Consider the following 144,179-nt stretch of genomic DNA (forward strand, 5'->3'; position numbering starts at 1 on the left):
AGGATTGGGTCTGTGTGCCTGCCCCACCAGCACTGGCTTGGGCTCAGCTTTGCTTTTCTCTTATTGTGCACTCCCATCCAGACTTAAGAACATCATTGAGCCCCAGAAGCATAACCCAGCCAGCTCACTTCCCACTTCAGACCTTGTCCACTGGGGATCGTTGTTCCATATTTCCTCCCCAGTCCTAATGCCTTGCACACACAAGCTCTTGTGTGTGTGTGTGCACACACATGCACACCACTAGCTATTGGGGTAGCTATTTCTTGTCACTAGCATGCCAAAGAGACTAAGATGAGGGAAATACTAATCTTTTTCAAAGTTAAGGCTCTTTTTATTTTTGAGCAGATAGAGTGTGCGTGAAAGGAAGAGGGAGATCGTGGAGAGTATAGGAGAGCCAGGGCTTCTTGCCTCTGCAAACCAACTCCAGGCACATGTGCTACTTAATGTATATGGCTTTAGATGGGCCCTGAGGAATCCAACCCATACCGACAGGCTTGGAAAAAAGCACCTTTAAGGACTAGAAAGATGGCTTAATGGCTTAAGCACTTGCCTGCAAAGCCTGAGGACCCAGGTTTGATTCTCCAGTACCCACATAAACCAGATGCACAAGGTGGCACATGTGTTTGGGAGCATATGTTTGGAGTTTTCTTGCTGTGGCTAGAGGCCCTGGTGTGCCCATTCTCTTTCTATTTGCCCTTCTCTCTCTTAAATAAATATTTAAAAAAAAAAAAAAGCACATTTGTGCTGGAGAGATGGCTTAGTGGTTAAGGCACTTGCCTGTGAGGCCTAAGGACCTATGTTTGACTCTCACTCTCTCTAAAATAAAAATAATAAAAGCCACCTTTAACCACTGAGCTATTTCCCCAACGCAAGCAACCTTATCTTGTGTGATCCTGAGAGCAAGGGCCCCCTTCAGTGTTGTGGCTTATGCCTCTCCTACCTCCCCATAGTTTAACCTGCATCCTCTCTCAGGTCTTAGCTTTGGTGTATATACATATTCTTAGGTAGGTATTTTCCAGCATTTTCTAACCACGCCCCTTCCTCCCTGCCTGCCGGCCCCATCAACCCAAGTTCTTCGTTTTGTTTTGAAACTCGGTGCTTCTTGTTCACAAAAGGGAAATAAAGGAAAATCTGAAGGTGATCTACTGGATAAAGAAATTATGAAAACAGCACCGGGGGGCGAGAAGGGTCTAGAGAGAGGAAGGGGTTTCCAAGGGCGGGACTTCCTACCTCAAGAGGGGTGGTAAGATAGAGGAAACGGCCTAGAGAGCGCCAAGTCCTGCCACCCTTCCCGTTGCGTGATCTTGGCAGCCTCAGCCTGGATGCTGGCAATGAGGTCCTGGTTGACAAGGAGAATGAGTCGCAGGCTGGAGATCCCAGCATGGAAGAGGTCGTTGCTAAGGCGCCGTTTGGTACCACATAACAGGCCACAGTGATGTCAATGGATCACTGGCAATAAACAAGACTTATTGCCTCATTGGCATCCCTCATTGGCAATAAACAAGGTTTCTTTTTGTTTTAATTTTATTTATTTATTTACTTACAAGGAGAGAGAGAGAGAGTGAATGGGTGCACCAAGACCTCCAGCTGCTGCAAATGAACTCCAGATGCATGTGCCACTCAGTGCGTCTAGCTTTCCATGGGCGCTGGAGAACCAAACCCCTGTGGTTAGGCTTTGTGGGCAAGTGCCTACGTCTTCACCTTGGTGTGACCTTCCTTCCAGGATACCCTCCAGGCTGGACTCCCTGGGGACAGGACTACATCAATCTGGATTAGATTGGCTCATATATATATGGCTGCTCTGCCAAGGTGGTCCTGTTTGAACAAATTTTGCAACACACCATGCGCCGCAAGCCACAGAACTAGATAGTCCATACCTGGGTCTTCTAATGCCTGCCACTTACACAGATGTCACCCCAACTGTGGGATTTCTCATTTCTACCTATCAGCCACTGTCACTCATGTTCCAGGACCTCATCTCTCAATCTTTGGGTCTGTGTCCTCGATTATAAGGTCCTCTGTGTGAAAGAAGTTCAGCACTTGGTCCACCTTGGGTAGCAACTATATGGTCCTGTAATAGGTAAGACTGATACCTGAGCTGTCAGTGGACTTGGAGAGCCTTTGCAGGGCAATACAGGGAGATTAGAAGGCATCAGGATGTCTGCAAGAAACTCCTAGAACAGCTGGATATGTTGGTGCATGCCTTTAATCCCAGCACTCAGAAGGCAGAGGTAGGAGGATCACTGTGAGTTCAAAGCCAGTCTGAGACTACAGAATGAATTCCAGGGTAGCCTGAACTACAGTGAAAGTCTACCTCGAGAAACTAAAACGAAAGAAAGAAAGGAAGGAAGGAAGGAAGGAAGGAAGGAAGGAAGGAAGAAGGGAAGGGAAGGGAAGGGAAGGGAAGGGAAGGGAAGGGAAGGGAAGGGAAGGGAAGGGAAGGGAAGGGAAGGGAAGGGAAGGGAAGGGAAGGGAAGGGAAGGGAAGGGAAGGGAAGGGAAGGGAAGGGAAGGGAAGGGAAGGGAAGGGAAGGGAAGGGAAGGGAAGGGAAGGGAAGGGAAGGGAAGGGAGAAAGAAAGAGAAGTCCTAGAGCTCTACAAGGTGAGCTGGATAGTCCATCCCACTTTGTGCCTCAGCATTTCTCACCAGGCCTTTGCTCCGAATGGCTGCAATGGTCTCTGGATAAAGCTGCCTTGTGACATGGCAAACCAGTTTGAAGATGGCAACACATTTGTCACAGTTACCTTTTGGGACAAAACCAGAAGCAGCTTGTGTGTGGGGAGAGAGAGTTTGTTTCAGCTAGCAGTGTCGAGGGGAAGCTTCCTTGTGGTGGGGAAAGCATGGTACAAGCAGAAGCTGGACGTCATACCTTGTCACACAAGCTAGACAGTAGCAGCAAGAGTGAGTTAGCTGGTGAACACCCAGTAGGCCCACACGCAGTGACGCACCTCCTCCAGCGAGGCTCCATCAGCTAGGGATTCAGTGTGAGGCTTCATCACAAGCACATGAAACTATGGGGGGGGGGGGCTCATATTCAAACTGCCACAGTCGTAGAGAAGGGCACATCGCCACTCCTGGTGGAGTGGTACTTGAATTTCAAACACAGGGGGAGGGAAGCATGCCAGGCCATTGGTTCACAACCCAGTTATGGCCAAGTGTGTGGAGAAAATCACTTCAGTGGCGCATGCATCTGGAGATCTTCTGCAGCAGCTGGAGGCCCTAGCATGCCCCTTCATCTTCTCTCCTCCCTCTCTCTGCCTTTCTCCCTGTCTCATTCCTCAAAATAAAGCAAATAAAAAATATTTTTATTTCTTTACTTACTTATTTGAGAGTGACAAAGAGAGAAAGAGGCAGAGAGAGAGAGAGAATGGGTGTGCCAGGGCCTCCAGGCCCTGCAAACAAACTCCAGACACATGTACTCCCTTGTGCATCTGGCTTATGTGGGTTCTGGGGAATCGAGCCTCAAACTGGGGTCCTTAGGCTTCACAGGCAAGCGCTTAACCACTAAGCTATCTCTCCAGCCCAAATTTAAAAAAAATAAAATAAAATAAGGGCTGGAGAAACAGCAGTTACGGTGCTAGCCTGCAAAACCAAGGACCCACGTAAGCATGCCCATTCTCTCTTCTGCAACCCCCTTTCTCAAATAAATAAATAAATAAAATATTTTTAATAAATCTACTTATTAGCTGGGCATGGTAGTTCACGCCTTTAATTCCAGCACTCAAGAGGCCAAGGTAGGAGGATCACTGCGAGTCTGAGGCCAACCTGAGACTGATAGTGAATTCCAGGTCAGCCTGGGCTAAAGCAAGACCCTACCTTGAACAAAAGCAGATCTACTTATTGGAGTGAACAGCAATGGTGAATTAATGTCAGTGTGAAGAAGTGTCTTCCGTTGTGCCTGTTCAGGGGAACTGCTACAGGCCACCTCCTTGCTTTCTCTGTGAAAGGGTTTGTCTTCTCACCCAATTTCCTGTCTTAGACATGTACTGGCCACTATAATTATGTCTTATTTCCAGCAACACTCCTGATGCCTACATTACATGTTTATGATATTGGGATCCTTTGTGTACACGACCAACCAGCCTGGCACAAGACGTAGCTACAGGCACAATAATGACGTGCCTGCTGTGGAGGTAACCGACTGCTGTTGTTTGGATTTGAGGCCTGCTCCATGGGAAGAAATTCATGACTGGTGCTGAAAGCTGGAAAGAAGGTTCAGTGGTTAAAGTGCTTGCCTGTGAAGCCTAAGGACCTGAGTTCAATTTCCCAGTACTCATGTAAAGCACAAGGTGGCGCATGTGTCTGGAATTAATGGCTAGAGGCCCTGATGCTCCCATTCTCTCTCTCTCTCTCTCTCTCATAAATAAATAAAATATTTTTTTAAAAACCACTTACTAAAGAACCAGGTGTGGTGGTGCACGCCTTTAATCCCAGCACTGGGGAGGCAGAGGTAGAAGGATCGCCTGAGTTCGAGGCCACCCTGAGACTAAATAGTGAATTTCAAGTCAGTCTGGGCTAAAGTGAGGGAAGGTCATAGCCCTAAGAGAAAGGCTATCGCTGTTGTTTGGCTAAATAGCGATACTGTGCTTATCAAATTATTATCTAAATATTTGCGTTTAGGCCCATGGATCAATGCTGCCCTCACCTTTGATTCGAGAAGCTTCATTTTACACATGGTGGTGACTGCTGCGGAAACGCAAAACTGATCACCGCGCTAAGCGTAAGTGACTGTTGAGCGCCCAAGCTCAGGGAAGCGTCCCGTCCTGGGGAGGGGCAGGAAGAAGGGGAGAGCCAGAGCAGGGTGGCGCTGTGAAGCGCCGTCATGTGGACATGAAGTGGTCATTGCATTCAGGACCTCACAGTGGCTGTGGTCACCTGCACAACATTGTCACATTAACATTCTGTCATGGGTGATGGAGGAGAGTTCAAGAAAAAATCATGGGGCTTGGTGGCACACGCATCTGGAGTTCATTAGCAGTGGCTGAAAGGCCCTGGCGCGCCCATTCTTTGTGTGTGTATGTGTCTCTCTCTGCCTTTGCCTCTTTCTCGCTTTCAAATACATAAATAAATTAAATAAATTTAAAAAAAATAATGGGGCTGGGCATGGTGGTGCACACCTTTGATCCCAGCACTCAGGAGGCAGAGATAGGAGGATTGCTGTGAGTTCAAGGCCACCGTGAGACTACATAGTGAATTCCAGGTCAGCCTTGGCCAGCGTGAGACCCTACCTCAAAAAGAAAGAAAAAAAAAAAGATGAGGTCTGGAAAGATGGCTCAGCAGTTTAAAGTGCTTGCTTGCAAGGGCTACCAGCCAGGTGTTCAAGTCCCAAGCCATCCACTAAGTCAGATGAGGTAGGGGGATCAGTACAAGTTCAAAACTGGGCTACAGAGTGAGTTAAAGATCAACCTGAGGTAGAACAAGAACCTTCCTCAAATAAAGAGGAGGCTGGAGAGATGACTTAGTGGTTAAGGTGCTTGCCTGTGAAGCCTAAGGACCCAGGTTTGATTCCTAGGACCCACATAAGCCAGATGCACAGTGTGGTGCATGCATTTGGAGTTCATTCAGAGTGGCTAGGGGCCCTGGTATGTCCATTCTCTCTCTCTCCCTCCCTCCCTCCCTCCCTCCCTCTCTCTCTCTCTCTCTCTCTTGCTAATAAATAAAAAAATAAGATTTTTTTTTTAAGGAAGCTTCAAGCAGGAGTCAGCAGCCGGCTCTTCCCTGTCCTTCCATGTGAGGACACAGCGTTCCTCCCCTACTGGTGCCTTATCTTGGGCCCCTACGATCAAAGCATCTGAAGAAACAGGAGAAATACATTTCTGTCCTTTACACACTACCTTGTGTCCTATATTCTGTGGTGGGAGCACAGTGTGTACTAAAATAGCCTAGCACATGATGTCTTTCGTGTGTGTGTGTGTGTGTGTGTGTGTGTGTGTGTGTGTGTTCATGTGTGTGTTTATATATGTGAGGGCACATGCCTGCCACTGTATGCATGTGGAGGCAGAGCTAAGAGGATTGCTGTCAGTTTGAGACCAACCTGGGACTGCAGAGAGAATTCTAGGTCAGCCTGGGCTACAGGGAGACCCTACCTCAGATAGAAAAGAAAAAAGAAAGAGAGAGAGAGAGGAAGAGAGAAAGAAAGAAAGAAAGAAAGAAAGAAAGAAAGAAAGAAAGAAAGAAAGAAAGAAAGAAAGAAAGAGGGAAAGAGGGAGAGAGAGAGAAGAAAGGAAGGAAGGAGGGAGGGAGGGAGGGAGGGAGGGAGGGAGGGAGGGAGGGAGGGAAGGAGGAAGGAAGGGGAGAAGGAAAACACAAGAAAGGAAGGAAACGCAGTGAGCAAGCTGGTGAAGGGTTTCTGAAGTACAGCCCAGTCTCAAGTGTGGCACAAGACCTCCCATGAGCAAGCCCCTGTATTTTCCAAATCTACCCTCTAAAAAACACGTTCTCTTGGGGCTGGAGACATGGCTTAGCAGTTAAGGGGCTTGACTATGAAGCCTAAGGACCCAGGTTTGGCTCCCCAGATCCCATGTAGGCCAGGTGTACAAAGCGCTGCATGCACACAGGTGGCGCAGGCCCACAAGATGGCACATGCATCTGGAGTTGGTTTGCAGCGGCTAGGGCCCTGGCACGTCAGCTTCCCACTCCCCTCTCTTGCTCTCTCTCTCTCTTTCTCTCTCTCTCTCTCTCTCATAAACTGGAAAACAAAACCACTTTCACTGATAAACTGAATTTGCTCCCTGGAGTCTTTCCAGCCAGAGGGAAAGATGGACACCAGTGTAGAGACAGGGGGCAGAGATGCAGGAACTTTCCAGACAGTCAGGAAGCACAGAGACTGTAGAATCATTACCCACCGCCACGCCCGACACCACAACGTGCGCGTATGTTGCTTTGTGTAGCAAAGTGGATTGTGCAGACATGATTGACTTGGGACCTTCCGATGTATGGATGGATTTTTGGAGCAAGGACAGGGAAGAGGGGCTTTCGCCACCTACACCGCCCTGTAGCCTACTCTTGTAGCACCTCCAGGAAGGGGACACCCCACTTAAAGGATGGGGAGAGGGCAGCAAGGGCAGGAAGATTGGAGTGATGAAGGGTAAGAGATGAAGAAAGGGCCATAAACCAAAAGCCAGCAGCCTCTTCCAACTGGTAAAGGCGAAGCTTGGGAGACGGCTCCGCAGTTAACACGCTTGCTCGCAAAGTCCGAGTTTGAGACCCCAGTACGCCGGCCAAGCCACAGGCACAAAGTGGCACTTGCATCCGGAGTTTGTATGCAGCACCTGGAGCCCTGGCACCCCCATACACTCTCTCGTTCCCTCTCTCTCCTTCCTTTCATCCCTCTCTCATAAATTAATAAAGAGCTGGCTCAGCGATTAAGGCATTTGCCTGCAAAACCTAACCACTTTGTCTCAATATCCCAGTACCCATGTAAAGCTAGATGCAAAGTGGTGCATGCATCAAGAGTTCATTGGAATTACAAAGAAAGAAAGAAAGAAAGAAAGAAAGAAAGAAAGAAAGAAAGAAAGAAAGGAAGGAAGGAAGGAAGGAAGGAAGGAAGGAAGGAAGGAAGGAAGGAAGGAAGGAAGGGAGGGAAGGAAGAATAGAGTAGCTAAAGGCCCTGGCATGCCCATACTCTCTCTTTCTCTCTGTCTCTCTCTTTCTCTATATCTCTGCTTGCAAATAAATATTTTTTTAACTTAAAAATGTTTAAAAATAGATAAGTAAACTGGTAAAGGCAATGACAGGACTTCTTCCCCAGCCCCCAGTAAGAATGACCTCCCTACCTCCATGTTGATTTCAGCCCAGGGAAATCCAGGTCAGACTTCTGAGCACAAATATATAATATATCTTCTTTTTCTTCCTTTTTTATTTTTTAGTTTCTTCGAGGTAGGATCTCATTCTAGCCCAGGCTGACTTGGAACTCACTGTGTGGTCCCAAGCAGGTCTTGAACTCTGATCCTCCTACCTCTGCCTCCCAAGTGCTGGGATTAAAGGCGTGCGCCACCGTGCCTGCCTGTGTATTACATTTCCATTGCTGTGCATCATTTGCAGTACTATTTAGTAGCAGCAGAAAATCAATACAAAACAGGAGTGTGGGCGGACACAAGAGCAGAGGAGAGATGGAAGAATCTTCTCATGTTCATGCTCAGCCTGAGAGGAAAGGGGGCAGAAGGTGGAGAGGGCTCAGACACACCCAGCTAGGCTTGGGAATCCATGGGGGGGGGGGGAGGACAATGCTCCATTGCCCTGGGCATGCTGTAAGGAATTCAGCTTCCCAGGAGGCCTCAGGAAGGCCTGGCTTGTCACTCCCAATGGGTACCGAGGGCCAAGACAGTCAGCCCACAGGCCAGAGACAAGGCCTTCCTTCCTTGGCAGGGCCCAGCACGTCCTAGAAGTGCGTAGATGCCTGTATGGAGGAACAAACGCTTTCAGAACTGTGGGAATGGTTGAACTGGAAGGAGGAGTTCCTACGGTTAGACTTGATATTACAGGATTTGGCGGGCAGCAAGTGGACACTGGCATGATATCCTAACAAACCTGGCATCCCCCCAGGAGGCCCAGAGCTGGGGGGTGTAGCGATCACCGTGGGGCCAGTGAAAGCTCACGGAACAGCACACAGACTGAGAGCTTGCCTCACCCTGATGTCAAGAGCATGGCTCCACTACACACCGAGACTCCACACTAAAAGGAAGGCGGAAGCCTGGCGTGGGTGTACATCCTAGGACTGGGGAGGGAGAGGCAGGAATCATACGAGTTCAAGGCCATCCAGGGCTATGTGGCAAGTTTGAGGCCAGATGAGAACCTTCGTCAATGATAATAACAATAATAGTACTAATAACAACTAGGAAACTGTTTGGGTTACTACTTATTGCATGTGTAGGTACATATATAATTCAAATCACGTGAGATTGCTGGCTTCCAATAACATTGTGTTTCCTGCCATCAGTGAGAACAACAAGCTTTAATTAAGATTAAATCAGGGCTGGAGAGGTGGCTTAGCGGTTACGCGCTTGCCTGTGAAGCCTAAGGACCCCGGTTCGAGGCTCGGTTCCCCAGGTCCCACGTTAGCCAGATGCACAAGGGGGCGCACGCGTCTGGAGTTCGTTTGCAGTGGCTGGAAGCCCTGGCTCGCCCATTCTCTCTCTCTCCCTCTATCTGTCTTTCTCTCTGTGTCTGTCGCTCTCAAATAAAATAAATTAAAAAAAAAAAAAAAGATTAAATCAGGGGCTAGGCGTGGTGGCGCACGCCTTTAATCCTAGCACTCAGGAGGCAGAGGTAGGAGGATCGCCGTGGGTTCGAGGCCACCCTGAGACTCCATAATGAATTCCAGGTCAGCCTGGGCTAGAGTGAGACCCTACCTCAAAAAACCAAAACAAACCAAAAAAAGAAAAGATTAAGTCGTAAGCAGGGAGCTGGAGAGATGGCTCGGCAGCTAAGGCACTTACCTGCAGAGCCCAGCAACCTGAATTTTTGATTCTCCAGTACCCACATAAAGCAGATAAACAAAGTGGTGCATGCACCTGGAGTCTGTTTGCAGTGGTAAAGGCCATGTGCACATTCTCTCCGTTTGTCTCCCTTTTCTCTATTTCTCTCTCTGCTACAAATACATTTTTTTAAAGGGATGGCTAGAGAGATGGTGTAGCAGTTAAGGCGCTTGCCTGTGAAGACTAAGGACCCAGGTTCGATTCCCCAGTATCCACATAAGCAAATGCACAACACAGCACATGCATCTGGAGGGTTTTGTTTCTGTTTGTTTGTTTGTTTGTGTGTTTGCAGTGGCTGGAGGCCCTGGTGTGCCCATTCTCTCTGTTAGTCTCTCTTCTATCTCTCTCTGCTTACAAATAAATAATTTAAAAAATGGCAGAGTGACTTGAGTTCCACCGCAATACTGCAATAAAATAAAATAAGTTTAAATCAGGGCTGGAGAGATGGCTCAGCAGTTAAGGCACTTGTTCATAAAGCCTAACAAGACTGGAGCTCGGTTCCCCAGTATCCACGTGAAGCCAGATGCACAAAGTAGCTCATGCATCTGAAGTTCATTTGGGGTGGCTGGATACCCTGCTCTGCCCATCCTCTCTGTTTCTCTCTGGGCCTAGCGAGCGGTGGCGCTCATTTTTAATCACAGCGCTTGGGAGGCAGAGGCAGGAGGATCCATGTGAGTTCAAGGCCACCCTGAGACTACTTACAGAGTAAATTCCAAGTCAGCCCGGGCTAGAGCGAGAATCTACCTCAAAACACCAAATAAAAAGCAGTTAAATCAATATTAAATTAAATCAGTTCCTTTGTGGGTGCCAGACAGCAGAGTGGCACGAGGGCTCTGGGCACACCGGAAGGGTGCAGGGTGGCAGGTGCTGCTTGTCACACCCACGTGGGCAGGCCAGCTCTCTCCAGAAGGCGGGTCTCTGTGTCTCACCACACTGTGACCTAGTCCCGCTCCTCAAACTGTCTGCCCCAGCTCGAGATGAGGAAGTCCCCCGGGGAAGCTGACCACTGTGGACGGGTGTGTGAGATGTCCTCTTCCCGCAGCGACACGCCCACCACATGCCCCACCACAAGTTGTGTGCCTGACCACAGCGGGCACGGTCACCCATAAACCCAAAGGTCAAGGTCCCTTTGCTCCCACCCCATCACTACCAAGAGGCACAGCGCCCAGGTACAGAGCCTCTCGTTATAACTCTGCCCAGATTCGCACGTGTATAAGAACCATTTCTCACGAAGCTTAATTCAAAATGTTGGGGCCCAGCATGGTAGAGCACACCTTTAATCACAGAACTCAGGAGGCACAGATAGGAGGATCACTGTGAGTTCAAGGCTAGCCTGGGACTACAGAGTGAGTTCCAGGTCAACCTGGCTTAGAGTGAGACCCTACCTCGAAAAAGTAAACAAACAAAAAACATGTGTTACACATACATTCATATGTGCGGTGAACTAAAAAGAATGTACTCATGTCATTTTCTATGTCTTGCCTTCCCTCCACAGGACTGCTGGTAATCTTGGCCACACCCAGGAAAAAGTCATTCACATTTGAATATTTTTATGTTGCTATGACAAAATGACTGACAAAATGAATGGAAGGGAGGGAGGGAGGGAGGGAGGAAGGGAGGGAGGAAGGGAGGCGAGGAAAGCTTTATTTGAGCTCACAGTAGGAAAGGCTGCAGTTCCTCCATCACGGTGGGGAAGGCAGGGCAGCCGCTGGTCACATTGCACGCACAGTGAGGAAGTGCAGAAAGCCAAATACTGTGCTCTCCTCATGGCCTTTTGTCATATATGTATTTTTTTAATTTATTTATTTGCAAGGGGGGTTATGCCAGAGCCTCCAGCCACTGCAAACAAACTCCAGATGCATGCTTCACCTTGTGCATCTGGTTTATGTGGGTACTGGGGAATCAAACTTGGGTCCTTAGATTTTACCGGCAAGCACCTTAACTGCTAAGCCATCCCTCTAGCCCTTTCTTTAAATATAATACATATATGTGTGTGTGTGTGTGTGTGTGTGTGTGTGTGTGTGTGTGTGTGTATAATATATATATTTAAATAAAGGGATATATATATGTATATTGTTTCACTCTAGCCCAGGCTGACCTGGAATTCACTATGTAGTATCAGGGTGGCCTTGAACTGATAGCGATCCTCCTACCTCTGCCTCCCGAGTGCTGGGATTAAAGGCGTGTGCCACCATGCCTGGCTTTAAAATATATTTGATTTATTTATTTGAGTGAAAGAAGCAGATAGACAGAACGAACACACCAGGGCCTTCAACCACTGCAAATGAACTCCAGATGCATGCACCACTTTGTGCATCTGGCTTTACGTGAGTACTGGGGAATTGAACCTGGGTCCTCCTGGGTCTTTTGGCTTGGCAGGCAAGCACCTTCACGGCTGAGCCATCTCTCCAGGCCCCCTTTTTTTCTTTTCTTATTCAGTCTAGTACCAAAGCCCGTGGGACGGTGCCACCCACATTGAAAGTCGCTTTTCCCTCCTCAGTGCTCTCTCTCTCTGAAAACACACCCAGTGATGTGTCTCCAAGGAAATTTCCAGTCCCGCCCCCACGGGTGTCCACCATATTGTTCTCCTCATGCCCCATCCAGGCCCCTCATCATCTGCAAGAATCACAGTCTCCAGTTTTGTCGCTTGTTCTACACACCACATAAGCCCTGAGCCCCGAGCAGCTGGCATCATGGAAGCATTGTGTCTCCCTGGAAGGGCGCTGCAGCTGGCTGGCTGCGGAAAGAGCTGGGCGATGCCATCCTGCTGGGGCCTCCTACACTGCGTATGGCATGCAAAGCCTTTCAAATGGGCATGCCCTTTCTGCGTCGAAACTATTTTTATGCTTCTGTGACCCTTACGTGGTCGCCATACGATGGGCATTTTAACCTCCTGTTTGAGAGAAACATTGTTGCCGACTTGGAATTCCAGTTGGCCCAGCTCAGCTTCTTCGGGCATGAAGTGTGTCCACTGGCCGCCTTCACTGGACTGCCACGTGCTCTGCACACCTCAGGACCCACGGGGGGGGGGGGGGGCGGGAGGCACAGAATCCGTGCCCGGAGACTAAAGGACAGGGGGTGACAGGTGGGACACGGTGGAGGGGTGCCGAGGATGCCAGGACTGTCCTCCCGGACCTCAGGGCCCCGTCTCCAGCCGCTGAGCGCATGAGAAGAGGAAATGGCTTTGAACTGCGGTGAGAGCTTTCTTTCCAAGTCTCTTGAAGGGACGGGACTTGACAAAATCTGAACGCTAGCGCAGTTTGCAAAGCCCAGGTTGGTGTGACTCGGAGGCCTTCAACTCCATGCCTCTGCCACGTGGCGCTTGGCTCTGGGCAGCGGGCAGGCTACAGGAACGAGGTGGCAGCTCTCAGGCTCGGGGTGAACCCTAGGGGGTAGGGCCATCCGTGATTTCCATTTACATACGGCCTCTGTCCTCTGCCGGGGGACACAGGAAGAAGCTGAGCCTGGGCTGCCACCTAGTGGCCATTCGCTTTCCTTGCAGAGACTTGGATTTTCGCTGGTCGTGTTGGCCCCAAAGGCCAATGAACATCATGTTTGCCACTGTGGTGACTCGAACGGAAACACATGGAAATACAGTCTACGGAGAATTCAACACTAAAGCAAACCGTGACCACAGTCTCCGAATCTCGCCGACTGCTGCGGAAGACGGGGAAGATTGTAAAAGTCACAGGGTGAGTAGAGATATCCTGAAGCACAGGCTCTCCCCACCCACCCAGAAATGACTGACAGAGGCCCGGATTACTCCGTGGTGTTGACGGATGGGATGGAAGGAGAAAGAGGGGATATTAAGCCTATAACCTCAAAAACAAATGAAAGAGGGGCTGGAGAGATAGCTTAGCTGTTAAGGCACTTGCCTGCAACGCCAAAGGACCTCCATTCAATTCCCCAGTACCCACATAAGCCATTGGCACAAGGTGGCACATGCATCTGGAGTTCATCTGTAGTGGCTGGACGCCCTGGCGTGCCCATTCTCTTCCTCCCTCTCTCTCCCTCTCTCTCTCACTCTGCTTCTTTCCTTCCCTCAAATAAATTAATTAAATTATTTTAAAAAACAAATAAAAGGAAATCATGTTTGCAAAATAGAAGCCGAGTGTGGTGGCGCATGCCTTTAATCCTAGCACTTGGGAGGCAGAGGTAGGATGATTGCCATGAGTTCAAGGCCAGCCTGAGACTGCATAGTGAATTCCAGGTCAGCGAGGACTGAGCTAGAGCAAGACTCTACCTTGAAAAACAAAAACAAAAAACAAAATGCTCTCTAAACCCTCCTGTGTGACCATGTCATGCAGAAATATCTAAAGAGGCATGGGATCCTGGCATATGCGCTTGATATAAATAAACTCTTTGCTCTTACCAGTGGAAAAGCATGATGCTGATTCCATATAGGGTCCCAGGGCTGGAGGAAGAACTGAAAGAAATCTGGACGCCCATTTTGGCCCCGTTCTACTCATTGGTGTCATGAGGCACTGATCAACCGTGTGGCCAAGAAAGCAAGACTTATAGCCACCAAGTGGCTTAACCTCTCTGTGAAGGGTGCCCTCCCCAACAAGGAATTGCTGAGTGATCAGTCATGAAAACAGATTTCTGGGAACCTATGCTTGATAAATGGCAATCAATAGAAACACACTAGCTATGAACATTCGACATGCCTTTTTGGCATGTGTGTAGCATATGTGTAGTGTGGCACATCATGTATGTACGAGTGTATGTATGTGTATGCACACAGGGAAGGCCAGGACAATGCCACAGGCCCCCTTTGTGAGACCCTCCGGGACCTGCAGTCTCTCACTCAACCTGGAGCAGCTGGGCTTCAGCCCCCTTCGCGGTTGGGTATAGTTGTGTGTGGCCACACCTAGTGTACTTAACGCGTGCTGGGGAAGCAAACTCGGGAGGTCTTGGGTCCTCTCCCCTTCCCTGACATGCCTGTTGTTAAATACAAATTTAGTATAAACCACTGAGAAAGAGGCAGCAGAAAGAATTAAGCACCAAAGGAAGGGTTGGAGTGCTTACCCTCTTCCAGACACAAAGTTGCCTTGATAATCTTAACTCTCACCTGCATAATAGAAGGGGGGAAATGATGACGTCAAAACAGGATAGTTGGAAAGCAAAAAGGATTCAATGGAAGGGGAATTTAAAAGGGGGGGAAAGGCACGGTGGTGGGAGCCGATTATGATAATGGTTTATGAAACACACATGAACATGTGCACCCACATGAACACACAAACACCAAAACTAGTTAACATTCACTGAATAGTAATTCTTTCATTCCTGTATTTTTTTTCAATATTTTTGTTTATTTTTATGTATTTATTTGATAGCGACAGACAGAAAGAGGCAATGAGAGAGAGAGAGAGAATGGGCACGCCAGGGCCTCCAGCCACTGCAAACGAACTCCAGATGCATGCGCCCCCTTGTGCATCTGGCTAACGTGGGTCCTGGGGAATCGAGCCTCCAACCCACAGGCAAGCACTTAACACTAAGCCATCTCTCCAGCCCATTCCTGTATGTTTTTAATGAGGAAGACAGAATTAGCACACCAGGGCCTCCAGCCTCTGCAATCTAACGCCAGATATGTGTGCCACTTTGTGTATGTGTGACCTATTGTTACTTTGTGCCTCTGGCTGATGTGGGACCTGGAGAGTCAAACATGGGTTCTTGGGCTTCACGGGTAAGCGCCTTAACCGCTAAGCCATCTCTCCAGCCCTTCTTTTATTTTTCAATTTGAGGGGGAGACAGAAAGAGGCAGAGAGAGGGTGAGTATGGGTCTTCCAGGGCCACTGTGAATGAATTCCAGACACATGTTCTACTTTGTACATCTGGATGTGGGGACTAAGGAATCAAACCTGGAATATTAGGCTTTGCATGCAAGTGACTTTAACTGCTAAGCCATCCCTCCAGGCCCAAGAAGCAATTCTTTAATAAAAATAAATAATTTGTCCATATTGCATGATACATGTTTTGGAGATATTCTTAAAACTTAATTGAACAGAATGCAAATACAACTGGATACAAAAGCAATAGAATTTTTACTGTCCTCCCTCCCAAACTGTCCCTTAAGGTCTACTGAAATAAACCAGAAAACAGATGTCATAGGTTTCTCTCTCTCTCTCTCTCTCCTTTTTTTTTTTTTTGTTCTTTTAATGAGACACACACATGGAGAGAATTGGCATGCCAGGACCTCCAGCCACTGTAACCGAACTCCAGATGCACGCACCACCTTGAGCACCTTGCACATGTCACCTTGCACGTCTGGCTTCTGTGGGATCTGGGGAGTCCAACCAACATGGGTCCTTAGGCTTTGCAGGCAAACCCGTTAACCACTAAGCTGTCTCTCCAGTCCCAGATATCATAGGTTAAAAACAAAACAAAACTTGTGATACAAGTATTTCCTCTTAAATGACAGAAATAAGATGTATATAAACACACTTCCCAAATGCTCGGCGTTGTGGACAAGCTGAAGGAGCATCCTACATATAAGCCCCCACTCCCCGCCCCCACCAGGCTTGGTACCGGAAGTAGATTGCTAAATCCCGTATGTAGGAAAGCGGAGAAATGGGAATCTAGAAGAAACTGCAACAATTTTATTGGACATGCTGTTAAGAAAGGAAACAGGTTTAAGGAAACCAAATTTGTAGACACCGCTCACTCTTTCTCATATCTGTGTCATCAGCAAGTAAATGACGCCATTCAACAATGAGTAATCAGGTAGGTGGCATTCAAATATGTATCAAAGACCCACTGTCCTAAGAAGTTTGATGAAAATACTGTATGTGCACTGGAGATACGGCTTAGTGGTTAAGACACTTGCCTGCAAAGCTTAACAACCTGAGTTCAATTCCCCAGTGCCCATGTAAAGCCAGATGCACAAGGTGACACATCCATCTTGAGTCTGTTTCCAGTGGCTGGAGGCCCTGGTGTGCTCTTCCTGTCTCCTATCACTCTCTGCTTGCAAATAAATACATAATTTTTTTAATCCCTTATGTCCCAGGAGGGAAAATTGAGAAGATATGTAACACCAAGGCATATCTGACCTCTAAATGACTGAAAATGCTAGTGAACTAATTACACCCTAAGTAGGCAATGGCAGCTGGACATGGGATCATGGCTGTGTTTGAACTGCTCTTTAAACTGAAAGCTGTAGGGAAGGACGGAAAAATTCCCAATTGCTTTTGTGAGTCTATCATAACTAGTATCTAAACCCAATCGCTATGAAACAACCTCACACATAAAGACTTAGTTAATACAACAAATTTTAATCTATTGTGACGAGTGTTGGAGCTCAAGCTATAGAGATAGCTTAGCAGTTAGGGCACTTGCCTGTGAAGCCTGAGGACCCAGGTTCAATTCCGTACTCCCCGCATAAACCAGATGCACAAGGTGGCACATGAATCTGGAGTTCGTGTGCAGTGGCTAGAGGCCCCACTGTGCCCATTATCTCTCGGTTTCTCAAACAAGTATTTTTTTTTTTTTAAAGTGTCGGAGCTCCTTACTCATCCACGTCTCCCCCCCCCCCCATCACCTGACCAAAACACAATAGATCTAGCCTACCTGGCTCCCTCCTGAGCACAAGCCCACACCTCAACTAGCTAATAAGTCTAGTTAAAGAAAGAGCATATTAGCTAGGCATGGTGGTGCATGCCTTTAATCCCAGCACTTAGGAGGCAGAGGTAGGATTGCCATCAGTTTGTAGCCACCATGAGACTATATAATGAATTCCAGGTAAGCCTGGACAAGACACTATGTTGAAAAACCGAGAGAATGAGTTAGTTTGGGTTGGAAAAACAGATGGCCCAGAGGTTAATGGCACTTGCTTGCAAAGCCTGTCATCTGGGTTTGATTGCCCAGTACAAATGTAAAGCCAGATGCACAGGGGACACATGTGTCTGGAGTTCATTTGCAGAGACAGGAGCATGCCCACTCTCTCTAATAAATAAATTTTAAAAAATTTTTTTAAAGAATTTGAAGACCTGGGCACGATGGCACACACCTTTAGTCCCAGCACTCGAGAGGCAGAGGTAGAAGGACCACTGAGAGTTCGAGGCCACCCTGAGACTACATAGTGAATTCCAAGTCAGCCTGAGCTACAGTGAGACCCTACCTTGAAAATTCAGGAAAAAAAAAAAAGTTTTAGGGCTGGAGAGATGGCTCAGAAGTTAAGGCAATTGTAGGTAAAACCTAACAACCAGAGTTTGATTCCCCAGTGCCCACGTAGATCCTGATGCACAAAGTGGCACATGAATCTGTAGGCCATTGGCAAGCAGTAAGCGGCCCTGATGTGCCCATTCTCTCTCCTTCAGGCCTTCTAGAGCAAGACCCTAGCTTGGCAGTGGTGGTGGGGGCAGGGAAGAGTTGGAGCAGAAGCATCCCGTGGAGGTGGATAACGTGCTCAGCTAGAATATTTCAGTGCCACAGGTGGGATACCTGCCAGCAAGTTGTTGGTCAGGTAGGACCCTGAAGACCCCCAAACAATATAGGCTCTTGGTTGCCTAGCAACAAAGACCCATTGTCAAGGACTGGGATGTGGCTGGGTGGTTGTGGACTTGTCTAGCATTCACGAAGCCTGAATTCAATCCCCAGTACAACAAAAGAACATTGGTGATGTGGGGAGACAGCAGAGCCTGTATACACTGGCTGGAGAGTTTTCCCTCTGTGTCTCTCAAATGAATAAATTTTAATTATATTTTTTAACAGATTACACCTTTTTATTCCCTCTCCCCTGTTCCCATTTCCCTGGGGCCCTCTTGTGTGGGTTTATGAGGCCTCAGTAGAGATTCTCTTCTTTTCAAGGTAGGGTTTCACTCTAGTTCAGGCTGACCTAGAATTTTCCACATAGTTGCAGGCTGGCCTCGAACTCAAAAGTAATCCTCCTACCATGCCTCCCAAGTGCTGGGATTCAAAGTGTGCAACACCACACCCAGCTTGGGAAAACATTTTTGTTTTGTTTTAAAAGAAAAACAAAAGTAGGAGCTGGAGAGATGGCTCAGCTATTTAGGCCTTCAAAGCCTAACAAACAACCCAGGTTCAATTCCCCAATGCCCACGTAAGCCAGATGCATGTTCACTAGTGGCTGGAGGCCCTGACACGCCCATTTTCTCTCTCTCTGTCTCTCTGCTTGCAAATAAATAAAATAAAAATGCCTTTTAAAAAAGCTTAAGAGAGCCGGGTGTGGTGGCACACGCCTTTAATTCCAGCACTCGGGAGGCAGACAGAGGTAGAAGTATCGCCATGAGTTCGAGGGCACCCTGTGAATGCACAGTGAATTCCAGATCAGCCTGAGCTTGCGTGACACTCTACCTTGGAAAACCAAAACAAAAAAGAGTAAGATAGCATCCTTTATTTTAAGACCACTTATACCAAACACTTTACATGAGTTGCCCATAATCCTATAAGGCAGGCACTGTCTCAACAGTTTCAAATGAAGTAATTCACTCAGGAAAGTTCAACAGAAATACTTTTATTATTTTTTGTTTGAAAAATTCAAAGTAATACAAAATAATTTTCATCACATTTCAAAATTAAGCTAAAGTTAATGAACAATACCCAACACGGACTGACAAGTGGCAGTACGATTCTGTTTTATTATTAATTTTTCTAGGGGAAAAGCATGCTTTTCTTTCCTTTTTTATTTAACAGCACCTGTAAAAAGTGAGCATATTACTTTGAGCTCGGAGAGAGAGAAATAAACAGATGTATTGGTATATTCTTTTGGAATGTTAAGATTACCAAAACATCAACTGCATCACACAGTAGTTATTGAAGGCATGGTGAGCTAAAGCAAGGGTAGAATTCTGGAACTGAAAGTATTCATAGCAGCAACTTTTGAAAGATGATTTTATTAAGTCATTGCACTTGGGTCACTTTATTGCTACAGCACAAGGCCATTAAATTACACTTCTCATTTCTCAATTTAACTGATTGTCTCATTCTGCTCATACATTTCAAGTTTAAATGCAAGCATAAAATGAATTTAACCAAACATCTACAGAGCGCTTGAATCTTTTCTGTGATCACAGTGAGAACATTTGGAAAGTGGTGGAGCAGGCCCGTGCTCGCTTCGCATCTTCAGTCCTGTACACCTGCACGGCGGTAACGGCTTGTAAGAAGACAGAAATAATCACCTCAGAACTTAGTCAGGACATCAGTATTCTACATGAATGAATAGCAAAAATGATACACTCCCTCACTAATAATCTGGCAATGAATGATTCCATGCTGTCACTTTTAGTCTTTCATCGTCATCTGTGGGAAAAGCTAAGGAATGACGTCTAAGTTGGAGCTCTGTTACTATGTACCATTTCATGACAGACCCTGTAGGAAATAGTAATTAACAGGCGTTCCCATATGAAGAGCAAACACTGGTGAATTTCTTTATGAGAGGAATTGTTTTCCCTTTAAGTAAGTGCAAGCTGGCTTGGGTTTTAGTATTTTGTCAAGGGCAGAAAAGCAGATACACAGAAAGGGCCTGTGTCTTTTCTGATCTGCCTGAGGAGCGGGGAAGGCGAAGCTTGCTGTCGGGACTCACTGCCATTCCTGATTTGTGCATACGAGGTGTGTGTGTTTTACTTTTTTCGGGGGAGGGGGCAGTTACCAAGTGACCTGGGCTATCTTCAAATTCATCATCTCCCTGCCTCCGCATTCCTGCGCTGGGGCATACCACCACACAGAGCTCAAGACAGCCTTCAAACGTAGGCTGAACCCTGCTGGAACCTTTCCCTACAACTCAGGTATTGGGGTGCAGAGGGAAAACTTCCTATCTTCCAGTAGAAAGTTGGAGAGTTTCCACAATGGAATGTTTTTAACTTTAATTTTTATCTAAACACTATCACTAAAAGATCTAATTTATTTAACTAGAAGGAAATAATTTGTTGACTCATCATCAACTTTGTTCAGTAGTGGCCTCTTAAGAGCAGCTCAAAGACTGAATGGCGCATGGTAGCACATGCCCGTAAGCCTGGCACTTGGGAAAGGAATTCAAGGAGTTACAGCTCATCTTCTGCTACACAGCAAGGTCCAGGCTAGCCTGCTACACAAAAGTTATGATTTAAACATTAATTAATTGTTTACTGGCATCTCTGTTTTTTCTAATTTGGTTCTCTTATACTGGAAACAACATGACAAAAGTTCATTTATGCAAGATTTCTCTACGATTATATTCTACAAGAAACATATTGGTTTGGTGGGTTAAAACAAAAAAATGGAAGCATAACTGATAAAATCTGACATTCTATTAAAGCTTAAGGCATAATTATTTTTACAAATAAAAAGCTTTAACTTTAAAATAAACCCACCTGTGTTTTTAGGCATTATTATCCTACAGATACAACATATTAAAATGTTCAACTGTCCATGTGTCTTCTAAGAAAGCATTATTCATACATTCCAAAATGTACTATAATGTGGCCAGTTATATTTGGTTTAAATAACCTTTACTTTATGAAATAGTAACACTCTTTCTAAACATTTTACATAAACAACAGACCAACAAGACCATTATGTAGTTACTTCGGTCTCTTGGATAAATTATATACTGTAAAACCTGAGTATTTACACAGTGACTTGTCCAAGTACAGAACCACATTCTGGAGTTCTGAAAAGATTTGGATTTTGTTTTCCTAATATGCCATTATTAAACATGAGAGAGGGAGGAGCATAAAGAATTAAATACAACACAATGAATGCGCAAGAAGGCTGGTGTTTATGTAGTTCATGTGTGCTATAGGTTTTAGGCACAAGGTAAGAATTAATCTGACAACTTTAGATTTCTTAGACCTCATGAATTTAAAACAAAGTTCATACTCTCTTAAATGTTTAGTTTAATACATTTTAGTTATATTCTTTGTATGAATCTTATAGTGCAAGCAACATAAAACACTCTAAAAGCTGAAGGTCTTTGTATGATTTCACTAGTTATTACTAAATGCAAGGGTGAGTAATCTAGTCTGTCACCAAGAAACCCCTACTTCTTCACCCAAAATATAAACAGCACTGCAGATAAAACAGGCATAATATCATCATCCTGGGTAAGAAGCTGAAAGTAAAAATATACATATATATACATATGTATGTATATATAAAGCTCACATCCCTTATGTATGATGGGAAAAGTAGTGATTACAGACTATAAAGCTAATGTGTCCCTCTCAAAATCTTATCTTACAGATTATTTGTAAAGATACTTCCATATTTATAGTATAGACCTCTTTAAAAATAATACAAGTTTTAATAAAAAATTATTGTGAACTTTCTTTCCTTTTTATACAGATTCAGTAGTATTTTCAAGCAAACAACAACAAAAATGTTTGCAATCCCAGCACAGTAAGAAATAAGGCCTCTTTTTTTCATATTGGCAAAACAAACATACATATATATATATATATATTTACACATACACATATATATAATCAATCCATTTCCCTAACTTTTCAAGAAATATAGTTCATATACTCATAACTTTATTACAACGTCAGCATTTGTTATCTGAGTAAGAAGTCAGTTGATATTCATAGTGTTGCTTCTAAATCCTGAATGTCAAGAGTAACTGCCCACACCACCTCAGGACAGGACAGCTTTTTTCAGTTTTTCTATTTCAACCTAAAATTTAAAACATAAATTTGGAGACATAAATACCTTTAGTGAAGTTCAGGTTAGCCTATATAACATCATCATACTTTTAGTCCTCTAAACTTTAATTCCCATTATCGAACACCCATGTCCTGTTGATGCAATAAATATTATTTACTAAAACAGTTAACAGCAGATGTAACTATGCAAGTTCAATGGCAAGTAACAAGAAAAAAGCAACTCCAAGGCCTTTTATCTAGAATACAAGAACTGTGAACATTTGAAGTAAGGACTGTCCTAAGAAAAATCAGTCTTGGAAAAAAAAATAATAAAGACACCAAAATGCCTTGAAAGGAAAAAGAGAAAACAGACAAAGAATATATGATATCACGTGAGCAAGACCAACCTTCCCCAGGACACTGATGGTAAAGTTAGGAGTGCCTGTAGAAACTGAAGGAGACAGTAGTTTGGTGTCAGCAAACATAACCCAAAATGCATAGGACTAAAGAATGAGTTGAGCTGGGCGTGGTGGCCCACTGGGGAGATAGGATTATTACTGGGAGTTCAAGGCCAACCCCTGAGACGATATAAATTAGTTCCAGGTCAGCCTGGGCTGAGTGAAACCCTAGCTCAAAAAAAAAAAAAAAAAAAAAGAGGTGAGTTGAAGCTGTGTGTGGTGGCGCACGCCTAAACACCCCCCCCCCCCCCCCCCGTGCTAGAGGGGCTGTGGTAAAGGGATTGAAGCGGGTCTGACTCCAGCATGGGCTGCACAGTGAGACCGCATCTGAGAAGCTCTTTACACTGCCTAGAGTTGGTGCTTGGAAAGTATTTACTGGGCTGGGAATGGGGCTCCGTGGTCAGGCACTTGCCTAATGCACAAGGCTCTGTGTTTACTACCCAAACTGTAAGGAAGAAAAGCCAATCGCTTTAAGTGCATACATTGTGGCAGAGTCAGCTACTGCCATGCAGTGGAGTGCAGAGCACTCAACTGAAGTAGGAGAGCACACCCTGCAGAACAAGAGTCGGGAGGGACAATGACCACTTCACCTTGTCTACAATCTGAATGCCATGAGAAATGAATTACCTGGGCTGGAGAGATGGCTCAGCAGTTGAGGCACGTGCCTGTAAAACCTAATGACCAGGGTTCAGTTCCCCAGCACCTACATAAAGCCAGATGCACAAAGTGGCGCACGCATCTGGAGTTCGTTTGCAGTGGCTATAGGCCCTGGCGCGCCCATTGTCTCCCTCTGCCCCCTTCCCTTCCTCTCTGCTTGCAAATAAATAAATAAATGAATAAATTTAAAGAAAAAGAAACAAATTACCTCCAGATTGCTCCTGAGTACCTTCTCTTCTTCCAAGTCTTTGCGCAGTTTTTCCAATTCTTTCCTAAATATAAAGTTTACAAAGATCCTCAAAACCACGGCAGTGAGCACTCATCATCTACTTCCTCGCTGTCGGTGTGAGGGTGCTCCTGCCCTGGCCCTGCCTTCCGTGCCACCACGGATTCTAACCTGGAACTGCGACTGAAACCAACCCGGCCTCCTCTAAAAACACAAGGCATAACAAATGTATCATCAAGACATTAACTGAACTGAAAACAGCTCATGGTGAGAGATACAATATATGGTTTTAGGGGCATTTTTCCTGCTCAGCTATCATGTATTTTGCAGGCTGGCCATCCCGGAGATCAAGTAGACAAAGTGGCTGTCAACAGGTCACAGTACAAGGCAAATTACAATTTATTTGCTAATTAACTGGAACTTCAAGTTTCATAAGTGCTATATTATATCTCTTCAGGAATTAATTTAATTTTCATTTTCAAAATTAATTTAATTTTGATTTTGCCAAATTTTAATTTTTTAATTTTTTAAAACTTATTTTGCCTTTTTTATTTGACAGAGAGGGGAGCAGATTGAAAGAGAGAAGAGGGAGATAAAATGGGTATACCAGGGCCTCTAGCCACTGCACACAAACTCCAGACACATGTGCCACTTGTGAATCTGGCTTTATGTGGGCACTGGGAAATCAAACTCGGGTCCATAGGCTTTGCAGACAAGCGCCTCTTGCCACTGAAAAAAACTTAAGACTCATGTGTCACTTTAAGTTTTGGCTTTATGTGGCCTTTGTATTCTTAGTGCTAGGATTAAAGACCCAGCTTACAAATAAGCAAACACACGCACGCATGCATGCACACAGAGAGGGTCTCACTCTAGCCCAGGCTGACCAGGAATTCACTATGTAGTCTCAGGGTGGTCTTGAACTCATGGCAATCCTCCTCCTGGGATTAAAAGTGTGTGCCACCATGCCCAGCTAAAATATTTTTATTTATTTGCAAGCAAAAACAGATAAAGAGAAGAGAGAAAGACAAAGAGAATCAGTGTGCCAGGGCCTCTAGAGCTGCTGCAGACAAATTCCAAATAAATGTGTCACTTCGTGCATCTTTCTTTACATGGGTACTGGAGAATCAAACCCAGGTCATTAGGCTTTACAAGCAAGTGCCTTAACCTCTGAGCCATCACTCCAGCCCCCCTCCCCATTTCTTAAAACTAATACATATTCATTCATGCAACCACAATGTATTCACTGTTTCTGTACAATGTATATATGCATGTATGTATGTATGTTACTAATATACCAGTATGCAACTACCTTGATGATGTTTGTTTTTAGTGTTAAAAAACAGCTTACCATGTAATTTCATTTTTCTAGAGAAATTCAAGATGTTGAAAATACCCTTTAGAAAGAATTCCAAAACATATGCAGGAATAGTTGAGTACACTTTTAATCCCAGTACCCAGGAGGCTAAGGCAGAAGGATCACTGAAACTGAGGCCAGCCAGGGACTACAAAGTGAGTTCTAGGTTAACCTGGGCTAGAACCAGACCCTACCTTAAAAAATAAATTAAAAACAAAAAAACTTAAAATTAAGTTTCCTGATTTTGACCTTTGGCCTCCACATACATGTACATGTATGTACATGCACACTCACAGACCCATGTGATCATGCATGCAAACATTCACCACATGCATATACATGAAAAACAAAAAGGCAGTACACGTGTGCCAGGCATTGTGGTACATAGCTGTAATTCTAGCACTTACGAGGTAAAAGCAGGAGGATCAGTAGCTCAGTACCAACCTGGATTACATGGCAAGCTCAAGAGTTCAAGACCAACCTGGACCACAAAAGACAGTCTCAGACCAAAACTAAGAGTGCAGTACAATTGAAATCAAATGTATAAGACAAAAACTCCACTCATCAGTAGAGTGGGGTGGGGATGCTCAGTAAACAATGCCTTGACGGCATGCCCCAGATTCTGAAAAAATTACAAACCAAACTGAAGGATCTAAAAAAAAAACCTACCTCTCTCTCACTCGCTCACTCTTTCTCTCTCTAAAATAAATAAATAAAATATTTTAAAAAGACATTGCATGAGGACTACTATAACAATAGTTTGTACATTATTTATATATCTATTTAAGTATTCAAACATATTTTAAGTAGTTACTAAAGATATATTTTGTGTCTGAGAGATATTTTGTGTTTTATAAACTCTAAATACCTCATGTTGTTAATATTGTTTTTCAAAGGTGCCTAGGCCAATTATAAATGGATACAAAAATGGTTAAAATCAGGCTCAAACTAGCATAGCCTCTATCCATGAGTCTGTGTCCTTCCCCAAGGCTTCTTCTTAGAGTGACTGTGAGGTCACCATGAGGACTCTTACCCACAGCTCAGTTACACTAGCTGTTCTTTGAACTGTTTAACCTACGGGGATTTATAGGATTATGCTTAAAATTCAATAGATCTTAAAATGAATACTGAGTATAGAAAAGATCTATAAACTAACAGAAAATGTGCAGGCAAGTTATACCTCTTCCATTCAGGAACTGCGTCATCATTAACAGCTTTATCGCTGAGCCTTTCTTTCTTTCTTGGAAGAAGGGGGCAGGCCTGGCATGGCAGTTCACGCCAGCACCTGGGAGGCTAAGGCAGAAGGATCTGGAGTTCAAGGACAGCCAGAGTGATGTGCAACCAAAACACAGTTCTCACTGAGGAGATGGGTCAGCAGTTAAAAGGTGCTTGCCAGCAAAGCCTGCCAACCCAGGTTTGATTCCCTAGTACCCATGTAAAGCCAGATGTACAAAGTGGCTCAGGCAACAAGGAGTTCCTACGTTGTGGCAGAAGGCCCTACCTAGCATCCTCATATTCCTTCCCTCTCTCTGGAGGAAAAAATGTCCCGCACAAACTCATGTATTCAAATACTTCATCCACAGCTGATAGCTCTGTTCTGAAAGGTTCCAGAATCTTGCTGGAGTTAGTAGATCAATGGGATGGGCCTTGAGCTTTGCTGCAGAAATAGTGGTCAAGCTCTTCCAAGAAGCAAGATTAAGAACATATTAGATCTACATTGCATCTAAAATATAATAAGGTTTTTATAATATTTTCAAACACCTAACTCCAATGTCCAATCAGAAGATGTCTAGTCTAAACATACAGATATACGTGTATTTTTTCTAGAATTAAGCTACTGGACAAGTTTTCCAATTCAAGTTTTTACCTAAAGTGCTAATAAAAATTTCTTTGAGCCAGACCTGGTGGTTCAAACCTGTAATCCCAGCACTCAGAAGGCAAGGGTACTGGGAGTTCAAGGCCAGTGTAAGACTACAGAGTAATAAGTTTGAGGTCAGCCTGGGCTAGAAAGAGACCTACTTCAGAACTCCCCTCTCCCCCCAAAAAGATTTCCCCAAAACAAGCATTCATACCAGATACTTGGCAGCTCCCATCATTAGCTGATAAATCTGTAAAGAATTCTTCAAATGTTAGTGTTATTCACAGGGGAAAGTGGAGCTACTCACCCATGCTCCTTTTTCAGTGCATCTACAATACACAGCAACTCAATGATCTGGGCTCGAAGTTCATCCAGGGAATGTTTTTTCCCATCATCTGCCTCTATTTTCCCTTTGATTTCTAATGGAGTTAGGAAAGCCATTGGACCAGCTCTAGAAGCACTCGAAGGAGTTGAAAAAGATGACTGGAAAACACAACATTGTTTTCCTAGTTATATTCAATATTTAAATTCAGAGGTTTCCCGGTGTTTTAGTTTAAACTTGTGAGACAGGGTCACACTCAGCCCAGGCTTCTGACGCTCTTGTCCCAGGCATGCTACTGAGCACTAACACCCTTGGCTTCCTCATGTTTTTACTTTTGTTCTAAGACAGGGTCTTAGGTATTCCAGGTAGTTATGGCGCCAAGGGTGACCGTGAACTTGGGCTGCTTCTGTCTACATCCCCAGTGCCTCCTACAGCCAGGGTTACAGGTAGCACCACCACATCCAGTTTATGCAGCACTGGGGATAAACCCCGGACTATCGAGCAACAGAGCTCCCCAGCTCAGGCTTTTCTAGCAAGAAAAAAAATCAATTTAGCTAATGTAGTACATACTTAGCATTCATTGTATTAATACACCTAATATAAAATTTTCTACATGTACCTAGATTTGATTCCTCAGTACCCACGTAAAGCCAGATGTGCAAGGCAGTGCATGTGTCTGGAGGTGGAGACGAGAAACGGCTGTGACGTCAAGGCCAACATGAGACTACATAGTGAATTCCGAGTTAGCCTGGGCTAGAACAAGACTCTACCTTGAACCACGACCCAACCCCCCAAAAAATTCTGTAGCTGACTTCATGCAATGCATCACAGTCAGAAAGTGCAAGTACGATGCCCGCACCTCCCCTCTGCAATACCCACGGGACTGACGGAGTCTTCATGACGGCACAGCGAATGCCAAACCCCATTGGGAAGGTACCCAAGGTCACAGGAGGAGGGAAAAGGGTTAGATAAAAGAGTATAATCTGCTATTAAATAAATTTGAGTGGGGGATCAGGAGGTAGGGTTTCACTCTAGCCCAGGCTAACCTGGAATTCAGTATATATTCCCAAATTGGCCTAGAGCTCTCAGTGACCCTCCTACCTCTGCCTCCCAAGTATTGGGATTAAAGGTGTACACCACCACACCTGGCTATAATTTTTTTTAATGCAAGCATGCTTAAAATATATTAAACTGGGCTGGAGAGATGGCTTAGCAGTTAAGTGCTTGCCTGTGAAGCCTAAGGACCCTGGTTTGAGGCTCAATTCCCCAGGACCCATGTTAGCCAGATACACAAGGGGGCGCACACATTTGGAGTTCATTTGCAGTGGCTGGAGGCCCTGGCGCACCCATTCTCTCCATCTCTCTCTGCCTCTTTCTCTCTCTCTCTGTCACTCTCAAATAAATTAAAAAATAAAAATTATATATATATGTGTGTGTGTGTGTATAGACACACACACACACACACACACACACACATATTTACCTTAAAAGTACTCATATAACAATAATTAAAGAATAAATGTGCAACTACTAGAGAGCCTGTGGAAAATGCCAGAAGCTGGCTACATATTTTAAAATAATGAAGAAAAATATCTGTATTGTGGTAGAATGTGAAATGAATCCCATAGACCCATGCATTTGAACACTTGATTGCCAAATGGTGGCACTGTTTGGGTAAGCTGTGGAACTTGGGGAGGCAAGGTCTTCCTGGAGAAAGTGATTGTCACTGGGACTAACCATAGGCTTTCAACAAGGCCAGTTCCACTTCCTCTGGCCCTCTGCTTCCTGACTGTGGACGCAATGTGACCAGCCATCTCTAGCTCTTGCCACCATGCCTTCCCTGCTGTGATGGACTGCCCTCTCAGAAGCCACCAGCCAAGTGAGCTCTTCTTGCCTTAGCTTGCTTTTGCCAGGTGCTGTGGTCACCACAGCTAGTCAAGGAACCTATACAATTTGTCTGGTGGACTACCAGTAAGCAAGACCCTATCAACATTAAAGTGTTATTTTGATTTTCCACGTTGCTTAGAATATCCAAAAAGCCTGACTTACAGTAAGCCAAGAGTGGTAACACAAGCCTTTGATCCCACCACTTGGGAGGCAGAGGTAGGTGGGTTACTGTGAGTTCAAGGCTACCGTGGGACTCCAGAATGAGTGCCAGGTCAACCACTGAATAAGACCCTACCTCAAAAACAAACCAACAACATGAAACATAAATGCAATTTTGTACAGTAAGTATAATTCAGTAAATTTCATGAGAGAGGTATTAAGACGAGTCCATAACTGGGAATCTTTTTAAGAGTTCCCTAAAATAAGTCATGTTAGCAAAATTTGATGGGGTACTGAGTGCAGAAAATTTGATTAAACGTATTTGATAAACTGGAAAAGTTGCAAATATCCTGAAATGAAAATGAGTAGGGCTAGAGAGATGGCTTAGTGGTTAAGGTGCTTGACTGCAAACCTAAGGACCAAGGTTCAATTCCCCAGGACCCACCACATAAAGCCAGATGCACAAGGTGATGCATGCATCTGGAGTTTGCTGTGGCTAGAGGCCCTAGCACACCCATTCTCTCTCTTTCTCAAATAAATAAAAATATATTTAAAAATACTTTTAAAAATGAGGAATAACTTAGGAGGAAACATGATCTTAGGAGCCAAAAGGAGCACAGAATAAAGAAGCCTCCCTCCCAAGTGCTGTCCCTTGGGGATGATCGGATTACAGAGACTTTTCGTGAGCTGAACATGGTGGTGCCTAGGAGATAGAGGGAGGAGATTCAAGGCCAGACTGGTTGACATTGGGAGTTCTGGGTCAGCCACGGGACTGTTTACTCAATTTTTTTTGTTTTTTGTTGTTGTTGTTGTTGTTGTTTGTTTTTCAAGGTAGGGTCTCACTCTAGTTCAGGCTGACCTGTAATTCACTTTGTATTCTCAGGGTGGCCTCGAACTCATGGTGATCCTCCTACCTCTGCCTCCCAAGTGCTGGGATTAAAAGTGTGTGCCACCACGCCCAGCTGTTTACTCAATTTTTAACACCAATTCCTTTATTTCTTGGCAGAAGTAAAAAAAATTTTTGAGCCCTAGGGATGTAGCATCTGCTGAAGTCTGCAAAAATGTATATACTATGCTTATCAAACTGCCCAATAAGCAGTTCTCTTAATATTTATACACTTATATTAATGCTACTCTCACTTTGGGTAGAGAATCTTCTTTTCAGATGGCAGTGACCTTGGGATGACTCAGAAGGTATCACAGTGCTGGGAAGAAGTGACTGGAGTACTGAGTAACATCTCAATCACACCTTCCAAGGCTCAGGGTCTAATGTGGAAGAGGTGGCAGAAAGAGCCAAAGGAAGGATAGGACTCCTTACAACGTGCTCCCTTCAGACATAAAATGGCCTGGATATCCATGACCTCACAGTGCCTGACACTACCTACATAAGACCATCATAAGAGGAGGAAAAGATCATGACATCAAAATAAAAGAGAGACTGATTGAGATGGGGAGGGAATATGACGAAGAGTGGAATTTCAAAGGGGAAAGTGGGGGAAAGGGCAGGGTATTACCATGGGATATTTTTTATAATCATGGAAAATGTTAATAAAAATTGAGAAAAAAAAAATTTCCCTGAAGGGACACCTTAAATTCCACAATTCCACTGTTTACAAAAAGTTCTGGAAATCACACAAGTCTCAAACCACGGAGCACCTCACCTTTGGAGAGGAGCTGGGATCCTTTTTGAACTCGGGTGGCTTCGGGCTGGCACTATCTTCTTCTTTTGGTAACTTCAAGGTTTTTTCTGGGCTTTGAGTTGGCTATAAATTTTTTTAATGGAAAAGCAGAAAAGATCAAAATATGAAACTACAGTTAAGTACTTTCAAGACGCAGTGTAACTTTTCTACTTAGTTTTAGTTACCACTGTTCTCACTCTTCCACTGCAGCTTAACACACACCAGAAATTAATACTCGTGCAGCACTTGGGGCAGCAGCAGCTGACCTCAGAGCCCAGCACACTTCTTCTACTTAGGTAAATTAACAGTGCGAAAAGCTAACAGAGTTAACACTGAAGGAGAACCATATTACAGGCAGCAATAGCATGAAAAGGGATTCCTCCAACACAAGGGTAAGTAGTACAAAAACAATGGATTTATCAGGAGAAAAGTTGTAACCACTGTTGTATCAAACAAGTCCTGTTCTCCTTTGGCTCTGCAGTTTTTGAAAATACCAACATTTGCCATTTATAGTCTTCCTAATTTTTGTATATATAAATAAACCCTGTCATTCTCCAAGAGGTTTCTGTGTTTGCTAAGCATTCCATATGTTGTCATAGCATAAGGGTGACTCACAGAATGTCCACCATTGAAGCGGCCAGGCAACCTTCTTCCAGGCATCTTGGGTCTATTTGCAGTGAGATGTGACAAATTTTCTGAGGAAGCTATGTCATCAAAATTTATAACATCTACAGAATAAAAGTGAACATTATCTACTAAGAGTTAGCTGGTCCTTTCAAAGGACAAACATAACAGTAATTCAAAGACCTCACAAGATGACCTGTGCTTTATATATGCATTTGGAAAACATTTACCCTCTAAAAAGTAAATGCCTTTCTACCTCATACAGTTTACAGTGTAAGAGGTTTTTTTTAAAAAAAAATGAATTATGTTTCCAACAGACCACAAGAAAAAGTTCTTACTGACAAAAATCGGTACCATAAATTGGAGTACAATCAAAGCTCATCATCATGAGTCCTTGTTTACTTAAAAAAAAAAAAACAAAAACTTGTGCTAGAGAAATGGCTTAGCACTTAAGGGGCTTGCCTTTGAAGCCTAAGGACCCAGGTTTGATTCTCCAGGTCCCATGTAAGCCAGATGCACATGGTAGCATATGTGTCTGGAGTTCATATGCAGTGGCTAGAGGCCCTGGTGTGTCCATTGTCTCTCTGTGTAATAAATAAATAGATAAAATATTTTTAAAAAGAAACAATTCGGGCTGGAGAGATGGCTTAGCGGTTAAGGCTCATGTCTGTGAAGCCTAAGGACCCAGGTTCAACTCTCCAGGTCCCATGTAAGCCAGATGCACATAGGTGGCACATGCATCTGGAGCTGGTTTGTAGTGGCTAGAGGCCCTGGCATGCCCATTCTCACAATCTCTCTCTCCCTCTCTCTGTCTCTAATAAATAAATAAAAATAAATTTTTAAAAAAGAAACAATTCCATGTAAAGTAACATCCAAAAGAATGACACATTAAAAAAATTGATCCATATAAATTCCTCATTATAAAATATTAAAATCTATTTGTAAAATTTGTACACTGTAGATTAATATTCATATCTGAAGGAATCAGCTAACTGGGCATGCTGCTGCTTTCCATTTGCATTTCTTGACATAAAGCAAAGGTTCGATTTAACGTACCTTCATATACAAGGATACACATGTTGTGCTACAGTTAGGATTCAAACTTGACTGTGCCTCTGCTTAGCTAGTACCATGTATTAAAGCACAAGCCAGGGCTGGAAAGATGGTTCAGTGGTTAAGGTGCTTGCCTTTAAAGCCTAAGGACCTTGGTTTGATTCCCCATATCCCACATAAGCCAGATGCACAAGGTGGTACATGTATCTGGACTTTGTTTGCAACAGCTAGAGGCCCTGGCGCACCCATATTTTCCCTCTCCCTCTCTCTCTCTCTCTCTCTCACACACACACACACAAATAAAAATAAAAATAAAATACAAAAAAAAGCATAAGTTAATTATAAGTCTAAGGAAAATCTAATACCAGTAAGACAATCTCCACAGCCATCATCAAAGGTAACTACGCAACACTTTGTGTTCAAGGACAAACATGCCTCATGGTAGATGAGCCAGAGTGCCTTGCTGACGTTATCTCTGAACCCTGATATCAGTGTGCTCAATAAGAACCCTCCTGCAGACTCCTGATATGCCACGGTCAGTACAGCCTCCTACAGCCCAAACTAGACTGCTAACGTAGCCAAATCTTCTACGGGCACACAGGCCTTTAGCCCATCTACTAGGACTGGGCCCACTGCTTCCAGTGCCGTATGCTATGAGGATTACATTACCTTCTGTCATACAGCTACATGTCCCAATTCAGGGATTTGTTATTTCTTCTTAAAAACCTAAAGGTATTCATATTATTATTACCCTCAAAGTTTATTCATCAAATTTTGCCTTCAAAGGAATTCGTGCACTTTTACTTTAAGAGATAAAGAATGCAAATGTGAAGAACGAATAAATAAATAGTGGTTATGCTGTAGAAATGTGTCCTCTGTATCTGGAGGCACTAGCTGGCTACTTTCCTCAAATTATTTTGTGTGCTGTTTCCTGGACAATGTAACTAAGCAACTATGTCAGGACACTAATCAGTTAACTATTTCTTCCCTAACTGTCAAAACAATAAAACATGAAAATCAGTGACTTTACTGGAAATGCATTGTATAATCTGAAAAGTTTAATTTCAATTTAAAGTAGTGTCATCTATCTATAAATATGTAACAAGATGATTTGTATTAAAAATATATAGGTTAGCCAAGTGTGGTAGTATATGCCTTTAATTCCAGCACTTGGGAGGCAGAGGTAAGAGGATCACTGAGTTCGAGACCACCCTGAGAATACAGAGTAAATTCCAGGTCAGCCTGGGCTAGAGACAGACCCTATCTCCAAAAACAAAACAAACAAACAAAAAATATATATATATACACACACACATATATACACATATATATAACATTTATGTATACATATGTTAAAATGATTAAATATGAACTAACAACCTACCAAAAAAAAACTTATGAAAAGTAAAATCAAATCATTTTGGCCTGTAGAGATTATTTTCAAATACATATTTAAGCAGCTTTCAGAAAGAGAAAGAAATGAGCAGAAACCATGAAGAAATTAAGAGAACTGAAACTAAAAAGGCAAGTAAAACATAGGTTTACAAAGTGCGGCACACTTGTGGAAAATGACTTTTACACGTGCAGTTTGGGGCTGGAACAAAGACAATGTTGTCATTCTAAAACTCTCTCAGGTTCTCCACTGAAGCCACTAGGTGAGTAAAATTAATAGTGCCCGTTTTGGACTCATGATACACCTCAGTGCTTTTACGTTTTCCTCAGAGTAACGACCCACGGGCTTACACGAGAACTGCGGCACAGCAGACATGACAACCAGCTCACGCAATCACGTCTACCACTATCACTCTGCCCGCAACTTAACGTCTGTGATGTGAGGAAGACAGGCAATTTTTTAAAATCCAACCAAATACCCACTTTTTGGAGAAAATCTCATTTTTAAAGTTGCCAATATTTAAGAAACCTGTCCTTAAAGAACACTTTAAACTATAATCAACAAAGTTTTTATAAATAAATTTGATTTTATTTTAAAAATCAAAAACCAAAAGGGTTAGAATACACAAGCAAACATATATACTTTCAGTAAAACTACAAAGAAAATAGTGCTCACCACCTGTTCATAATGAATATTCTACTTTGATTTCTTTTATAAATTGTTATCTTACCAAATGGAGAAGGGTAGGATAATTTCCTGACACGTAAGAAGGAAAACATGGCAAACAGGCTAGGAAACAAAATCTGGAAAGAAAAGTCAAGGATAGGAATGTCTAGAAAAAAGACTAAACCAAAAAATTATTTCACAAAGCAGGAAAAGAAACAGTTGTAGAATGAATAAAAGTACTTCGAAGTTTAGCATATGGCTACTGTAGGTTATATAAACTTATGTAAGATGTGTATTAGATTTTAGACTTAACTTTGCCTTTCAAAAGGAAAATTTAAGGTTAGTATTAATTTCAGCCTTGTTTAATTATATCAAGACAGTTTCCAAAAGTATAGCTCAGTACTTCAAATGGTCTCGGACAAAGCAGTATACAAACATCTCAAGTTACAGCTATGACTAAAATTAAAACATCTTTTAGACAAGTTCTGATCTTTGGTGCACTGCAGTAATTTACAATAAAGAAGTGATTTTAAATCTTACGATATAAAATTAAAACTACGACAAATATTTTAATATATATAAATAATTTGATTCCATACAGCTTTTAAAGTATCTCATACATACATAAATAGCCACTACTGCCTTCTGTGCAACTCTGCAATCCAATCAAGGACACGATTAGAAATGCTGCTTTTATCCTTCCTAGCATCAGTACAAGCTCACTCAATAGTAGCCTTAGTAGAAATATCCCATGAGAAATCTTTCTGGAAGAAATTTATAATATTGAAAAGCTAATTCAAAGAACCAATAAATCAGCTATAAAAGTGGAGAGAAAATATTTCCTTGTTAAAAATGAATGCTTTCAGATCAAATACAGTGTTGTTTTTACTAAAAATATTACTTTTATTCCATAAGAATTTATCAATTAAAAAAATAATATACTTAAGAATATCTCATCATCTGAACTTTCTCAATGGAAGACAATAGCCTTGCTAGTAATCTTCTACCTAGGTTCTACAACCAATTTGAATATAATTTTGCTTCTCATCATAATTACCATTTTAAGGCTGTAGAGATGGCTTAGCAGTTAAGGAGCTTGCCTATAAAGCCTATAAAGCCTAACAGCCTGGGCTCGATCCCTCAGCACCCACGTAAAGGCAGAAGCACAAGACGCACGTGTGTCTAGAGTTCGTGTGCAGCAGCTGGAGACAGCCTCATACACCATTCTTTCTTCCACACCCCACCCTCAGCCTGTCATTCTCTCTGTCTGCCTCTTTCTCTGCTTGAAAATAAATAAATAGTATCTTTAATTACTACATTAGAAATACTTGGGCCACGTTAATTTATAATTCATTGGTAGTAGCGCTAAGATTTTCCTAAAAACTAAGTTTTCATAATGTGTTTGAAAAAGAGAAATTAAACCACAGTGCCTAGCAGCTCTACAACTGGTATATCACATATGAAAATGTCTTGGTTTCTTCCTTGTTTGCAAGAAACTATTTCATAACATCAGAAGAAAAATCAAAAATCCAAATTCAATATACTAGGAATGACTTTAAGCACAAAAACCAGACATCTACATTTATATAATTATTTTCCATGTGTGTGTGTGTGTATATATATATATGTATATATATATGTATATATATACACACACACACATACATACATATATATATATATACACATACATATATATATATACACACACACACACACACACACACACACATATATATGTTTACATATAGCTCTATATAAACAAGAAAATTCTGTGAGAATAAAGTCAGGAACACAGATTCTTCATAGATTAAACCAGAAAGAAAATTAGATGGGTTGAAAATAATAGGACATGGTCATAAAAACAATTATAGTAACTTCCATGTTAGATATTCTAGTATTCTGGATGATAGAGTAGGAAAACTGAACTATTTAATAGTAAGTTAATCAAGAAATATATTTACAGACTAAACCCACTTCTGACCAGTTAGCCAATAAATGACAGTGCACAGATTTCAGCAACATAGTCAGTATAGTTTCTACTATGACCATTTGACCCTGGATTACTTCAAAGGTAACAGCCTCACCAAAGGAACTTTTATGTTTGGCATTTTCTAAAACTTCATGGGTTGATTTTATACACCATTCAAAAAAATATATACAACTTCAAACTAAGTGAAAAATGTAAAGCCAGGTGTGGTGGCTCATATCTTTAATCCCAACTTTTGGGAGCTCAGGTAGGAGGATCACTCAAGGCCAGCCTGGAGCTACAAAGTCCCAGGACAGCCTGAGCTAAAGTGAGACTCTGCCTTGAAAAACACCACCCTTCAAAAACTAAAGGAAGGGAGGCTGGAGCTATGGATAGGTGGTTAAGGCACTTGCCTGCAAAGCCTAATGGCCTGGGTTCAAGTCCTCAGTACCCACGTAAAGCCAGATGCACAAAGTGGTGCAAACATCTGGAAATCATTTCCAATGGAAGGAAGCCCTGGCGTTCCCATTCTCGCTGCCTCTCTAATCTGTATCACTCCCTGCTTGCAAATAAATAAATAAGTTTTTTTAAGTTAACTAACCAGGACATGGTGGTGCACACCTTTAGTCCTAGCACTTGGAAGGCAGAGGTAGGAGGATTGCCATGAGTTCAAGGCCACCCTGAGACTCCACAGTGAAATCCAGGTCAGCCTGGGCTAGAGTGAGACCCTACCTCGAAAAAGAAAAAAGAAAAAAAAAAAAGTAAACTATGCATCAGCTTGATGTCAAACTTCAGTACATGAACAAGTACATATAACACATCTGTGATCTGTTATTAAAGGTGCTCTATCTACAGAAGAGGTGGAACACATTTACATGACAAGCACAAGTAACACATCTGAAATCTGAAAGGCCAAACTTGAAAGTGCTCAGAGAGTAAATAACCTTTTTAGTGGCAACTTGATTCATAAATGGAAAATTCCACACCTGACCCCAAAGCAAATGAATTACAGTCCCCCCAAAAAAAGGGGGGGTACACTAAGGCTGGGCGTGGTGGTACAGGCCTTTAATCCCACCACTCGGGAGGCAGAGGTAGGAAGATCTCCATGAGTTCAAGGTCACTCTGAGACTACATAGTGAATTCCAGAAAAGCCTGAGCTAAAGTGAGACCCTACTTCAAAAAAAAAATAAAAAAGGGTACACTAAAAATCTTGGGAAATTACCTTAAGGACACACATGTGTATGCACATGCAATTAATTCTGTCTTTAGTCTGGGATCCCATATCCAAGATATCTCAATGTGTCTGTATAAATATTCAAAACTCAAAACAAAAAAATCTGAAACCTGAAGCACTTGTGATTGCAAGCATTTTTGATAAGGGCCATTCTAAGGGAGAGGGAGCCCAGGAGGGGCTCTGAGGCGACACCGCGTGAGAACACCCGCTGGCAGCGGCTACGCCGTTCCTCTTGGAATACAGCACGTGTCTAACATACTGCTAAGGATAGAGCAAATGCATGGGAAATATTTGTACTTAACTCCCCAAATTTTTAATTTCCAAACTAGTCAGGACAAAAGGGTGGTTCAGTAAAGTTAGCCTCATTGAGTGGAAGAATAAAGGAATGATAGTTGCTTGGAAGTTAGCTATTTTCTGCCTTTCATAAGTTTTAGCACTATCATTTTTATTGAGCAATGAATAAGGTCACCAAAAAGGAGTTTATTTGAATGAATGTCCCTAAACTATAATCAACATCTCAATTCCCAGATATAAGTAATGAACACCACATCATCCACAATTGACAGAATACAAACATATGACAAAAGGACTTATAATATACTCAAATGACTCAAAGAATGTAAGACAGTCTTTACATTGGTAAATGAAAAGAATAAAGACAAGATTATATGAAAAATTTGAAATGTAATCTTTTCAAAACCTTAGCAAAAAAGTTCAAGGGTGATTAGCCTCAAAGTCTAAATGCAAATGTAAAATGTCAACACTAAGCCAGGACATGGTGGTGCACGCCTTTAATCCCAGCACTCGGGAGGCATAGGTAGGAGGATTGCTGTGAGTTCAAGGCCACCCTGAGACTACATAGTGAATTCCAGGTCAACCTGAGCTAGAGTGAAAAACTGAAAAAACTAAAAGTCAACACTGGTTTATTACGTGGACTTTATATAAAAGGAATTTTGGAGGGCTGGAGAGAGGGTTCAGCAGTTAAGGCACTTGTTTGCAAAGCCTGATGGCCCAGGTTTGATTCACCAGTAACTATGTGAAGCCACATACACAATGGCATGAGTCTGGAATTTGTTTGCAGGGGTAGGAGGCCCTGGAGCAACCAATCTCTCTCTCTCTCTTTCCTTGCAAATAAAAATAAATGGGGGCTGGAGAGATGGCTTAGCGGTTAAGTGCTTGCCTGTGAAGCCTAAGGACCGCGGTTCGAGGCTCGATTCCCCAGGACCCACGTTAGCCAGATGCACAAGGGGGCGCATGCGTCTGGAGTTCGTTTGCAGTGGCTGGAAGCCCTGGTGCGCCCATTCTCTCTCTCTCTCTCTCTGCCTCTTTCACTCTCGATCTCTCTCATATAAACAAATAAAAAAAATTAAAAATAAATAAATAAATAAATAAAAAATAAATGGAATTTAGACTTCCCTTGGTTTGTGTGGCTGTGTACAAGTAAGGTGTCTGCAACTTGGTCTATTTGGATATAAAATAAGGGAAACAGTAACTGTTTCCTAAGACTGAAATGAAAGTGAGGTTAGACCATATGTGAAAAAGTCCTTTGAAAAATGTAAATAAATGAAAATGCACAAACATACAACACAAAAAGATAACGGCTACAACAAAATAGTGACTGCATAATGCTTACAGTAGATTTAACTTTATCAAGAAAACTGTGATTCAAATTTTTCATTTTACAAATAAGAGGATATTAAAAAAAAGAAATATGGACAACATATAAATGGGCTGAAAACTCAAGTCCTAAATCTTAAGAAGCACTATTTACCAAAAATGAACCCTGTTGATGTATAGTCATAATAAATGTTTTCCTGGAACTGTAGAGATGGTTTAGCAGTTAAGGCACTTGCCTGCAAAGCTTAAGGAACAGATTCGATTCCCCCAGAACCCAAATATGCCAGCTGCACAAGGTGGCACGTGTGTCCAGAGTTCATCTGCAGTGGCTAGAGGCCCTGCACATTCATATTTTCTCTCTCACCAACCCTCTCAAAAATAAACAAACAAACAAATAATACTGAAAAATGTTTTTTAAAATGAATGTTTTCCTGAGTGGATACAAAAGCACCTGCAGGTGGAGAAGAGCATTTTCAGTCTGACCTGAGGTGGGGGCTGCTACAGCCATTTACGTCATCTTCAGAAAAACAGACGTGCTCCTCCTGTCTGCTGACTGCTCCTCCCTCAGAGAGACGTGCTCCTCCTGTCTGCTGACTGCTCCTCCCTCAGAGACATGCTCCTCCTGTCTGCTGACTGCTCCTCCCTCAGAGAGACATGCTCCTCCTGTCTGCTGACTGCTCCTCCCTCAGAGACGTGCTCCTCCTGTCTGCTGACCGCTCCTCCCTCAGAGAGATGTGCTCCTCCTGTCTGCTGACTGCTCCTCCCTCATACAGACGTGCTCCTCCTGTCTGCTGACTGCTCCTCCCGTCTGCTGACTGCTCCTCCCTCAGAGACGTGCTCCTCCTGTCTGCTGACTGCTCCTCCCTCAGAGACGTGCTCCTCCTGTCTGCTGACTGCTCCTCCCTCAGAGAGACGTGCTCCTCCTGTCTGCTGACTGCTCCTCCCTCAGAGACGTGCTCCTCCTGTCTGCTGACTGCTCCTCCCTCAGAGACGTGCTCCTCCTGTCTGCTAACTGCTCCTCCCTCAGAGACGTGCTCCTCCTGTCTGCTGACTGCTCCTCCCTCATACAGACGTGCTCCTCCTGTCTGCTGACTGCTCCTCCCTCATACAGACGTGCTCCTCCTGTCTGCTGACTGCTCCTCCCTCATAGAGAGGTGCTCCTCCTGTCTGCTGACTGCTCCTCCCTCATACAGACGTGCTCCTCCTGTCTGCTGACTGCTCCTCCCTCATACAGACATGCTCCTCCTGTCTGCTGACTGCTCCTCCCTCATAGAGAGGTGCTCCTCCTGTCTGCTGACTGCTCCTCCCTCAGAGAGACATGCTCCTCCTGTCTGCTGACGGCTCCTCCCTCAGAGAGACGTGCTCCTCCTGTCTGCTGACTGCTCCTCCCTCATAGAGAGGTGCTCCTCCTGTCTGCTGACTGCTCCTCCCTCATACAGACGTGCTCCTCCTATCTGCTGACTGGGCACCGCGCTCCTCCCATTATACATGCATAAAATTCAGATCAAATGGAACATCTTTAAACAACCACTTCAATCATCTGACTTCCCTCCATGTCTGCCTTCTGAGCCTAGAAAACCTCTGACAGAGCTGGGCGTGGTGGCACATGCCTTTAATCCCAGCACTGGGAGGCAGAGGTGGGAACTTGTGGTAACAAGTTCAAGGGCAGCCTAAGACTACATAGTGAATGCCAGGTCAGCCTGGACTAGAGTGAAACCCTACCTCCAAAAACCAAAAACCAAACACCAAAAAAAAAAAAAAAAAAAGACAAGACAAAGACAACCTCTGAGCAAAAAGAATCATAAAGATATTTCCCACTTACTTTTTATAGTTTGCCTAGTAAATTTTAAGCCAACCTCATCAAATTTACATTACCCATCATAGCATCTAGTTCTCATACTGACCATTTTGTAAATCACAGTGTTTTCATGCTGCCTTACCTGTTTCTTTAGCACTCCTTGACATGAATGAATCCAGGTCCACTGACTTTGGCCTAAGTGGCAGTTGTTCAGAATCTAGCTTTGGTTTTGATACTGGTTCAATTTCAAATTTTGATGAAATCGTAGAAACTTCTCCATTAATTCTGAATTAAATGAGAAAAACAAGCATGCAAAAATCACTTTAATCCCAGCATTTGAGAGGATTTGAAACGATACTATTCTATAAAACTACTTCTATAAACATAAACCTCTAATCCTAAAAATTTATCATGAGACTAGAGACCTGCTCTATGGGAGGGAATACATGCTTGGTACAGAAAACCTAACCAAGTCTATGGTGGGGGAGGCCATGAGCACTAGGAATGTAATGCTTACTCTTATCTGGCTAAATGCATGTATTATGCTTACCAGACTACCCTGTAAGCACTTCTCTTAATGTTCATACCTATATATTATTAATGCTACTCTCACTTTTAGTTAAAGAAGCTTCTCTTTTCTGATGGTAATGACCACTGGGATGACCCAAAAGGCACTATAGTGCTGAGAAGACATGGCGGATGAATGTTCAGCACTGAAACATCCCTATCACACCTTCCAAGGCTCAGGGTCCATTGTGGAAGAGGTGGCGGAATGAATGTAAGCTGAAGGAAGGATAGGACTGCTTACAAGGCAACTGACCAGACAGAAATTGGCCTTGATATCCTTGGCCTTGCATCGTCTATAACTACCTTCAGAAGACCCTCAAAATAGGAGGAAAAGATGATGACATCAAAATAAAAGAGAGACTAATGGAGAAAGGAGGGGATATGATGGAGTGTAGATTTGCGAAAGTAGGGGAGGGGAGGGAATTATCATGGTCTATTGTAGGTATGGAAGCAGTCAATAAAAAGGAAAAAAATTACCATGATAAAACCAGAAATATAAAATCAGTTTAAGTGTACTGACTTACTCTGAATATAAAATTAACATTTAACATAATTATTACAGACTATACAGAAAATATGAGAAATAAGTACCTAAAAAATATTTAGGAAACATAGAAAGGTAATAGAGCCATTCAGATCAAAGGTGGGTAAACCAACTAGCTAATTTACAATTTGGTAAACTTACTTAGCAACAGGAGGTGGAGGAGGAACTGGTTTCTCGGGTCGCTTTGGGAACACTGTCCCAGGAGCCCTCAATAAATTACTGGCTTTGGTGGGTGGTGCAGGCTTTTTGGGCGGGACCTGTGGAGCAGCTGGTTTAGAAGGCTTCTGTTCCAGTGGTGATTTTTCATCTGATGAATAAGAAATATTTAACAGTTATTAGCAGTCAAAATTATTTACTCTTTACTTTTTTGTTTGTTTTTTGAGGTAGGGTCTTGTTTTAGCCCAGGCTGACCTGGAATTCACTATATAGACAGGGTGGCCTCGAACTCAGTGATCCTCCTACCTCTGCCTCCCAAATGCTGGGATTAAAGGTGTGTGCCACCATGCCCAGCCAAAACTATTTGCATTTGTCTATTTTTTTAAAGTTATTGTCAGGCTGGAAAACTGTGAGGCACAGATTTGCTGTATCTGTGTATATATCATTGTCTAAAAGTTACTCCTTAACATACTTGAGTAGCTACAACATATTTTAGTGGAACCAGAAATCACCTCCTGTTTTCTATTTATTATGGTTCTAGCATCCTCTGCTATTAGGGGTGGTTACATAATTTAACTTATTAATTCAATGAAACAGAAAATTACATGTGACAACATGAAAACCACCACTGTGCCATGTTAAGGAAAACAACTCCATAACCAACAGGGCATCAACCATGTTTGCACGTAATGTAACTGCTTCCTGACCTCTGAGGTACTAAAACCATTAATGTGGACACGTGTGTGCATCTCATTCACATTCATAACAGTGAGAACTGTGATGAGACACAAATTTCAAAACTAATAAACTCCTCAGCACAATGTTGAATGATTTTACTTAGTTTTTACAAAGAAAGAATGCCTGGGCGTGGTGGAGCACGCCTTTAATTCCAGCACTCAGGAGGCAGAGGTGGGAGGATCACTGTCGAGGCCACCCTGAGACTTCCATAGTGAATTCCAGGTCAGCCTGAGCTAGTGAGACCATACCTCAAAAAACCAAAAAATGAAAAAGAAAAAAGAATGCCTATCAAAGGAACACAAATAATTCTGAGATTTCCTATCAGTAAGGAACTGGTGGCTATAAAACCAAAGCCAAGATCACAGAGCAAGGCAAAATTCCTTTGTCAACATGAGAAGATTCGCCAGGCGTGGTGGCACAGCGCTTTAATACTAGCACGTGGGAGGCAGAGGGAGGAGCATCAACATGAGTTCAGGGCCACTCTGAGACTACAAAGTGAATTCCAGGTCAGCCTGGGCTAGAGTGAGACCCTACCTAGAAAAACTAAAATAAATAAATAAAAATAAAAATGACAAGATTCACTTTGTAACACTAACAGTACAGAATTTTACCATCTCTAGTCTACCATTTATTTAATTCCCTTGGACCTTTGAAGACAGCAGTCTGTTAAAACACTGATCATGCTTTGGTACAAAAGCCTATTTTCCTATGACCTCAAAATATAATAAAGCATCAGATAATTAATTACACTGCCAGGAATAAAATCCCATCTACAAAGTTGTAACAGCTAGCCAAACTTGAATTTTGAGAAAAATTATTGGGAAATGTTCTATATCGTACCAGAATAAGTTAAGTAAATAGAAATCCATTAACAGAATATACTGTTTGACAGATTTATAAATAACTTGAAATTAATACTTTTATCTAATATCCCATGTTATTATGGTTTCACTAACAAATGACCCCCTCAGGCTTTACATTAACTACTTGGTCTCTTGTTGGGGACACTGCTATGGAGAGGTTCAGGAAACTTCAGGGGGTGGGCCTACTAGACAGAAGTAAGGGGGGGTGGATATGCCTCTGAAGATTATACCTGGTCTCCAGTCCCTTCCACACTATCTGCCCTGAGGTCCACACACTGCCATAAAGTCTTTCCTCACCAGACAAGTTACGACAAATATTTCCTCTTGTTTTGAGTTGTTATTTTTTCATAGCAAAAAATAAGTAATATACACGTAAAAACAAAGATAAATCCATTATTCCTGGGATGTCAGTGGCTACATGTACAATACAGAGGAGTATGTTAATATTCTGTAATGTGTTGTTTACGATATAACTAATATGAAAGCAATGCACATGAATACTTGATATTAGTATTTATTTTTACCAAGTTGACATGAATATAGCATAAAATTAATTATCTCAGCCGGGCGTGGTGGTACACACCTTTAATCCCAGCACTCAGGAGGCAGAGACAGGAGGATCACTGTGAGTTCAATGCCACCCAGGTCAGCCTGAGCTAGTGAGAACCTATCTCAAAAAAAAAAATTAAAAAATTAATTATCTCAAAGTGAACAATGTTATGTAACCACTACCCCAACTTAGCTCTAAATGCCTTTCATCTTTCCCAAATAAACTTTTTTTAACAGGTTACTCCCTGTTCACCACTGCACTGAATCCCCAGCAACTAGCTACCTGCTTTCTATTCTATGAATTTGCTATTTCTGGATGTTTCAGATTGCGGAATCAAGCAATACATAACGTTAGTCACTCACTTTTTAAGATTTGTGTAGTATTTTTAAGGATTGGCAGTACTTCTTGAAATGAATAATATTATATTATTTACAACAAAGTCTAGTTACTCACCCTTTAAAAGATACTTGGGCCGGGCATGGTGGCACACGCCTTTAAACCCAGCACTGGGGAGGCAGAGTTAAGGGGATCACCATGAGTTCGAGGCCACCCTGAGCCTACATAGTGAATTCCAGATCAGCCTGGGCTAAGTGAGACCCTCCCTCAATGCCCACGTAAAGCCAGATGCACAAAATAGCATGCCTCTGGAGTTCATTTGTAGTAACAAGAGGCCCTGCCACAACCTTTCTAATATTCATTCGTTCTCTCTTCTTGCTCTCTCCTTGCAAATTGATCAATAAAAACATTTTAAAAATAAATAAAACATCCTAATGTAGATAATGCAGCGCAGCAGTTTGCTTCTTGGCTTTAGTTCTACAAGATGGTGACCGAAGTTCTACAGGGAGGACAGACATTATACCCAAATACTAAATACAAGCTCACCCCAAACCTATGCCTAAAAATACTGAGATCACAAAGGATGAATTTGAGACGAAGAAACACGATCTCTGTGTGTGGTGTGCATGGGTGTTATGTGTATGTGCAGGTGTGTATTGGTGGGCATGTGGAGGCCAGGGGTGGCTGGTAGGAGTCATCCTCAAACACACTCCACTTTCTTTAGTGGCAGAGCCTCTCGCTGAACTGAGCTAGCACACGAATTCAGAGTGTCTACCTGCCAACCTGCCCCCAGGATTCTGAGTAAGCTGCTCATCCCTGGCAGCATGGCATTCACACAGGTACTAGAGATACAAACTTAGGCTCTCGCGCTGCGTGTCAACTGTTCTACTGACTGAACTATCTTCCAGCCTAGATTAAGAAATATTTTCTTAGCCGGGCGTGGTGACGCACGCCTTTAATCCCAGCACTTGGGAGGCAGAGGTAGGAGGAATGCCATGAGTTCAAGGCCACCCTGAGATGACAGAGTTAATTCTAGGTCAGCCTGACCAGAGTGAGACCCTACCTTGAAAAACCAAAATAAATAAATAAATAATTCTTGCCAGGCACAGTGGTACATGCTTTTTATCCCAGTATTCAAAAGGCAGAAGTGAAAGGATCAGTGTGAGTTTGAGGCCAGCCTGGCACTACAGAGTGAGATCCAGGTCAGCCTGGGCTAGAGAATTGAGAACCTCCCTACCTTGAAAAAAAGAGAAGAAAAAATGCAATTTATGGTTCAGTTACCAAAAGGCCTCAAATTCAGACTTTCATTTTAATCTAAAAATAAAAATTCTTTTAACAATATATGTGTGTGTGTGTGTGTGTGTGTGTGTGTGTGTGTGTGTGTATGTATGTATGAATGAACTGTACATCCACACGCAAAAATATAAAGCAAGAACCTAGACAAGGACTGGAAAGAGGGTTCAGAGGTTAAAAGCATTTGCTTGCATAACATTATGGCTCAGGTTCGATTCCTCAATACCCACGTAAAGCCAGATGCACAAAGTGGTGCATGTGTCTGGAGTTCACTTGCAGTGGCAGGAGGCACTGGCACACCCATACTCACTCTTTGTGTCTCTGTCTCTATCTTTCAAATAAATTTTTAAAATATTTTTAGAAAGGTATCTAAGCAAAATTCAAGAGAAAAAAATTTAAAATAGAAATAGACTTAAATATAGAAGACAAAAAATGGAAAATTCCTACAATAGGTCTAGCTGCATTGGGGTATGATATTAATTTTTAAATACTATACAAAAGTATACCCCATCAAATATTTTATTAGTAAATATTTATTTTTTGAGAGAAAGCAGCACAGAGAGCCCAGGGGAGGGGGTAACGAGCACGCCAAGGTCTTCAGCCACCGCACACCAACTCCAAACATGTGTACCCCCCCTTGTGTGCATGTGTGACATTGCACACTTGTGTCACTATGTCTGACTACGTGGGACCTGGAGATTCAAACATGAGTTCTTAGACATCATAGGCAAGTGCCTTAACCGCTAAGCTGCCTCTCCAGCCCAGTAAATAGAATTTTAATAGAACCTAAAACTTCTGCTCAGTAAAGAAAACAAGCCACAGACTGGGAAAAGAAATGCATGTGATCAAGTCCTACTATCCAATATATACAAAGAACGCTAACACTTAGCAAGAAAACGAACCACCTAATTGTAAAGAAAGAAGACCTAACCATGATCTTCAACAGAACTGCTAAACACCAGAACCACAGAAAGCACTAAATGGAGACAAGGATGGAAAACAGAAACTTTCACTAGTAGAAATGCAAAATAGTATAGCTATTTTGGTAGGTTGTATGGCAATTGCTTATAAAACTGCACATGGTCTTACCAGATGATCCAGCAATCTTAGTCCCTTGTGTTTACTCAAATGAACTGAAAGTACAGCCACACAAAAATCTGCGCCCATATCTTTAGCAGCTTTATACACAACTGCTAAAACTTGGAAACAGTCAACGAGCAGATACATTCTGGTACATATAGATGATGATGATGACGACGACGACGACGACGACAACAATAAAACAGCACCTAAAGGCTGTAGGTAAAGGCCTATGGTGGAATGCTTGCCTAGCATGTATAAGGAAGGCCCTAGCTTTTATTAACAGTACTTCAAAAGTAAAAACAAAAAAAGAGGGGGGGATACTGGAGAGATGGCTCAGTGGCTAAGGTGCTTGCCTGCAAAACCTACTAAGTCCCAGTAAGACAGAGCAGGATGCATAAAGTGGAACAAGCATCTGGAATTCATTTGCAGCAGCTAGTGCCTTTAATCCCAACACTAGGGAAGACAGATGTAGGAGGATCCCTGTGAGTTCAAAGCTAGCCTGAGACTACACAGTGAATTCTAGGTCAGCGTGGGCTACAGCAAGACCCTACCTTGAAATACAAAACAACAAGCAAACAAACAAAAAGAAAGGGAAAGGAAAATATAAAAAGTAAATGAGCTAATAAGACATGCAGGAATTTTATATGCATAGTAAGTGAAAGAAACTATCAGAAAATGCTATATAGCATATGATTCCAACACAACATACTGAAAACAGGAAAATTCTATAGACAGGAAAGAGAGTACTTGCCAGTGAATAGGAGAAAGGGCAAGATGCAGAGGAAAAGCAGAGAGGACTCTGAGGACAGTGAAACTTCTTTAGATACTACAATGACATTATGCATTTGTCCCCAAATGAATGCACAACACTAAGAGTGAACCCTTCTTAAAATGGTGAGATAATGAAATGTCAGTTACAATTTTAACTACCAATCATAACCAGTATACTCATCTGGTGTGGGATGCTGATAGTGGAGGAAATTGTGCTAGTTACCTAAAACTGCTCCCCCCTCCCAAAAAAAAAGAGACCTGCCTAAGAATAATTTTCATTGTTTACCTAACAGAACACATGCAATGAGATTAAAGCATGCGCAGGGCATAAGCAGCTGAAGTCATCAAGTGTTATACTTTCTAAAGAACTCTTTATTTTCACTAAAACACTATAAAAAGATAAATCCGCTACCTAAAGCTTAGATTTTTAAATATTATTTGAAATGACTATAATTAAATGTTATATCTTACTAAAGGAATGACTTAACTTTTTTTTTTTTTTGCTTTTTTCAAGGTAGGGTCTCACTTTAGTCCAGGATGGCAAGGAATTCACAATGTAGTCTCAGGATGCCCTTGATCTCATGGCAATCCTTCTACCTGTCTCCTGAATCCTGGGATTAAAGGCATGGGCCACCACACCCAGCCTCTTTTTGGATTTTTGAGGTACAGTTTCACTCTAGTCCAAGACCTGAATTCAATATGTAGTCTTAGGATGGCCTCAAACTCATGGTGATATTCCTACCTCTGCCTTACAAGCGATGGAATTAAAAGCATGTGCCACCACGCCAGCTCAGAATGATTTAGTTTTTAATGATTCTTATCTGTTAGACAAATTGTTTAATTTCCTGTTAACCTTGTTAAAATACTCCCTCCTCCCAGAGACTCCAAACACTGCAAAGCAAGCAGGAGCAAGTGCTGGGTCAGTGTAAATGTAAGCAACTGCGGGCAGACGTTTCTTTAAACAGAAAGAATGTACTCAGGACAGGTGGAAGTGCAGATGGGGGAATTCAACCTTACCTTTTTCTTCAGGCTTTAGAGTAAAACTTTTCTTCTCTGAAGGAAGCAGGTCAGGTTTTGGAACTGTGGAGAAAAGACCACCACTGAATATTCACTTTATTTGTTTATGAGAGAGGGAGAGAATATGAATGAGAATGGGCACACCAAGGCCTCTAGCCACTGCAAAGAAACTCCAGATGCATGTGCCCATTTGTCATACAGCTTTATGTGGGTACTGAACTGAACCAGGGTTGTTGGACTTTGCAGGCAAGCTCCTTAACCACTGAACTATCTCTATAGCCCAGAATATTCACTTTAAAAAAAAATCTATTTATATATTTTTTAAAATATTCACTTTTAAAAATTATTTTAGAGGCTCAGTATTGGAATTCGGATCCCAGCACTGTGTCAGTAATCCCAGTGTGCCTAAAATGGCAGGCAGACACCGCTAGCCCACAGCAGTTCACAAAAAGAGCTTGCCTCCAACAAGATGGAAGGTAAACACCTCTGACTGCTACGCACACACCATTCATACACACAAAAAAACCGTTACAGCACAAAGACAATTATACTATATGGAGTAAGTGGCAGGGCTGGGAGTCAGAATGAAAGGCTCCTGCTTCCAAACCCTGCCAAGCCAGGTTTCATTCCCTGGAACCCACACAAAGTCCACATGTACAAAGCAGCGCCTGCATATGGAGCTCATGTGCAGAGGCACGAGGCACTGGCATGCTCATTCTCTCTGTCTCTCCTTCCTTGGAATAAAATATTTAAAAAAAAAAAATAAAAAAGGTAAGCTGGGTGTGGTGGCACACACCTTTAATCCCAGCACCTGGGAGACAGAGGTAGGATGATCGCGGTGAGTTTGAGGCCACCCTGAGACTGCACAGCGAATTCCAGGTACGCTGAGCTAGAGATTCTTCCTCGAAAAACCAAAAATAAATAAATAATAAACAATAAAATTTTTTAAAAAGTAAATGGGGCTGGAGAGATAGATGATTCAGCACTTCAGAGTTTGCCTGCAAAGCCTAAAGACCTGGGCTCAATAACCCAGGACCAGTGGTGCGTGGTGGCTGTTTACTTTAAATTTGTTTTAAGAAGCTAGGTGTGGTAGCACATGTCTTTAATCCCAGTACTCGGGAGGCAGAGATAGGAAGATTGCTGTGAGTTTGAAGCCACCCTGAGACTACACAGTGAATTCCAGGTCAGCCTGGGCAAGATTGAGACCCTACCTTGGGAAAAAAAAAAAACAAAACAGGACTACACAAAGCCAGATGCATGAAGTAGCACACTTATCTGAGTTTGTTGGCAGAATCTAGTAGCCCTGATGCTCTTGCAGTCTTGCCCACGCGCGCTCTCTTTCTCCTTATAAATATTTTAAAAAACTAACTTTTTTGTTTCTTTCTTTCAAGGCAGCATCTTGCTCTTACCCAGAACAACCTGGAATTCATGTGTATAACTGCAGAACTCATGGCAATTCTCCTACCTCTGCCTCCAGTACTAGAATTAAAGACGTGTGCTACCACACCCAGCTTTTTAAAACAATTTTAAAGTAAACAGCAACTGAAAAGAAATATAAGATACCATCATTTCATAAAAACAACAGTCTATGGTCACTATAATCACTACGCTCAGTTTTTAATCCTAGCCTTTCCAGCAACAGCATTGTGGTCTCATTTTCTTCTTGGTTAAACTGGGGTGTCAGAATTTAGATCCTCTACCACACCATAGTTTTGGAGAACTTTCTGTGTTGGTGGAATGTTTTTGTGTTACCCGTATATAACTAAAGAATATTTAAAATGGAACTCTGAATTGGGGGCAGATGGCTCAGCAGTTAAAGGTGCTTGCTTGCAGGGTGGTTGGAATTAGATGTCACCCATAAATGTGTTCATGTGTTCTGCATACTCAGTCCACAAATGGTGACTATTTGAGAACTGGAGCCTGCTGGAGGAGGTGAGTTGCTGGGGACGGGGTTAGGGAGGTTAAGCACAGCAGCAAAAGGCCCTGGTAGGCTCATTCCTTCTCTCTCAAATAAAAATATTTCAAAATAAAATAAAATGTGAATTCTGTGACAAAGAAAACAAATATATTATATAGGTTTTGTTGCTGTTTTTCCTTTGTGTGGTCTCACTCTAACCCAGGATACCAAGAACTCACTCTATAGTCCTAGACCTCAAAATCACAGTGATCCTCTTACTTCTGTCAACCAAGTGCTGGGAATAAAGACTTGCACCACCATGCCCAGCTATTATTTAGGGTTTGTTTTTTTTTTCCAAGGAGAGAGGTAAGGAGAGAGGTGAGGAGGGGGGAGATGGGTGCACCAATGACTCCTGCTGGTGCAAATGAACTCCACGTCGGTGCCACTTTGTGCATCTAAGTTTACGTGGGTACTAGGAAATCAAACCCAGGGCATCAGAATTTACAAACAAGTATCTTAACCACTGAGCCATCTCTCCATCCCTGTTTAGGTTTTAAAGCATCATGTAACTAGGGGCTATCATGTGGAATCCTGCAGTTTTAGAGGAAGCCTCAAGACCAACTTCTATAAAAATTATGCTTTCCTTACTCTGGAACTAGATCAGTAAAGATAAAGCTAAAATTGCCAAGGGGTGCCAACATGGATTAGTACAGAAAAAAGTAAATACATTGTAGTGGTTTGATTCAGGTGCCCTCCATAAACGTAAGCATTCAGAATGCTAGGTCCCTAGCTGGCGGCAACTGGGGAATTGGAGACTCCTGGAGGTGATGTATTGTGGGGCTGGGCTTGTGGGTGTTATAGTCAACTTCCCCTTGGCCAGTGCTGGGAACATCTACTGCTGTCATTGTCCACCTGATGTTGGCCACGAGGTGAGATTCATGCTCTGCTCATGCCATGTTTCCCCTAACAACATGAAGCTTCCCCTTGAGTGTGCAAGCAAAAACAAACCCTTTCATCTCATAAACTGCTTTTAGATCAGGTAGTTTCTGCCACCAACAAGGAACTGACTGCCAACAGGTATCAAGAAATAAGCCGGGCATAGCGGCAAACGCCTTTAATCCCAGCACTTGGGAGGCAGAGAGGTAGGAGGATGGCCATAAGTTCAATACATAGTGAATTCCAGGTCAGCCTGGACTAGAATGAGACCATACCTCAAAAAAAAAAAAAAAATTTTTTTCTTCTACTTGTAAAACTCAGATATTTGGGAAGAGGACCTATGGAAAACTTCAATTCATGGAGACACTTCTAAATGTACTATAATTTATTCAACTTTTCAAAAATATTTTTTCAAGCCAGGCATGGTGGCATGAACCTTTAATCCTAGCACTTTGGAGGCAGAGGTAGGAGGATCAATTGCCATGATTTCAAGGCCAGCTTGAGACTACATAATGAATTGCAGGTCGGCCTGGGCTAGAGTAAGAAGCTACCTTAAAAAGCCAAAAGAAAAAAGGAAAAAATACTCATCCATTCATACATAGTCTCTGAAAGAAGACTGAAAACATTATGTAAATGAGTTTTGAAAGGTAGGGGTCCTGGTTGAAAGCCCAGGGTGCAGCTGAGGAGCTGGCTCAGTAGTTAAAGGCACATCCTTAAAAGCCTGATGTACAGTTTCTCTGTGCTGAGCAGAAACTAACAACAAACGTCAAAAATGCTGTTCGGGGGCTAGAGAGATGGCTTAGTGGTTAAGCACTTGCCTGTGAAGCCAAGGACCCCGGTTTGAGGCTCAATTCCCCAGGACCCACGTTAGCCAGATGCACAAGGGGGCGCACGCATCTGGAGTTCGTTTGCAGAGGCTGAAAGCCCTGGCACGTCCATTCTCTGTCTCTATCTGCCTCTTTCTCTCTGTGTCTGTTGCTCTCAAATAAATAAAAATAAACAAAAACAATTAAAAGAAAAGAAAAAATGCTGTTCGGCATCTTTAACAGTAGCTATGCATAAAGAATGTGCACAGAAACAAATAAATAAAAAATGAACAAGAACGTGAACAGAAAGATGAAGTAAAAACCTGGGATATAATCAGGTGCAGAGAATGTGGAAACAGAATAATACAAGAGAAGGGAGGGGGGCCTGGAGAGATTGGTTACGGCAAGGTTAAGGCGCTTGCCTGCAAAGCCAAAGGACCCACGTCTGATTTTCCCAGACCCACATAAACCAGATGTACAAGGCAGCACAATTGTCTGGAGTATGTCTGCAGTGGCTGGATGCCCTGGCACATCCATTCTCTCCCCCCACCCCACACTCTCTCTCTCTCTAATAAATAAATAAAAATAAACTATTTTAAAAAAAGAGAAAGAAGGACCAAAACACCAGTCATTCCTGATTCTCAATGGCATACAAATTCAGATGGATTTCTTCATTTGTACCTGGATATGCCCCACAATGAATTCAGCCTGTTTATCTTATGAACACAACTTTACACATGTGAGCACACTTACTTCATTTACAAAACCATAGTGCAGGGCTGCAGAGATGGCTTAGCAGTTAAGACATTTAAGCAAAGGACCTGGGATCAATTCCCCAGGACCCACCTAAGCCAAATGCACAGGGTGATGCAGGCATCTGGAGTTCATTTGCAGTGGGTGGAGGCCCTGGTGTGCCTATTATTCCTCCCTATCTGTCATTCTTTCTCTCAAATAAATAAAAATAAAATAATTGTCAGAAGTTAGTGAAACCTTAAAAAAAAAAACGTGCAGGCAGGGTATGGTGGTACTCATGGACGCGGAGGCAGGAGAATCATAAACCTGAGGCCAGACTAGGCTACAAAGAGAGTTAAAGGCTAATGAGAACCTATTTGGGGGAGGAGGGGAAAGGGGTTATCACAAAACAACTCCATACAGCATTTATGTATCTGGAAATACTTGGAATAAAGAAGTTTTGTTCTAGTTAAGGAGAAATAACTAAGTGAGAAGCAACTTAAAAGTTCAATTTTATTAACTTGTATTTCTTGTAACTAAGCTATTCAAAATATCTCCCAAGATCTTTATTTTTCTTAGATTTTGAAGACAAAGTCTTGGATATAGCCCAGGCTGGACTCAAAGCTATAATAATCCCTCTACCTTGGACTCCTTAGTGCTGGGATTACAGGTGTGTTCTATCTACTATGTCTGGCTAGTATCCTTATATCATTTATACTTTAATAAAAATTAATGAGTAGCCGGGTGTGGTGGCGCATGCCTTTAAACCCTGCTCTTGGGAGGCAGAGGTAGGAGAATCACCATGAGTTCAAGGCCACCCTGAGACGACACAGTGAATTCCAGGTAAGCCTATGCTTGAGTGAAACCCTACCTTGAAAATCAAAAAAATTAAAATTAAAATTAATGAGGAGCTGGAGAGATGGCTTAGATGTTAGGGTGCTTGCCTGTGAAGCCTAATGACCCAGGTTCAAGTCAACAGTACCCACGTAAGTCAGATGCTCATAGTGGGGTGTGTGTCTGCAGTTTGCAGTGGCTACAGGCCCTGTTGTGCCTATTCTCTCTCTCTCTCTCTCTAATAAATAAAAATGTATATGTATACATATATATGTGCATATATATGTATATGCATATGTGCATATGTATATATACATATATGTAAATATATGTATAGGTATAGTTTTTTTTTAAATTAATGAGGCCAGGGGTGGTGCTGCCCACCTTTAATCCCAGCACTTAGAAGGCTGAGGCAGGAGGATCACTGTGGGTTTGAGTCCACCCTGAGACTACAGAATGAATCCCAGGCCAACTTGGGCTAGAGCAAGACCCTACCTCAAAAACCCAAAATAAATAAATAAAATTAATAATAATAATAATGGGCTGGAGAGATGGCTCAAGAGGTTAAAGGCACTTATCTACAAGACGTGGTGGCTGGTTTCAATTCCCAAGCCACCCACATAAAGCCAGTTGCAAGAAGTGGCACAAGCATCTGGTGTCCACTTGCAACAGCAAGAAGCCCAGTCGTGCCTATGCATGCACACATACATCAAACCTATTTTAGAATTAAAATACAAAAACTGGAAAGCTGAATGTGTTCTTTACATACCTGGACCTTTGGTTGGAGGAGGGGGTTTCTTTGGTTTCTGTTTTTAAAAATGAAAAGAACAGTTAAATATAGTTGTAGGAATCAAGAGAGGATAGAGAAGAGAACCTGTCTTCTGGACATGGTAAGACCAATGTGATCATAAACTCCCAATAGCTGTGGTTACCTACAAAAACCATGGACAAGCGGCCCTTCAATGTTCCGCTGAGGGGAGCAGTCCCGAGCCGGCCCTGCCCTGAGACACTGCTCGCAGGGCCACTGCGGCAAGGCAAGGAGGGAGGGCGTGCTGCGCGCCGCTGTGAAGACGTCCATGCCCTGCCAAGTATTGCCACCTTGCCCATGCAAGCAATTCCATTTAAGCAGTGGGTCACAGACCCCCCCACCGCCAGTGCCCATGTCAAAGTAAAAGCAGAACTAGTTGGAAGAAGAAGAGGTTCAGCAGGAATAAGAAAGGGACAAAAGAAGGTAATGGCTGAGTACTCATTATATATGGCCAATAAAATAAAAATAAACCACAAAAAATAAGGGCAACAATAACTGGACCTATCTGTCCTTTTTAATTCGAAAGAATTATCACAAGAAAGGTTAGAAAAAGAGCCTTCCCCTGAATTTCTAACATTCCCTCAACTTTTAACACAACACATTTAACAATTTCAGACAGATTTTTAAGTATACAAACTGGGTTGCTCTAAATTTAAAATAACTGATAACGTATTAAAATCAGGACAAATGTGTTCATTAAGAAAGAACAAAAAGGACATCAGGTTAATCCCAGTACCATGGAGACTGAGGTAGGAGGATCTCTGTGAGTCTGAGGCCAGCCTGGGTCTACAGAGTGAGTTCATGGTCAGGTGGGGCTAGAGTGAGACCCCCCTCCCACAGGAAGGTAAGGGTTTGACTAAAGGCTGCATCATTACTGAATGCAATTAAAGTAAGTGCCAATAATTTACTTAAAGGCTTCAATGATGACAGCTCTGTAAAGCTTACAGTGAATACACCAGTCTGTGTAGGGTGTGTTTATAACTGCTTTGTCCCTCCCCCCATCACCCCTTAAAATGTAACAGAAAAGCAAAGGATAACTGTGGAATGACGCAGTGTCACTTTGTGGGAACTAACAGGGAAATACGACACCACAAAAGAGACAAACACTTAGCCTCATACTACTTAAAGGAAACCAAAGCTCTTGGCAACATTAAATAACTTTGTCTTATTTACCCAAGTTATCTACACCCAGGCAGTTTTTTAAAGTGCTGAAGTTGATTTTCTGTATAGAGTCAGTGCCAAGGGAGACAGAAACAAAGCACAAGCAAAATGTAGATTGTTTTACTGAAATTCAAATAACTTTTCTCTAAATATATAATTTCATGAAACCGTAAAAATTATTCAACAGCAATGTAAGAAACTCCACTTTTTCAAAACTATTGGCAAATGTTAAAGAATCACCACGACTGACAAGCTAAATCTTACAGGGAAATCTTTATCCAGCTCACTTATCTGGACAGCAAAGTTGTCTGGAAACACTCCTTCTCTGCCATTCAGTTCACCCTTCCACCAGCCAGCTTCTCCAGTGTCCTAAATCACAAACAAAAATAGAAAGTGATAGGAGCCCAAGTTGGCCTTAAACTCTTGGTTCTCCTAACTCCAATTTCTGTAACTTGTGGCATAATACTTGGAAACATAATTCTTGGATCTTTAACTGAGGGAGAGTTCAGACCAAGTAGGAAAATTGTAACTGTTATTAGCATTGTCAAAAAAAAAAAAAAACACCAATACTATAAAATTATCCTTAAAAAGATTATTTCTCACATATTACTTTTAGCAGTAGTTACAAAACTGGGTCTTATTTGTTTAAAAAAATCAATTTTAAAAACTTAAATTATAAGAAAATAGAAAAATACTTGGAAAGATGAAGGGATTCAACGGGGGATCCAGGAGAAAGAAATGGAAGGGGTGGGAAGAGATCACCATCATGGTGTATTATCTATATTTACGGAAGTCATCAATCAAAAGTTTAAGGCAAATCTTAATTATAAAGTTTATACATTCTTGGGAAAAGGTGAAAAAGAGAAAGACAAGGTAAGTGGAATGACTTGCCAAATTAAACCTTTCTAATATTAACACCAATTCCTTAACAGTTTTAGAATTAACAAACTCTAGGGCTAAAGAGAGGGCTTAGTAGTTAAGGTGCATGCCTGCAAAGTCAATGGACCCAGGTTTGATTCCCCATGATTGACGTAATCCAGATGCACAAGGTAGTGCATGTGTAGTCTGTTTGCAGTAGCTGAAGGCCCTGGCATGCAAATTCTCTATCTGCCTCTCTCTTTCTCAAATAAATTTTTAAAAAGTTTTTAAAGGACAAGAAATTAAAAAATTCTTCTGGTTCCTTCCAATGTGAAAGTTAGGTCTTACTGCTTCAAACTTCACAAATATTAAATTTTGGATATATTTATAAAATTCATGCTAATTGAGTGGATTTTAGCTGCTTTGTCACATGAGTATGTGTAATCATGGATATATTATATTAATTTGAATCACTATGGTGATTTAGCTATCTATTTGTATGCTATAAAACAGTATATACTTGAGATATGCACAATTCTAGTTACTTTTAATATATCAGTTATAATGAACAGAAAATAATAGCTTTTAAAAATTTTTATTTACACCAGGTGTGGTGGTGCATGCCTTAACCCCAGCACTTAGGAGGTGAAGGAAGGGGGACCTTCAAGAGTACAGGGCCACACTGAGACTACAGACTACATAGTGAACTCCAGGTCAGCCTGGGAAAAAGTAAGACCCTACCTCAAGAAAAGAAAAGGGGAGGGGAGGGGAGGGGAGGGGAGGGGAGGGGAGGGGAGGGGAGGGGAGGGGAGGGGAGGGGAGGGGAGGGGAGGGGAGGGGAGGGGAGGGGAGGGGAGGGGAGGGGAGGGGAGGGGAGGGGAGGGGAGGGGAGGGGAGGGAAAGAGAGCTGGGCATGTGGCGCACGCCTTTAATTCCAGCACTCAGGAGGCAGAGGTAAGAGAACTGATATGAGTTCAAGGTCACCCTGAGACTACATAGTGAATTCCAGGTCAGCCTGGGCTACAGTGAGACCCTACCTAGGAAAAACAAAGAAAGAAGGGGAGGGGGTGGGATGGGATGGGACGGGACATGGGGCAGGACGGGACGTTGTGTTTTTAAAAATTATTCTATGAGCCAGGCGTGGTGACACATGCCTTTAATCCCAGCACTTGGGAGACAGAGGTAGGAGGATTGCTGTGAGTTCAGGGCCACCCTAAGACTACATAGTGAATTTCAGGTCAGCCTGGACTACAGTGAGGCCCTACCTTAAAAAAAAAAAAAAAAAAACTTTGTGAGCACTTATTATGTTCCAGGTTCTGAGAAACCAAAAGCAATGAACACCAAGTCCCCAGATCTTCTACAGCTTACATTCTACAGACAACTAAGAATTTTGTTAGGACTGGAGAGATGGCTTAGCAGTTAAGGTGCTTGCCTGGAAAGCCAAAGGACCTCGGTTCAATTACTCAGGACCCAGCTAAGGCAGATGCACAAGGTGGTACATGCATTTGGAGTTCATTTCAAGAGGCTAGAAACCCTGGCACACCCATTCATATTCATTCATATCCCCCCCCCCCCGCCTCTCTCACTCTCTCAAATAAATAAATTAAAATAAAATAAAATGGTGCCACCTGCCTTTAGTCCCAGCACTCAGGAGGCTAAGGTAGGAGGAACACTGCAAATTCAAGGACAGCCTGGAGCTAGAGTGAGTTTCAAGTCAGCCTGGAGTAGAGTAAGACCCTACTTGGAAGGAAAGGCAAGGGGGGGAAAAAAGCTTTCTGACTTTTCACCTTTCCTGACCTTCTAGGTCCCTGCTCTGCCCGGGCTGAGATGGGGAGACACCTATTCCCATGTGGGTTCTTTATCCCTCCTGCTAGCTACATGGTGAGAGTTCTCTGTACTTTCTCCTCTTTCTTTCTTTTAATCTAATAGTCTCTGAGTTTTTAAAAAAAAATCCTAAAAAATATTTCTACAAATGAGTTAAATCATTCATTGAACTTGACCTTACCTTATTGATCAAATGGATTATCTCCCCCTCTTTAAAACTAAGTTCATCTTCATTGGTTCCTTCATAGGCAAATAATGTTCTACAATATTCCTTAGCTGAAATAACAGAAATAATTTGGCAAATTATTAATTCAGCAAATCATACTAAGAATCTATTTAGTATTACATATCCAAGAAGTTATTTAAGGTAAACTTAGAAATTAACTTTAAAATTTGACACTTAAGAGTCAGTATCATATATTAAGAAATAATTGTGTTAATCACTCATTAAGATATTTACTGAAGGTCCCTATATACCAGGTACAGCTCTACTTTTAAGAGGATAAATCAATGAATGTGGCATGAAAAATTCCTTAACCTGAAGGTGGTAGAAAGAGACTATGTAATTTTTTGATGACTTTTAAAATTAAATTAAAAAAAAAAATCCAGACTGGAGGGATGGCTTCGCAGTTAAGGCATTTGTCCTGCAAAGCAAAAGGACCCAGGTTCGATTCCCTAGGACCCACACTGGCCAGATGCACAAGGGGGTGCATGCGTCTGGAGTTCATTTGCAGTGGCTGGAGGTCCTAGCGCACCCATTCTCTCTCTCTCTCTCTCCTTCTCTCTCTCCCCCTTCTCTGTCAAATAAATACATAAATAAATAATTTTAAAAAAAAATTTTAAAAGCTTCTAAAAAAATCCTTAACCTAAAAAAAAAAATCCTTAACCTATACATTCACATCTAGTAGAATTCAATATTAAAATAACTACTACAGAGTAACCACCCCGTGTCAGAAGACAGTAATATATTTGTGGATTTCTACTATGGAAGTTTTATTACAAACCTTACCTTTACTTTTACCTTCATTGTCTATTTTTGTAATCTCTATATTCTGAGTTTTGGGTCCCAGTGACTGTGTGATTAAAGGCTAAAAGAGAAAAGGACAGTATCAGTTAGCTTGAGTTAAAACTAAAAATAACAGTGTAAACAAACTTTCTCTCCTGGTTGTCCAGCTTGCCAAAATGTTGTTTACAGCCAGGTCAGTGTAACTGAAAACTCAGCAATGAAAAAATATTAATATCAAGTTCTTCAAATCACAGCTACTAGTTTTTTTAAGTTTCTTAAAAATAACATGCTCTGACATTCATATTATGATTTAATACTAGAATATCTGGGGTGTTATTTTCTTTTTTGAGGCAAGATCTCTACCCTGGCTGAGGCTAACCTGCAACTCACTTTGTAGCTCAGGCTGGCCTTGAACGGATAACAATCCTCCTAACTCAGCCTCCCAGTGCTGGGATTAAAGGCTGGTGTCACCATGCCTGGCTTTAATACTAGAAGTTCTAAAATAAGCCAGGTGTAGAGGTGCATGTTTAGTCCCAGCACTAAAACACAGAAGTAGGAGGATCAACGTGAGTTCATGGCCACCCTGAGACTCCAAAGTGAATTGCAAGTCAGCCTGGCATACAGTGAAACCTTACCTCAAAAAACTAGCAAATTTAAAATGAGATAAAGGATTTCTATAAACTCTTCATGTTTCATTATTATCTAATTGTACAAGTGCTTTCTTAAATTCTCTACCCAGAACTAACAGCACACAAGACCTTAAGTTTCAATGACTAAAATCCTGAATACACTAACAACTAACCTGCCACTACTTTTTATCTCCCAAAACACTATTTTCCTTTCTCCAGTTAGCTCTGTCTTCCAATCAGGTATCATCTAAAATTAAGTAAATGTGCTCCCCACTTTATATAACAGAGTACTCTGGACATACTGATGGCGACTGAATGATTACTAATATAATATCATTAATCACACTTTAATCAACACAATCATAACCTTTTAGAGCTGGAAGGACTACTTCAAAATGTATGCCAAAGTCCCTCAAAAGGCAAGAATTGCTTCTCCAACATTCCTAGCTGTTTTATGGCTCTACACCATTTTATAAAACTGAGTCCCAATCAATGAGGCCTTGTAAATCTTACTGTCACAGAGAATCAGCACTATGGGAGGGCAGGGGTCAGGAAGATATACTCTTTCCTAAGTCCAAATTAAATGGGAATCTATTTTAACAAGGTCGGAAAGTAAGTAAGTAAACAAATAAATAAATTGAAATGTTCTCATATTTCTCATACAGATCACTAACCAAAATATAGTCTTATAGATGAAATACAACTGAATTAACCAAACACTAAACTTTTAAGACTTAAACAAACAGATACAAGCAAGACCTATACTGTCAAGGAAAAGACCTCTTAAATGAATGAAATTCCGAAACTCTGTCAATGATAACAAAACCTTCCAAGAAAACATTTTCAAGATCAGCTTCCCACACACACAAAAAACATAAAGGTTTATTTTACCAACTCTTATTAAATCATATAAATCATGGATTGTATGATACTCCACTTGAAAATGCCAGTAAGTAGCTAATAAAACTCCCCAAACATTCTAAAGTGACATTAGTAAATTTAATCATTGTTGAGGATCCAGAGGAAAGTTAAGAAATACACAATTAATTTAATATCATATTCTGAATTCATTTAAGAGCCCACATTAATTATTTTATTTATTTTCAGGAAGGAAGGGGAAAGGAGGGGAAGGGAGAAAGGGACGGGGAAGAGGAGGAAGGGAAAGAAGAGGGGGAAGGGAAAAGGAAAGGGGGGGGAAGAGAATGGGCACACCAAGGCCTCTGGACACTACAAATCAACTCCACATGCATGTACCACTTTGTGCATCTGGCTTTACACAGATGCTGGGGAAGAGAACCCGGATCATTAAGCTTTTGCAGGCAAGAGCTTTAACTGCTAAGCCATATCTCCAAAAGCCCACTTTAGTTGTACATCAAATTTATTTTTTAAATTAAACTTTATCTTAAAAAGGTAAAAAGAAAATTCTTCCCTTTTGTATTCAAGCTGTTACAACTAAAAGACCTAAATTCCACTACAAAAAAATGTACAATGAATTTACCAAGAAATAAGCATCGTAATTTTGTTAAGATTCAAACATAAGCATCGATCATTACACATCTGGACAGAAAAGCTTCTCATTCATAAAAAAAAATTGTTACATCTTTTGAAAAAGGCAATGCAGGGCTGGGGAAATGGCTTAGCGGTTGACACTTGCCTGCAAAGCCAAAGGATCTAGGTTCAATTCCCCAGGACACATAAACCATATATGCACAAGGTAGTGCATGAAAGTATGCATCTGGAGTTCATCTGCAATCAGCTGGAGATCATAGTGCACCCATTCTCTCTTTCTCTCTTCCTTCCTCCCCGCCTCTCTCTCACATACACACACAAATAAATAATTTAAACAACAAAAAAAAGAAATTAACAAAACTGCAAACTGATTTTTACAGTTTAAAACCATGACGGGAGGGGGAGTACCAGGAGGATCTTGAGTTCCAGCCTGTGTAAGGAAGCCTTGTCTCAAACACACACACACACACACACACACACACACACACACACACACACACACACAGCCATCTTTCCCCACCCAAAACAACATCCTGCTGCATGAGAGAATAAACAAAGTTAGTCTAAATAAATTCATCATTTACCACCTTTTCTGTTTTTTTCTCTTCTGTCTCACTGCTGGGCACTCTTGTCCTGAGTCTCACAGAACCCTCTTTAAAAATGTCTCCAAATCCTATTCCACGAACTTTCTTTGGCTGTGTAACTGATCCGGGTGTAGTTTCACTCCCATTCCCCGGAGATGGTAAAGGAGAGGTAGGTCCAGTCAAAACAGTTTCTAAAATGACAGTATGTTTTCAAGAATGACAATGACACTGAGAATCACAAAACGTTTACAGTCCTTCCTATATATAGTGTCTATATCCTATGCCAACTAATAAAAAAAGAGCAAAACAAAAGCAATACAGTAATTGATTGATATTCATGAGTAATGTGTACTTTACACTGATGGTTATAATTGTGATTGTAAAAAACTAGCTTTCCAAAGTATTTTAATGTGTAAAAGGCAAAACATTTCAGAAATCATGCCACAAAGCGGCCTTAACAAGACACTACAGCTTAGCTATCATTTACTTCTCAAATGTTTGCAGTTTGATCTTCAGAGCAAATGGCCTAGAAAAGTGATGAGGCTAAGAAGTACAAGTCTATGAGAGCGTCTCTCAGTGGCCTGGACTAGCTGCCAGCAAGCCCAAGGACCTGCCTCAGGGCTGGGATGACAATGTGACAGCTAGGGATCTAGGTCCTCAAGCTCTCCTATAGAGCCATCTCCCTGCCCAAGAGATTCACTTCTGACCACTTCAAGATGACCATCAGCATCTAAATAGTGATTCTCATATACGTCTATATAAGCATGTGAAGAGATCTTATGAAAAAAAAAGGAGGGATGGAAAATTGTAGTACATACAGTCACTAATTTTAGATAGAAAAAGAAAAACTAAAAAGGAAGTTCCTATCTGACAAGTAAGTAAATTCTGAATATTGCTGAGAAGAGTCATCAAAATGAAAACTTAATTTTTTTATTTTTTTTGAGGTAGAGTCTTGCTCTAGTCCAGGCTGGCCTTGAATTCACTATATAATCTTAGGGTGGCCTCAAACTCATGGCAATCCTCCTACCTCTGCCTCCTAAATTCTGGGATTAGAGGTGTGGGCCACCATACCCAGCAGACATGACTTAAGTCGCAAAATACAAGACGAAACATTTAAAACTCAAAATAGGGACTGGAGAGATGGCTTAGCAGTTAAGGCCTGCAAAGCCAAAGGACCTAGTTCGATTCCCCAGTACCCACATAAGCCAGATACACAAGGTGGTACATGCATCTGAAGTTTGTTTGCTGTGACTGGAGGCCCTGAGGCACCCATTCTCTCTCTATCTTTCTCTTTCTCTCTCTCTCTCTAGCTTTCAAATAAATACACCATTTTAAAAAAAAAAAAATCGACCCAGGCTAGAACTTACTCGGAGGTAGGAGGATTGCCATGAGTTCAAGTCCACCCTGGGACTACACAGTGAATTCCAGGTCAGCCTGGGTTACAGTGAGACCCTACGTTGAAAAACCAAAGACAACTCAAATCAACTGATAGCAAGATAGAATTCAGAAGAGAAACAAATTAAAATTATGTGACTATGCTTTTTGATTATGTTTGGTGTTTATTTTTATTTATTTGAGAAAAAGTATGAGTGTACCAGGGCCTTTTGCTACTGTACTACAATTGTGCATCTGCCTTACATGAACTGAACTGGGCTAGCAGGCTTTCCAAGCAAATGCCTTTAACTGCTGAGCCAACTTCCTCAGCCCTGTTTTTTGTTGTTGACTTTATGCGGCAGGGTCTCACTCTAGTGCAGTATGATCTGGAACTCAATATGCAGCCCTAGGCTGGCCTTGACCTCACTCTGTAGTCCAGACTGGCCTCAGACTCACCGTTACCTTCCTATTTCAGTATCCCAAGTGCTAGGATTACAGGCATGTGCTACCACACGGGATATTTTGTTAGTTTTATTCTCATCATGATCTGACTTTTAGTGGATTGCCTGAAGTTGATCAAATACTCAAAAATGAAAGTTTCAAATTATAAAATACACACTATGTCATACAGTTTATTTCAATTATGGCTTACCTAAATCCTCTTGAGTGTCGTGAGTTTCACCATCATCTAGTATCTCTAATTCTTTCACAAAGTTGGAGGGAAACAGGCCCAGTTTATTATTCAGGGTTCCACTCCACCAGCCCTCTTCCACCTGAAAGAGTTCACAACTCAAAAATAATAAAAATGTTTAAGTGAAAACCTAAACCCTATGGAAAAATTAAGCTGTAAAAACTAATGAATAATGCAAACATGCCCTTTAAAAAAAGACAATAAAACAGCAAAAAATACTTTTATTTTACTTTCAATATACAACGAGAATGTATAAATGACTATAACCCATGAAGCATGTGTTTTTATGAAAGTTATCAGATAACAAAGTGTAACATGTAACCAAGAAAAAGTATATAGCCCTTGATTGATTAGTGTCACTTATATATTACTAAACTGGTTTGTAATTTTAGCATGTATTATTTAAGATAGACTTTCTAGCATTAGACAAAGTTTAGAATCTATAAAAACATAATTTCCTAAGTAGTGCAAAAAATTACTAACCTTTTACTTATACAATGATTGTTTTTGTTGCTTTGTTTTTATTTTTCAAGGTAGGGTCTCACTCTAGCTCATGCTGACTTAGAATTCATTATGTAGTCTCAGGGTGGCCTTGAAGTCACAGCAATCCTCCTACCTCTGCATCCAGAGTGCTGGGATTAAAGGCGTGCGCCACCACACCCTGCTTAATATTGGGCTACTTTGGGCTTGAGAGATGGCTTAGCGGTTAAGCGCTTGCCTGTAAAGCCTAAGGACTCCGGTTCAAGGCTCGATTCCCCAGGACCCATATTAGCCAGATGCACAAGGGGCCGCATGCGTCTAGAGTTCATTTGCAGTGGCTGGAGGCCTTGGTGCACCGGTCCTCCCCCCCCAACCCTCCCTCCCTCCCTCCCTCTCTCTCTCTCTCTCTCTCTCTCTCTCTCTCTCTCTTTCTCAAATAAATAAATAAATAAAAATAAACAAAAAAACTGGGCTACTTTATAATTTCCTTTTACAGCCTGGAGGCAGAGGTAGGAGGATTGTTGTGAGTTCAAAGCCACACTGAGACTTAGCTATCAGGGAAATGAAAATAAAACTACTTTGAGATTCCATTCCACTCCTGTCAGAATGGCTAACATCAAGAAAACAATTAACAATAAATGCTGGGGAGGATGTGGAAAAAGTGGTACCCTGTACATTGTTGGTGAGAATGTAAACTAGTAAATCCATTGTGGAAATCAGTGTGGAGGTTCCTGAGACAGCTAAAATTGAGTTACCATACAACCCAGGGAAACCACTCCTCAGCACATATCCTAAAGCCTCATCATACTACCTTAGATAACTGCAGACCCAAGCTTATTGCCACTCTATTCACAAAAGCTAGGAAACAGAATAAGCCTAGATATCCCTCAACTGCTGAGTAGATAAAGAAGATATGACACATTTATATAATGGAGTGGATGAGTCTGGAAAGGATTATACTTAGTGAGGTAACCCAGGCCCAAAAAGCCAAGCAACTCATGTTCTCTCTCATGTGTGAGTTGGTAGCAAAGACCAGTAAACCAGAAAGGGGCTATAAGGGAGGGAGGGAGGAGAGAGGAGGACTTAATGAGAAGGTATTGTATATATGTAAGTAGATGAGTAGATTACTAGGGATACAATGGTCTAAGGGAGGTCAGGGGAAAGGATTGAGTAAAGGAAGTGTGGGAGGAGGGTTAACAAAATGTAAGAGGGTATGAATAAGCCATATTGAAACCTACATTTTTGGACAATGACACATCCATAAGCCATAGATGATTAGTAGAAAAATTTCACTGCCAGAGACAGAATATCTTCCAATGAGTTGTTGGCCAGGGTGGTCCCTGATGCCCCCCAAACATATAAGCCCCTGCCAAGGCTCTTGGGTTCCCACCAGAACTAGATGGCAAGACCCTACTGCTGAAGACTCCACATGCTTTGGCTGCAGGTCACTGAGAAATCAAGCTGGAGCTGAACTGAAAACCTCCTCTCTGTAGACCAGCTGCCAGAAAGCTGGAAAAGGCTATGCTGCATGCAAACGTATGGGAGAGAGAAGTCATCAACGGTGACAAACCGCTGCAAGCCTAAAGTTTGGTTAGCTAGGCCAAATATGCCTACTGGTGCAATGGTGGTATGTCTGTTATGGGGGAAACCAACTGCTCCCTAATTGGACTGGAGGCCTGCTCCATATGAGGAAATAGATGTTTGGTACTGAAAACCTAGTCAAAAGACTATACAGGGAGATGATAAGCCCTAGGGGAATAATGCCTATTGTTGTCTGGCAAAATTCATATACTATGCTCACCAAAGTGCCCGCTAAGCACTTTTTTTAATGTCCATGCCCTTATATTAATGCTACTCTCTCTTTGGGTTAGAGAAGCTTCTCTTTTCAGATGGCAGTGACCACTGGGATTACTCAAAAGGCACCATAGTGCAGAGAAGAAGTGACAGAGGAGTGTTAAACTCTGAGCCATCTCTAGCACACCTTCCAGGGCTCAGGGTCCATTGTGGAAAAGGTTGCAGAAAGAACATAAAAAGCCAAAGGATGAGTCAGACTCCTTTACAATGTAATCTTCCAGATACAAAAGCTCTAGATACCCATGACTTCACCATGCCTGTTAGCACCTACACAAGAACCTCATAATAGGAGGAAAAGATGATGGCATCAAAATAAAAGAGAGACTGATTGAGATAGAAGGGGATAAAATGGAGGTTGGGTGTGGAACGGGAAAGGTGGGGGACGGGAGAGAACTATCATGGTTTATTTTCTATAATTATGAAAGTTGACAATGAAAAAGAAGTTTTAAAAATGAACAAGAGTAAGCACTTGCCTAGCATACACCAAGCTCTAGGGCTTCTTGAGGTGGGAGTGGGGTGGGGGAGGGAGCTTCAGAGACACACACACAAAATGGGACAGGCACAAGACAATAGGTGCACACTGTTAGGCATGTATGAAATTAGGTGAAGATGGCTTCAGTAAGCTCTCTCTCTTACATGGCACAAATATGGCCTTGACACTGTCCCATTCAAGAACTGGTAGTTGCACCTTTGCTCTTGAAATCTTCCTAACAAGTCTGCACTGTAAAAGGCATCAAATCCAGTCATCGAGCTTTGATTTCCCAGTCCCCACATAAAGCCAGATGTATAAAGTGGTGAATCCATGTGGAGTTTCTTTGTACCAACAAGAGATCCTGGAACACTCATTTCCTTAGCCCCTTCCCCTCTCAAATAAACAAACAATATTTTTTTAAATATATAGCTATACTTTGAAAATGTCATGTTTAGCTTCTAGTAAAACTTTAATACTGTTTCAATGAGAGCAAGGTAGGTATGAGAAGCTAAAAATAGTATATCTCTTTCTAAAATATAAAAATGTAACAAGAAATATTGTTGCCTACTGCATAAATGCAACAATTCAAACAAAAGATTTATTATTAAAAAGACAAGAGTCTGCTTTGCATTCCTTTATCATGCAAAATGCAGCAGTTCTCTCTCACTGCTCGGTGCCTACAGTCACTTCAGAATCAAAAGGCTTTTCTGTATCCTTAGCTGTTTAAATTGCATTGATTTTAAGCTTCAAAATACTTTTTATTCCTCAAGAAAATGTGAAATTTAATACACAGCTAGTAGTAAACAGCAAAGATGAGTAGACAGATTTCATTGAAGAGTGGTATCAATTTACACAAAAATTAATATTCTTCCCAAGCACTTTTGTAAAACTAGACCACGAATTAAACTGATACTTTATGGGCTGGAGAGATGGCTCAGCAAGGTGCTGGCTTGCAAAGTCAAAGGACCTGAGTTTGATTACTCAGTACTGTAATGCCAAATACAAGATGATGTGTGAGTGTGAAGTTCATTTGCAGTGCCTAGAAGGTCCTGGCATGCCCATTCTCTACCCCTCCATAAATAAATAAATTTTTAAAGCTCCCCCACATAAATAATTTTAAAGCTCCTTCCATATAAATAAATAATTTTTAAAGCCCCCCCCCCATATAAATAATTTTTTTTTTAAGCTGCTACTTGGGCCAGGTGAGGTGGCACACACCTCTAATCCCAGCACTCAGGAAGCAGAGGTAGGAGGATCACTGTTGAATTTGAGGCCACCTTGAGACTACTTAGTGAATTACAGGACAGTTTGGGCTAGAGTGAGACCCTGCCTTGGGGCTTAAAAAAAACGTTGTTACTTTATTGCAAACATACTCCCCTTACCTCCTCATTAATATCAATGATGTCACCTGTCTTCAGCTCCAGCTCATCCTCATTTTGTGGAAGGTAGTCGAAAAGAACTTTACACTGTCGCCTTTTTGTCTCTAAAGGATATAATAAGAAAAAAAAATGGCTAAGAAAGATATTTTTTTTTGTGAGATAATTTTTTAAAATAGGACCTTTTCTAACATACCATGCTGATAGTCATGGAACTTACATAGATGAAAGTAACAAAACATGTCAGTGTTCTAGGCCGGAGAGATGGCTTAGCAGTTAAGCACCTGCCTATGAAGCAAAGACCCTGGTTCGAGGCTCGACTCCCCAGGATCCACAGATCAAGGGGGTGCATGCATCTGGAGTTCATTTGCAGTGGCTGGAGGCCCTGGCATGTACATACATTTATTCCCTCCCTCCCTCCCTCTCTCCCTCCCTCCCTCCCTTTCTCTCTCTCTCTCTGCCTCTTTCTCTGTCTGTTGTTCTCAAATGAATAAAAGTAGACAAAATTTTAAAAAATTATTTTAAAACATGTCAGTGTTCTAAACAATTAATTACAATCAGCACTGGAGTTTATGGGGGGGGACACATCTACCACACAATAATGTATTTACCCTCAATAAATTCAACTTCAAGTAAAATATATGACTTCTGGCATTGGAGCACATTTATATATCTGATTCCACCAATTAAACAAAAGCAAATTAGATAATTTAGATAGATATATTACCTATTAACCAATGTTAATAAAAGACATTTGACATGAGAATGGTACAGTGCACAAGTACTCCAGTCTAGTGATTTTTCAGACTATTTGATCAAAATAAGTAATATTTATTTCCTTTAAACATTATTTATTTGAGGGACTAAGGGAAGAAGATAGAGATAAGGGAATGCCAGGGCTTCTTGCCACTACAAATGACTTGCAGATGCATGTGTCCTTCCATGTGTGGCTTTGGATGGGCACTTGGGGAACTGACTAGATCATCAGGCTTTGCAAGCAATTGCCTTTAGCCACTGAGCCATCTCCCTAGCCCTTCAGCTAAGGAATATTTCACATGCATTATTTTCATGTATCTGTAGAAGATGGTTAAATAGCAGCACCCAGCAATCACCTGCTCCTCCATCAAATAAACAAGAACCCACAAAGCACAGCAAACAGGGGTACAGTGCTGAAGTTCACTGCTCGCTGCCACTGCAGCTCTGGCCCTATCCCGCACCCAGGGCAGAAGGCTGAGAAGACGGCCGCCCAGAGCCCTGGCCGCACATGCTGTGCTCTCTCATGCTCACTCCTTGGCATTCAAACTAAGGGACTTCTGCCCCATTCCAGGGGCAGCCCACCTACAATATGCCTAGTGGACACAACTGGACATCTCAGGAGAAGGAAAGCTCCAGCCATGGCCCCACCCCAAGTACAAATACCTGAGGAAGGGTGTGTTTGGCAGGCCCAATTCCTGGATTCCTGGGCTGGAGCAGAATGAGAAGGAATTGGAGACCAACCTAGACTACAAAATGAGTTCCAACATGCTTGACCTTTAAAAAGTTAATCTTTCTTTTAAAAAGAGCAGGCAGGAGGATATTTTTGCTAAAACATTTTCTCCTTTGGCACTGTTGATGTGGAATGTTCAACTTGCTTCTATTTTAGTGCTTGGATGGAAATGTCTATGTCTAAGGGGACAACCTCCTCAAACAAAGACTACCGTGAAGTTGTCTGAAATGGCAAAAATTTCCACACATTTCCTATACTTTTATTAATTATGTAGCTGAGGAAATGGCTCAAAACACTTGCTGAACACAATTAAGAAGCAGAGTTTGGATCCTCCTAGAACCCAAGCAAAAGCCAGGTGTATGTGGCAACCTACCTATGATCCCAGCACATGGGAGGCAGTGCAGACTACCTACTAGCTGAATCTGGGCTCAAGTGAGACCTTGCCTCAGTAATAAAGTTGGCAGCTATCAAGGAAGACTCCCAACATTGGCCTTTAGCGCCTTCACACATATGTACATACACACACACATGCAACCATACATACATACATGTGGGCACACCACACACACAAAGAAAGAACGAACTGGTTGTACATAAAGTCAACTGCTGTCAAGATTAAGCTAAAAACATTGGTTGTCAACTGGTGTTTTCTCTTTCCAAACAGGTTTGTCTAGGGTTGTACTAGAGCTGTTTTGGCTCAACAATGAACAGACTCTGCTCTATTACATGTAAAGTAACTATTGCACTTCGGGCATCTCAAGTCCAGTGCTTATAACAAAATTGACTCTTAAGACATACTCCTGGTCTTCATCTGGAAGAAATAATTTCAAGCTCTGTGGTTCTGTTTCCAATGTTCCTTGGTAATTAATTGGTATCCACACAGGTATCTGGAGTAATCAAACAGGTGCTAATACACTGTCTTACTTGTCTTTTTGCACAATTTCTAGGTTAAATTAATTGGTTTAGATTTTTGTTGTTTTCAGCCTGCATTTATAGCTACTAGATATTTAAAGGATAAGATGTGCCTACTTTCTATGCTTCAGATATGGCCTAGGCTGCCACAGGACAACTAAATTTAAAAAGGTTGGACAAAATGACTTTCAGCTCATATGCCATTCTTTAACTAGATCTATTTTAGTAATCAAATGTGCTATTATATGCACATAATTTCCTTTCTAAGTGTATTAATAACCCATGTAGAATCCAAAGCCAATTGGAATCAGCAGAGCTAAAATGGCCAATATTTTGGCCGCTGCTCCCAGGTCATGAGGCTACTGGAGATGATGGGACACTTTTAAATTGGCCCACTGGTAAGTCACTTGTCTTCCTGATTAGGGATGATATGGAGACCAAGAAACAAAAATTAGGCATACAATCTGAAACAAGAGATTCACAATTGAGGAGCAATCAGTCCTCCTGGCTTCCCAAAGAGGGAAAACTACTTGACCAGCACAACCCTGACTTATCCTAACAGACAGACAACACCAGTATCAGAAAAGCTACAGGGCTATTCCTGGGTCCTTAAAAGTCTCCTTTGGAGAGCCATTAGTATCCTCCAGAATTAATCCTTGATTAGATCTTGGCTATTTGCTTGGTGTTAAACACTCGGACAGAAATGTATAGCCAAAGATAAAGGGACACCTCAAATATATGAATGGCCCATTAAGTAACACTGCAAGCGCTTTCCAAGAGGGGAAACAAACAAGGCCTTAAGACTTGTTGTTCCCATCAAGGTAGGGTCTCACTCTAGCCTAAACTGACCTGGAATTCACTCTCAGGATAGCCTCAAACTTATGGTGATCCTACCTCTGCCTCCCAAGTGCTGGGATTAAAAGCATTTCCAGGAAATGCTCCTGTCCTGTCTTCCACCCATCTTGCCATCAGAGAGCTAGGATGAAAGAATTATCCATGGGCTCATGGCTTCAAGCTTTTGCATGGGGTCTGGGGATCTGAACTCAGATACTCAGCCTAGAGCATTAAGTGCTTTATACACTGAGCCATCTCTCCAGCCTGGACTATCCTAACTGTTTTTCAAAATATATTCATTTATTTTGCAAGCAGAGAGAGAAAGGGGGAGGGATGGGAGGACCAGGGCCCCTAGCCCCTGTAAACGAATTCCAGATACCTGCAGCACTTTGTGCATATAGCTGTACATGGATACTAGGGAATTGAACAAAGGGCACCAGGCCTTGTAAGCAAGCACCTTTAACTGCTGAGCCATCTCTCCAGTCCCCTAAACTATCCTATTTGGATGTAAGTAAACAGGAAAGGATGAATACATACTTTTCTTAATATTTTTGGTCTGTGGATGTGGCTGAATCCCTCCAGCTGGAAGTCCGTAAGTGCTCATTCGCTGAACAAGACTTGCTACATTTCCATGCCTCTCCCGTTTGATGGGCAAACCGTCATCCTTGGATTCTGCCTCTCGCTTAATTTCCTATAAAAGGAAAAGTTAATTGCAAAAAATTAAGTTATATTTTATTTACATTAGATTCTTAAATGTATTTTTGTTTTGGTTTGGTCTGTCTTTTGCAATTTTTTGAGACAAGGTTTGACTATGGAGCCAACAAATGTAGCCTAGAACTTGATGCAATCCTCCTACCTTAACCTCCCCAGTGTTGTGAGATTACAGGTGAGAGCCATCACACACCATCTCTCAAGTGTAAAATGCTAAAACACAGCCAGGGTCATTACTAGATTATTAAGCTTTTGCTCTGGTGTGCTCTGAAGAATTAGGGCCATCATGACATGGTATAAGCTCACAACTCGGAACCAGCACTGAACACACTCACATACACAAAACTCTGATGCTACATCATACTTACACACCCAAAACTGATGTTCCTTTTTCCTCACAGACACATAAAAATCCTGAGAGTAATGTGGTGGGGCACACTTTAATCCCAGGCTGAGAAAGAAGGATCACAGTGAGTTCCAGGTCAGCCTGGGTTAAAGTGAGGCCCTGCCTCAAGAAAGACAAAAAAAGAGAGAGAATCTTCCAGTCCAGTTCAGATGGCTGTGTAGGAACCATGCCAAAGCAGCCTAGGAGAGGAAAAAAAAAGAAAGAAAAGAAAAGAAAGATGCACTCTTCTACTAAAAAGTGAAGGTGTATAAGAAATTATCAACCACAGCATTGAGGTAGGAGAGATCCAGTGTGTCTTGAAACCACTGAAGCAGGCGCAGAAATGGCTCCGGTAGCAGCACCAGGTTCCCATGGCCATAGCCGGCAGGCTTGGCCTAACCAGCAGGAAAAGCCAGGTGAGGAGATTTTCCACTCACACCAGCCTCCTCGCAAACTCAAGAAACCTGAAGGGAGGACAGCAGGGACAGGGAAGCAGCTGGTGAGAAAGAGAATCATGAGGACCAGTGGGAGAACTTCGGCCACCATCCACAGCCTCCCCTCCCCCACCACCAGCACAAGAGGCAGCATGCACCAGACACCTGGGGAAGGGAGCTCACCCACACAGCACCCAGCCCAGGCTATCACAGCAGTGATCCAGCCAGCCTTCCTGAGCCCACAGGGCAGTAGAGAGGGACCCAAGCAGGCGCACAGCATAGCTGAGACCAAAGACATCCCAAAAGGTAACTGGGATTGATTACAGCACGTCAGTACCCACCAAATAAACCTGGTATATACAGGCTTGCATTGGAAGTGCTAATTGCACCTTCCATGTCAGGGTAAATTATGTATTAAATCTGATGGATGGTCGGATTTGCCATTCTAAGAAGACTAAGAAGACACTGAAGATAATTAGAAAACTCATGCAAAAATCTCTTATAAGAAACACAAAAGAACAAGACAATATAAATCCACCAAAAATTATAAATCTATCAGAAATGACCTCCAGTGAGACTGATTTAGAGGAAATACCTGAGAAACATTTCAAAAGAATGATTATAAATATGCTTGAGGAAATCAAAGGAATCAAAGAAGATACAGGAAACCAATTTAATGAAATGAGGTCAATACAAAACATGAATAAGGAAACAAATAATAAAGAAAAACCAGTCACAAATACTAGCAATGGGGCTGGAGAGATGGCTTAGCAGTTAAGTGCTTGCCTGTGAAGCCTAAGGACCCTGGTTTGAGGCTCGATTCTCCAGGACCCACATTAGCCAGATGTACAAGGGGGCGCACGCGTCTGGAGTTCATTTGCAGTGGCTGGAGGCCCTGGCGCGCCTATTCTCTCTCCCTCTCTCTGTCTGCCTCTTTCTCTCTCTGCCTGTCACTCTCAAATAAATAAATTAAAGTTTCTTTTTAAGAAAAGGAAATACTAGCAATGAAGAATACAGTAAGTCAAATTAAAAGCTCTAGAAAGTCTCACCAGTAGAATAGATGAAGGAGAGAACAGAATATCTAAACCAGAAGAGCAGGTGGAAGATCAAATACAGTCCAACAAAGAGGAAGACAAGCTAATAGGAAGGTATGAATGGGAATTTCAAGATATTTGAGACACTATGAAAAGATCATATGCAAGAATTCAGGGTAGGGGCTGGAGAGATGGCTTAGTGGTTAAGCACTTGCCTGTGTAGCCTAAGGACCCCATCCAAGGCTCAATTTCCCAGGACCCACGTTAGCCAGATGCACAATGGGGCGCACGCATCTGGAGTTTGTTTGCAGTGGCTGGAGGCCCTGGCACGCCCATTCTCTCTCTCTCTCTCTCTCTATTTCTGCCTCTTTCTCTCTCTGCCTGTCACTCTCAAATAAATAAATAAAAATAAACAAAAACATTTTAAAAATGAATTCAGGGTATAGTAGAAGGAGAAGAATTTCACGCCAGAGGCATAGTAGGCATTTTCAACAAAAATCATAGAAGAAAACATCCCCCAAATTGGGAAAGAGATGCCAATGCAGATCCAGGAAGCCTTTAGAACCCCAGCCAGACAAAACGTGGAAAGAACCTCTACTCAGCATACTATAATTAAACTACCAAACACAGAAACCAAAGATAATAATTTGAAAGAAGTTAGAGAAAAATCAAGTCACATACAAAGGCAAACCCATCAGGATCACAGCCGATTACTCAAAACAAACTTTAAAAGCCAGAAGGGCTTGGAATGATATATTCCAAGTTGTGAAAGATAACAAATGTCAACCAAGGTTACTTTATTCTGCAAAGCTATCCATTCAAATAGACAGAGAAATAAGAACACTCCACAACAAAAGCAGGCTAAAGGAATATTTGAAGACAAAATCAACTCTACAGAAAATATTTAAAAGGATCTTCCACAGTAAGGAGAAAGAAAAGTACACATATAAAGGAACCTGGAAAAAAGACAAAAAATTAAAATAAATTTCAAAAACCTCCCATGTGTTTGCAGGCTGTGGTGGGGCAACACCCAATTATTCCAGCACTGAGGAGGCAGAAGTAAGATCACTGAGTTTGAGGCCAGCTGGGAACTATAAAGTTAGTTTCAGGTCAGTCTGGGTTATAGTGAGAACTGACTTTAATTAAGCCTGGGGGGGGGGGGGGGATCCTGAGAAACAAAAAAATAATTTGGCAACAATTCTGCATCTGAAATAGATAACTTTTTCTAAAAGTACCATCTATTAAACACTTGTTTATGCTGGCCATGCAATCTCTTTCCAGTAATCAATTATGTCATATGTAATGCAAATGCAGTCATTGAAAAAGGTACATTCTAATAAAACTTTACTAACACCAGCCAGGGCATGGCAGCAATATGCCTATAATCACCACACTTGGGAGGTGGAGGTAGGAAGATGAGTTCAAGGGCATCCTCGGCCACACAGCAAGTTTGCGGCCAACCCAAATGGTATGAAATGATCTCAAATCCCCACCACCCGATTAAACTCCAAAACTTTATGGACAGTAAATTTTAATTTTCATATAATTTCTACATGCCATGTAATAACTCTTCTGACTTGTTTCCAATCATTTATAAAATTCTCAGCTAGCAATCTTATGCCCTGAGACTTCCAAAAGATTCATGGCACATAGATTCTGTCCTGTGGGCTATAGTTTGATGGACCCTGTTCTAAGTCTTAGATTTAACAAAATATTTGAATTATCAATAAATATTTTGATATGACAGAGGTCATACACCTTAAGGGAGTAATGACTGTTGTCTGGCTAAATGCATATCTTAAGCCCATCAAACTGCCCTCTAAGCATGGTTTTAAAATAATATTAATTCATTTACTTGCAAGCAAAGAGAGACAGAGAGAATGGGAGCACCAGGACCTCTTGCCACTCCAAAGAACTCCAGACGCATGCTCCACTTTGTACATCTGGCTTTATGTGGTTACTGGGGAATCAAACCCGCATTAAGACTTTGCAGACGGGCGCCCTGTGGTACTTTGAATGGATGGCCAAAGTAGATTCAAGCTTTTACTGCAGTTTAATTTAAATCTGCAGCCACCTAGCTGGAGAAGGTGTCACTGGGAGGAACTTAGGGTCCAACAGTAAGGTGTGGTGGTGGATTTGGAATTCCAGTCTGAAGAAATGTAAAGTGCCTGCATTTGCCTGAGTTCTGCCTGAGGTTCCTGAAATGTGCTGTGTTGGTGTGGCTTTTTGCTCTCTCTGTTTGTACCTGTGAAGGCAGGCCAGCTTCTTCTGCCATTATGGAACTTCCCCTGAATCTGTCAACTTCAATAAATAGCCCTTCCTCCATAACTGTGCCTGGTCTGAAAGTTCATCTCAGCGACCTGAGGCCCCAACCTCTGAGCCATCTCTAAGCACTTTCACTTTTTTTTTGTCTGTCTTACTCTAGCCCAGGCTGACCTGGTATTCACTATGTAGTCTCAGGGTGGCCTTGAACTCACAGCAATCCTCCTACTTCTGCCTCCCGAGTACTGGGATTAAAGGCGTGCACCACCACACCCGGCTCTAAGCATTTTTAATGTTTATGTTCATGTCTATATATATTTTTAATGTTTATGTTCATGTCTATATATATTTTTAATGTTTATGTTCATGTCTATATATATATATATATATATCTTTTTTTATGTTCATGTATATATATATATATATATATATATATATATATATATATATATATCTTCATGTCCATATATATATATATCTTTTTTTTTTTTTTGAAGTAGGGTCTCACTCTAGCCTAGGCTGACCTACAATTCACTATGTAGTCTATTCACTATGTAGTCTCAGGGTGGCCTCAAAATCATGGTGATCCTCCTACTTCTGCTTCCCAAATACTGGGATTAAAGGCGTGTGCCACAACACCCAGCCCATGTCATATATTAATGCTACTCTCACTTTTGTTTAGAGAACCTCCTCTTTTCACATGGCAGTGACCACTGGGATAACTCAGAAGTCACCATAGTACTGAGAAGATGTAACAGAGGAGTGTTCAAAATGCTCTCTTCCAGACACAAAATGGCCCTGATATTCAAGATCTCATAGTGCCTATACAAGACCCGCAAAATAGCAGGAAAAGACAAATACATCAAAATAGAAGAGACTAAAGGGGGGGGGAGTCAATGAGAGTAGGTCTGGGTGGGGAATAAATGGGGGTGATGCATGGGAATTACATGGTTTATTGTGTTATGAAACTTATGAAAGTTGTCCTAATAAAAAAAGGATTTTGGGGTTTTTTGTTTGGTTGGTTGGTTTTCTATGTAGGGTCTCACCCTAGCCCCGGCTGACCTGATATTCACTATGCAGTCCCCTGGCCTAAAACTCACGGCAATCCTCCTGCCTCTGCCTCCCTAGTGCTAGGATTAAAGGCCTGTGTCACACATGGCTCAATAAAAAGTGTTTTAAGGGTGAGAGAGACGGCTGGAATGGTTCAAGCCCTTGCCTGCAGCTCCTCGGGCCTGAGTGGGACCCAGCACCATGTCCGGCGGCTCCTGGGACCTGAGTGGAACCCAGCACCAGGTCCGGCGGCTCCTGGGACCTGAGTGGGACCAGCACCATGTACGGCGGCTCCTCGGACCTGAGTGGGACCCAGCACCATGTACGGCGGCTCCTCGGACCTGAGTGGGACCCAGCACCATGTCCGGCGGCTCCTAGGACCTGAGTGGACCCAGCACCATGTCCGGCGGCTCCTGGGACCTGAGTGGACCCAGCACCATGTCCGGCGGCTCCTAGGACCTGAGTGGAACCCAGCACCATGTCCGGCGGGCGCCTGGATCGTGGCAGTGGCTGCAGGCCCTCGTGTGCCGCTCTAGCCTCTTCCGCCTCTTTCTGCATGCAAATACATTAATTTTTTTAATTGTATACAAAGTGTCATTCTTTAGACAGCAATCACCTATGAATAAACTGAATCGCACTGTCCAAATGAAGGAAGCCTCCTACCTGCATAAACCGCCAGAAAAATGCATGTTAACAAGGAAGATGACATTCTCTGCACATGGTCATGCACACGCACAAACCCAATCCTGCAAGCAGCAGACAGCAGGCGCGCTGCAGCCCAGCTGTCAGTCCACCTAAGTGAGAACAGCAGCTCCGGAGTCAAGGACAGACACTGTCTCAAGAAATGATGCAGATGAGCTGAGTAGGGATATGAACAGAAGATACAGCAGTTGCCTTCTCAATACTGGGGCAAAACACCCAAATAGAAAAGGGATTTACTTCAGCTTCCAGTTTTATTTTTTGTTTTTTCCTGGTGTTTCAAGGTAGGGTCTCCCTCTAGTCCGGGCTGACCGGGAATTCACTGTGGAGTCTCAGGGTGACAGCACCGGAACTCACAACAAGCCTCCTACCTCTGCCTCCCAAGTGCTGGGATTAAAGCATGAGCTACCACGCCTCGTTTATTTTTTTGTTTTGTTTTTGTTTATTTACTTATTTGAGACTGAGAGAAAGAAGCAGAGGTGGGTGGAGGGAGGTAGAGAGAGAATGGGCACACCAGGGACCCCAGCCACTGCAAAAGAACTCCAGATACATGTAGCACCTTATGCACCTGGCTTACATGGCTCCTGAGGAATTGAACCTAGGTCCTTCGGCTTTGAAGGCAAGTGCCTTAACCGCTAAGCCTTCTCTCCAGCCCTGTTTTGTTTTGTGTTTTTTAGGTAGAGTCTCACTCTAGCCCAAGCTGACCTGGAACTCACTCTATATAGTCCCAGGCTGGTTTCAAACTCACAGTGATCATTCTACCTCTGCCTCACCCACCCAGGAAAAGCTGCATTGGTGGGACAGTATAGCAAGAGGGGGTCTCTGGGGAATGGAGGCACTACATTGCCATAGCAACTCCTAGTACTGTCAAACTGAGCCAACTATAAAATCCCAAGGCCTACCTCCACTGACACCTTCCCCAGCTAGGGTCCACCTCCCAAAGACTCCACCAGCTGAGGCTTAATCACAAACACAAGAAATTCTACGATACTTACACTCAAACCCCTAGAAATAAGAACACAATGTTTTCCTTTAGCCTCTGCATGCATATGTACAGGGAATTCACATCTGCACACACACACACAGACACCACATAATCTACAAACTAAAAAAGCCTAATAGGGCTGGAGAGATGACTTAGCGGTTAAGCACTTGCCTGTGAAGCCTAAGGACCCCAGTTCGAGGCTCGGTTCCCCAGGACCCACATTAGCCAGATGCACAAGGGGGCGCACTTGGCTGGAGTTCGTTTGCAGTGACTGGAGGCCCTGGCACGCTCATTCTTTCTCTCTCCCTCTTTCTCTGTTGCTCTCAAATAAATAAAAATAAACAACAAAAATATTTTTTTTTAAAAGCCTAACATTTGGGTATGGTGGCGCATACCTTTAATCTTAGCACTCGGGAGGCAGAGGTAGGAGGATCACCATGAGTTTGAGGCCACCCTGAGACTAAATAGTGAATTCCAAGTCAGCCTGGGTTAAAGACCCTACCTCAAAAAAAAAAAAAAAAAGGTTGGAGGGATGGCTTAGCAGTTAATGTGTTTGCTTGCAAAGCCAAAGGACCCAGGTTCGACTACCCAGGCCCCACCTTAGCCAGATACACAAGGGGCGCACACATCTGGAGTTGGTTTCCAGTGGCTGGAAGCCCTGGTGTGCCCACTCTCCCTCCCCCTCCCTTCCTCTCTGTCTCCTTTCCTCCCTCCCCCCTTCTCCCTCTCCCTCTCTCTCTCTCTCTCCCTGTCAAACAAACAAACAAACAAACAAACAAGGGGGGAAAAAGAGGGCTAGAGAGATGGCTTAACTGTTAAGGCATTTGCCTGCAAAGCCAAAGGACCAAGGTTCGGTTCCCCAGGGCCCACATAAGCCAGATGCACAAGGTGGCACATGTGTCTTGTGTTCATTTGCAGTGGCTGGAGGCCATTCTCTCTCTCAGTTCCTTTCTCTCTCTCTCAAATAAAATACATTAAAAATTTTTTAAAAAAAGAGAGAGAAGAAAAAAGTATTAATAAAAATAAAAGGGCTTTCACTTCCCTCATGGTGGGGACTCTCTATACTCCTTCCTCTTTCCTTCTCTTAATCTAATAAAGTCTCTCTAAACCTTAAAAAAAAAAAAAAAGAAACATAAAAATAAGTAGGGTCTTTTGGAAAGTGGAAGATGGGCTCTGAGGTGTGATAAATACCGACCTTCATGCTCACACTCAGCATCCTGACTTGAACTGCACATGGATGTGGCCAGTAGGCCTGGGCCTTCCCCAAAGGGCAGAAAGTGTCCCCTCGGGCTGTGAACGGAAATAAAGCCATTCCTTTGCTAAGCTGCTGCTTGTCAGGATGTAGTTTCAGCAATGAGTGAAGAAACTTTCAGTTCTGAAAAAGCACACCAATGAGATCAGGATTGGCCCCGATCTCAACAACAGAACACGTACACATACATAAAGTGGTACAGCAGATGTAAAATTACACACTTTGATGGAAGTTTAATCAAAAGCAACACAGTTAGTTGTTCATGGCTTTCCAACTTAAATCTCAATTCCTCTGTGAGTGAACACTGTCTTTATGACTGGCTGATTTTCTACCTTTAATTTTGCTCTTGTTGATTTTGGGGACAGGATCTCTTGTAAGCCCGGGCTAGCATGGACCTCACTAAATAGAAGTTGGCCTTGAATTCTTGAGCCTCCAACTCCTAGGTACTAGGAATACAGCTGTGTATCATGATGCCTGGCTTACTAACTTTTAACTTTTAGTTGACATATAAAAACATAAAATTTGCACAAACTGATGGAATAATATGTAATGTTTCAATGCATGTACACATTGTATAACATTAAACAGGAATATATCTCTTTCCCAAAACGTTTATCATTTTTTATGGTAAAATTTTCTAAATCCTTTCTGCTAGCTTTTTGAAATCTTACAACACTTACAGTCACACTATCATATAATTGTACACCGGAACTTCCTGCTCTTATCTAAGAGTAACTGGAGCCCAGAGATGGCCTTTTCCTCATCCCTTTCCTTCCTTCCTCCCTCCTATTCTTTGCACCTCTGGCAGCTACTGTTCTATTGCCAACTTCATGAGGTCAACTCTCACAGACTCCACATAGGCTTATCTTTCTGGGCCTAGCTTATTTCATTCATCACACATATATCACACACAAAAAAAGGGAACAGATACAAAAAGACATTTCTCAAAAGAAGATATTCAAGTGGTCAAAAATGATTTTGCCAAAATGTTCCACACCACTAATTATCAGGAAAATGTATATGAAAACCAAACTAAGAACCAAATGACAGGAAGGCAGTACTGGTCTGGATGCTCAGAATTCCAAAGTGCATGTGTACATTTTCTTTGTCCACACATCAGCTGACATCGTAGTGATTCTGAGTAGCACAGCAGTGAACATGGAAGTACAAAGGCCTCTCTGAAGCAGATATCATTTCCTCGGACTATGTTCGCACTAGTGGGATCAGATGGCGGTTTTAGTCTTTTGGCTATACCAGCAATAGAATGGCTATACTAACTTCTGTTTCTAAAAATAGTATGTGTGGGTTCCCTTTTCTCAAAACCTTTGCTAGCTCCTGTTATCTTTAATTTTTTTGTACTGTCTATCTATTCTTTGATTCTTTATTTTATTTATTGATTTGAGAAAGAAAGGCAAAGAGAAAGAGAGAATAGGTGTGCTAGGGCCTCCAGCCTCTGCAAAGAAACTCCAGATGCATATGCCATCTTGTGCAGGCAGCTTTATGTAGGTACACGGGAATCACACCTGGGTCTTTAGGCTTTCCAGGCAGGCACATTAACCACTAAGACATCTATCCAATCAATTAATTATTTTAAGTGAGAGGCAGACAGAGAGAAAGAATAGGCACACCTGGGCCTTCAGCCACTGTAACCCCTCCAGATGCATGTGTTCCCTTGTGTGTGGCACACATGGGCCCTGAGCAACCAAACCTGGGTCCTTAAACTTCCCAGGCAAGCGCCTTAACCACTGAACCATCTCTCCAGTCCTGGCTTTGTTTTGTGGAAATAAGATCTCACTCTGCAGCCCAGGCTGGTCTTGTCAGCACTACTTCTGCCTGAACTTCCCAAATGCTGGGATTACAGGTGTGAACACTGCCATGACACCCCTAATAATAATGCTCAGACGACAAGCCAGGACCTAGCATGTGCTAGCCAAGCACTCTGCACAGACCTCCAGATGAAGCTGAAACACATCGGAAGGGACAAGGTCAATTATCATGTTAATTTACAGACTGATCACTGCTGGCTACCTGTAGCTTTGTTGAGGCTGGGACTCACTCTAGCCCAGGCTGACCTAGAACTCACTCTGCAACCCAGGCTGGCCTCAAACTATGGTGCTCCTCAGACCTGAGTCTCATGAATGCCAGGGTTAGAGGTATAGGCCGCTACATCCAGTTGAGTTATTTTTTTCTTAGTAGGTGCTCTCCTTTGAGGATTTATAGAAGAGTTACAAGTGTGTACAGAGTCATCTCATAAATTCATTTGAGAGTTGGAGAGATGGTGTAGTGGTTGAGGCACTAGCTTGTGAAGCTTAAGGAACCAGCCTTGATTTCCCAGAACCCACATAAGCCATATATGTACAAAGTGGCGCATGCATCTGGAGTTAAGTTTCCAGTGGCTGGAGACCCTGGTGTGTCCACTCTCTCTATCTGCCTGCCTGCCTGTCTCTCTTTCTCTCTTATAAATAAATGGAATACTTTTTAAAGCATATAAATTCATTTAAGAAATTAACACTAATATATAACCACTACCTAATAACCTACTGACTTTCTATGGACTACACTAATTTTTCTACTAATGTCCATTTTGGTTTTGGAGACAAGAGTCCTGCTACATAGCCTATACTGGCCTGGAAGTCACAATACAGCCCAAACTGGCCTTCAACTCACAATCCTCCTGCTTCAGCCTCCTAAATGCTGGGATTATAGGACTGTATCATCATGCTGGGAACAGTAATGTCCTTTACCTGTTCCAAGATCTGTGTGCAGCTTTTCTCGGGAAAATATCACAAAACGAACGGTGACATATGCTATCTCCAGGACATCAATGGTTACATTTCACCTGGATCACTTGTGGACAGCATCTTGCAGGCTTCCCCTGGCAATGTTCCTGTTTCACTCCTCCCACATATTCTTTATGTGTAAGGTAGTGGGAAGGTAGTGGGAGAATGAGGGACGGATTTACAAATATTTCATAAGCTTTATTCCTATACTCAAGTTTCTGTAACCCATCCATTTATCTGAGTTTACTTTGTTAGTTGGCTGGTTTTGTTTTTAATTTTCCCCCCAGGCAGGGTTTCACTGTAGCACAGGCTGACATGGAACTCATTCAGTAGCCCCAAGTGGCTTCAAACTCCTAACAATCCTCCTACCTCAGCTTCCCTAAGTGGATTAATGCTGTGAGCAACCACACCTGACTAGTCATTTATTAATGTTGGTATGGAATGAAACCAGTGATATTTATAATCCACTTCAGGTAATAACTAAATATGATTACTGAGTTGCTCAAACTGTTACACCTCTAGACACTGGGAACTTAAACTCCTACAGCTGATCTTTGCTTCAGCAGCACATACACTAAAACTGGAAGGCAACATACAACTGCCGAAAGTGCTCCTTGTTTCTTAAAAAACTGGCTCCCCCCCCCAAAAAAAAAACTGGCTCCTATGTCCCTTTCATTTTGTTTTTGTTGTTATTTGCTTGGGTTTTTGTTTTCTGTTTGTTTGTTGGAGGTATGGGCTCACTTCAGCCCAGGCTGGCTTGGTACTTACTTTGTAGTCCAACACTGTGCTCAAACTCACAGCAACCTTACCACTTCTGTGCTACCACACTGGGCTGTTTGTACTTTGAGGCAGTTGCAGTCTCTGTGGCCCAGGATGGACTTCAGTTCTCTCTTGCTCACTTTTCCCAAGTGCTAGGGTTATAGGCACATACCAAACCCTGAAGGTCTTTCAGTTTTGTTTTGTTTGTTTGGTAAGCACTTTCTGTTTCTACAGATCCTGAATCTTCCTACCCAAACGCTACAATGAGTCATGCATCCAAAATCTTCTGCTTCTCTTTACTGAAGAGCGGTACCTAGAACTGAGATCTGAGCACTGGGTGTCCTCACTACTTCTATGCCTTCTCAGTGATGCATGTGAGTATACCATAGCCTATGTATGTACAGTACTATTCTTATATTGAACTCTCGAATTTTTAAACCAAACATGAGTTTATAAAGATGTCTGGGGCTCCAGTACCCATGGTTAATTTTTTGTTTTTTTGTTTTGGTCAAGGCGGGGTCTCACTCTAGCCCAGGCTGACCCAGAATTCACTATGTAGTCTCAGGGTGGCCTTGAACTCATGGCGATCCTTCTACCTCTGCCTTCCAAGTGCTGGGATTAAAGGCGTGGGCCACCACACCTGGCTTATATATCCTTTTAGTAGAAAGTATTTCATTAAAAATAAAGCTGGAACTTAAATCCAGTTTTTGTGTGCATTTCTATGGCATCTACATGACTTAATTATATGTTTTTTTAATCTACTTAAAAAAAAAACAGAAGCAAGCTTCCCCATAAATTCAGCTACAACTTTTCTCAGCTGTTTCAAGAGATCAATATAGTTACATTAAGTACAGTTACTTCACCTTCTTTTTTTTAATATTTTATTTTTATCTATTTGACAGAGAGAGAGAATGGGTATGCCAGGGCCTCTAGCCATTGCAAACGAACTCCAGATGTATGCACTCCTTTGTGTATCTGGCTTACGTAGGTCCTGGAGAATCGAACCTGGGTCCTTTGGCTTTGCAGGCAAATGCCTTAACCGCTAAGCCATCCCTCCAGCCCTGCTTTACCTTCTTTGATAATAATTACTTACAAAACAAATACCAAGCATACACTCTGGGCAAGGGTTCTGCTAAAGACACAAACTCTAGCCTTCCCAAAATTCAGTCATTATTTGATGAGGCTGGATATAAGGAAACTAATACACAGAAAGCAAGACCATCATAAACAGTGTGTAAAAACACAGGTATTCTCTAGGTTTTTTTCTTACACATTTTACAAAAAGTTTAATTGTCTTGAAGACTATTTCCTGAACTCAAAAAGGAACATTTAGTGGTAACTAAAGAGTAATTACAGGCAAGGTGAACTGGTGGACAAAGTGCTTGCTGCTCAAGCCTGAGAACATGAGTTCAATTCTCAGGCCCCATGGGATCGCCAGAAGTGGTGGCAAGTCTCTCATTCTGATGAGGAGCTGGGAGGCAGAGACAGAAGAACTCCCAGAAGCTAGGAGGCTCACAGCAAAGGCAACCAAAAACAGCAAAGACCTTGCCTCAAGGGAGTGGGAGGCAAGGACAGATAGCAGAAAGCTGGCCTCTGACCTCCACATGTGCACAGTAACAAATACATGTACACACACACACACACACACACACACACACACACACACACACACACACGCCAGCTTTCTGCTATGTAACTGTTACTTTGGTAGATAACCACCTTAATGCTACAATCACACGGTATGCTCTAACACATCCGAGTAGGGCTACAAAAACAACAGAACACGTGGAAGACTTGTGTAGCTGCTTTCCAAAACAGCACTTCAGAGTGGTATCAATTACAAAGTGCTGCCCAATTTCAAACAATTTTTAAGCATTTTATGAACTTACTTACTTACTTATCTGTGACAGAGAGAGGGAGGGAGGGAGAGAAGAGGGCAGGTAGAGAGAATGGGCATACCAGGGCCTCTAGTCACTGGAAGCCTAGTCTAGGCATATGCACCACCTTGTGCATCTGGCTTATGTGGGTACTGGGAAATCAAACCTGAGTCCATAGGCTTCACAGACAAGTGTCTTAACTGCTAAGCCATCTCAGCCCATATTGTTTATTTTTTTAAAAAAAGAAGAAACTGGTTAATACACACATACATCCTCACAAATAAAGCTCGGCTCCCCCGCGCAGATGTCACAACATGCGGCACGTGACCGCGCCCGACCCCGGGGGACTGCGACCACCGAGCCTGAGCCGCCGCGCTGCCTGCGGACGGACTGGCGAGCGCTGCCGTTTCTGTGATGATTTGCTAAAATCATGGTGAAATGTTGCTCAGCCATTGGATGTGCCTCTCGCTGCTTGCCCAATTCCAAGTTAAAAGGACTGACGTTCCATGTGAGAAAAGAAGAAAGCTTCATTGTAGAAAAAATTTCACCCTCAAAGCCCTTCCAGTCGCAAAACAAAATCACCAGCTTGTTGGTGCTTCCTGTATTGAAGAATTCCAATCCCAGTTCATTTTTGAACATAGCTACAGTGTAATGGATAGTCCAAAGAAACTTAAGCATAAATTAGATCATGTGATCAGCGAGCTAGAGGATACCAAGGAGAGTCTGCAGAATGTTTTAGACCGAGAAAAACACTTCCAGAAATCACTGAGGAAGACAATTAGGGAACTGAAGGAAGAATGTCTGATCAGCGAAGATACAGCAAGAAGATTGGATGTTTTCTGTTGGGAGTGTTGTCAGGAGAGCACAGAATAAGGCTGTTTCTTGAAATAATTTCATGTTCTGTTCCACCTACAATTGATGTGGATGCTGCCTTTTCTGAAACTAGTTCTCATGTGCCATGACTAAAGCACAGCCATCGCAGAAAGCTCTTCGTCATCCTGCCAGTGTTTACATAACAGTTGTCATCCAAAGACGTTTTGGAAGAGATGCAGAAATGTGCTCTCATTATCATGCTTTTGTAGGACTTGGGACAACTATGTTTTTATAGCTACGCTACTGCCAAGTCGCTATTTTCAAGTGGTTAAAAACCTCAAGAAAATTCTGTAGTAATAAGGAAATGATGTCACGTTGGCCCTGTTATGTTGTAGTAGGTAGGAATTAGACCTTTCAGCTACATGAGAATTTTAGCTTCAAATACTGTCACTTGCACGTGCTTTTTGGTAAGTGGTAAACTTTATTTTCAATGTGTTTTACTATAAAGCAGGAATCATTTGCAACATGCATCTTTCTTGAGTCCAACCAAAGCTGCTTTAGTTACTAAATAGTTAACTAAAAAGTCTTTTTATAAGGCATCCCGTAGCAGTGACCCTGAGAATATTACATGATAAAGATGTCCACTTTTAAATGTGCTCAGAGCCACTTAGAGAAGACCTTGCCTCCCAAGGTCTCCATTTTTTGGTACAGCACAGAATTCCTCCTGACAGGGATACTTTAACATATCCATTTTAGTCTTAAAAACAAGAACATAAGCTTGTGGGTTGGCTCTTCAACAGTTGCTTCAGTAGTTCTGACCTTTCTTCATGACTGTTCTCAGGAAGGGGCTCCCACTCTGCACCGGAGCTGATGGCACAGCGGTCACACAGCCTGGACGTTGCTGGCTATCTTTAAAAGTGCACTGTAGGAGAAATCTTGATGTTTCGTATATGGACCTCATGGAAACAAGGAGTAGGAGAACAGTATTGTCCCAAAGCTGTGCTTTTGGGAAGTAAATACGTTCCATGGCAGTTCTGGAATAACTTCTTACCAGGTACAGATGAATAAGGCTTAAAACAACTGGAATTAGGAGTAATGAATACTGTAAATTAAAACAAAAACTGTGGGCCAAAGTCTCACTGTGTAGAAGTTGTGTCCATAGATGAACCTTACTCAGAGCCTAGACTGTAGCAGCCTGCATTTGAATAGCAGTTGCTCTTGTGTCAATGAGAAATCACTTCCATCCTTTGCTAGTTTGTTCATTCTAAGTATATGTGTCAATATCCGTTCCTTGAAATGTTTGTACTAAGGAATTTTTCACATGACCACCCTCTGAATGAGATTTACCCACATTTGAAAGATCAGCATTCTACTACTAAGAGGGAATTTTTGAGGGTGTGTCCCTTATTACCTTAAAATGTTTTTTTTTTCCCCATTATCTATTATTTATTTCAGTTGTTTCATTTTGAGTTCATAACATGTAACCTAATAAGAAGTTTGGGGTATAGCCTAAGAGTTTATGGAGATACTCTGATAGCCCTATTTGTGAGTATATGAACTAAAAGTGAGTACACTGGCAATGGCAAAAAATGAAAGTACCAAAATAATGGTGAGTCTGCACTTTCCTGGCTGCCTAGGATAAATCAGTCTTGGGAGACATTTCCAAGAGTAAAGTTCCTGTTTTTGCCCTATTACAGCTGCCACTTTCCTTCTCACAGGGCTGCTGGGAAGAACTTCCACTGCTTGTGTCCATGGCAAGCCCAGCCCTTGTCTTTTGTTCAGGTGTAGTGTCCTTGAGGAGTTGGTAACTATTGCAAAATGCCTGCATTAGAAAGGACCCAGACTGCTCTTGTACTCATTACTGTCACAGAGAAATGATTACCAATGAAAATCTGGTATTAAAGATAGAATCCAAAATATCAAAAAAAAAAAAAAAAAAAAAAGAAGAAACTGGTTAATACACACATACATCCTCACAAATAAAATTTTTTTTAAAAAATATTAAATAGGGCTGGAGAGATGGCATAGTGGTTAAGGCACTTAACCTTGCCTGCAAAGCCCAAGGATCCAGGTTTGATTCCCCAGTGCCTAAATACCAGATGCACAAGGTGGCAAATGTGTCTGGAGCTTAGCTGCAGTGGCTGGAGGCCCTGGCGTGCCCATTCTCTCTATCTGCCTCTCTCTCAAATAAATAATGTAATAATAAAATATTAAATAAATAAGGTAAAGTGTACAGATTTCTTAACATTTAACAAGTTAATTCTATAACACAACATCAAGAAATTAAGTTGAAACCATTTACCTTCACAAAATTATCAGGGAACATTCCTCTTCTCCCATTTAATTCTCCCTCCAGCCATCCTTCTTCCTGTAGCCTTTTCACATTCCTGATGACTTCCCCCACGTGGATAGTTAGCTCGTCGTCATGGACAGCATCATAGTCGTACTCCACAATATAGTCAACTGAATAGAGAAAAAATAAGTTCTAAAATCTAATTCACAAAATACTACGAACCACATTAATAAACTGTAAACTATAAAATCTAGAGCTGAGCACAACAGTGCACATCTTTAGTCCCAGAATTTGGAAGGCTAAAATAAGAGTATCACCTGGGCTAGGGTTAGACCCTACCTCAAAAAAAAACACAAAATCCAGAAGTGCTGGTGCACGCCTTTAATCCCAGCACTGGGGGCGGGGTGGGGGGGCAGAGGTAGGAGAGTCACAGAGACGAGGCCACCCTGAGACTACATAGTGAATTCCAGGTCAGCCTGGACTAGAGTGAGACCCTATCTTGGGGAAAAAAAAAAAAAAAAAAAAAACCTACAAAATCCAGGGAGCAACAGTGGCTGCTACTACTACAAAGTTATCACCAAGGCTTATCTGTAACAATGACTTTAAATATTTGGTTACATCAGCAAATTTTTTTAGTCAGCAAATTTCTTGATCACCCTAGCTCAGAACAGGTTTTTTACAGTGGGAGATGCAAAAAAAGTGCAATGCATAACTCACTATTACAGTCCAGTGCACACTGTCTGAGTCATACTGTGAGCTCCCACATACACCCGCCTCTTTGTTTCCATCCAAGACCCTGGAGAGGATGTGGCCAATGACTGACTCATAACCAGCAGAACCGAGCAAAGGTGACTGGTGTTCAGAATCAGGGATGACTTAATACATCTGGCGAGGTGAACTTCTTGCCTCCTGGCTCTGAAGACACAAGCAGTTATACTGTAAACTGGTCTGGGGAGTGACGTAGCAAGCACTGCAGGGAGGCTTGTGGCTCAACCTCTTCAATCATCCAAGGGGCCCGAGCAAAGCCAACAGTCATAGGAGCTTAGAGGCAGATCCTTCCCCAAGGGAGCCCCAGATAAGAACCCAACCCACAACGCCAGACTTTAAAAACCACAGAACTGAAATAAAATATGCTTCTTTTTTGTTTTGGTTTTTATTGTTCAAGATAGGGTCTCACTCTAAGCTCAGGCTGATATGGAATTCACTATAAAGTCTCAGGGTGACCTCGAACTCATGGCGATCCTCCTCTCTGCCTCCCCAGTTCTGGGATTAAAGGAGTGTGCCACCACACCCAGCTACATTTTTCAAAATAAGTTATTTTTTGTATGATGTATGGTATACGCATGTATGTGCCCCATGCACACACATTAAGAGGCCAGAGGAGAACATGGGCTGTCCTCTACTGCAACATCCTCTTCTACTGCTCATCACCCTAGTCCCGTGACACAAAGGCTCTCCAGCCACACCATTTGTCAGTAACACCAAATGACCAGCAAGCCCCGGCAATCCTGTCTGCCTTCCTTAGCACTCAGGCTATAAGCATGTGTGGTCATGCCCGGCTTTTCACGTGGGTGCTTAGAATCAAACTCAGGCCCTCATGCTTGCAGAGTAAGCACTCATCCCTGAGCCAGCTCCCTAGCCAGTACATATTGTTTTCAGTGACTGAATTGTGGCAATACTACTGCAGAACAAAAGAAAATGAAAGATGAATAGACATATTTTGCATTCTTTAAGTACAGGATTTTAGATTGCAAGTATGCATTGTTTAAGTTTCAACTTAAAAACATAGGGCTGGAGAGATGGCTTAGTGGTTGAGCACTTGCCTGTGAAACCTAAGGACCCCAGTTCAAGGCTTGATTCCCCAGGACCCACGTTAGCCAGATGCACAAGGGGGCACATGTGTCTGGAGTTCGTTTGCAGTGGCTGGAAGCCCTGGTGCGCCCATTCAATCTCTACCAATCTGCCTCTCTCTGGCACTCTCAAATAAATAAATAAATAAAAACACTAACAGGTTTACTATACATGATCGCAGACTAGGCATACTCCAATCCTCTATTATTCCTCACACAAGAACACACACACACACTACCAACCAACTGAAAAGAAAACAAAAGAAGGTATTATGAACAGTTAGTCAAATCAACAACTGTTCACCACACTGCCTGTCCCCTGTTGTCTTTCTCACAGAACCTCAATTTTGCTCAGATGTTCTGAAGCCCTGTACTTTTACAAGGGAAGCTTTTATCAGCCCAGGAGGTTAAATGTTTGTTAACTAGCCTAGATCAGCATTTCCCAAACACTAAGTATAATCAGGTCATCTGGACAATTTTATTTAAATGCAGGCTCTAACTACAGTCAAAATATCTACTACTGTTCATAAGAGGCAAAATCAAAGACAAGGCCCATTTGCTTCAGTCATATAAGCAGTGAGTGATTTTCAAGGAGGCACAGGATAGATGGATTCTAAACTTCCTTCTGAGGTTTTATGGACTATACAAAAACACAGGGCTAGGAGTAGAACTCAGTTGGAAAGAGTACCTAATTATTAGCATAAGGTTCTAGTTCAATCCCTAACACACATGCATACACGCACGCACACACACGCACACACACACGGACAGACACACATACGGGGGGGGGGGGGGGACAGACATGCTGATGCACAGCTATAATCCCACTGGTCAGGCGGTTGAGGCCGGAGGTTCATGACTTTGTAGCCAGCCTGACCTAAATGTAAGGTAAGATCTTGTCTCAAATAAACACCAAGTTATGACCAAAACTGCTACTTGTGTGTATGCCTGTATGGATGTATATGGTGCGCTGAGTCTGAGTGAGGGCACGCTGGCACAGGTGGAGGTAAGAGGACAGCCTCAGGATGTTGGTTCTCTCCTTCCACCTGTTTTGAGACAGGGTCTCTTATTTTTAAGTCTCAGGGAAGGCTAGTCTAGCTGGCCCAGGAATTCGAGATTCTCTTGCTTCTGCCTTAGGTGTGCTGGATTACAGATGCTCATGTCACTTTGCATCTGGCTCTGCATGGGTACCGGGAAATCAATCTTGCCCAGAGCAAACACCTGTAACCACTCAGCCAACTCCCCAGTCCAAATGCTACTGAGAGAGAAGGAAAACAGCATATATGACTAAGGCAGAAGATGGACATCTCAGCTGGACTCATTCAAATGTTAAACTAACAAACACCTATCTGTAGTGTCTTTTGATGTGCTATGTGAAGTACTTGTTTAACGTCAAATATATCTCAGAATTTTTTTGCTAACATTGAATATTTGAGAGTGCACATATGTGCACGTGCACATGCATGCCAAGGCCTCTTGCCACTTCAAACACACCCCAGACACACATGTCACTTTTACCTCTGGCTTTACATGAGTGCTGAGGAACTGAATCAGGGCCGGCAGGCTTTGCAAGCAAGACCATTAACCACTGTGCCATCTGTTCGGGCCCTAGGACTTCTATTTATAGGTGAACATATCCCACCATGATAAGAAAGCCAGCAAGAAAACTGAGCACCTTTCTGAAGATGGACACACACACACACTTAAAGCTAGAAAGAAGCTTGAACACTGAATGGAGACTTAACTAAGACAACAAATAGTCCTGAATAACCCTCGAAAGACCACAAGCTCACTGAGATGGGTCCCTATAAAATGTAGAGATGAAAACAAGGAGGTTGGAGAGATGGCTCATGGGTTACAAGTGCTTGCTTACAAAGCCTGAAAGCCTGGGTTTGATACCCCAGTACCCAAGTAAAGCTAAATGCACAAAGTGGCCCATGCACCTGGAGTTTGTATGCAGTGGTAAAAGGCCCTGGCACACCCATACTCACTCACTCTATGTCTACCTCTTTTTCTGCCTCTCTCAAATAAACAAGTATGAATACTTCCTTAAAAAATAGGAATAAAATTAAGTTCTACTTAAGAGAGCTCAAACCAATTTTCAGCCAAAATTTTGCCAATAAAACAAAGGGGGAAAAAAGTAACATGAGGCCAGGAATTTTTCTCACCAAGGAAAAAACCTGGAGGACAAATCTACCAGAAAAGAAGGGGGAGAAAGGGAAGCTTGAGCTACGGTATTGTGACAAACACTGGCATGGGGGCTTGATTCAGGTGTCCCCATAAACTTAGGTGTTCTGAATGCTAGGTTCCCAGCTGATGGAGATCTAGGAATTAACGGCTCCTGGAGGCAGTGTATTGTTAGCAGCAGGCTTATGGGTGATACAGCCAGTTTCCCCATGCCAGTGTTTGGCACACTCTGCTGCTCCTGTTGTCAACCTAATGTTGGCCACGGGGTTATGCCCACCCTGTGTTCATGTTGTCACTTTCCCCTGCCATCGTGGAGCTTCCCCTTGACCCTATAAGCCAAAATAAACCCTTTCTCCCACAAGCTGCTCTTGGCTGGGTGATTTCTGCCAGCAATGCGAACCTGACTGCAACAAATGGTTTCTCAAACAGTGACTTCTGTGAAAGGTCCAGGTCACCACAGCAATAGCCAACTTCTGACTTCCTTAGTCCAAAGTAAATCTCTAGGTTCTACCTATATAAATATTCCTCACCTAATATCTGAGTGGTTATTTGCTTTGTTTTATTTTGTGTTCACTTTTTTGAGATTGTGTCTCATGTAACTAAGACTGGCCTCCAACTTGCTAGGGCTGACCTTGAACTCATGATATGCACGCCTCTACCTCCTGAAAGCTGGGATTACAAGCATGTGCCACCACATGCTAGCTGCTGCAAAAGAACTTCAGATGCCTGTGCCATTTTGTACCTCCAGCTTTATGTGGATATTGGGGAATCAAACTCTGGTTGTTAGGCTTTGCAGGTAATTGCTTTAATAGTTGAGCCATGTCTCCACCCTTCTTTCTTGTTTTAAGTTTTTCTGTTCATTTTTTATTTGTTTATTTGAGAGAGACAGACACAGAGAGAGACAGAGAGAAAGAGAGTAATGGGCACACCAGGGCCTCCAGCCACTGCAAATGAACTCCAGATGCATGTGCCCCCTTGTGCTAACATGGGTCCTGGGGAATCAAGCCTCAAACTGGGGGGGGTCTTAGGCTTCACAGGCAAGTGCTTAACCGCTAAGCCATCTCTCCATCCCCCACCCTTCTTTTTTCTAATATTTTTAATATATTTCAGGGAGTGAGCATGGCACTCCTGGGCCTCTTGCACGTGCCACTTTGTCTATCTGGCTTTATGTGGGTGTTGGGGAACTGAACCCAGGTTACAGTTCCGTAAGTAAATGCTTTAACCATTCAGCTATCTTATTTACCTCTTACCTTATTTTTTCTTAAATATGCACAGGCAATAGTTTATCATCATAAAAAAACATGATAAGCTGAAAACTACTCCTAGAATGGGGAGTCAAATCTAAGACAATACAGAGAGTACCTTGGCAAGGATGGAGAATAACAATTTGACACTGGATCAAGAAGATGGCCTGGACCCAAATGAAACACTACCAAGGGGGGAGGGGTAAGGATGGCAGGAGTGGCACATGCCTTTAATCTCAGCACTTGAGAGGCCAAGGTGAGGGATTGCAATGAGTTCATGGTGCGCCTGAGACTGCGTAGTGAACTCTAGGTCAGCCTGGGCTAGGACAAGACCCTACCTGGGGGAGGGGAAGAAGTAAAGGATGAGTGCTGGGAACCAAGGTTCTCTAAGTCAGGGAAGAGGGCTACATCAAGCTAGGCCCAATACTCTGAACTGTATGAAATTAGAAGTATAAATTTTTCTCGATACAGAATAACAAGCATAAATAAATACTGGTGTGTGTGTGTGTGTGTGTGTGTAAACAGATATACACAAAGTTTCCTTTCACACACACACAGTCTATTATAATAGATCTGAAGTCAATGGCAGGCACACCGATGGCAATGAGCAAACATAATGCTGAGATCTGAGATCACTTTGGGGGCAGGCAGATGGCTAAGTGGATGAAGTACTTGTGACACAGGCGTGAGGACCAGAGTTCAGATCCACAGCACCCACATAAATGCTGGATGGGCGTGGTGGTCCACCTGTAATTCCAGTGCTCTAAAGCAGAAACAGAGGGCAAGCTGTCTAAACTAGCTGAGTCAGTGAGATGTGACCACATTAAATGCCAGATCTCGTCTGAATCAGCAAGCTCCGGGCTCAAGTGAGAGACCCTACTTCAGCAAATACAGTGAAAAGCAATTGAAACAGGGACCCAGTATCAACCTCTGGCCTCAACAGGCATGTGAACACACATGCCCATCATACACATATGACCCCCTAGAAACAACTCTTTAAAGAAATGCCACTTTCTACTACACAAATTAGAATTTTGGGAAGTGGTCAATCCCAGGGGATGCAGGAAAGAGACAAGATGAACCTGGACCATCTTGTGCCCAAAGCAAGAAAGCTCTCTAAGAAATGATGTGCTGCTAAGCAGATCCAGAACCGTGATATTACACTGGCACCTACTGAACAACTCTGAGCATCACAACAGTGAAGTCAACAGAATGCACTTCACTGAATGAATAAGAAAAACCCATGGGGAGCGGGACACGGGGCACACCTTTATCCCAGCACTCGGGGAGGCAGAAGTAGGAGGATCACTGTGAGTTCGAGGCCACTATAAGACTAAATAGTGAATTCCAGGTTAGTCTGGACTACAGTAAAACCCTACTTGGGGTGGGGGGAGACATGGTGGAAAGATTGCTCAGTGGCTAACGGTACTTACTTGAATAAAAAGCCATGATTATAGACGAATGTTAATTTCTTAAGTCATAGACTTGTATTGAGGGAGTCCTGGTTTGCAAGGAATTCTCACAAAGTAAGATGTCAAGGAAAAACAGTTAACCTATACATCTAACATTTCCACAACTTACGGGATTACTTCAAAAAACTAAAAACTGCCTGGTGTGATGGAACATGCCTTGAATCCCAGCACCTGAAAAGCAGAGGTAGGAGGATCGCTGAGAGTTCGAGACCAGCCAAGGCTAGAATGAGACACACCTGAAGACTCCACATGCTTGGGCTGCAGGTCACTAGAACTAAGCTGCAGCTGAGCTGGAAGCCTTCTCCCTGTTGCTAGCTGTTAGGATGTTGGGAAAACACCTATGCAGGCTGTTGAGGGAGAAAAGCCATCAACAGTACTAACCCGCAGTGAATCCTGTAAGCTTTACATCTGGCCAGCCAAGTGTAATGCAAACTGGTACAATGGTGGCTTGTCTGTTTTGGGGAAACCAGCTGCTCTCTGACTGGATCTGAGACCTGCTCCGCAGGAGGGAGTACATACCTGGTACTGAAAACCTAACCAAAAGGATATGGCTTGGGAGGTCATAAGCCCTAGGGGGGAAACTACTACTGCTGTCTAGATAAATGTACGTATTGTGCCCACTAAAATGCCCTCTAAACACTTATGTTTATATCCACATTAATGCTACTCTCACTTCTGATTAGGGAAACTTCTCTTTTCACGATGGTGGCCACTGGGGTGACTCAAAACTGGCCAAACTGCTGACAGTGCTCAGCACCGAGGCATCTCTTTCACGAAGTTTGCTAATAAAAAGCGCAAAAGGGAGCCAGGTGTGGTGGTGCATGCCCTTTAATCCCAACATTTGGGAAGCAGAGGTAGGAGGATCGCAATGAGCCCAAAACCCTGACAGGACACAGTGAATTCCAAGTCAGCCTGAGCTAGAAAGAGACCCTACCTCGAAAAAACAAAAATAAGTAAGTATAAAAGGGTTATCCAAAACCAGGCATGGTGGCACACCTCTCTAATCCCTGCATTGGGAAGGCTGAGGTAGAAGGATCACTGTCAACTTTAAAGCCAGCCTGGGTCTACGGTGAGTTCCAGATCGGCCTCAAATGAGACTACCTTGAAGAAAAATAAATAAATAAAAAATTTTTAAAAAGGTAACATACAGGGCTGGAGAGATGGCTTAGCGGTTAAGCGCTCGCCTATGAAGCCTATAGACCCCGGTTCGAGGCTCAGTTCCCCAGGTCCCACGTTAGCCAGATGCACAAGGGGGCGCACGCGTCTGGAGTTCGTTTGCAGTGGCTGGAAGCCCTGGCGCGCCCACTCTCTCTCTCTATCTGTCTTTCTCTCTGTGTCTGTTGCTCTAAAATAAATAAATAAAAAATGAACAAAAAATATTTAAAAAAAAAAAGGTAACATACAGATTCAATGCAATCTCTATCAGAATTCCAATACCACTCTTCTTAGAAGCAGGAAAAAAAATCTTAAAATTTCCATGGCGGGTTGGAGAGATGGGTAAAAGTACTTACTTGCAAAGCCTAATGGCCTAGGTTGGATTCCCCAGTTACCTCGTAAAGCCAGATGCACAAAGTGGTGCATGTGTTTGGTCTGCAGTGGCAGGAGGCACTGGCTTTGTGCCCATTCTCTAAGCAAATAAATATGCCTATGAAAACACAAAAGACCCCCAAATAGCTAAAACAATACTGAATTTCAAAAAAAAAAAAAAATACACCAGTATTATAGAGCCACAGTACCAAAAGTACCATGGTACTGGCATAAAAACAGACATGCAGATTTGATGACAGAAGATCCAGACATAAACTCTCACACCTAAGCAACAAAAAAGGCCAAAAATATTCACTGAAGGAAAGACAGACTCTAACACATGGTACTGGTAAACTGCGTATGTGATGGAGACAAATGAAACTAGATCTTTATCTCTTGCAACGCACAACAACCAACTCCACCTAAAGCCAGACACACAAAGCAGCACATGCATCTGGAGTTTGTTTGCAGTGACAAGGAGCTACTCTTTCTCTCTCTGTCTCTCTCATTCTCCTCCTCTCCTCACAAGCAAAAATAAATAAATATAGATAAATAAGAGTATTTGGGGGGAAGGCTAGGGAGATGGCTTAGTGGTTAAGGCGCTTGCCTGCGAAGCCCATGTTCTAGTCTCTAGATCCCACGTAAGCCAGACACACAATGTGATGCAAGCACGCAAGGTCACACACGAGCACAAGACGGCACACACATCTAGAGTTCAACTGCAGTGGCTGGAGGCCCTGGTGCACCAATCCCCCCCACCCCCAGCTCATAAAAAAAATACAAAAAAATATTTTTTCAGGGTTGGAGAGATGGCTTAGTGGTTAAGGCACTTGTCTACAAAGCCTAAGGACCCAGGTTCAATTCACAAGTACCCACACAAGAAAGATGTTGTCAGATCTTAGGCAAGGCACACCTGCAGATGTCCTTCACTGTCTCCAGGGCTACTAGCAAGCACCCTACTGTGGCTCTGTCAAAGACATGGTAACCATCACCTGTGAAGGAAGCCACCCTACTGAGATTCTATAGCTCTGATTTCCACAAAAGAGTTTAATGAGCTGTCCAGGTGACCAGACCCTCAGAGGCCAAGGGTCAAGTAGGCCTAAGCCATGGATGTCCAGTCTTCCCCTACATGCCTCAGGCCCCCAGCATTCCTTGACTCAGACACAGTGCAGTACCTGTCCCTCAGGTCCGCTCCCCAAGCCTTGTCATTGTTTTCTCTTTGGATCATTTTCTCACTGGTTATTAAATAATTCTATGGCCTGAAGAGTCTTCTCAAATCTGACCTTACAAAACTCTCTGCCAGTTACACATCTGACAAGAAATATTTAGTATATACAAGAACTCAAAGCCAGACATCATAAAAACAAATAACCCAATCAAAAAAGGAGTAAGGCACACTTGTAATCCCCCACACTCAGAAGGCTAAGGTACAAGGATCCCTGTGAGTTCAAGTCCAACTTGGGCTACAGAGTTTATTCTAGGTCAGACTAGATTTAGAGGGCCTAAAAAAAAAAAAAAAAAGGCTAAACTGGGTGTGGTGGCGCATGCCTTTAATCTCAGTACTCAGGAGGCAGAAGTAGGAGTTTGAGGCCACCCTGAGATAACATAGTAAATTCCAGGTAAGCCTGGGTGAAACCCTACCTTGGGGAAAAAAAAAAAAAAAAAACCGACAAAGGACTGGAATTCATTCACAGTGGCAGGAAGCATTGGGATGCCCATGCTTGCTCATGTGTCCTCTCTCTTTCTCGCTCCCCCCTCCTTCTCTCTCTCTCTCAAATAAATAATTTTTGAAGGCAAGCCCAACAAACTGGACTTTTTATTACACTGAGGGAGAATTGAGAATTGGCACGCCAGGGCCTCTAGACACTGCAAACGAACACCAGATGTGTGTGCCCTTTGTGCACATGTGTGACCTTGTGTGCTTGCATCACTGCATCTGCAGAGTCAGACGTGAGTCCTTAGGCTTTGCAAACAAACACCTTAACCACTGAGCCATCTCTCCAGCCTCCTTTTTCTTTTTTTAAAACTTACTCATTTGTTGGTCTGGAGAGATGGCTCAGTGGTTAAAGTATTTGCCCGCAAAGCCCAATGACCTGAGTTTCATTCCCCAGTAATCACGTAAAGCTAGATGCACAAAGTGGGGCATGCACCTGGAGTGTGTTTGCAGTGACTAGAGGCCCTGGTGCACCCATTCTAGTTCATTTTCCCTTGCTCCCTCCCTCCTTCTCTTCTTCTTCTTCCCCTCTCCCCCCCTCCTTCTCTCCTTGCAAATAAATAAAGAAAGAGCAAACAAATACTGGCCAGGATGTGAGAAGAGAGAAGCCCCATTCACTGTTGGTGTAAAGACTAATCTCTACTGTCAGCTGGACTGGGTTGTCAAGCAAGCAAGAGGCACTCCTCTGGGATCAGGTCTGTGAGGGTATTCCCAGAAAGATAACTGAGTTAGACGTGTACAACAGTCACCTGCCTGTGCTTGGGACACAATGTCCAACCAGAAGCAGCTCATGGAGGAAAGGGGTTTATTTCCACTTACCGTTTTGGAGGGAATTTTCATCATGGCAGTGAAAGCAAGACAAGCTTGAGGAAGAAGCCTGGGTCACATCTCCACATCAGCAGGAAATAAGTAGTCTCTTTACTGTGCGTGGAGCTGGACTATGTCACACCAAAGCGCCCCCCCCCACGTAAAATCTTCCTCCAGCAAGGCTCCACCCACCACAGGCCTCACAACCGTACCAAATTACCACTAGCTGAGGACCAAGCAATCAAAACACATGAGCCTCTGGGGAAACATTTCATCCAAATTGAGATAGACTCTGTCAGGAGGCCCAGTTACCTACCCTGGACAGCTGTATTAACTGTGGCCTTCTGAGTGAAAGATGTTCTCCCCAAGCTGACATCAACCTCTCGCCCTTTGAGAGTCTTGTGAGGCATACCCCCCCTCTGATAAGAGATCCCAGGAGGCAGGAGGGAAAAGGAAAACTTAGGAATCCACTCAGCTACAGCTCCTAGCCACCACCATAGCTCAGGTACATGGGAAGATGCTAAAGAGACTTCCTTTGCCTTTAAAGAGCCCAGTGCACTCTCATGTGAAGATGCTAAAGAGACTTCCTTTGCCTTTAAACCTTTAAAGAGTCCAGTGTGCTCTCATGTGAAGATGCTAAAGAGACTTCCTTTGCCTTTAAACCTTTAAAGAGTCCAGTGCGCTCTCATGTGCCAGGGGGCTTTACATGGTGAGGGATCAGCAAGTTGCAGGTACGGCGGCCTGGATTCATCACAGTAAAGACAGCTGCCCCGCCTCATCAATTAGCCAAGTGGACAGCGATCTGAGACCTTGAGAACCCCCTCCAAGTCATCCTCTGTGCCCACTGCCCTGTTCTGACCACACCGGAGGCTGGTCAACCTACACACAGCTAAAGTTTAAGGAATGGACAGCACTGCTCTAGTTGCAAAGCTGGAGGCCAACTGGTCTATGCACGTCAGAAGCCTAAGGAATTCCACATGGGACACTTTGGGTCATACCACCCCATTCACCTAGGACTGTGAGTAGTCCTGCTACTGGTATCATCAATAGGACTGGGGGCAGTGGCCTCACAGGGCTGGAATTTGCTAGAAAAATAGCCATAGCTATGTTTTATATAGTCACAGAGGGCATAATTATGAGTATTATGTGCTTCTTATAGCCTTTTTTCTTTTTCCCATAGGTCAGGCTGGACACCCATGGGCCCCTATTTTAAGCCTGTTGTCCAGGTTCACTAATAAGTCAGACTGCTGAGTATGTCTCAACACCCAGATGGGTGTAGAAGATACAAGTCTATTAACACTCCCTGTCAACAGAACATACTGTATGTAATGGTGCAACGTGACTGGAAGGGTCACCCTGCTTTTCTAACAGTCTGTGTTCTAGTAAGCCACGTGGTAATGAGACATGCTCATGCTGTTGTGCAAATGCCACCAAGAGCCATGAGAGAAGTAAGACTCCCTGCCCTACCAGAGCCAGGGCACCTCGGCTCCTAACTAGATTTGTCTCCTGTTTGGAAGCTATAAAGCTTTTCCAGGGCTGCCACAGGGTTAGTACCAATGATGTAGAGATGAGTGATGTCTCGTAAAGTCACCTATAGAAGACATCAAAGGAGGGACTGAGATGGAAATAGCATAAGGAAATTTAAAAGCCCCTGCCCCAAAGTTATGTCCTGTACTGTAAAGACTTTTGTATTCCTATACTGCTTAGTCTTTTCTGCTGATGCTATAGTTTTTGTGCCGCGTCAAGGCCACGGTCTGTATTGCAGCTTCTGACCTGTACTGAAAACCATCTTATATTTCTTTTTAGCTCCAGAACACAGCTGCAGGCACCTCTCTGCTTCTTCAACTTTTGTTTTGTTTTCAAGGTAGGGTTGCACCCTAGCCAAGGCTGATCTTAAATTCACTATGTAGTCTCAAGGTAACCTAGAACTTAGGTCAATCCTCCTACCTCTGCCTCCTGAATGCTGGAATTAAAGGTGTATGCCACCATGACCAGCTTAATTAACTTTTTTTTGGGGGGGGGGGCTGGGTCGTTTTTGTTTTGTTTTTTTCGAGGTAGTGTCTCACTCTAGTCCAGGCTGACTTGGAATTCACTACCACTATGTAGTCTCAGGGTGGCCTCAAACTCAGTGATCCTCGTACCTCTGCCTTAAAGGCATGTGCCACCACACCCAGCTTAACTAACTATTCTTGACATTTTCTGTAAAATTTGCCTATTTCAGACTCAAGGTCTCTGGTACTAGGCCAGGGCTTTGAGTTCTAAGACTTAACAATAGGAAGACTAGTCCAAAGTAAGGTATATAAGCTCTGAACAACCAAGAACCAGGGTCCAGGCTTTGGAAGAGGTTCCCCTAGGCCCACGCTGGCATAAAAGTAAACTGATTCTCCACTCAGTCTCTGGTGCAGTTTCTGTGAGCCTCAGTTTCCCAGATCAGTCACCACACCTCACCTCCCCGTAAAGTGGGTAAGCCTTCTGGCAGCAGTCCACACAGAAATAAAGAGGTTCCAGGAAGAAGAGGCCCCTTTGGCCTCCCAGCTGGCTGAGTGCACTCATTGTTGCTGCTACCTTTCACTGACAGTGGAACCTAGTGTCCCTCGTCCAACAGGGACTGCAAATCAGCAGCTCTCCAGGAGACCCTTCAGGGGCAGACTGAGACCGTGGAGGCACCTGGCCTTGTGGACTGAGAGACCACTGGGGTCTTAGCACCTCCAGCATTCAGACAGGACAACACTGCTGGACTACCCAGTCCATACCATTTGAGCCAATCTTCAGATCCACCTTGTAATATACGTTCATTCTACTGGTCTATCCCTCTAGAAAACCCCAATAGAGTAAGAACATAAACTGATGGAGTCACTATGGAAATCAGTGTGGAAATACTTAAACCACTAAAAATAGACCTACCATATGGCCTAGCTATACCACTCAAAGAACTTTATACCCTACATCAAAGATCTTTACTTTGATCATCCATGTTTACTGCCCTCCTCACAATAGCAAGGAAACAGAACCAGCTTAGATGTCCATTGATGGAGGAGTGTATAATGAAAATATGATGCACATTAACACAATGAAGTTCTATTCAGACATAAAGAAAAATGAAGTTATCCACCCTGAGACTACACAGTGAACTCCAGGCCAGCCCTACATGAAAAGAAAAAGGAAGCAAAGAGGGGAAAAAGAAATGAGAAGCAGGAAAAGAGAAAGGAAAGGAAAATCAAGTTATGAAATTTGCAGAAATTAGATGGTACTAGAAAATATTATAGTAAGTGAGGCAAACCAGACACAAAAAGGCAAATGCCACATGTGGTCTCTCATCTGTGGACCTGAGCTTAAAACCTGTGTGTGTGTGTTCACATGGGAGTGCAAGTGCACAGACAGCAAGAAATTGAAAAGGGGGTAAAAAAAAAAAAAATCAAGCTTCAAGGGAGAGTACAGAAAAAGTAATAGAAAGTAACAGAAGTAATAGGAAAAGTCAAGGGGAGCAAACACTGGGGCAAGAGGGCGCCAGTGGGGAAGGGGAAGGTCAACCAAAATGAAGTTGGATCTAAGGAAAAAGAAAGAAATGTAAGGCACAAACAGTAGATAGAATAAACAAAAGAATCACCCAGGGCTGAATAAATGGCTTCACGGTTAAGGCGCTTTCCACTGGCTTACAAAGTCAAAGGACCCCAATTTAATTCCCTACCACATAAGCCAGATGCACAAAGTGGCGCATGCATCTGGAGATTATGCACAGTGGCTGAAGGCCATGGCATGCTCATTCTTTCTTCCTCTCCCTCTTTCTGTCACTTTCTCTATCTTAAATAAACATAAATACATATTTTAAAAAAAAAAAGGAAAATGGGCTGGAGAGTTAAGGCACTTGCCTGCAAAGTCTAAGGTCCCATGTTCCACTCTCCAGATTCCACCTAAGCCAGACACACAAAGGTAAGGCAAGTGCAAGGTTGTACATGCCCACTAGGTGGCACAAGCTTCTGGAGTTCGAATATAATGGCTGAGGCCCTGGCACAACAATTCTCTTGTTCTCTCTCTTGCTTTCTAAAATAATAATAATAAAAAAGAAACACTCCAATACTTAGCACATCAAAGAGACATTAAAGCATCAGCATCCCATTCACAATACTCAGCAAAAAGATTAATTACCTAGGAATAAATCAAACCAAAAGTTTGACTGATCTCTACAATGAAAACTTTAAGACACTAAAAAAAAAAAAAAAAAATTCAACAAAGACATCACATGATGGAAAGACTTTATTTACTCCTGGGTTGGCAAAATCAACACTGTTAAAAATGGTTGTGGTAGTTTGAATAGATGGCCCCCAATATATTCAGTTCTTTATCGTTTGTAGTTTGCATCTGCAGCCACCTGGCTGGAGGTGGTGTCACTGGGCGGATCTTAAGGTGTGGTGGTGGGTTTCAGATTTCAACCTAAAGATATGCAAAGTGTACCTGGCTGGAGTTCCTGAAGTGTGCTGTGGCTTTTGGCTTTTAGGCTTGTGCTTCTCTCTCTCTGCTTGGTCCTGTGAAGGCAGGCCAGCTTCTTCTGCCATTTATGGAACTTCCCCTGGATCTGTAGGCTTCAATATCCCTTCCTCCATAACTGTGTCTGGTCTGGAAGTTTATCTCAGCAAACCTGAACCTGACTGCTACAATGGTTATACTACCAAAAACAATCTTTAGATTCAATTAAGTTCCCACTGAAATTCCAGTGATGTTTCCTGATTAACCCAGGAATTTGTATGGAACCACAAAAGACTACGAATAGCCAAAACAATTTTAAGGTAAAAGAACACAGCAGGAGGTATAATAGCTGATCTCAAATTATACTATGGGGCAACAGTATATTACTGGCACCAAACCAGACATTCAGACCAAAGTAACAGAATAGAAGATCCAGGAATAAAGCCACAATGCTTTGGCCACCTAATATTTGACAAATAGGCCAAAATTATTTCATGGAAAAAAAGCTTATTCAACAAACAGTGCTGGCAAAACTGGATATGCATCTGACGAAGAATGAAGTTAGATCTACACCTCCTTCCTTGTACAAATATCAAGTCAAGAGTCTGGGAAGATAGTTCTGTGGTTAAAGGCACTTGCTTGCAGAGCCTGACAACCCACACTCAATTCCCCATACCAGAAGAGACAGCTTACAGAATGGAAGAAAATCTTTGCCACCTATACTTCAGAGAGGGGACTAACAACCAGATTTTACAATGAAGTTCATGCACACACATGCAAGTGCTTACTTACAAACATGCACGCACACATACACAAACCATACATGCACACAAATGTTTAAAACACACATATGAGGAATCGGACATGGTGGCACACACCTTTAATCCCAGCACTGTGGAGGCAGAGGTAGGAGGAATGCTAAGTTTGTGGCCATCCTAAGATTACATAGTGAATTCCAGGTCAGCCTGGGCTAGAGTGAGACACTACCTCAAAAAACAAAAACAAACAAAAGAAAACGACATTAAAAAATACATATGATCCCTGAATACGTCATGCACAAAAGACTGGCCGTTGTGGGACTTGCACCAAACACCCTCGGCCTCCCGCACACCACGGTCTGCAATCTACACTCTTGCCAAAGATGTTTCCACACCAGTATTATCGCGGCTTACAGTTCAAGCTGTCTTTTCCTCATGAGGCATATTGACAGTTATGTCATATTTTAGCATTTAAGCTGTGATGAACTGGGGCTGAAGAGATGCTCGGTGGTTAAGGTGCTTGCCTGCAAATCCTATTGACCTGGGTTCAATTCCCCAGAACCCACTAAAGCCAGATGCATGAAGTGGCGCATGAGTCTGGAGTTCATGTGCAGTGGCCAAAGGCCCTGGTGCGCCGATTTTCTCTCTCTCTCTCTCTCTCTCTCTCTCTCTCTCTCTCTCTCTCGCTCTCTCTTCATCCCTCCCTCCTTCTCTTCTTACTGTCTCTACTTGCAAATAAGTAAAAATAAAATAACCTATGAAAAAAAAAAATATATATATATATGAGATCCGACGTTGGCCAGGAGGTGATATTCACCGTCTATTCATGGCATCATTTTCTCCTACCATCATGGAGCTTCCCCTGGAGTCTGTAAGGCAAAATAAACTCTTTCCTCCCACAAGCTGCTCTTGGTCAGGTCTTTTCTGACAGCAAGCAAAGGTGACTGCAACACCATGTAAGCCAGATGCACAGGGTGACACGTGCATCTGGAGTTTGTGATTGGAAGTCCTGGCATGCCCATTCTCTCTCTACTCCCTACCCCATCTATCTCTCAAATAAATAAATATGAAATATTCTTAAAAGCATGTAAGGGCTGGAAAGATAGCTCAGCAGTTAAGATGATGCCTGCAAAGCCAAATGGACCTGCATTCAATTTCCCAGTACCCACATAAAGCCAGATGCACAAAGTGGCTGGAGAGATTGCTAAGATGTTACAGTGCTTTTCTGCAAAGTCAAAGGACTCAGGTTCAATTCCCCAGAACCCACATAAGCCCGATACACAAGGTGGCACATGCATCTGGAGTTTGTTTGCAGTGGCTGGAGGCACTGGTGCACCCATTCATTCTCTCTCTCACCTCCTGCAAATATTTTTTTTTAATTTAAAACTATATATGAAATGATTAAAAAAACAACACCAGTAACTGAATCAGAAAGTTAAGTGTCAAAGATGGGCTGATGGGAAAGATGAGTCACAGGTTAAGGTGCCTGCCTGGAAAGCCAAAGGACCCAAGTTTGATTCCCCAATACCCATGTGAGCCAGATGCATGTGGTGGCGCATGCATTTGGAGTTTATGGCTGGAGACCATGGCATGACCATGTTCTCTCTCTATCTACTTCTCTCAAATAAACAATTTAAAAAAAACAATTTTTAATAAGTGTCTAAAGGTACTTGCATAGTGTGGGAGACTACCATCATCAATTAAATTTAGATTTTGGGCTGGAGCAATGGTGCAGCACTTAAGGTGCTTATCCATAAAGCCTAGCAACCAAATTCGATTCTCTAGAACCCACATAAAGCACTACGAACAAACTCCACATGCATATGCTACTTTGTGCGTATGGCTTTATGTGGGTACTGAGGAATCCAGCCTGGGTTGTCAGGCTTTGCAAGCAAGTGCCTTTAACTGCTGAGCCATCTCTCCAGCTCTAGACATATTTTTTGAGGAAGACTGGACTCAGTACAAACAAATGGTAATTTGATGGATTTCTGGAGGCAGAATATAAATAGCATGACAGGGAGATATTCCTGAGACCAGAAAGTCTGAGGAACCACCATACTCCTTGTGGATTTTACCTACATGAATCCTACTGATCCTCACAGTGAACAAGAGCCAAGAAAGATCCCCTTGTGATTCTAGCAAGGAAAGAAAAAGTAACCACTATGAATTCCATGCAGTATTCTCTGTAACAAAGAACTACTCTCTGGGGGAAAACACAAGGCTTTATCCTACCAGGGATAAGCATTTCTCTGATTCCGGTCCCCTCAGCTTCCTGTTCCACTTGAGAATGTAGAGGGTTAGGAAAGACAAGGGAAGGTCACAATCCCAAAACACAGAACATGACACTGAGATTTATGGTGATAGGACATTTCTCCTCCCTACAGAATTTTATCATCACCCCAATAGGACTGCAATGTATCACAGATAAAAGAGCTGCAAAATGCAGATACTATCTGAGGCCACAGCCCAAGGGAACATACCAACTCAAAGACTGTGACTGCATTTAAGATTACAGAATACTCCCTTCCACCTCTTTTTCCCACTACAGCAATGGGTTACATACAGTTTAAAGAGATGCAAGATGAGGGCTGGAGAGATGGCTTAGCGGGTAAGCGTTTGCCTGTGAAGCCTAAGGACTCTGGTTCGAGGCTTGATTCCCCAGGACCCACATTAGCCAGATGCACAAGGGGGCACGCGCATCTGGGGAAGGATTGGGGGGGAGGACTAGTGGACACATGAAGGATCAAAGTCTAACAGAATTTGTTAAAGGTATCTTAAAAAGAGAAGTTATTCAACACAAAGCATGTGTAACACTGACCCACAATCTCTAGGTGGTATTTACTACATTTCTTTTTGTTTTTACTGTTCACTCTGGTTGTCTATTTTGGAATGGGGTCTCAGGAGGTTAACTCGGGCTCATCTTCTAGGCTGTCTGAGTAGCTGAATTTCACAGGTGTGAGCATCAGTGCGCCCAGCTAGGTTTCTCTGTTTTTACACACTTCAGTAGCTGTGGTGTTTGAAAGTAAAATGCCCCCACCAGGCCCTGCCTCACGTGCTTATGATTAAGTTTCCTACTAAGTCCCCAGCTGATGGAGCCTTGCTGGAAGAGCCAGAATGGCCTTTGGGGTGGAGTAGTCAGGGCAGTCATCTGAGCCAGTGGGCTCGGGTCTCCTCTTGGCGGCCCCCACGGCTGCTGTGTGAAGGAGAAGCTGCCCTCGAAACCGCAAGCCTCAAATAAATCTCTCCTCTCCTCACATCAGCTGCTTCTGGACATTTGGTCCAGCAATGGCAAGGTAACAGTAGCCATTTCAACCTTTTACTTGCTTAGTTTAACTCACTAGTCTTTTTTTCTTCAAAATGTTTTGAGCGCCGGGTGTGGTGGCACACTCCTTTAGTCCCAGCACCAGGGAGGCATATGTAGGAGGATTGCTGTGAGTTCAAGGCCACCCTGAGACTCCATAGTGAAGTCCAGGTCAGCCTGAGCTTTTAAAAAAAAAAAAAAAAAAGTTTTAAGAAGGCATGCTTTAAAATCAGACCAAAGAAAGTCTGACCCTCCTCCACATCCTACCTGACCTTGAGTGAACAACCATCTCTGTTTCTAAAGACGGGGAGTAATGCTAGCTTACGGTACACAATGTTCTTACAGGGACTCAGAGAGCAGGGCAAAGCCTACTATAGGAAGCATTCTTAAATGTGAACATCAGCAATATCAGATAAAGAGAAATTCTAAACCCAGCAATAAATGAAAATTTGCAATACAAGTTCACTCAATTTCTAAGTAATCTTTTTTGTTGGTAGTGTTTTGATTTTTTGTTGTTGTTGTTTGTTTTTCAAAGTAGGTCTCACTCCAGCCCAGGCTGACCTGGAATTCACTATGGCAATCCTCCTACCTCTGCCTCCCTGAGTGCTGGAATTAAAAGGTGTGCACCACCGCGCCCAGCTATTTATAAATTTTGTCTTGCTTTTCCTCTTAGCATTATGGTAAGCATCGGCTGCATAGTGTTACAGGTGAGAAGTGGGCCATGACTGGGTGCCATTCTTGGCCCAAGGAGGAAGGCAGTGAGAGGAGATGGAGGTTATGTTAAGAGAACTTGGGCTCTGGGGCAGAAAAGCCAGAAGTTCTCACAATCTATTGTGGGATATTAGTGAAGACACTGACTCTCTGAGCATCCCATTTCCATCTGAGAAATGGAGATAGAAAGCTACTTCCCTAGGATGTGTGAAGATTGATAGAGCTAATTTACACAGAAAAGTACCCACTGGTTTGGGAGGCAGAAAGGAAATACAATTTCTAAGTAATCTTTAAAAATAGTTGCACAGGTCATAGTGCACACCTTTAGTCCCAGCACTCAGACAGAATGATTGCCATGAGTTCAAGGCCAGCCTGGGGCTACAGAGCGAGTTCCAGGTCAGCCTAGAGGAAGAGTGAGACAGTCTCAAACAAAATAAAAAATAAAGTTAAACAAACAGGGCTGGAGAAATGGCTCAGCGGTTATAGGAACTGATTCCCCAGTATCGACATAAAACCAGATGCATAAAATCAGCAAGACCCTACCTCAAAAAAAGTTATATAAACAAATATAAAACACCCGTAACAGCAGATAGAGGAATAAAACAATTTTGTAATTCCTAATCATCTGAGGAAAAATTATTAACGTAAATATGACTGATTAAAAAGAATTGTTAGGGGCCAGGGAGATGAGCTCATTTGGTGAAGTGTTTGCCTCATAAGCATGAGTGCCTAAGTTCCCATCCAGGCCTTGCTGGCTAGCTCATCTGGCCAAGTCAGTGAGCTCCACATTCAGTGAGGGACTGTCTCACACAGTAAGGTTAAGAGCAGCTGAGGAAGATACCCAACACAGACCTCTGGCACGCACGTGGCATACACACACACACACACACACACACACACACACACACTCTCTCTCTCTCTCTCTCTCTCTCTCTCTCTCTCTCTCTCTCCCTCCCTCCCTCCCTCCCTCCCTCCCTCCCTCCCTCGGTTTGATTCCCCAGTACCCACGTAAAGCCAAATACACAAAGTGGTACATGCATCTAGAGTTCATTTGCAGAGGCTGGAAGCAGTGGCATGCTCATTCTCTGTCTCTTTTCTCTCTACCTCTCTCTCAGCTTTCAAATAAGTAAATATTTTAAAAAGGGGGGGGAGAAGCCCACAGGGCATGGTGGCACATGCTTTAATCCCAGCACTCAGGAGGCAGAGGTAGGAGGATCACCTTGAGTTTGAAGACAGCCTGAAATGACATAGTGAATTTCAGGTCATCCTGGGCTAGAGCAAAACATTATCTCAGGGGACAGGAAGAAGTCCTAAGGTTATTCAGGATCACTTATGCCATATTCATAAATTCAACTACTAATGTTGACTACTAGTACAATTTCAAAACAGACAATACAGTTTAAAGTTCAGAACTTGACATCTTGTCAATATTACTGTCTGACTCCTCCTAAACAATTACAGTAAGTAAACTTGTATTCCTGAGTACATGTAGTTATCTTCTATTTCTCAATAAAAAGAGGAGGGGACTAGAGAGTTGGCTTAGCAGTTATGGTGCTTGCCTGGGAGGGCTAAGGACCCAGGTTTGATTCCCCAGTACCCACAAAAGTCAGAAAGATGCACCAGGTGGCGCATGCATCAATTTGCAGTGGCTGAAGGCCCAGGAGCAGTGCCCATTCTCTCTGCCTCTTTCTCACTTTCTCTCTCCAATAAATAATAAAATATATATATATTTTTTAAACGAACCTAATCCAGTTTCATTTCCTTGAGGCTCAGTCTTTTGAGACCTACCATCAAAGCCTATTTCCTCTCTTTTCCCCTAGGGTGCCAACGTGAACTTCTACCTACTGCCTGCTGCCAACCATGACTCCCACACCAAGCTGACCTGCTCCACTTAGCTTTCCACACCCTGCAATTTGCCACAAGTATCTCTGGCGCTGGCATGCTGACTACAGGCAAGTATAGATCTCCATCCGGTTTTCTCAACTCATGGCCCATCTCATCCGGGAAGACATACTACCTAGATGCTGAGATTGACTCGGTACATAAACCCTACCTGCACTGAATCTGTGCAGTTGTTACACTTCCAACAAGTACAATTTCACGATTACCCATTATTAGGGTTTATTAACCCTTTCTTCTCTGAAGGCAACTCTGACAACCTTCAGACCTTTCACCACTTGCCTCACAGCTTACAAATTTACACCCCTGCTCCATAATCAAACGTCCAGAATCACTGCAGCCCTTACTCAGTCTTCATTCCCTAACACAGTACCACTTCACATACATGAGAAAATTAAAGTTTTATCATACTCAAAATACATTTAATGGTAATGGATGAAATTTCATCTCAGAAGAGGAAAATAATCAAAGATTGGATTCTACATATAAATAAAAGGGAGAGAGTTTTTAGTTGACAATATGACATGAACCAAAAAGACTCCATGTTTTATAATTTTATTTCAAATGCTTTAAAAATTAGATCTCGGGCTGGAGAGATGGCTTAGTGGTTAAGCGCTCGCCTATGAAGCCTATGGACCCCGGTTCGAGGCTTGGTTCCCCAGGTCCCACGTTAGCCAGATGCACAAGGGGGCGCACGCATCTGGAGTTCGTTTGCAGTGGCTGGAAGCCCTGGCGCGCCCATTCTCTCTCTCTCCCTCTATCTGTCTTTCTCTCTGTGTCTGTTACTCTCAAATAAATAAATAAAAAATATTTTTTAAAAAATTAGATTTCATTAGCCAAGCATGGTGGCATACACCTGTAATACCAGCCCAGAAGGTAATGGTATGAGGATTAGAAATTCAAGGTCATCCTGGGTTACAAAATCCAAAGCTACCCTGAGCTACCTGAGAGAGACCCTGTCTCAAAAAGCTAAATAAACAAACTTTTAAAAACACAAATTGAAAGCCGGGCGTGGTAGCACACGCCTTTAATCCCAGCACTCAGGAGGCAGAGGTAGGAGGATTGCCGTGAGTTCCCGTGAGGCCACCCTGAGACTCCATAGTAAATTCCAGGTCAGCCTGGGCTAGAGTGAGACCCTACCTTGAAAAACCAAAATAATAACAACAATAAAAACACAAATTGTATCTTAGTAAATGACTGTAACTTCATTTGTTTTTCAAGGTAGGGCTTTACTCTAGCCCAGGCTGACCTGGAATTCACTATGTCATCTCAAGGCGGACCCTTTATGGTGATCCTCCCACCTTTGCCTCCCAAGTGCTGGGATTAAAGGCGTGTGACACCATGCCTGGCTTTGTAACATCATTTTGACTCTGCAAACCCCTCATAAACTTATGAGACTCTGGGCTAGAGAGATGGCCCAGTGGTTATGGCATTTGCCTGTGACGTCTAAGGACCCAGTTCCAATTCCCAAGTACCCATGTAAACCAGATGTGCAAAGTGACTTATGAGTCTGGGGTTCAATTACAGTGGCTAGAGGCACTGGTGCAGTTATTCTCTCTCCCTCCCCTCCAAATACATATATAAATAATTTTTTTAGAGAGTCATAGAGCTGGGTGTGGTGGCGCACACCTTTAATCCCAGCACTCAGGAGGCAGAGGTAAGAGGATCACCATGAGTTTGAGGCCACCCTGAGATGACATAGTGAATTCCAGCTCAGCCTGGGCTAGAGTGAGACCCTATCTCAAAAAAGAAAGGGAGGGCTGCAAAAATGGCTTAGTGGTTAAGGCATTTGCCTACAAAGCCAAGGACCCAGGTTCGATTCCCCAGGACCAACATAAACCAGATGCACAAGGGGGTGCATGCATCTGGAGTTTGTTTGCAGTGGCTGGAGGCCCTGGCACATGCGCCCATTCTCACTTTCTGTCTATCTGCTTCTTTCTCTTCCTCTCTCTCAAATAAATAAGCATATAAATAAATAAAGTATTTTTTAAAAAGAAAAAGTAAGAAAAAAGGAGTCATGGGGCTGGAGAGATGACTCAGCAGTTAAGATGCTTGCCTGTAATGCCTACTAACCAAAGTTTGATTCCCCAGTACCCATGTAAAAAAAAAAAAAAGCCGGGCATGATGGTGCATGCCTTTAATCCCAGCACTTGGGAGGCGGAGGCGGAGGCGGAGGCGGAGGCGGAGGCGGAGGCGGAGGCGGAGGCAGGAGGATCACTGTGAGCTCAAGGCCACCCTGAGACTACATAGTTAATTCCAGGTCAGCCTTGGCCAGAGAGAGACCCCCGGGGGGGGGGGGGGGGGGGAAGAGTCCTATGGCTCAGCCTGGAGTACATGCCTTCAATCCTAGCATTCAGGAGGCAGAGGTAGGAGGATAACCATGAGTTTAAGGGCAGCCTAAGTTCCAGGTCAGTTTGGGCTGGAATGGAAAGCAAACCTCAAAAAAAAAAAAAAAAAAAACATTCTGAGATTGAAAGGTGGGCCACTAGCAGGCAGTTTCTACTTATGCATACTCATCTACATGAATGACGTTTTATTTACTACGTAAAATACAGAAATTGGGACTGGAAAGATGCTCAGTGGTTACAAGTGCTTGCTGTCCAAGGCTAGCAAAACCTATGTAAAGCTGTACCCAAGCAGTGAATGGGTCTGTAATCGCATACACCTAAGGCAATGGGAGACGGTCAGAAGATTCCCAAAGCTTGGAGACCAGCTAGTCTGGCATTCACAACAGCAAGCAAGAGCAATCTGTCTCAAACAGGGAGGAAAACAGGAACAAACAACGCAAGATGGTCCTCTAACCCGCATGGGCACCAAACACACACCCCCTACATAAATACCCGCAACACACACACAAAGAAATTGTTCACTACAGAAGTCCACGTACCATTTAAACCAACTGCAAATTTGCTATTGAAACACTGCAATCAGACATGGTACCACACACCTGTAACCACAGCACTCATAAGGTTGAGGCAGAAGGATCACTGGGAGTTCAAGACTAATCTAGAACTACATATCAGAACACTTTCTTAGCGGGCATGGTGGTACAGGCCATTAATCCCAGCACTAGAGAGGCAGAGGAAAGAAGACTGTTGTCGGTTCAAAGCTTGCCTGGGACTACAGCCTGAGCCACAGTGGAACCCTACCTCAGCAAAAAAAAAAAAGGTCAGCAGTTGAGGCACTTGCCTTCAAGGCCAAAGGACCCACATCTGGAGTTTGTCTGCAGTGGCTAGAGGCCCTGCCACACCCATATTCTCCCTTCCCCACCTTCACTCTCAAATAAATAAATACTAAAAAAAAAAAAAAAAAAAACAACTCTTGAAGAAACAATACAGGGCTGGAGAGATGGCTTAGTATTTATATATTTTGGGTTTTGTGGGTTTTTTTTTTTTTTGTTTTTTGGTTTGTTTGTTTTTTTTTTTTGTTTTTTTTTTTTTGGTTTTTCAAGGTAGAGTCTTGCTCTAGCCCAGGCTGATATGGAATTCACTACATAGTCTCAGAAGGGCCTCGAACTCACAGTGATCCTCCTGCCTCCCAAGTGCTGGGATCAAAGGCATGTGCACCCACAGTCTCATTTAGCCCAAGCTAGCCTTAAACCTGCTGTGTCAAAGCTCACCTTGAATTTCTGATCGCTCTGTCTCAAGTGTTGCCATTACAAACCTGGGCGTCTGAGTCCTTCCTAACTCACTAGCTGCACCCGCTAATGTAGAACCATCGCCTAGCAGTCTTCATGCTGAAGGACGATAGAACAGCAAGCTCCTTTTAGGCAGTTTCACTTAGGGATTGAGGCCCAGAGAGAACCAGGAGATGGCCCCCACGACACCTCACCCAAACACAAGAACACAACTTTTGGTAGAAATGGAACTCATGTGTCTGATCACGACTGGTCCAGTCTAGTGTGCTACCTGGATGGATGAGGCCCAAATGGGCTACCTCAGGTGGGCTGGTGCCCTCCAAATCTACAAAACAACCAGGTCTTCCCCTTCAATACAAAGGCTGCTGTCTTCTTCCTGCTGCTAGCTCCACTCAACTCAACTTTGCTTTTGGGCTCTGCCTATCTCTTTTTGCTTAGGCCAGGCATGTATATGTGAATCTTGCTTTCCCCTCATCCAGCCTGGCTGGGTGGGGAGAAGAGCATAATAGAGTTTCTTGGTCTGGGAGAAATTTTCTACTTGCCTGTGCTTTATACTTTGGGGTAACTTTTCACATTGATTACATGCATGATTTTCCTCTAGTCTCTGAATCTACCACATGTGTATTTCCCTTACACTCTAGATCTACCACTTGGGTTCTCTAACTCCAGGCCTGCTACCTATGTGATTTCCTTAAACTTGGGATAACCATGAGTGTAACTACCTACATTAGTCGTTTCTCCTCTGAATTCCTTAGTCTCACTGCTTTGATATTTTCTCTCTGCTATTCTTCCTTAAGTCACCATTTGCTCTTTAACTTTCATCCCTGAGGAAAGCACATGGCAGTTGCCATGTGTGTTCCTTCAAAATCTCCCTACAGAAGTTCCTTAAAAACCTCCATTTTTCTCAAATGAACCTTATGAACTATACACTGTTCTCCGCCTAAGTGCATGTTTCCTACTTTCCATGTGTTTTTGACTCTACTCTCGCCTCCCCAGACCCCACCCTCCCTTTAAATAAACCCCACAATTTGTGATTTCTCCCTAAACTTAATTCATAATTTATCCTTCCTTATTCTTTACCAATTCTTTATTAAAGGTAGGACAGAACCCAAACTTGGGGGTTCATAAATCTGGGGAAACTCCCTCCTGAACCCCCAAATCATGCATCAATATTGATTTGGGTTTTTAACTTTTTTTTTGTTTCATTTTTCTAAGGTAGGGTCTCACTCTAGCCCAGGCTAACCTGACCTGGAATTCACTATGTAGCCTCTGCCTCTGCCTCCCAAGTGCGGGAATTAAAAGATGAGCACCACCATGCCCAGCATTTTTTTAAACTTTTTATTGACAACCTCCATATATATAATATACAAACTCATAATCTCCCACACACTTCCCTTTTCCCCATCCCATATTCTACCTCCACCAAATCCCTTCTTTTTTTTTTTTTCATTTTCATTTTTTGGTTTTGTGTTTGGTTTTTTGTACAATTTGTCTGTCTGTTTGTTTTGAGGGAGGGTCTCACTCTAGCCCAGGCTCACCTGGAATTCACTGTGTATTCTCAGGCTGGCCTAGAACTCAGCGATCCTACCTCGGTCTTCCCAGTGCTGGGATTAAAGATGTGCGTCACCATGTACAGCTGAATTCCTTCTTTCCAATTATTCTCTTTTTCTATTTTTGATGTCAACATTTTTCCCCTTTTATTATGCAGGTTTTGTAAGGTCATGGATAAGGTAACCACTTTGTGTCTGGTAGACAGTGTTGCAAAGTACTCCTCACCTTACATATTAATTTCAAAACAAAGAAATGTAAGCTTTATTTGCATTTTGTGACAAATTAGGTAAAATACCATGTCAATAGTTTAGGCTTCGTAGGAAATACAGACAGGCTAGCCAGGTGTGTCGGTTCACTCCTATAATCTCTGCACCCAGAAGACGGAAGCAAAACGAATACTGAGTTCAAGACCAACCTGGGCTACAGTGAGGTCCAAGCCAGTCCGGACTTTCGAAGTTAGAAACTTGTGGCAAATAAATAAATAGTAAAGAAAAAGAAAAACAGCTGATAACAAAACCAAGCAAATGAGAATACTGAAACAGAAGCTTTCTGTTTTTTTGGTTTTTCTATTTTCAACGCTCTAGCCCAGGCTGGCCCAGACTTTACTATGTAGTCTCAGGGTGGTCTCAAACTCATGGGGCTCCTCCTACCTCAGCCTCCCAAGTGCCACCAGGTGTATGCCACCACATCTGGCTAGCTCTTCAAAAAGCAATTTTTTTTTTAGTATAGACAGTGGAATTTTCTTTTATTTGTTTGAGAATAAATGAGCACACCAAGGCCTCCAGCCACTGCTAAGGAACTCCAGATGTATGTGCCATTCTGTGCATCTGGCTTTACATGACCCTTCAGGAAATCAAACCAGAGTCCTTTGGCTTCACAGGCAAGCAAGCACCTTAGCTGCCGAGCCATCTCTCCAGCCCTCAGAAACCCTTTTAAATCAACTTGAGAGTTTTAATATTATATGACCCATGAATTTTAAGTATGTACTCGTATGGAAATGGTACACAAATACTTTACAAAATATAATGATAAATACTCCAAGTAACAAAACACATCTTTCCTGCTCAAGGTGACTATACACTAAACATTGAACCAAGATGCAACTCACCAGAACAAAACAAGTCAAACTCTGGCCAATGGAAATAGTAATAAGATAGCTGTATCAGTATTCACTGATTTGTCTCGAGAGAGGACCTCGCGTCAGAGGCCTACTGATTTTCCCCCTATGCAAAAATGACAAATTTAAATATGACCTTCACAGTTCAAGAAAACAATGAGAAAAAGGAAGGTGAAAGCAGGCACTCATCAATTACAAGCCCAGCAAATAGCAAACAGGAAAAAAAATTATCTTTGCACAAAGCAAAGGAATGGTTTCATCACTTGGATCAACAGTTCTATAAAAGATCGAACAGATTTTTTTTTTGAAATGTTTTATTTATTTGCAAGCAGAGAGGGAAAGAGAGGGAGGGAAGGATGAATGGTCACACCAGTGTCTCCAGCCACTGTAAACAAACTCTAGATGCATGCACCAGTATGTGCATCTGGCTGTATGTGGTTACTGGGGAATCGAATCCAGGACATCAGGCTTTGCAAGCAAGCCTCTTTAATAGCTGAGCCATCTCTTCTGCCCTTCAAAGACTTAAGGCATTCCAGCAATTGAAAGTCACAAATGATGTCTCTAGACCACCATAAGACGTGTAATTACGTTCTACATCCTTACTTAAGACAGGTAAGAACTATATACTTAATTTTAGTATGCTTTTCTTCCCAATCAGTTAAACTAGCTTTATAATTTTATGCTTAGACTAAGCTCACAATTACCCTGTAAGCTCAGCTAATCAATTGGAAAGAATTCCTTTCCAAGTCTCAAACAGCAAAATGTTTGACTCTTGCTCAATTGAAGATCACTCGTAGCACAAGAGGCTGGCGAAAACAGGAGGGGAAACAACACAAAATTAGCAACTCCAAGGAAATGGAACAGTTAAGTATCTATAAAAAGGAGCTGAAAGCATCCCCCACAAAACCAAGTGTGGGCACAGGGTGCCACATCAGCAGAACTGTTTTTGTGGCGCTCCTAAGTCATTTGTTAGTTTCATGAATTATTAATTTCGATAATGGTCTGTTGATATGAAGGCAGTACCAACTCTCAACGGAAACATGTGATAATTGTCCTCCGGATTTATCCCACAAAACCAAACTCGGCTTGGCTCTTAAAACTCTGCCTTATGGCGGCACAAATTTAATTTCAAAAACAAAAAACTATTGTCTTTTTTTAAATTGCTTTTATTTTTTTTTTTAGCCGATTGAAGGAGTCGGTGCCCAGCCCACGCTGAAGATTGTTATCGAAAGAATTGTTTCGCCAAATTAACAAACCCTCCTTTTCAAACCTAGCCGCATGCATCAAACACATGCAGCTTTCTCTGAACTCACAACAAAACCTGAGAACACACAGAAAACAACGTGGAGGTGGCCTTGAACTTTTTTTTTTCCCCCTGTCTGACTGTCTGTCTGTCTGTCTGTCTGTCTCTCTAGTCCAGCAAGGGAAGTCTTAACTCCAAACAGGAAACTACCCCTGCAAGGGCAGCATGGTGACTCCGAAGCAAAACCCAAAAGGGCAGCCCTGGGGAGGAGATCCGGGTTGAAAAGTGCCAACCACACTTGCTTGGGGAAGAACCCGTGGAAAACAAACCCGTGCCCGGTGGCGTCCCCTCGCAACTTTCCGCAGGAAGAACAAACCCATCTCTCGACCCACGGAGGTCGGGCGTCCGCAGTGGGGGACGGTGGGGGGACGGGGGGGGGGGGGACGCAGAGATCTCGATCCTTCGGGTCCGTACACGTCCAAACGCACGCCAAGTCCCCGCGGCAAAAGCGCGGCTACTTGGTGGAGTTTTCGGTCGCACCCCTCCCCGCCCCCCACGGCCGAGGGAGGCAGGGGGCCGGGGTGCGGAGGGCCCGCCGGAGGTGAGGGGGGGGCGGCCCCCGGGGAAGGGGGTCGGGGAGGGTCTTACCCATGCTTGGGGGTCCGGCGGGGACAGCCCGGCGCCCGCCCAGGTGCTCCGGGGCTCGCTCGCTCGCGCAGGCGGCGGGAGGCGGGGTCCCCTGCGGCGCTCAGGCCGGCCGGCGAGGCGCCTCCATCGGCCGCCCGCTCAGCCAAGGGAGACTCGGGAGTCCGCGCCACGGCCAGGCGGCGGTCACTCGGTGGTCTCTCCCGCGCCCAACACCCTCCAGACCTGACCGCTTCCGGGGCGGAGGCGGTGTGGGGCGGGGGGTGGGGGGGGGAAATCCACCGACCAGCCCGGCGCGCGCCCCCTCCTCGCCTGACCGCGACACCCAAAGTTAGAAACCCCGAGAGAAACTGGGAAAAGTGTGGGGGGAAAGCTCAGCCCGGCACCGGGCAAGTCTCGCGAGAACTGCGTCGGGCTCCGCCCACCCAGCCCCTCCCTCCTCCGCGCGCTCCCGCCTCCCCGGCCGCCCAGGCGGCTGCCAGGTGCGGTGACGTCACGGCGCGGGGGCGGGCTGCGCCCCGCCCTCGCCCAGGTGCAGCGACTGTGGAGTTCCCGCCCCGCCCAAGTCGGCCCGGAGACCCGGATGGACGCCGGTGTCCGCGAGCAGTCTGCGGGCGAGCTGGAGGGAGAAGAGGCGGCGGGAAGAAAGGAGAGAGATCGAGGGAGAGCGGCTGCGGTGGGGTCCCCGCGGTGGACTGCCAACTTCCTTTGACCTCTGAGCCACCCTTACGGCCCTCCGCCTACTTCCTTGTGGGGCGGAAGCATCTGCTCTTACTTTATTTCTTTCCAAAGGAAAAAAAAAAAAGGGCCTGGACAGATGCCTTAGCGGTTAAGGAACTTGCCTGCGAAACCTAAGAACCCGGGTTCGAGTCCACAGTACCCACGTAAAGCCAGATGCACAAGGTGGCGCATGCAGTTGGAGTTCCTTGGCAGTGTGGTTGGAGGCACTGCACGCGCTCGCCCGCTCTCTCTCTCCTTGCAAATAAATAAATATATATTTTAATTGATACTTTTAGGCCTGGAGAGATGGCTTAGCGGTTAAGGCATTTACCTGCAAAACCAAAGGACCTCGGTTCAATTCCCCAGGACCCACGTAAGCCAGATGCACAAGTTGGTGCATGCATCTGGAGTTCATCTGCAGTGGCTAGAGGCCCTGGCACACCCATCCCCTCTCTCTGCCTCCTCTCTCTCTTAAATAATTCAAATAATTAATATTTTTATTTCTGTGAGAGAATGAATGGGGTGGGATGGGGCTCTTACCACTGCAAACAAACTACACATACGTGTGCCACTTTGTGGCTCTATGTGGGTACTTGGGGATCAAACCAGGAATGACAGGCTTTGCAAACAAGCACCTTTAACAACAGGGCCATCTCTCCAACCCTTAAAAAAAATATTTTTGTTAGTTTTTTTCGAGATTAGCGTCTCACTCTAGCCCAGCCTGACGTGGATGGAGCTCCCTCTGTATTCCCAGGCTGGCCTCCAACTCCTGGTGATCCTCCTGAGATTAAAAGTGTGCATGACCATACCCGGCTTTTTAAAAAATATTTTATTTACTTTTTTCAGAGAGTGAAGGGGAAAGAATGGGCATGCTAGGACCTCCTCTCACTGCAGATGAACTCCAGGTCAGCTTGGGCCAGAGCGAGACCCTACCTGGAAAAAACAAAATGAGGGCTGGAGAGATGGCTTAGCGGCTAAGGCATTTGCCTGCAAAGCCAAAGGATCCTAGTTTGACCCTCCAGGACCCATGTAAGCCAGATGCACAAGGGGGCACATGCATCTGGAGTTCTTTTGCAGTGGCTGGAAGCCCTGGCACACCCATTCTCTCTCTTTACCTCTCTCTCCCTCTCTCTCAAGTAAATAAAATATATTTTTTAAAAAAGGTAAGGCTTTTATAATTGGCCAGCCAGGCCAAATGAGTCAATGGGTGCCATAGTGGCACGTCTGTTATGGGGGAAACCAACTGCCCTCTAATTGGACCGGAGGCCCACTCCATGGGAAGGGAATACATCCCTGATACTGAAAACTTAAAACAGGCGTATTCATGAGCACTAGGGATGTAACATCTGCTGTTGTCTGACCAAATGTATATATTATGCTTATCAAACTGCCCAGTAAGCACTTCTGTTAATGTTCAAACCCTTATAATAATGCTACTATCACTTTTGGTTGAGAATCTTCTCTTTTCAGATGGCAGTGACCTTGGGATGACTCAGAAGGTATCATGGTGATGGAAGGAAGTGACCGCAGTGCTCAGTACTGCAATATCTGTATCACACCTTCCAAGGCTCAGGGTCTAATGTGGAAGAGGTGAGGGAAAGAATGTAAGAGCCAAAGGAAGGGCAGGACTCCATATAACATGCTCCCTCCAGACACAAAATGGCCTGTATATCCATGGCCTCACAGTGTCTGATACTACCTGCATCATGAGAGGAGGAAAAGGTCAAGACATCAAAAGTAAAACAGAAACTGATTGAGATGGGGAGGGGGTATGATGGAGAGTGGATTTTCAAAGGGGTAAGTGGGGGGAGGGAGGGTATCACCATGGTGTATTTTTTACAATCATGGAAGTTGTTAATAAATTTTTTTTAATTTTTAAAAACTGGTAAGACTTACAATGCAGTAATACATTTGCAGGCAGTTCTGTCCAAGAAGGGGAAAGGAAAAACTTTAATATGCAGTTGTGAACAAGATGATGGCCGTGTGGTATTGAAATCACTGAGCATGTGCTTTTCTTAGTCAACAGATATTTATGGAATGTTCTACCAAAACAACTGGCAACAAAATAAACACACAGCCCTGCTTCTCAATGACTTTGCCTTCTAACTAGAAAGCACACCAACTCAATCAACAGTATGAGGTAGAAAAAAAAGTCAAATGCTCGAGAGCTTAAAAGAAAACAAATGATGAACAAGACAAGGTGGAGAAAGGTTATAAGTTGCACTAAAGCTTAGAGGAAGAAAATAATTGAGTGTGAAGGAATCCTAGAATGGAGTAGTAGAAGTGGATATGTAAAGAGTATTCCCAAGCCTTTTAAGAAATAGAGGAGGGCTGGAGAGATGGCTTAGCAGTTAAGCGCTTGCCTGTGAAGCCTAAGGACTCCAGTTCGAAGCTTGGTTCCCCAGGACCCACATTAACCAGATACACAAGGGGGCGCACGTGTCTGGAGTTTGTTTACAGTGGCTGGAAGCCCTGGCGCGCCCATTCTCTCTCACTCTCTGCCTCTTTCTCTCTCTGTCTGTCACTGTCAAAGAAATAAATAAAAATAAACAAAAAAAATTAAAAAAAAAAAAAGAAATAGAGGAAGGCTGGAGAGATGGCTCAGCAGTTAAGGTGCTTGCCTGCAAAGCCTAAAGACCCAGGTTCAATTCCCCAGTATCCACATAAAGCATGTGAAAAGTGGCACATGAATCTGGAGTATGTTTGCAATGGCTGCAGGGCTTGGCGTGCCCATTATATCTTCTGCCTCTTCTCTCTTGCTCTGCTTGCAAATAATAAGTATTAGGGCTGTAGATAGGGCTTAGTAGTTAAAATGCTTGCCTGCAAAGCCTATGGATGCAGGTTCAATTCCCCACTAGCCATGTAAGCCAGATGCATATGGTGGTGCATACATGTGGAGTTCATTTACAGTGGCTAGAGGCCTTGGTGTGTATGCATGGTCTCTCTTTTCTCTTTCCCTCCCTCCCTCCCTCCCTCCCTCCCTCCCTCCCTCCCTCCCTCTCTCTCTCTCTCTCTCTCTCTCTCTCTGTCTCTCTCTCTCAAATAAATAAAAATAAAATAAAATATTTAGAAAAATAAATAAACATTAAGAAAAAAGAAGTGGGCGTGGTGGCGCACACCTTTAATCCCCGGCACTCAGGAGGCAGAGGTAGAAGGATCACCATGAGTTCAAGACCACCCTGAAACTACATAGTAACTTCCAGGTCAGCCTGAGCTAGAGTGAAACCCTATCTTGAAAAAGAAAAAAAAAAGAAGAAGAAGAAAGAAAGCAGTTGGGGTGACTCAGGATGTTCTAAAACATAGAAACAGACCTTTCCTGAAGTGATGCTGTCGTCCCAGCTACTCAGGCTGCTGAGCCTAGATAAGGAGTCGAATCTGGAGTTCCTCCCTAGCCAGACCCTGTCTTTCTTTTAGTATTTTATTTATTCATTCATTTACTTATTAGAGAGAAGGGAGTTAGAGAGTGAGTATGCATGTGCCAGAGCTTCCTGTCTCAGTTCACCAATGCCATACACACTTGCCACCCTGTGTGTCTGGCTTTATGTGTATACAGAGGAATTTAACCCAGGCTGCCAGGCTAGGCAAGCCAGCACCCTTAACTGTGGAGCCATCTCTCCAGCCCCAGACCCTGTCTTTAAGAAAAAAAAAGGGGGGGGGGAAGGCTAGAGGGATGGCTTAGCAGTTAAGGCACTTGCCTGTGAAGGCAAAGAACCAAAGTTCAATTCCCTAGTCCCCACCTAAACCAGATGCACAAGGTGGTGCATGCATCTGGAGTTCATTTGCAGTGGTCAGAGGCCCTAGTACGCCCGTTCTAGCCCTCTCTTCCTCTCTTCCACTCTCTCTCTCTCTCCTTGCAAATAAATTTTAAAAAGAAGAAGTTGGAAAGCAACTAAGGAAGACACCCAGAGTCAACCTCCGGACCGTACAAGCATGCACACACATACAAACATGAGTGCACACCAATACATAAAATGTCCTTCCAGACACGAAACGGCCTGGATATCCATGACCTCACAGTACCTGATACTACCTACACAAGACCATCATAAGAGGAGGAAAAGATCATGACATCAAAATAAAAGAGAGACTGATTGAGATGGGGAGGGGATATGATGGAGAGTGGAGTTTCAAAGTGGAAAGTGGGGGGAGGAGGGAATTACCATGGGATATTTTTTATAATCATGGAAGATGTTAATAAAAGTTGAGAAAATAAATAAATAAATAAAATGTGGGTTTTTTTCAGATTTCTTATTTTCTTTTTATTTTATTTTTTTTATTTTTATTTTGGTTTTTCGAGGTAGGGTCTCACTGTAGCCCAGGCTGACCTGGAATTCACTATGGAGTCTCAGGGTGGCCTCGAACTCACGGCAATCCTCCCACCTCTGCCTCCCGAGTGCTGAGATTAAAGGTGTGAGCCACCACGCCCGGCTTACTTTATTTTTTAAAACGAGATTTATTTGCAAACACACAGAGATCAAGAGAAGAGAGATAGATAAAAGAATGGGTACACACGCATGTGCCACTATGTGGATCTGGCTTTACATGGGTATGAGGGAATCGAACCCAGGTTGTTAGGCTTTGCAGGCAAGTGCCTTAACCACTGATCCATCTCTGCAGCCACCTCCCTTTTTGTAACTTTTTTCTTTCATTTTTTTATTTTATTTTCATTTGTTTATTTATTTGACAGAGAAAGAGAGCGAGAATGAGAGAATGAGCACCCCAAGGCCTCCAGCCTCTGCAAACAAACTCCAGATGCATGCGCCCCCTTGTGCATCTGGCTAACGTGGGTCCTGGGGATTCAAACCAAGGTCCTTTGGCTTTGCAAGCAAATGCCTTAACCACTAAGCATCCCTCCAGCCCCTTGTTGTAACTTTTTATTGACAGCCTGCTTCAGACATTTTTTTTTTTTTTTGAGGTAGGGTCTCACTCTGGCTCAGGCTGACCTGGAATTAACTATGTAGTCTCAGGGTAGCCTCGAACTCATGGCAATCCTCCTAACTCTGCCTCCCGAGTGCTGGGATTAAAGGCATGTGACACCATGCCCGGCAACTCCAGACATTTTTTAAAATGAAAGAGGCAAAGAAAAATGGAAAGAAGCAAGTAAAACTGAAGTTACCACAGTCCTAAAGTTAGCACTGTCTTCCAAAGACAAAGCCATAAAACCAAAAAGCTTTACACTTTCAAAATTGTGTGTAAAAGTACTTTATAAACTTTAGAGTGCAGTGCAAATGTTAATGATCAAGTATTCAATGGAGTTCTCATAGTAAAGTCTTGCCTCACCCTTAATGTGCAATAAGTATGGCTACGTGTTATCTACACCTGATTGGTTAGCACTACTTTACTAAGCTCAATAATTATTGCTTTCCTCAGAAATAATTATTATTTGGAGGATAAGTAAATAATAATAAATAATATAATATCATATTTCCCATATAGATTAAGTACAGCCTAAATTTCTAACCAAAGGTAGATTGTCATTTACTTTTCCCTTTATTTTATTTATTTATTTTTTTTTTTTTTGGTTTTTGGTTTTTGGTATTTTTGTTGTTGTTGCTGTTTTTTTGAGGTAGGGTCTCACTCTATCTCAGGCTGACCTGGAATTCACGATGTAGTCTCAGGGTGGCCTCAAACTCATGGCGATCCTCCTACCTCTGCCTCCCGAGTGCTGGGATTAAAGGCGCATACCACCTGGTTTCACATTATTTATTTTTTTTAGGGGGGGTTGCTATCTTTATATTGAATTAGTTTGTTTACCTCCATCTGTCCTCAGGTTTATATTCCAGCATACATGGATTACTTCCGCTCTAGTCAAGCCCTCTTCCTCTCTCTCTTTCTCTCTCCGTCCCCAGTGAGCATGTGAACTCTATCCAGAGTGTTTCAGCCTTTGCACAACTTACACAATTCATCAGCCTAAATCTATCCGGCCCCACAAGTTTTCTTAAAAATTACTGGGGGGGGGGGCGCTGGAGAGATGGCTTAGTGGTTAAGGCTTTTGCCTGCAAAGCCAAAGGTTCCCAGTTCGACTCTCCAGGACCCACGTAAGCCAGATGCACAAGGGGCACATGCGTCTGGAGATTGTTTGCAGTGGCTAGAGGCCTTGGTATGCCCATTCTCTCTCTCCCTCCCTCTTTCTCTCTCTCAAATAAATAAATAAAATATATTTTTAAAAATTAAGGAGGGGAAGCTGGGCATGGTGGTGCACACCTTTAATCCCAGTACTCGGAAGGCAGAGGTAGGAAGATCGCCATGACTACAAGGCCACCCTGAGACTGCATAGTGGATTCCAGGTCAGCATGGGATAGGGCAAAACTCTACCTTGAAAAAAAAATTAATGAGGGACTGTAGGGATAGCTCAGTGGTTAAGGCACTTGCCTGCAAAGCCTAATGACCTGGGTTTCATTCCCCAGCACCTAAAGCAAATACACAGAGTGGCACATGCATCTGGAGTTCATTTGCAGCAGCTGTAGACCTGGCGTGCCCATTCTTTCTGTCTGTCTGTCGCTCTCTGCTTGCAAATAAATATAATATGTATATATATATATATATATATATATATATATATATATATATATATTATTTTTAATAAATAATTACCTCAAAAAAGGGTTATGAGAAGATAGCTACATTGAAAAATCATCACTTCTTTTCCAGTAAAAACTACTAGAAAACTATAAAAGCTATACTAAAAGAAAGAAAATTAGATGCTAACTAAATGTCCTCTTTAAAGAACTTCCTGAAAAATAAATAAATAAAGTACTTCTTGAGAGCAAATGTTCCAAGCAGCTCATTCTTTTTTTTGTTTGTTTCTTTGTTCTTCTTGGTTTCAAGGGCCTAGGTTTCCTGAGTAATGTTCTAATTGTTAATCTTGTTTGGGTTGGCTAATTTTTGGTACACTTAATCTTGTAAGACCTGAATCTTTTAAAAAAAAAAAAAAAGCATTCTTTAGAAAACAGTTACAGGAAATTATAATCTATCACAAGCCTATACTGTGAGGTCATGAGGCCTGAGCAACCGCCCTGCCCCCCACATCGCCACCCCTGCCCGCACCCACACTGTCACCCCATCCGCCAGCTAGGACAGCGCCCACGAGCAGCTTGCGGAATTTGCCCAGACATGAATACTCTAAACATTTTTCATTATTGCTTTTTTGGTGGGGGGGTTCTTTTGAAGTAGGGTCTCACTCTAGCCCAGACTGACCTGGAACTCACTCTGTCACCCCAGACTGGCCTTGAACTTACAACTATCCTTTCACCTCAGCCTCCTGAGTGCTTGGACTAAAGGTGTGTCACCATACCTCGCTGCATTTTTCTTTTAAATTTTATTTCTTTATTTGCAGTGGGGGCGAGGAGAGAGAAAGCATTGCCAGGGCTTCCAGCTGCTACAAATGAACTGCAGATACATGCAACGCTTTGTGCATCTGGCTTTACGTGGGTACCAGGGAATCGAACCCAGGTCCTCATGCATTGGATACAAGTGCCTTAACTGCTGAGCCAGCTCTCCAGCTCTGCATAGATCTTTTTAGCATCCTGGCAGCTGGTCTAAAAGAACAAGGCTTCCAGCTCAACTCCAGCTTGAGGAAGAAAAGTCAAGCCATCAGGGAAACAGGTGTGGAGGTCAGAGGATGACAGACTTCAAAATGTCCGTGCTCCATCTTCTTTAAGACAAGGTCTCTCCACCGTCAACAGACTAGCTGGCCTGCATGCTTTGGATTCTCCTGGATCCGCCTCCTGTACATGTGGGCCATCTTGCATCAGGCATTATGTGAGTGCTAGGGAATTAAACCCAGGCCAGCAGGCTTTGCAAGCAAGTCCCTTTAACCACTACGTCATCTTCCCATGTCCTATCATTTTAATTTATTTTAGTGGAGGGGCATGTCTTTCATGGTGTGCATATAAATTTCACCAGACAATTATTAGGTTGATCCTTCTCTTCCACATTTTTTCTAATTTTTATTTATTTTCTTTATTAGAGAAACAGAAAGATAGAGGCAGATAGAAAGAGAATGGGCATGCCAGGGTCTCCAGTCACTGCAAATGAATTCCAGACACAAGTGTCACCTTGTTCACCTGGCTTTCATGAGTACTAGGGAATCAAACCTGGGTCCTTAGGCTTCATAGGCAAGCACCTTAACCTCTGAGCCATCTCCCCAGCCCTGTCTTGCACCTTTTGAGGCAAGCTCGCTCTCTCACTCTCTCTCTCTTGCTCGCTCGCTCCCTCTTTCTCTCTCTCAAATAAAATATTTAAAGAGAGAGAGACACCCTCCTCAAACAAGGGGGAGGACAGAAACCCAAGGTTCTTCTCTCCGACCTCCATACACCCCACACTCTTGCAAAAATAAATAAATAGATAAATAATAGCCAGGCATGGTGGGTGGCACACGCCTTTAATCCCAGAATTTAGGAGGCAAAGGTAGGAGGACGGCCATGAGTTCAAGACCACCCTGAGACTGCATAGTGAATTCCAGGTCAGCCTGGGCTAGAGTGAAACCCTACCTCGAAAAACCAAACTAACTAACCAACTAAATAACAAAATATACATCGAAGGGAACTCTAGGATTGTCATTATCTCTTGGCTACGTCTTGGGCATTTCTGCATCTGGTCCAGAGAGACACTAAAAGACGCCCTTCGAAGTATTCTATTGCTACGCTTTGCCCAACGAGCCAGGACTTGTTTGTGAAGCGAGTGGAAACTTCCCTCTGTGTCCCTCCTTTTCTTAACTGCACCAGTGACAGGGAGGGTTGCTTCCCGCCCCACACTGGCGCTTTGAAACTGCCTGCTGAGGCTGTGTGTGTGTGTGTGCGTGTGTGTGTGTGTGTGTGTGTGTGTGTGTGTGTGTCGCTGGAATTGAATGACACTATTTTGATGTCCAGAATTAAGCGCTTACCAAAGCAAAAAAAAAAAAAAAAAAAAAAAAAGCTCATCAACTAAGACATTCCTCTCTGTTCATCCCCGAGACTCGCATTCCATTCCGCGGGGATCCGGGCCACGTCTCCCCCAACCGCACCGCATTCCAGATGTGGCTCTTAAACAGGGTGGCTCAGCCTGGGTCAGCCCACGCGTGCTCAGCCAGCAGCTGCCTTTTCTCAGGCTACTGGGCCACGGGAGGCTACTTCAAGTGAGACGCTGACCTCCTTACCCTGGAGGCTTGGACCAATGCCTCCACCTTACTACCAGGGAAACTGAGTCATGCTAAGAGGCTCCCTGCAATTCTGCCTCCCTTCTCTACAGAATTGATGCTTTGCCATGCACTGTACTTCCTATTCCCCAAGTTATGTTCCTGGTGTGGACTGGTAATTTGCTTAAACACATTTCTCCCTTATTATTTCCTAGGTTCTATCTTTATCCTTTTGTTTTCTTTTCTTCTTTCCCCACCCCACCCCACGTTTTCTATCTTTTATCATATCTCTCCTAACGTTATTCTTTTTCTAAACATTTCTTTTTTCCCTCATGAGGTAGGGTCTCACTCTAGCCCAGGCTGACCTGGAACTCACTATGCAGTCTCAGGGTGGCCTTGAACTCATGGCAATTCTACTTCTGCCTCCCTAGTGCTGGGATTAAAGATGTGTGCCACCATGCCCTGCCTCCCCCATCTCTATATATATATTTAAAGAGAGAGAGAATGGGGCCTCTAGCCACTGCAAACAAACTCCAGATGCATGTGCCACCTTGTGAATACTGGGGAAACAAACCTGGGTGCCTAGGCTTTGCAGGAAAAACGCCTTAATGGCTAAGCCATCTCTCCTGCCCTCTCCTAACTCCTTAACATCGTCCTTAAATTGCCAATCCAGTTTGCCCAGTTAAGTAAACCCTACATAGTTATCCTCTTTGATCTTCTCACCTTCCTTCCTTCCTTCCTTCCTTTCTTTCTTTATTGGTGCCTTTTTTTTGAGATAGGGTTTCACTCTAGCCCAAGCTGACCTGGAACTCACTATGTAGTCTCAGGCTGGCCTTGAACTCATGGTGCTCCTCCTACTTCTGCCTCCCGAGCGCCTAAAGCCGTGCTCCACCATGCTGAACTTTCTCACATTTTTCTACCGTCAAATACATTTTCATATAGTACACTTGATCTTAGCAAAAAGGAGACCATTGTAAGGTAACAAAGCTTTCTACATTGCTAACATGCTCTTTAAATCATTTCAGGGCCAAATATGTAGCTCAGTTAATAGAATGCTTACCTAGCATAGACAAAGTCCTGGGTATGATGCCCAGTACCCTACAAAACCAAATGTACTGGTACACACTTGTGTAATTCTGACACTTGGAGGAAGCAGAAGGATCAGAAGTCCCAGGTCATCCTTGACTACGTAATGGGTTCAAGAAAGTCTGAGATACATGAGACCTTTTCTCAAAAAAAAAAAAAAAGTGACTTAAATCCCATTTACCTTCCCTCTAAATACTCTCTCTCTTCTTTCCTTCTCTGAATGTAATAAAGTCTCTCTAGCCAGGCATGGTGGTGTACGCCTTCAATCCCAGCACTCAGGAGGCAGAGGTAGGAGGATCGCCATGAATTTGAGGCCAGCCTGAGACGACATAGTGAATTCTAGGTCAGCCTGGGTGAGAGCGAGACCCTACATCAAAAGAACAAAAAACAGGGCTGGGCAGATGAGTCAGTGGTTAAAGACACCTGCTTGCAATGCCTGACAGACCCGGTTGCATTCCCCAGTACCCACATAAAGCCAGATTCACAAAGTAGCACATGCATTTGGCGTTTGTTTGAAGTGGCAAGAGGCCCTGGCGTGCCCACCCTTCTCTCTCTCATTCACTGTCGCCTTCTCTCTCTCTGCTTGCAAATAAATAATTTAAAAAACTCACTATGTCATCTCAGGGTGGCCTCAAACTCTCAGCAATCCTCCTACCTCTGCCTCCCTAGTGCTAGGATTAAATGTGTGTCCTACCACGCCTCCCACTACAAAGAGAAAATTTTTAAATGTTTTTTATACCAGGCATGGTGGCACATGCCTTTAATCCCAGCAGTGGAGTGAGACCCTACCTCCAAAAAAAATTTTTTTTTAATTTATCAATGTGCAAGCAGAGAGACATACATAGAAGAGAGACAGACAGAATGAGAATGGGTAGCCCAGGGCCTCCAGCCACTGCAGATAATACCCCGGTGCCTGCGCCACCTTATGCATCTGGCTTTACATGGGTACTGGGGAACAGACCCTGCGGCATTAGGCTTTGCAGGCAAGCGCCTTAACTGCTAAGCCATCTCTCCAGCCATCTAATTTTTTGGGGGGGGTTCTCAAGGTAGGTAGCCATCCCTTCAGCCCTCTGTTGTTGTCATTATTGTTATTAATTTTGGTTTTTCGAGGTAGGATCTCAGTCTAGCCCAGGCTGACCTGGAATTCCCTATGTAGTCTCAGGGCGGCCTCGAACTCATGGTGATCCTCCTACCTCTGCCTCCCAAGTACTGGCATTTAAGGCGTGCGCCTCCACGCCCTGCTCAGCCATCTAAAAAAAAAAAAAAAATGAGTCAAAACAGTAAGCTGGGGCTGGGTGGTCTTGAACTCACAGTGGTTAAAGGCACTTGCTTGCAAAGCCTGTTGGCCTAGGTTTGATCCTTCTATCTCTGCCATTGTTTAAAGTCACGCCAAGGCTTCCAACATGATGATGCTATTTCCTCCTATGACCACCTTCCCGGTGTTATTTTGCTGCCCACTAGTTGCCATTTCTGCACATTCACTGATCACAAGATTCATGAAGGGTTCAAATCCCCGCAGTATTCCTTGGACATGACTGCCGCCATTTAATTTCAGTGATAACTTCTTGTCCACAAACTTCTTCAGCTCGGGAGGGTGGGCCTTTGCTTATGGCAACCAAAAAATGATAATTTTGTTTTGAAAATACTTTGTTGCTTCGGCAGTATATATGCTAAAATTGGAACAATACAGGGAAGATTAGCATGGCTCTTGCGCAAGGATGACATGCACATTTGTGAAGCGTTCCATATTTTTTTAGGTGTAAATAAAATGTTAAAAAATTAAGCCAGGCGTGGTGGCACATACTTTTAATCCCAGCACTCAGGAGGCAGAGGTAGGAGGATCACCATGAGCTCGAGGCCACCCTGAGACTACATTGTGAATTCCAGGTCAGCCTGGGCTAGACTGAGACCCTACCTCGAAAAACCAAAATTAATAACAATAATGACAACAACAGAGGGCTGAAGGGATGGCTTAGTGGTTAAGGCACTTGCCTGAAAAGCCAAAGGACCCAGGTTTGATTCCCCAGGACCCATGTAAGCCAGATGCACAGGGTGGCATATGCAGCTGAAGTTCACTTGCAGTGGCTAGAGACCCTGCAGGCCCGTCCTCTCTCTCTCTCTCTCTCTCTCTCTCTCTCTCTCTCTCTCTCTCTCTCTCTCTCCCTCTAGCTTCTTCTTTATCTCTCTCTGAGATAAATAAAATGCAACAATTTTTTTAAATTCACAAAAATATCATCTTCAAAAGGCTGACGAAGTATATTCAGAACAGATATATCCTATTTACGACAAGGTCTTAAATGTTCCTTCTGGGTGGAAAGAAGAGGGAACGTCAATGCCCTTAGTGTGAGGGAAATGCCAGGCAGGCTTGCCACTGCAGTAAGCCCACATCTAAACAGCCTCTCTCTCTCCCTCTCTCTCTCTCTTTCTCTCTCCCCCCCCCTTGGCAGGCCCCACCCACTGACATCTGCTAGTGTTTACGCTCTCTTCCACCGCAGAACCACCACCACCCTGTTCTTCAAACCTTACCTCTCACCCCCTAAAACTACGCAGCGTATGAAGAAAGCCATCCAGACTATTACACTACATGAGTGTGCTGGAAATGTATCCAAGATTAGTGACCAGGCTAGGAAACTGGTCACTACCTGTGTGAGGGTGAATCGAAAATTGGATGCAAAATTGATACTTTGGGGTCCAGAGATACACAGAATAGTCTAGGATATCCAATTAAACTGTCAAATAATTCCTTTTGTTTTGTTTTGTTTTTGTTTTTCTTGGTAGAGTCTCACTGTGGCCCAGGCCGACCTGGAATTCACTATGTTATGTCAGGCTGGCCTCGAACTTACAAGGATCCTCCTACCTCAGTCTCCCGAATGCTGGGGTTAAAGGTGTGTACCACCATACCTGGCAAATGAAATATTTTAAAAAAATATTTATTTATTTATTTTCAAGGAGAAAAACAGAGATAAAAATGGGCACAACAGGGCCTTCTTGCTGCTGCAACCAAACTCTAGACACTTGAGCCACTCTGTGCATCTGGCTTTGCGTGGGTGCTGGGGAATCGAACCCTGGCCATCAAGCCTTGCAAGTAATACCCTTCACCACTCAACCATCTCTCCAGCCCTCAAATGTTGTTTTTTTTTTTTTTTTTTTTCTACGTAGGCTCTTGCTCTAGCCCAGTCTGACCTGGAATTCACTATGTATTCTCAGGGTGGCCTTGAACTCACGGCCATTCTCCTACCTCTGCCTCCTGTGTGCTGGGATTAAAAGCATGTTCCACCATATCTGGCAACCTCTCAAATGAAATATTTGCAGAATGAAAAGATATGATCAACATGCATCAGTGCTCTGGTAAAAAGATCAGCAGGTTTTTCTTCTTCTTCTTTCTTTTTTCCTATTTTGGTTTTTTGAGACCTAGATAGAATTCACTATGTAGTCTTAGAATGGCCACAAACTCATGGCGATCCTCCTACCTCTGCCTCCCTAGTGAGGGATTAGAGGCGTGCGCCACCACACATGGCTCAACGATCAGCAGTTTCCCTCAACGTGGGAAATGACAGCACGGGAAGAAGCTGTCCCACGGGATTTCCGTGTCTAGCAGAAGGTCACACGCCATACCCCCTCCCCAAATGAAAGTGCTAGCTCATGGGTCTACATGGATGTTTCTGAAATCAAAATGAAAGGGAAAGGAATGTCCTGGCAGACCTTTAGAAGAGACAGGAATTGAAAGTATGAGGGGACATTCTGAGGGGAAGAATGGTAAGAAAGGGGAACTCAGCTTAAACAAATTTAGTAAGAGAGGTTGAGAGATGCCAGCCATCTAGAGGCCTAAGAGACCATCACTCTTATTTACTCTTCATTCATTCATTTTAGGGGGATTTTTTTTTTCTTTTTGAAGTGCGGGGGCTCAAGTCTAGGATCTAATGCATGCTAGACTATAGCCCCAACCTTACAGTCCACATTTTTGTTGTTGTTGTTTAAGTTTTTCAGGCAGTATTTCAGTGTAGCCCAGACCAACCGGGAGCTCACTCTGTAGTTCCAGGCTGGCCGTGAACTCACGGCAATCCTCCTACCTCTGCCTCCCGAATGCTGGCTACATGGCTACAATCCACAGTTTTATGTGCTTCTCTCAGTAACATACAAATTGCTTATTGAACAAAATTCAAAATCCACAGAAGTATGTAAAGCAAAGGGTTAATGTCCCAAAAAATCTCACTGCTCATAATGACCACTATTAAACAAACAAACAAAAAACAGTGGGGGAGGGGAGAGCTGGAGGCAGAGGTAAGAGATTACATAGTGAGTTCCTGGTCAGCCTGGCCTAGACCAAGACCCTAACTCAACCTCCCCCAACCAAAAAAAAAAAAAAAAAAAAGAAGAAGAAGTTGGGCTGGAGAGATGGCTTAGCAGTTAAGGTACATGTGTGTGAAGCCTAAGGACCCAAGTTCAATTCTCCAAGTCCCACATATGTGGTGGCACATGCATCTGGAGTTCATTTGCAGTGACTAGAGGCTCTGGCATGCCCATTCTCACTCACTCTTTCTCTTTCTCTCTCCTTCTCTCTCTGTCTCTAATAAATAAAAATAAAATCTTCTATAAAAAGATAGTCATTAACAATTTGGTTTACATGAATTGAAATGTCATGAGAGTTCTAACATGTAAATAGTTTGTAATAATCATCTACACAATTGCTGTATAATTTGCTTTTTCTGCCTAGCAGCAGACATGTATTGACGCCAGCTAATTCTACTTCCTTACCCAGTCATTCCTCTAAATTATGATTTCCGTTGCTTTCCTGAACTGAAAACAATTCGGTGTCAATAGACATTTGAGATATTTCTGGGTTGTTTCACTTTTTTTTTTTTTTTAATCTCAAATGCTGCCTTGTTGGACAGTTCTGTGTGCATGTTCTTTCCTCCTTCCTACACAGCTAAAATTCCAGTTGGGTGGAGGGAAGGACAACAGTGTGTGTATGCGCATCTGCATGTGATGTGTGTGTGCTCACGTGAGTGTGGGTAGGTACGCATGCACATGTGTGTGCAGGTACATGGAAGACAAAGGTTGATATTCAGTACCCTTCATCAATCTCCTTTCGTTGAGAGGCAGGGCCTCAATGAACCCAGAGCTCCCCAGTTCAGCTAGTATAGCTAGCCAGCTCACCTGGGTGGGGGTGGGGGGTGGGTTGCTTGTCTCTATCTCTGAAGAACTGGGATTATAGGTGAGCCACAGCTTTTAGGGTCTCCCTCTAGCCCAGGCTGATTTTGAACTCACAGTGTAGTCAGAGTGACCTTGAACTTGTGATGATCCTCCTCCCTCTCCCTCTCCCTCAAGTGCTGGCGTGAAAGGTATTTACCACCGTGTCCCACCGACATTTTAATGTGGATGCTGGGGATCCGAACTCAGGTCCTCAGGCTTGCACAGCAAGTGCTTCATCCACTGAGCCATCCTTCTAACCCCTGTGTATATGTTCTTTCTCACACTCTTGAGGTTGTAAGATTTTTCATAGAAATATAATCACCATGTCAAAAGCTACCCACTTGCTGGCATATTTATTTTAGTTTTTAAATATTTCTATTTACTTATTTGAGAAAATAAGGACACCCCAGGGCCTCCTGTCGAACAAACTCCTCACTAAGTAGTCTCAGGGTGGCCTTGAACTTAGAATGATCCTCCTACCTCTGCCTCCTGAGTGCCGGGATTCAAGGTGTATTTCACCACGCCCGGCCCACTGAACACTGTTACGTTTACATCTTGTAAATCGAGATTCAGTTTGTTGCAGTTACCTTCTCATTGCTGGGGCAAAACACATGACAGATGCAGTTTATGGAAGGAAGGGATTATTTTGATTTATAGTCTTGAGGGGAAGTTTTATTTTGGTGGGGGAAGTGTGACAGAGCAGGTAACTAGGGTGTCACATCTTGTCACATCAGCTGGAAAGGAGCAAGAGTGAACTGGCTATGCTCAATGGGGCTGGACTAATAAATCTCAAGGTCACTCCCCTACTGACACACCTCCTCCAGCAAGGCTCCACGACTTTCCCTAATTGTCACCAGCTGGGGCCCACGTACTCAAAACACATGAGCCTATGGGGAACATTTTACATTCAAACCAATACACACTTGTAAAGAATACAGTCAACTTTAGGCTAAAAAGAAAATGTTTTTAAAAATACATATTTATTTATTTATTTATTTGAGAGACAAAGAGAGAACAAGCCATTGCAAATGAACTCCACACGCATGCACCACCCTGTGCATCTGGCTTACATGGGTAATGAGGAACTGAACCTGGGTCCTTAGCAGGCAGGCACCCTAACCACTAGCCATCTCTGCAGCCCCAGAAAGAGAGTTTTTGTTGTTGTTATTTTTCTTTTTTTTTTTTTTACATTGTTCATGGAAGTACTGCAATACCAGGTCAAACTATGGAGCAAGCTTCTATCCCAACTGTCCTAATTCCAAAAATCCATTTAATATATTGTCCTTGATAGAAGACATATCAGATATTAAACTGATAAGAACAGATACTTACTGCTGAAGACTCCACATACTTGGGCTGCAAGGTCAGTAAGAAATCATGCTGGAGCTGAGCTGGAAACTTCCTCTGTGTAGACCAGCTGACAGAAAGCTGGAAAAAGCCATGCTGCATGCAGTTCAATGGGAGAGAGAGAAGTCATCAGTGGAGATAAACAACAGTGGACACTGCAAAGGGTTAAGTTTGGCCAGTCAGGCCAAGTGAGCCAATGGGTACAATAGTGGCATGTCTGTTATGGGGGAAACCAACCGCTCTCTAATTGTACTGGAGGCCCACTCCACAGGAGGGAATACATGCCTGAAACTGAAAACCTATGACAGGGAGGTCATGAGCCCTAGGGGTGTAACATCTGCTAGTGTCTGGCTAAATGCATATACTATGCTCACCACACTGCTTGGTAAGCACTTCTCATAATGTTCATTCCCATTTTATTATTGTTACTCTCACTTTTGGTTACAGAATCTTCTCTTTTCAGATGGCAGTGACATTGGGATGACTCAGAAGGCATCACGGTACTGAGAAGAAGTGACAGAGGAGCGCTCAGCATGGAAATATCTCTATCACACCTTCCAAGGCTCAGGGTCCATTGCAGAAGAGGTGGCAGAAAGAATGTAAGAGCCAAAGGAAGGGTAGGACTCCTTACAACTCCTCCAGACACAAAAGGGCCTGGAAAATCATGACCTTGCAGTGCCTGGCACTGCCTACACAAGATCCTTATGACAGGAGGAAAGGATGACACCAAAATAAAAGAGAGACTGATTGAGAGGGGGAGGGGATACGGGGGAGGGAATATGATGGAGAGTGGAGTTATGAAAGGCAAAGTAATGGGGGGAGGGAATTACCATTTTATTGTCTATAACTATGGAAGTTGTCAATAATAATAAAAAAAAAAATTTAAAGAACAGACACTACTTTATCTTAGCCAAAAGACCAAGAAGCTATTTTTTTTTTTTTCAAGGTAAGATCTCACTCTAGCTCAGGTTGACCTGGAATTCACTCTGTAGTCTCAGGCTGGCCTTAGACTCACAGCGATCCTCCTACCTCAGCCTCTCGTTGTGTGCTAGGATTAAAGGTGTGTGCCACCATGCCCAGCAGAAAAGGGTGCATATCAATGGCTCTGGAACTGTCAGTTGACTCAATAATTAACCATAAACTTCCAGGAAGTCTCTTTCATGCAAAACTAGGTTACGAGAGAGTGAACACTTCTGCTGTATTCTCTGGAACTGAGCACCTGAGTAGAGCCGCAGTTTGCAGAAGCCACACGGTTCCTGCCTCCAGCAAACTGCTGGGTCTAGGGCTGGGGAGATGGCTCAGCAGGAAGGCGCTCCTGCTGTGCAAGCATGAAGACCTGAGTCACGGGCCCAGCATCCGTGCAAAGAGCCAGGTGTGGTCACACGTGCCCTATAACCCCTGCGCTGACAGGGGCAGAGAAAGGAAGATTGCTGGGGCCTGCTGGTTAAACACTGTTGCTGAAAAATGACTCAAATTCTAAGTTCAGTGAGAAACCCCATCTCAAGGAGGACACCTGAGGCCTCTGTACGTGTGCACACGGGGTACACACACCTGCATATGTGCTATACTCACATTAAAAGAGTGTTTGAAGGGCCGGAGGGATTGCTCAGTGGTTAAGGCACTTGTCTGCAAAGCTTAACAACCAGGATTTGATTCCCCGGTACCCATGTAGAGCCAGATGTACAAAGTGGTGCATATGTCTAGAGTTCGTTTGCAGCAGCTCGAGGCCCTAGCACACCCTTTCTTTCCTTCTTTCTTTCTTTCTTTCTTTCTTTCTTTCTTTCTTTCTTTCTTTCTTTCTTTCTCTCTCTCTCTCTCTCTCTCTCTCTATCTATCTATCTCTCCTTGGAAATAAATAAATAAAGGCTGGAGAGATGGTCTAGTGGTTAAGGCGCTTGCCTGCAAAGCCAAAGGAACCCAGGTTAGACACCCCAAGACCCACGTAAAACAGATGCACAAGGTGGCACATGCATCTGGAGTTCATTTGCAGAGGTAGAGCCCTGGAATGCCCATTCTCTCTCTCTCTCTCTCTCTCTCTCTCTCTCTCTCTCTCTCTCTCTCTCTGCCCTCCTCTCTCCAATAAATAAGATAAATACAAATTTTAACAAAGAAAATAAATAAATAAATAGAAATATTCAAATCTTAAATTACTAGCCCTTAAAAAAGAAAGATGTTTGCTTTTGGCTGGGCAAAGAGGTGCACATCTGTAATCCTGCTAAGCAGAAGCCTCAGGCGTGAGGATGGTGGGTTGGAGACCAAATTGACCAAAGTGGGAAACGTAGGATGACCCTATCTCAACAACAGTAACAACAACAAAAAGAAAAAAGCAAAAGAAGAAAAGAAAAAAGAAAGAAAGAAAGAAAGAAAAGAAAAGAAAAAAAGATAGCTGGGCATGGTGGTGCATGCCTTCAATCCCAGCACTCAGGAGGCAGAGTTAAGAGGATTGCCGGGAGTTCGAGACCACCCTGAGACTACACAGTGAATTCCAGGTCAGCCTGGGCTAGAGCGAGACCCTACTGCAAAAAACCAAAACCAAAACAAAAGGATGCTGTCGAATCAGGTGAGGCCTGCAGTGGTCCAGATCAGCAGCCGTTCCCTCCCCTTAGCTCTGTTTCAAAATCAAGTCTCCTTGGAGCACACTGAGAAGAGGAACCTAAGTTAAATGAGGTGATGATGGAGGCTTGGGTTTGTACGTTCAGCTTGCTAGCCTGTGCCATGCAGGAGGCTGAGATGGATATTAAACAAAGTAGCCAGGGTACTAGAAAGAAACCAGGAAATCTATACAGTGGATGTAGCTCGAGGGGAATCGAGTGGTTAGAGTTTGGGAGTGGGACACTGTGTATGTTGTATATCATGTGTATGTGTGTGTATGTGTTTAATTGTTGTGCATGTACTGGTTGTTCATAAGAATAGAATTTGGGGGAGTGCTGGAAAGATGGCTCAGCAGTTAAAGGGCTTCCTTGCAAAGCCTGATGGCTGGGGTTTGAGTCCCCAGTACCCACATATTGCTAGATGTACAAAATGTTCTATATGTCTGGAGTTGGTTTGCAGTAGTAGCAGGTCCTGGAGTGCCCATTTTTTCTGTCTGTCTCTCTCCTTGCAAATACATAAAATATTTTTTTTTTTTTTTTTTTTTTTGGTTTTTCGAGGTAGGGTCTCACTCTGGTCCAGGCTGACCTGGAATTAACTCTGTAGTCTCAGGGTGGCCTTGAACTCACGGCGATCCTCCTGCCTCTGCCTCCCGAGTGCTGGGATTAAAGGCGTGAGCCACCACGCCCGGCTCATAAAATATTTTTAAAAGGATTTTTTTTTTTTTAGGGCTGGAGAGATGGCTTACTGGTTAAGACATTTGCTTGCAAAGCCAAAAGACCTCAGTTCGATTCCCCAGGACCCATGTAAGCCAGTTGCACAAGGTGGCACATGCATCTAGAGTTCATTTGCAGTGGCTGGAGGCCCTGGCAAGCCCATTCTCTCCCCTCTCTCTCTCTCTCCCTCTTTCTCTCTCTCTCAAATAAGTAAATAAAAATTAAATAGTTTTTAAAAAGATTTTTTAAAGATTATATATGGCAAAGTCAAATCAAGTAAACAAAAATAAAATGATCCACAGAGACTGAGAAGATGGGTCAACAGTTGAAGGCACTTACTTGCAAAGCCTGCTTGCCAGGTTCAATTCCCAAGCCACACAGATGCCAGATGCAAAAGTGGCACAAACAGCTGGGCTTGGTGGTGCACACCTTTAATTCAGCACTTGAGAGGCAGAGGTAGGAGGATCTCTGTAAATTCCAGGCCACCATGGGATTACATAGTGAATTCTAGGTCAGCCAGAGCTAGAGTGAGACCCTACCTCAAACAAACAAAAAAGGTAGCACAGGCCTGGAAAGATGGCTTAGTGTTTAAGGTGCTTGCCTGTGAAGCCAAAGGATCCCCGTTTGACTCTCCAGGACCCACGTAAGCCAGATGCACAAAGGGGCTGGAGTTCGTTTGCAGTGGCTGGAGGCCCTGGTGCGCTCATTTTCTCTCTCCCTCTGTCTGCCCCCAACCCCTCTCTCAAATAAATAAAAACACGAAGTTTTGTTTTTTTTTAAGAGGGGTCTTTTTAAGATTTTCAAAAATTTATTTGAGAGCGACAGAGAGAAAGAGACAGAGAGAGAGCAAGAGAGAATGGGCGCACCAGGGCCTCCAGCCGCTGCAAATGAACTCCGGAAGCGTGCGCCCCCCTTGTGCATCTCGCTAACGTGGGTCCTGGGGAACTGAGCCTCGAACCGGGGTCCTTAGGCTTCACAGGCAAGCGCTTAACCGCTAAGCCATCTCTCCAGCCCTGACGTTTTTTCTTTTTTTTTTTTAAGCTGGCACAATCATCCAGTGTTTGCAACAACAAAAGGCCCTGATGCACCCCCATACACTCATGTGCAAATAAATAACTTATTTTTATTTTTTTATTTTTATTGTTTGGAGGTAGGTTCTCCCTCTAGCTGAGGCTGACCTAGAGTTCACCACTATGTATCTCAGGTTGGTCTCAAACTCACAATGATCCTTCTTCTTCTTTCACCGGAGTGCTGAGATTAAAGGCATGAGAGAGAGACAGAGAAGGAGAGATAGATAATGGGTACTCCAGGACCTTTAGCCTCTGCAAACAAATTCCAGATGCATGGTCCCTCTTGTGCATCTAACTTAAGTGGGTACTGGGAAATCAAACCTGGGTCCTTAGGCTTCTCAGGCAAGTGCCTTAACCACTAAGCCATCTCTCCAGCCCTAATTAAGACATTTCTGAAAACAGAGGCATTTATTCTTTCCCACTGACTCAATGAAAGTGACAGCTGCACCTCCCCCCTTTTTATGGTTTTTCCAGGTAGGGTCTAACTCTGGTCCAGGCTGACCTGGAATTCACTATGTAGTCTCAGGGTGGCCTTGAACTCATGGCGATCCTCCTACCTCTGCCTCTGCTGGGATTGAAGGTGTTACGCCACCACTCCCAGCTGGCCCTTAACTGGTCAGAAACTGATCTGGAGAAGGAAGAGGTGGGTCACCTTGTGGAAACAAATCAGGTCTTCTGTGTAACACACACACACACACACACACCTTGCCTACTGAAATTAATCACTGACTGAGGACCAGAAAGACGACCGTCCGTGTTGTCAGCAATACCAACAGGTACCTGTGGAAATCTGCATGTGTCCTGTGACTCCACCGAGAACTCTCTGGGTGTGGAGGAAGAAAGTACTTCAAGCAGTGATCTGACCCGTGACCGCAAACCTGACTCCAACAAAGGACACAGTTGCAGACACTGTGACAAGATGTAATCTCTCTGCCATGTACTGCAGGAAACAGCAGGAGCCAAGAGAAGGGCCACCTGCCTGGGGCAGAAAGTCCAGGCCCTGAATGACTCAGGCTTTCCTAAGAGTGACTGCACAATGCAGGTGGCTGGTGATTTTCCAATCCCTGAAAGGTATAGGATAAATGTCTTGTTTTTGTCAAGAAACCTCCTTTATGTATTAAAATATATATATACATATATGGTAATTTTTTTTTTCCTGGTCTAGAGCTACACCCTACCTCAGGGAAAAAAAAAGAATTTTTTTTGGCCAGGCATGGTGGCACATGCCTTTAATCCTAACACCCGGGAGGCAGAGGTAGAAGGATCACTGTGAGTTTGAGGCCAGCCTGAGACTAAATAGTGAATTCAGGTCAGCCTGAGTTACAGTGAGACCAAACCTCAAAAAAAAAAAAAAAAGCTATTTGTTTATTTGTTTAAAGACAGAGAGAAAAAGGCAAATAGAGAGACACAGAGAACAGGTGTGCCAGGGTCTCCTGCCACCACAAATGAACTCCAGACATGTGCTACTTTGTATATCTGGCTTTACATGAGCACTGGGGAAACTGAACCTGGGCTGTCAGGTTCAAAGCAAATGCCCTTAGCCACTGAGCCATCTCTCCGCCCCCCCCTTTTTTTTAAAAAAATATTTATTTATTTATTTTAGAGCGACAGACAAAGAGAGAAAGACAGATAGAGGGAGAAAGAGAGAATGGGCGCGCCAGGGCTTCCAGCCTCTGCAAACGAACTCCAGACGCGTGCGCCCCCTTGTGCATCTGGCTAACGTGGGACCTGGGGAATGGAGCCTCGAACTGGGGTCCTTAGGCTTCACAGGCAAGCACTTAACCACTAAGCCATCTCTGCAGCCCTCATTGTCCCTCTCTTAATGCTCTCTTTGAGTCTCCTGAAATAAATGATTAGAAAAGAAAAGCTAGGTGTCATGGTTGGTGGCACACACTTTTAATCCCAACACTCGGGAGGCAAAAGTAGGAGGATCACCATGAGTTTGAGTCCAGCCTGAGACTGCATAGTGAATTCCAGGTCAGCCTGGGCTAGAGTAAGATCCTACCTCAAAATAAATAAATAAATAAATAAAATACATTATGTACATTTTTAACATTGTCAAAAAATAACCAGGCATGGTGGCACACACCTTTAATGCCAGCACTAGGGAGGCAGAGGTAGGAGGATTGCTATGAGTTCAAGGCCACCCTGAGACTACATAGTGAATTCCAGGTCAAGGCTGGGCCAGAGCAAGACCCTACCTTGAAAAAAACAAATAGGCCCTATGGGCCAGAGAGATTACTTAGTGGTTAAGGTGTTTGCCTGCAAAACCTAAGGACCAGTGTTGGATTCCCCAGAACCCACATGAAGCCAGATGCACAAGGTAGTGTGTGTGTCTGGAGTTTGTTTGCAATGATTGGAGGCCCTGGCCTATTCTCTATTCTCTCTCTCTCTCTCTTTTTTTTTTTTTTTTTTTGGTTTTTCAAGGTAGGGTCTCACTCTAGCCCAGGCTGACCTGGAATTCACTATGTAGTCTCAGGCTGGCCTTGAACTCATGGAGATTCTTCTACCTCTGCCTGCAAAGTGCTGACATGAACCACCACACCCAGCCTTAAAATATATTTTTTAAATTGTCAAAAAAATAGATCTGGAAAGATGGCCTAGTGATAAAAAGCACTTGTTCGTGAACTCTGATGTCCTGGGTTCAGTTCCCCAGTACCCACGTAAAGCCAGATGCACAAAGTGGCACATGTATCTCCATTCTCTCTCCCCCCCCCCCGCCCCTGTCTTTCTCTCTGTGGTTGCAAATAAATAAACATTTTTTTGTTTTGTTTTTTGTTTTTGTTTTTCCAAGGTAGGGTCTCACTCTAGGTCAGGCTGACCTATTCACTATGTAGTCTCAGGCTGGCCTCGAACTCATGGAGCTCCTCCTACCTCTGCCTCCCCACTGCTA

General features: G+C 43.3%; 1 protein-coding gene and 2 non-coding genes across 3 annotated transcripts; 1 reads left to right on the top strand and 2 right to left on the bottom strand.

Moving 5' to 3' along the window:
* Positions 1 to 18,932: 18,932 nt before the first annotated feature.
* LOC101596462 (CD2 associated protein) lies at positions 18,933 to 119,538 on the bottom strand. The gene is made up of 18 exons (XM_012951148.2): positions 119,454 to 119,538; positions 89,333 to 89,493; positions 72,527 to 72,680; positions 68,764 to 68,864; positions 64,537 to 64,657; positions 62,514 to 62,701; positions 59,792 to 59,870; positions 58,964 to 59,058; positions 56,365 to 56,469; positions 54,901 to 54,937; positions 48,927 to 48,989; positions 42,261 to 42,426; positions 41,151 to 41,293; positions 31,270 to 31,382; positions 30,637 to 30,738; positions 26,915 to 27,090; positions 23,378 to 23,441; positions 18,933 to 22,085 (listed from the first exon to the last, which is right to left on the bottom strand). The coding sequence occupies exons 1-18, from the start codon at positions 119,455 to 119,457 to the stop codon at positions 22,047 to 22,049; spliced, it is 1,911 nt and encodes a 636-aa protein (XP_012806602.2). The 5' UTR covers positions 119,458 to 119,538; the 3' UTR covers positions 18,933 to 22,046.
* A 12,481-nt stretch (positions 119,539 to 132,019) lies between these two features.
* Positions 132,020 to 132,124, top strand: LOC123463087. The gene has a single exon (XR_006638699.1). It is a non-coding gene; the product is annotated as a U6 spliceosomal RNA (small nuclear RNA).
* A 4,620-nt stretch (positions 132,125 to 136,744) lies between these two features.
* On the bottom strand, positions 136,745 to 136,940 carry LOC123463006. Its single transcript, XR_006638633.1, has one exon. It is a non-coding gene; the product is annotated as a U2 spliceosomal RNA (small nuclear RNA).
* Between the last annotated feature and the right edge of the window lie 7,239 nt (positions 136,941 to 144,179).

Source organism: Jaculus jaculus, chromosome 8, assembly GCF_020740685.1.
Source record: "Jaculus jaculus isolate mJacJac1 chromosome 8, mJacJac1.mat.Y.cur, whole genome shotgun sequence".
NCBI classification, from domain to species: Eukaryota; Metazoa; Chordata; class Mammalia; order Rodentia; family Dipodidae; genus Jaculus; species Jaculus jaculus.

Coding starts and splice junctions, on each gene's coding strand:
- LOC101596462 (XM_012951148.2), bottom strand. Junction 72,681..89,332: donor TCCCTGATAATTTTGTGAAG/GTAAATGGTTTC, acceptor TTCCTTTTATAG/GAAATTAAGCGAGAGGCAGA. Junction 68,865..72,526: donor GACCAAAAATATTAAGAAAA/GTATGTATTCAT, acceptor TATATCCTTTAG/AGACAAAAAGGCGACAGTGT.